At 50.8% G+C, this 142,128-nt stretch overlaps 3 protein-coding genes and 2 pseudogenes across 4 annotated transcripts; 2 read left to right on the top strand and 3 right to left on the bottom strand.

Moving 5' to 3' along the window:
- Positions 1-25,571: 25,571 nt before the first annotated feature.
- LOC144274053 (zinc finger protein RFP-like) lies at positions 25,572-45,954 on the top strand. Its single transcript, XM_077832749.1, is given in 9 exon segments — positions 25,572-25,833; positions 25,836-25,978; positions 31,961-32,056; positions 34,788-35,018; positions 37,695-37,717; positions 38,276-38,391; positions 40,637-40,687; positions 43,101-43,256; positions 45,389-45,954. Coding segments are annotated over 9 exon segments (1,644 nt in total).
- A 12,861-nt stretch (positions 45,955-58,815) lies between these two features.
- On the top strand, positions 58,816-73,758 carry LOC144274365 (uncharacterized). 2 transcript variants are annotated; one of them, XM_077833137.1, is made up of 4 exons: positions 58,816-59,048; positions 68,334-68,460; positions 69,069-69,182; positions 69,508-73,758. In XM_077833137.1, exons 2-4 carry the CDS (start codon positions 68,334-68,336, stop codon positions 71,448-71,450), a joined length of 2,184 nt encoding a protein of 727 aa, XP_077689263.1. In that variant the 5' UTR covers positions 58,816-59,048; the 3' UTR covers positions 71,451-73,758. The 2 variants fall into 2 exon arrangements, with proteins under 2 accessions (XP_077689263.1, XP_077689264.1); XM_077833138.1 differs by lacking the exon at positions 58,816-59,048 and having other exon boundaries at positions 68,450-68,460; positions 69,473-73,758.
- Positions 73,759-74,085: 327 nt separating this feature from the next.
- Positions 74,086-108,141, bottom strand: LOC144274052 (class I histocompatibility antigen, F10 alpha chain-like; annotated as a pseudogene).
- Positions 108,142-110,963: 2,822 nt separating this feature from the next.
- LOC144274051 (uncharacterized) lies at positions 110,964-120,542 on the bottom strand (annotated as a pseudogene).
- Positions 119,587-135,655, bottom strand: LOC144274364 (uncharacterized). Its single transcript, XM_077833136.1, has 5 exons — positions 135,535-135,655; positions 124,848-124,935; positions 124,196-124,322; positions 123,130-123,243; positions 119,587-122,758 (listed from the first exon to the last, which is right to left on the bottom strand). Exons 2-5 carry the CDS (start codon positions 124,869-124,871, stop codon positions 120,732-120,734), a joined length of 2,292 nt encoding a protein of 763 aa, XP_077689262.1. The 5' UTR covers positions 124,872-124,935; positions 135,535-135,655; the 3' UTR covers positions 119,587-120,731.
- Positions 135,656-142,128: the final 6,473 nt, after the last annotated feature.

The following is a 142,128-nucleotide window of genomic DNA, read 5'->3' as shown; positions in this document are numbered from 1 at the left end:
TTTCTGCAGAACCCAATGTGGCTGGAACATTAGACGGGAAGAGTTTGCAACAAAACCAGTATGCAGCATTCTGGGTTTTTGAGTACATAAGCCATGGCCTCTCCACTTTGTCACCATTGGGGATTTCACACCAGTAAAGTGTTGGATGAAAACTTCTCTTTTCATTGTCTTTGGGGAACATGAAGTTTTTCACTTGTTGAGGCCAATGCAGTACAAGGAAGTCCCTCGGCTTACTGCTCAAGTGGGTCCACAGTCCTGGATCATCTAGACTTAAGGAACTAAACTCAGGAGCAGCTGTTTCTTGTGCCTCCACCACACTCTTCTCTGATCTACACTTTTCTTCAGGAATGTGCATGGTTACATCCATTTGAGATGGAGACAGGGATGCTGCAGTAGCTGCCAGGTCACCTGTACTCCGACTAACTGGAAGATCAGACATCTCCTCACCACTCACATCCTCACTGGGGCCAGAAGGCTCACCGTGAACATTTGTGTCTGTGTATCTCAGGAGAGCTCCTTCCTGCTTAGATAGAAAAGCTTCCTTCACTTTCTTTCTTTTTCCGAGTGCTGCCCCAGAGGGGCGTTTTCTTCTTTCACTCATGACTGCTGTTCTGTGCCAGCTATAGTGGCCTTCAACACTCAGTGGAAGGGGACAAATAAGCAGGCTGGTAACAGGGCCTGAGTGAGGGAAGATATCAGCGTCTTAAGGGCCTAACTGGCTCCTACTGCTTCAGTTGACTGCCTGTTCTCCCCAGGTGGGTTCAGGGAAGCAGCAGGAAACAGGAAGCTGCCTGAGAAGCTGGGGTTAATCAGGCCAGGCTCCTGGGGGTGCTAGAGAGGTACATAAGAGGCTCCTCCTCCTCTTTCTCCCTGCAGCTCCTGCTGCTTTCTGCTGTTCCCCTCACCTTTTCTCCGGCCTGCCTGTTAGGTCTCTTGTGCCCTCCTTCCTCCAGCACAGCACTCCCCCATCTCTGGGCATCTCGAGCAGAGAATACAGATGCCCCAGCAGTAGACACAGTTTTCTACGCTCTGGGTCCTAGTGGTGCCTCCCCACAGTCTGGCACCTGAGGCGGCCGCCTCAGTTCCCCTCATGGTCAGGCCAGCCCTGGACCCTGCCCACCTCCCATCCAGGGCTTAATTTGTCCCCCAGCTTGCTGGGTCTGAGGAAGGCTGCTGTGCAAAGTGATATCTGTATGTTTGTTAATCACTTTTCGCTGCCTCCCAGCTCGCTAGCAAGTCTCCTGCTGTGAAACGTGATATTAACAAACGTACAAACATCACTTTTCACAGCAGCAGACTTACGCGCGAGCAAAAAAAAAGCAACCAAAAAAGCAAAAGAAACAACAATGAAACAAAGACAAGAACATGCAAAGCACCTTACTTGTGTTTCTATTCGGTGCCACAAGTACTCCTTTTCTTTTTACTGTAAGGAGAGTGATCACTTAAGATGAGCTAATACCAGCAGGAGAGCGGGGGTCGGGGCAGGCGGGGGGAGAAAACCTTTTGAAGTGATAATCAAGGTGGGCCATTTCCAGCAGTTAACAGAAACGTCCGAGGAGCAGTGGGGGGTGGAGGGGAGGAAATAAACATGGGGAAATAGTTTTATTTTGTGTAATGACCCGTCCATTCCCAGTCTCCATTCAAGCCTCAGTTAATTGTATCCAGTTTGCAAATTAATTCCAATTCAGCAGTCTCTCGTTGGAGTCTGTTTCTGAAGTCTTTTTGTTTGAATATTGCGACCTTTAGGTCTGAGATCGAGTGACCAGAGAGATTGAAGTGTTCTTCGACTGGTTTATGAATGTTATAATTCTTAACATCTGATTTGTGTCCATTTTTTCTTTTACGTAGAGACTGTCCAGTTTGACCAATGTACATGGCAGAGGGGCATTGCTGGCACATGATGGCATACATCACATTGGTAGATGGTAATGGCTGCTTTGCCGAGCTCACCTTTCTCCCTCCGTCAGGTGGGCCGATGGGGCTAATGAGCCTGGAGATCTCATTCCCACCGCTCTGAGTGCTGCCCATGTGCACACGACCCAGCTCAGCTCTTCCTGTATCCCAGGAACGTCTTCATCTTCTGGGATCCTCATGGCAGAAGTGGGATGATTTAACGGAGTCCCTTAGTCATGGGGCCTTTCTCTCGCTTTTGTTTCAGAGCCAGCGTCCTGGAATCGTCTCCTGGTGCGTGGAGTGGTGGCAGTGGTGGGGGAGCTCGTCTTACTATACCGATGTGGGTTTCGGAAAGGTAGAGGAAAAGTGTTTGCCTACTTGCAACTCGTCTTCCAGGAAGCTGCTGACTCATCCCTCCCCGCAGCCTGGAAGTCGGCAGGATTCCCAGGAATCTGAGCTCCCCGCAGTGTGTGACAGGGACGGGGACCAGGCCCAGGGAACCAGAAACAGGAATCAAGACCCAGCCCTGGAGAATGGGGAAGGAGACCTGCTAATGGGGGACAGACGCTTCCCCCAGGAACCCAGAGGAAGGGATCCATTAGGTGGGGACACGGGTGTGGCCCAGGAAACTGGAGCAGCATTGCCAATCCTCCAGGGTGACCGGGAGTCTGCAGGAATTAAAGATTAATTTTGAATGAAAGATTATGTCATGTGATAAAATCTTCAGGAATACGTCCAATTAAAATTGGCAACCCTAAACAGGAGTGGGGGGAGGGACCCATTAAATGGAGACAGACTTGGGCTCGGGAACCAGCGAGAAGAGCTGATCCCTCCTACGATGCCCCTCAATGGTGGGGACTAGACTGGGTGAAACTTTTCATCTAAACCTATTTGAGGTGAAAAATGCAGATTCAGCAGTTTGCGAATTCGTATCCGGTCTGCTGAATTGTTCACATCCAGACCCTCCCCCCCGTTCTTCACACGTCAAAGCATTTCATTTAGACACTTTCCAAACAAACCATTTTGATTTTTCAGCTTGAAATAATTTTTTGTTTAAAAATGTCTTTCAGTTTTATTTTAAAAATTCAAAAAGTTACAACCCTTGAAATGTTCCTGGGTGTTTTTTTTTTTTAGCTTTTTGGTTCATCAAAAATTTGGAAAAATGTTAGTTTTGTTCAGCCTGAAACCAGTTTTTTTCCATCTCTTTTTTTGGAATTGCCAGCGACCAAAAAATTCTGTTTGCCCAGCTCCAGGGGCGGGTGAGGATTTTGGCAGTTCTATTGTGGGTCTCTGAGTCTCCTTGTTGCTCAAAGTTTTCTTACTGTAATAAATTAATTTGGGATGAGGGCAGGATGGGCAAAAGCTTCCTAAAAGTGTGGGGGGGCTGCTGGCACCCAAACTGTGGCCCAGCCCCTCTGCCACCCCTTCTCCTCGAGGTCCTGCCCCCTCAAACCGCCCCTTTCCCTGGGCCCCCCCCTCACGCAACCTTTCTCTCTGAGCTCCCATTTCACACCGCCCCTTGCCCCCAAACAACCCCCCCCCCCCGTTCCCTTCTCTCCCCACTCATCCAGTCGCTCACACTTATGGCCAGTAAAAAGTGGTGGGCCCTGGTCTCCCCTGTTCCGGCACCCCTGGATGAGAGTGGGAGAGGATGAAGAACTCCTTTCAAATATAACCTCCCCCACCTCAAAAAAGCACAATTTGCCAGCAACAGCAAAACATGCACCTAACCAACCCGTGACAGTCAGGCTGTGTTGTGTGTGACATTCCCGTCCTGGGGCGGTTTATGTCTTTGAGAATATGAACCCTGCAGGCCTGGGTGTTTCTCTACGTAATGTGACCTCAGTGCTCCTGATGAGAGCTGTTGTTTGTAAATGTTTCAGTAGCAGACATATTTATTATTCATGTACATACAGACATTTATTCATAATTAGAACTGGTCAAAAATAGCAAGGGTGGAGAGGTTCATGAAAATTGAAGAAGAAACCACTCCACCCCGCCCCCCCCCCATAGTCTTCAAACTTATTTGCAAATGTTTTTAATGATCAAATTTCTGTTTAGTTTTGGTGGGAAAAACTCCACGTTCTCTCTCAAGTGGGCAGAGAAATCCAAAATGTTTTTTTAAAAAAGGGAACTTTGTTCAAATGGTCAATGTAATCCAAAGTGGCATTTTTAGTTCAAAGGTTGCATTGTCAGTGTAAAACCCTTTTGAACCAGCTCTATTACTGTATAACAGGATGAGTTTATTTTTCGTGATGCATTGTTTGGGCCAAGTTCCGAGTGGCATTTCAATTTTTGCACAGCTCTTCTCTTCTTGCGTCTGCACCTCTCATAAGCTGTGGCCTTAATCTTGGCCCTGGAAACACTTACGTGCATGTTCCACTTTAATTACTGCTGTGAAGACTTCCATTTCAATGGGACAACTCTGAGGTCGGGTTTACACTACAGCCCTATATCAGTGTAACTACGTCATTTATTTAATTTTCTTTCTTTCATATGTGAAAGTTCTTGAGAGGTTAAAGTAGGTAAAATACATGAACAGGTTGGGACAGTCCAAGTTTGTCCGTGCAAAGTGACAGCAGAGATGTGGGATCTGCTTGTTTTCCATAAGTCTCTCAGGGTTCCCCAGGATAACTTTGGGAATCTCTGTCTTGCATCGGGAATGTTCCCTGAAAGTGTCCAAACAGCTCAGAGATACAGAACCATTCCCTGGATCCATTCTTATAGCTGTCTTCCCTGGAAAAGAGTCTGGCAAGTGTTCCTGTCAGCTCATTGCTAAGTTATCTGTCAAAACACTAGAGTTTTCAGGTGCCTAAGTAGCCCCTGGAATCAGGGTGAACTTATCCTCCCCGCCACCACAAAAATTGGAAATGGTGCCCCGGAGTGCACGGTACCCTACCGTTCTTCCCTCATGGGAGCTGCATTAACAGGCAACTCTGCAAGTTATCTGCATGCCTCTGCACGTGACCCCCATGCCTCTCCATTTCCTTGGCCACATGTATCCTGTCCCCATGCTGGCGGCTAATCCAGAAGAGGGAAAGAGCTCACCACTGCGACCACCTGAGGGATGTGTTGGGTTGAGAGCAGCTGGTCAAAGCAGGCAATAGGGACAGAATCTGAGACTTGAAGCTCCTCGAGTGACCTCTGACCTTTCTAGACCTGCCCTTCAATCAGACACAGCGATTGTAAAGTTGAATGTGATCGTAACTAGACCCATTTTAAACCCTTCACCACACAAGAAAAAGCCCGTAGGATTCATCATGAACTATTTATTTCTCCTCCCCTGGATTCCTGCACCCATCAGCCACCTTGGAGCTTTCTCTGGTCTGTCCCAGGCTGGGCTCACTTGATTGCAGGAGCTCAGCGGATGGTCCAGCTTTGCTCTTTCGCTTCCATTCTTCACGTCTTTGGATGGCTGCATTTGCAACTGAGCAGCCTGATGGAAACACTGAGTCCTCTGTCTCGGCAGGCAGGCCCAGCCGCCAAAGCCAAAGCCTCCCTGAGAACAGGGGGAGGTTCGCCTGAACTCTCAGGAGTGGAGCCTGGGCCCATAGGGTAGGGTTACCATATTTGAACTTTCAAAACAGAGGACACTCCGGTGGCGGGGGGGGGTGTGTGAGTGGTAGCCCTGCCCCCATCTCCTCCCTACCACTTCCTGCCCCCTGACTGCCCACCACAGGACCGCCAACCCATTCAACCCCGCCTGCTCCTTGTCCCCTGATCGCCCCCTTCCAGGACCTTGCCCTCTATCTTAGCCTTCCTTCTCCCTGTCTCCAACTGCCCCCTCCTTAGACCCCTCCACCCTAACTGCCCCCCTAGAAGTCCACCCGTTACCTATACCCTGACTGCCCCGCCCTCTATCCGCACCCCCACCCCCTGAAAGACCCCCGGCTCTCCCACACCTATCCAACCACTCCCTGTCCCCTGACTGCCCCCGCAGAACCCCCGACCCATCTAATCCCCCATGCTCCCTGCCCCTGACTTCCCCCCAAACCTCCGCCCCTTCCAACCCCCCCCTGCTCCCTGTCCCTTGACTCCCCCATTCCCTCTCCATATGCCCACCCCCTGACAGGCTCCCCCCAGAACCCCTGACCCATCCAACCCCTCCCTGCTCCCTGACTGTCCCTTGGGACCCCATGCCCCTTCTCCAGCCCCCCCAGCCCCCGTACCCTGCTACTCAGAGCACTGTGTCTGGGGTGCGGAGCCAGACACAGTTCAGTGCTCCCCCGCAGAGCGTGCAGCTCCCCACCCAGCCTCCAGAGTGCTGTATTGGGAGGGAAATCCTGGACCTTTGGAGAGTTTGACAAATTCCTCCCAGAGGGCAATTTAAAACCCCAAAAGCCTGGACATGTCCGGGAAAATCCGGATGCATGGTAACCCGACCACAGGGACTCCAGGTTCTGCAGCTGCAGCCACCTGTATGGTGAATCCTCCGACTCATCACCAAACAGCTCTTCCCCATTCTGCAACCTGGCCCCACGGTCTGACCATGCAGGAGAACAGAAACCCTTTGGGACAGCAGGAGAGTCTCTTCAATGCCACGCCGCCACCGTGAAACACGACTACCCTGCCCCCAGGAGTCTCTCAAGGAGCTGCCAGCGCCGTCACTGGGCACCCACTCGTAATGGTCTCGGGCAGTGGCATTGCAGAGGGAGCTGAGCAGACCGTCCCTTCTGTGACTTCCTGAATTGCTGCCAGGACGGATTCTCCTCTGCGCTAGAAGAGTCCCCGAGGACAAGCAGCTGTGGTGGGGGAGGAGGCAAGACAAGCACTCCCCCTGAGCCCTTGACTAGCAGGCAAGCAGGACTCTGGGAGCCAAGGGATCGGTGTGTCTTGCTGGGAAAGCAGAGCTGGAGAGCAGAAAAGGGCATTGAAGGAATTGAAGAAAAGTCAGTGTCATGGCTGGGTCATGGGCAGCCAGACCTAGTGGTCAGAGGCAGAGTCCACACTCACAAGACAGGAGTTGAGAGTCAGCTGGGTCAGGACACTGGAAGAGCAGAAGCAAAAAACCAAATTGTGTTCAGAACCTCAAATCAGATGAGTCAACCCGAGTCCGGATGCCAGGAAATCAAGCCTGGGGAGTGGGAGCAGGAACAGCCAACACACGGTCCAGAGCCAGGGAGGAGCGCGGCTGTTCAGACAGCTTCTTGTTCCTGCTGCTGGTTTAAGGAGGTCCCGGGGGCCGATTAGCTGCCCTGGGACTCTGCCAATAGGAGCCTCAAACTGGGTCTGGACTTCGTCAGTCCGAGCTAAGCAGTTTTTCGTAGGCTTCCAGGTGGCGTGCTGGAGGGTGGCTGCTCCCAGGAACCCTGCAGACCCGGGTTAATGACCCATGGGTCACGACAGTGAGTGATCTCTCTCAGCTCAAACCTCCTGCACGAAACAATCTCCAGGGTCCCGGATGCATCCTCTGAGAAGAAAAAAACACAGTCATGAGGACAAATCGGCTATGGAACAGGAGCCCCCTCTTTCTTGCAACAGCCCCAAGTGCCCAGAAGAGTGGACAGTTCTTACCTCCAGGAGATGCCTGGGATCTTCCATCTAAGCCTCAATGGGACCCATGTTGCTTGGTCTGACAGGAGGAGATCATCTGTCCCCACTGCTCCCTGCACTGGGCTGGCTGCAGCACACATCTGTGTAAGAGATGTCACAATCAGGGTCCAGGCACCCCAGAAGGAGAACAGAGGGTCTGAAACCAGAAGACAAAGCAATCAAATCAGCGGATTCGACAGAGAAGTTTTCTACCCTACAGGGACATCAAAGAAGGTCTCTTAGGAAAGCTGAGATGTTAGTCTGGAAACTGCTAAGGCAAAGGTTGTGACTTGTTAAGATTCAGTTTTAGTCACTACAAAGTGTGCTGTGTTTTGTTTCTCTATTTGAAATTTGTCTCTTTCTCTTGCTTAGTATCACTTAAATCTCTTCTTTGTCACTATGCTTCCCAAACCACCTCAGTGTTGTGTGTTCAAGTGAAGTGTGAGTCTCCAGCCTACCCAACAAGCTGAGCTGTGCCCTGTCTCTCTGAAGGTAGCGAATAATTTCTGAGCGGTGCTGGGCCCAGAGTTCAAGGGCAGTTCACCAGACATCTCGTGTGAAGCACAAAGAGACCAAAGGAGCAGGAGAGATTCCGGCCCCACTGACCCATGGGAACTTCCCACAGAAGAGGCTACCAGGGCTCCAGACACTGCTTTCTAGCTGGGCTAGCAACCCCGCTGATACTCACTCTTGCACTTTGTTGGCTGGGAACTCAGCCCTCCAACCAGGTGACTGTCCTTTACTCCACTCCTTCCTGGGTCAAGCTCCTTGCAAACAAAGTCCAAAACTGTCTTGAACAGAAACAAGGCCTTCCACCCTCGTGGGAAGTTCTTCCTCAGCCTGATTTTGGTTGGGCCTGCCCTTCTTGGGTTTCTAGGGTCTTCTATGTCCCCTTCCTTAGGGACGGTGAGAGAAGCGAGTCCTACCCTGGACTCCAGGGTTTGGACCAAGGCCGTCTACTGAACAGCTCACTCTGCTTCTGTACTTTTGCTGCTGTTTTCGCTTGTGTCCCCTCAGGTGGGGCTCACTTGGTCATCAATTTGGCCTAGCCCCAGGCTAGGTAGCCATAGGCCAAGCCACCCTGTTAGATACCCTCCTCCTTCCAATCCGGTCCAGCCCGGCTGACAGGTTTGCTGAGGGGATGGTGAAACCCCATTGCTGATCAGAAGGAGGTCAGAGTCTGTTCTCTGGGAGCTGAAGGTCCATTTGTCCCCCTGCGGGAAGTGGAGCTGGAGAGCGGAGATGTTAGGTGAAAGAGACTGCATGATGGAGTTGGAGACTGAGGGACGGGAGCCTCCTCCCAGAAACGCTCCCAGGAGAACAGGTTTGAGGAGCTCTCAGGGGAGCCTATTGCTAGGAAAAAAACAAGGGTGGCACACTGATGGAGATGTCTCTGTCCCAGGGATGGGGGAAGCTCCCAGCCAGGCTATGCAGCAGGGATCCCATTTCTCCCCCAAGAAACCCATATGCCCAAAGAAGTCAATGGCTCTTACCTCCATGAGGGAGCGGGCTCTTCCCTCTCAGCCTTTTTGAGAACTAGCACTGCTTGGTTTCCTAGGACAAGGGAACTGTCCCCACTGCTCCCTGAGGTGGCTCAGCTTCTGACTGCACCCATCTGGGAGGGTGTCACACACCCCAGGGCCTAGAAGACACGGCGGGAGGAGGCTCCTCTTCATGTCAGACTCTGAGAGCCCAGAGAAGGGCCAAAGGAAGAATAAAGGGCAGGAGATGAAGCTAGCCCGGAGCCTCTGTCCCATCCTCACCTCCTCAAATGTGGAGCTTCCTGTGCTTCAGTTGGGCAGACAGTCTGTCACCCTGACACAAAGGTCCTTCTGTGCCAGGGGCCTCCATTTCTGCTTCCACTAGCCCCCCATTTACAGTGAGACAGAGCAGTACCTGCAGCAGGGAGTGGGACTTGCTGAATAGGGAGAGGAACCTTTAAGAGCATCAGATGAGCCACAGCCCTTGCAGCGCCTCGGGCATCTGGTGCAAGTGCCGGATGATGTGAAGCTGGCCCATGACCTTGGCTGTGACATCCTCGTGCTGCAGGGGAACGAGAACATGTCAGAGACTGAGACACTCCCCAGGAATCAGGGAGGATGAAGGGCACCTGGAACCAGTGCCATCATTTCCACCCAGCAGCTGCTCATGTCTGAGTGGTGGATTCACCCTCCCGACCCCCAGGGTGGAGGCTTGCTGTCCTCTCTAGTGACCTCCAGTGCCAACCCCCCTCCTTGTCGGGTGAGCTCCTGCCACCTCCCCATCAGTGCCCCTGACAGCTGTTCAACCTCCAACCCACCTGGGGACACCGCTCAAATTCGGAGTACCCTCTCCTCCACCCCCACCTCCATCCCCACCCAGGTAGGGCAGAGAGGGGGCTCTAGAAGGGTGGTGGGGGGGCGGGAGGGATTCTGGCAGCAGTGAAGTGGGATGGGGAGAGCTTGAGACCTTTCCCCAAGTCACCCCAGTGACAAAAGCTGATGGCAGCCCTGGTGAACGGGGCAGGTCAGCAGCCCCTGCTGACTGAATCCTCCCGATCTCTTGAGAGCGGGTCCAGCCCTACCAGCAGCAAGACCAGCTTCCCACGCCCATGTGCCTCAGCCCTTCCTGCTCAGTCGCCATCACCAGTCAGTCCTTGGCCTCCCAGGCTGCCAGGGAAGGGAGCAACTCTCGATGGTGGCTCGGGTGACATGGACACTAGGCCATGGGGAAATGGGTGCAGCTCTGTGGGGCAGGAAAGGTTCCCAGAGGGCACTTAGGGGACTCTCCTGTCCTTCCCAGGAGTGATAGCAGAGCACCACAGCCTAAGAACAGAAGTTCATGAAGTCCAGAAGTCCCCACTAGGCTCCTTGCTACCAGGCCAGCGAATGCCGATAGGATTGGAATGGGGCCCTGGGCCCCACCCCAAGCTCCTCAGTCGATTACAGCTGCTTACTGTGTCCCCCATCAGTTGCTGGGCTTCCCCCAGGAGGGAGTAGACAAGCACCAGCCCAGCCTGGCTGACACGCAGCAGGGGGTCGTGGATGGCCAGCACTGCTGTCCGCAGGAAGGATCTTCTCTGCTCGACGGAGAAAAATTTACCAAAGACCTAAAACCAAGAGGACACGAGGATCAAGCAGATTGCCCAGAGCCAGCCTCCAAGTCCTGGCAGTACAATGGTGTCTAGTACCCCAAAGGGAGGGGAAGAGAGCTGCTGTGGCCAAGGCACTTCATTCCCCAGGAGGCTTTCAGGGTCCCAGGGCTCAGGGAAGCCCCTTTATTAAAAGGTGGCAGATGCTGAGGGACCAAAGCCTCCAGTGGCTCTTTCGGGAAGGCAATTTATGGCAGGGGCCAGGATGGGCTGGAAATGGATCTCTAATGTGTGTGAGCAGGCCCACTCTGCTGTGCAGGGCACAGAGATGACAGGGGACCCTGTCTTGCTTCCAGCAGAGAGATCTCCTGCACCTCAGCGGCTAGAGGAGTGTACGTGTGCTGTCGTGGGGGGAGGGGGTTGGAGCTGACAGACCAGAGGTCTCTTCCCCCAGCTAAGTAATTTCTCTAGTTGCTGGCTATGGCCTCTGCAGCTCCTTGGTTTCTTCAAGGGGAATCCAACCTGCAGCCTGACAAGGACAAGGAGACTCATGGCCCAGTCCCCATCCCAGACGCTCCTCAGAGACTTTTCTTCCGCTGCAGCAATTCAGCTTGTGGGAGGCGGGACAAGCTCACACAGTCTCTCTCACGGGGCGTCTGTGGAGGAGCATTCTGTAGATGCTCTTGTCCATCCAGGAGCCATTCCAAGGCCTCCTCTGTGATGTTGTGGAAATCACCCATTTCACCTTTGACTCCAGTCTGGGGGCACTGTGTTCCGGTGTGTTCGAAGGTTTGGATATTCTCACCACAGTTGAGAGACGGGGGTGGGGGGGTGTCTTTGAATTTCTACTTGTGCAGCAAGTAGCCGCAACTTGTCTCAGTGACAATGTACTTCTTTGGAACAGTGGCTGAGGTCCAGATACTCTGCCATTCCCTGGCCGGGTCTGGAGACATGAGGGGGGCCCATGTGGTCCATATTGGCTCTGGAGCTCACTATGTCCCCTACCCAGTTCCCAGGTTGGGGCATTCTGCTTCCTGACCGGCAATGGAATTGGGCAAACCCCACCTCCTTTCTCTGCTTCTACAGGGTGCAGGGAATTCAACAAGGCTCTGATCAAGCAATCGTGACTGACTGAGCCAATGCTCTCCTCTCAGACACTTGGGGATCAGCCAGGGGGACAAGGAGCAGAGAGACACCCAGAGCCATAATCCTATCTTAACTCACCCACGGGGGATTCTCCTCAAATCACGGCAACTAGCGAGGTTCCAATGTGGGACCTTTAGCACCAGCCTGTCCCACTGGTTGCTGGATGAGGAACTCTGAGCTGGAAATAAGGAGTGGGCTCTTTTCCTGTCTCCAGGAGGCATCCACTACAGGGAACCCAGCCAGCCACACTCCCTGAGCTGTGCCCTGGCACAGTGCCCTTACCTCTCCCACTCTGGCTGTGTTCTTGTAGCCCAAGAGCCTGCTGTCCTGGTGCCAGTCATAGCACCAGAGATCTTCCGCCTCATGTATGGTCAGGCCTGGAAGAGAGAGAGAGAGAGAGAGACTTTTCTCCTCATTCTGGTTGCAGTTTCTGTGTCCTTCCAAGCCCATTGGTGGCTGCACAGTGGAGTGGAGAAGAACAGAGGCAGAGAGAGACTTGTCCTTCGGCTGGGGTCAGTCTGAGAGAAATGGTCTGGGGTCCCATTATCAACCTGTGGTCACTGTTAGTCCCCTATTGGGTTCCGTGTCCCAGCTGGGTTCCTTACCCCTCTGTTGGAGCAGCAGCTGGTAGAGCCGGTAAGTCCCCTCCCTGGCCTGCCGGCTGATGTCCTTGTCTGGCTCGCTGACAAACAGAGCCAGCTGGGCCACATGGTGACCCATCCGAGGGAACTCGGCTGAGATCTAATGAAGGGAGAGCAGAGGGGGGACTCCATCAGCATTTTCCTCTCAGCTCCCTGTCCCCCCTGGGCCAGAGGGCTCCTTCCTCTTAGCCCCTCTGCAGGAGATGCTGGGGGAGAGGAGCCTGAGATCGACCCTTCATTTGCTCTGCTGCCAAGGGAGCCCGCAGCTGCTTTGGGATGCCAAGCAGGGGCTGGAGCATGGTCCCCTTAAAGGCCCAGGGACAACACTGAACCAGGACAAGAAGAACTTGACTCAAGCCTAGCTCAGTCCTGCTCTGACTCTGCCTCCCCATGAAGAACCCTCCTAAGCCACAGCCCCGGCAGGAGCAGCAGCAGATCCTGCAGCCCACTGGAGCCAGCCCGCCTCCCCCTGGAGCCAGCAAGCTGGGCTCGGAGCTCACTTACGTCAAACTCAGGGAGGGTGACTGTGTATCTCAGCAGGGCTGTGCTGCTCCTGATAGCCCTGGCTCGCTCCTGGGACACCCTGGACACGACCCAGAGGTTGACATGCTGTGGGGAAAGGAGGCAGGTCAGACTCAGTGACCAGCTGCACCTGCTTTGCAAATGAGCCCCATGCCCCCAGCCCCAGGGGCCTGAGACATTCTGCGCAGGGGGGAATAGCTGAGTCTTTGACGGCAGAGCTTTAGAAGGGGATTCTTTCCCCCAGGACGCAGCTTGTACCCTTCAGGTCACAACTTCGCAGCGTCTCTCTAGATTGGGACAATGTTCGGGGTCAGGGCTGGTCCCATCCTCCCAGAACTCCTGATTCCTGAACAGTTCACCAGAAAGGAGACTGAACCCTCGGCCCTTCCCTGCTACGCAAATCCTTGGGGGGATGTAGGGAGTGACTGAGAGCACAATCCCCCCAGGAATTTCAGAGCAGATCAGAGGGAAGGGCTGATTCCCTGGGCTCCTCCTGTTTCTCTAGGAAGGAGCATGTGCCTCTGCTCTGAGACCCATCTCCCAAATCTCATGGGGTGTGTGTGTTGGAGGGGTGGGGGAAGGGTGGGTTTTCAGACTCTCACTCCCCAAGACAGCCAGGAGCCCTGTGCTTAGTGCTCAGCAGAACCAGGCAGAGCTCTGGCTCGAAGTCCCAGCTCTCTCCTCTGTCCCTCAAGAAGGAAGGACCTGACACTACATTGCACTGACCTCCCCAACCGAGGACGGCCAACTGGGGACCCAGCTAGGAAGACAGAGTAGAAAATGTATCTTCCAGTCTCTCCTTACCAGTCCCACAAAGAGTTACAGTAAAATGGGGCTCACCTCCAAGATGAAGTGGAGCCTGTCTGTGTCTGGGGACTCTGCCAGCAGGTTCCCCAGCATGGCATCCAGGACCTCTGGGATGACTTTCTGCAGAGCCTGCAAAGCATGGGTCAGAGTTAGGGAACCTGGGCCTACACCTGCCACAGGATGGGAAGAGGGCTCTCTGGAAAGCACTGGGGAGACTCCCAAACACATCTCCCGGCCTCTCTCCTTCACATCGCACTGCAGGCAATTTGCAAGAATTGATGACCTCTGGACCATTGATCCATGAGCTTAGCAGGTCTCTGCAGAGGGCCTTGTAGGCAGAAGAGTATGAAACAGCCAAGTTGCTATGGATGGAAGCTGGGCTTCTAGGCAAAACACGGTTTATGAAAGAAAGAAAGAAAGAAAGAAAGAAAGAAAGAAAGAAAGAAAGAAAGAAAGAAAGAAAGAAAGAAATCCCCCAGGGAGGGGTAATCTCTTCCCTGCTGGAGGGAAGGATCCAACCCTGCAGCTTGTTCCATCTCCGCTACCCCACCCCTAAAGCTGGAGCTCCAGCGAATCAAGGGAGCAGGGACCAAGGACTACTCTGGAAGAGGAGGAGGATGGAGGACGAGGAGGTACCTGGATGCTGGTGGTGTCCTTTTCCGTGCCCAGGGTGAAGACAGAGTGAAGGGCAGCTCGCAAGAGGTGGGTCTCTAGGGCTGGCTCCAGGGCAGGTTTCATGGTGCTGGCAAGAGAGATGAGCTGGTATTAGACTGTGCAGTATAGGGGTGGGACTCTCACCAACACGGATACCAAGCCACAGGGATAGAGGCACAGGCTGGCGAGAATGGAAACTGAGGCACTTAGCTAGGGAATGACAAGGCCAAGGCGTCCCAGACAGACAGTGGCAGGACAGGAATAGCTCCTGTTCCCTGGAGCCTGCTGCCCCTCCTGTATCAGAGCCCAGGAGTGAGACCCTCCCCAAGGTCCCTGTCATGGAGAGAGTGAACCTTCCCACCCCACCATCTCTGCCAGAGGCGCCACTCTTGGGAGGTGACCTGGGAGGGACAGTGACGGTGACTCCCAGCCTTGGGCCTGAGCAGCACTGGGGTGAGGGGAGCCGGCGGGGTGGGGGGGTGGGGCTGTCTCGGTACCAGAGGTAGCCCACTGCAGCCAGGGAGTGAGCGAGGACGGCGCTGGGTGACGAGTCATCGGGAAGCTCCTCAATGAGCTCCTGTGAGACGCGAAGGAGACAAAGGAACTTGTGAGATTCAGGCCCGACTGACACCTCCCAGTGAGGAGATGACACAGCCAGTGCCCCACATGGCCAGCAGGATCCCCCACCACATCCCGCTCCTCCAATTCCTTCCTGCCCATCAGACTTGTCCCCCTTCCCGGATTCCTGCCCAGCTCACTCCCAATCCCCTTCTCTCCTCCTCCCTGTCAAAACTGCCCCCATTCAGCCCCATCCCAACGACCGAGCTGGAACCATGTGATTCCTTCTCCCCAACTCTCAGCTGCCTTCCAGCCCCACAATTCCCCCCCCTGCCCACTACTGACCAATCTCACAATTTCTCCCTTCTCTTCTCCCAAGTCTTCAGCCCCAGCAATCCTTGTCCTCTGCTGCCCCCTACAACACCACCCGGCCCCCACCCATTAGCCCAGCCACACCCCTGCCAATCCCATGTCTCCCTCCACCCTCCAGCTGCCGTATGGCGTGTCTCACTCACCACGATCCTCTTCACCACAGCCGCCTTGCAGCAGCGCGGCTCCAGCGTGTCCTCCCCTCTCTCCCGTGCAGCCAGACATGCGGGGTAGATGGCCTGAAGGAACAGGAGCTGCTGCCCCTCATCCTGGACCCACCGGGAGTGGGGTATAGTGAGAGAGAACCTGTTAGCTAGGGACCTTCCTGCACCACCCGAACCAGCTCCAGGGCTCAGGTTTCAATGGGGGATTGTGGGGACCCGCCTATTGTCCAAATCCCCCACCACTCCTACACAAGCAGGATCAGGAACTGGGACAGTGCCTGTGGGGGGAGACGACCTGGGCTGTTGTGGGACAAACACCCCCATCTTGGGGGTCCCACATCATGGATGTAAAAGGGCCCCATTAGGGGTGGTGGATCAGGAGGGACAAGACCCTCGGCAGGGGGTGGGGATGCTGGGAAGGGTCAGGGCAATCTTGGTTCCAACCCAGGTGGGGAACATTTGTACCTTATCTCTGCACTGGAGCTGCTCTCGGATGAGCTTGAAAGCAGCTTCATCTTTGGCCATGTCCACCCCTTCCTCCTGCTCCGAATCCAGGGGGGTCCCTGCACCAGGGAGGGAAGGACGGGGCGTGGTGGGCAGAGCAGGATTCCAGACCCCCCTTCCCACCTCAGGCACCCAGGGCAGATGGGGCCCCAAACCTCCCTCTCAGGGATGCCTTCAGCCCCCAAAAGCTTCAGAAGCCCAGAGCAGAGCCCCCCTCCACTGCCCAGGACTCCAGGGGAGGTGCCGATTCCCCCGGCCCCAGAGCAGCAAGGACCAAAGTGGCAGCAGCTCTTCACACCCCCACCCCCAGGTCCCCGTGCGGAAGGGGCAGCTGTGTGACGGCTGCTGCTCTCAGTGGGGTTTGCGTGGCTCAGGCCAGACTCCTGGGCTGGGGACACCCCCCCCCACATATCACTGGGAGAGTGTCTGGGCCCAGGGTGTTCACATCCCGTCCTCAGCCCTCCCTCAGCCCAGCCTGGCTCCTCACCTGGAACAAAGCAGTGGCCTCCATCGGCCTGGCTGCTGCCAGAGGCCCAGGTGCTGCCGCTGTCCCCTGCTGAGCTGCCGGTGCTGGGACAGGGACCTTCCACCTCCTGGCCTGCGGAGGCTGGAAGGTCCTCAGAGACCGGGCAGGGCGATGCCTCCTGATGGGAAGGAGGGCTGGGCTCCTGGGGCCGCTGCTGCCCACACAACAAGCCCCAGAGCCACCCTGCCCGGCGCCCCTCCTGGGCTGGGTCCTGTCTGCCAAACCGCAGCCTGGGCCAGCTCCACTGGGGCCTGGTCGGGGCCTCTCCCAGCTCGGCGCCTGCGCCGGGAGCCGGGGTCCTTTTCCAGAAGGCCGGGCACTTCCGCCGTCTGGCCTGGACGGGAGCTGCTTCCCCGCCAGCGGGGACGCAGGGCTTGCTCTGCCCCTTGGGAAGATGGCAGCTGCTTCCCTCAGGCTCTGGGGCCACCTGCAGAGCCTTCCTCCGCAACATCCGCAGGAGCCTGGCCATCCTGGAACCGAGCGGGGAGCAGGGGTGAGTCTGGGCTCAAGGGAGCCTTTCACTCATGGGCCTTTTCTGTCCCTCCTCCCCCCTGCTCCAAACAGCAGCCCCCTCTGCCCCTACAGGAGTGCAGGGAGTGCCATCTACACACACGGGCAGGAGTTCATTGCATGATCTGCTCCCAACGTTCCCCCTCATAATCCCTGCTGCTGCAATATCCAGGAACTCTCATCCTTTTCGAGCAGTGGGGTCAGTCCCAAACACCACCGGTTCCTCTGGACAAGCAGCCCCCTCCCGTCGTCCCAGGCCACTCTCCCACCCAGGCTAGAGAAGGAAGAGAACCCAGGAGTCTGGACTTCTCCTGGGACACCATTCCCCACGTCAAAGTCACAAAGAGCCTAGGCACAGGAAGACCAGGGCCCTCCTCATTCCCCATTGATTTCCAGGCTCAGCAGCTCACAGGGTCTGGCCCAGCTCCGAGACTCTCAGCCTGGGGAACAGTGTCCCACAAGGGCAGAGCCGGGAGCCCCATTGCTGGAACCTTTCCAAACACACTGGAGATGGCTCTGGAGAAGCCCCTGCCTGGCCTAAGAGTGAGTGGCTCTTGGGGGCTGTTTGCAAAGGAAATCCCCCTTTGGAGATAGTCTCTCCCCGTTTCTGCCTCTCCCCAGACAGACAGGGGAAGCCACCGAGGAACCCGAATGCCACTCACTTGCTCTCAGTGATGGGATAATGGATGGCGGATGTTCAGGGTCAGCAGACGTCCCTCGCCCTCCTCCTCACTCTCCAAGCCCAAGGCAGGCTGGAGAGGATGGTGACCTCAGGAGTTACCCTGCCCAGCCAGCAGGCAGGGTGATGACACGAGGGCGATCGACTGGCTGTGAAAACAAGAGTCTGTCTGATTGCCAAGGGACAGAGAAACTCAGCCAGCAGCAGGGGGGTGCAGAACACGGCCCTAGGGTGGAGGTGACAGCGCCTCCAGGATCCTGACATCCCAGCACTTTACACACCTTCCTGGAGCCTCCCAAACCCACTGGGCTGTAGCCATGGGACCCCAACCCTACTGATGGCAAACGGACCTCAGCTACTAGCTCAGGGTCACACTGAGTGTCAGAGCCATGGATGGACCCCTTCACTAACCACTGCCGCACACTCCCTCCCACAGCTGGCAATTGCAACCAGGCCCTAATGTCTGGTCCCCCTGCCTTTGAGAGGGAGTGTCACTCCTGCATCCATTGCTGCCTATTGATCTGTGGGACTTTGGGCAAGTTGCTCCCCGTCTCTATGGCTCTCTGGGACTCACATCCCTGAATGGGCTTTAGAAAAGACAATGGTTCAAGTTTGGCCCCAACTAATTCCTGTTTCTCGAGACTAGCCATTTTAGCAAAGTTTAGAATTCTTGACATTCATCACCTGGAAACATCCCTTTCTCCTTCACAGACGGCCTTAACATCCCTTATCTCACCCAGGCTCCCTGCTGCCTGGAGTTTGAGAATTGACCCTATTCCCATTGGAGGTGTCACACAGCAAAGCGGTGACAGAGCCAGAAAGAGAAGACAACAGTCCTGACTCCTGTTCTAACTAACAGACAACAACCCCCCGGAGGCAGGGATAAAGCCCAGGAAATCAGGTGTGAACATTTTCATGGAAACCGTTTTCTGTCAGAAAATCCATTCAGACGAAACCACTTTGTTTCTTGAAATCATAAGAAGTAGGATGAAATTTCTTTGCAAAAATATTTGTTTGCAAAACAAGAGCATCTCCTGTTTGTCACAGTGCATTAAACTGTCTCGTCGTACACAAAGGGGAGACACTATGATCTAGCAAAAAGAAAAAGGAGTACTTGTGGCACCTTAGAGACTAATGAATTTATTTGAGCATAAGCTTTCGTGAGCTCCAGCTCACTTCATCGGATGCATCTGTAGCTCACGACAGCTGTAGCTCACGAAAGCTTATGCTCAAATAAATTGGTTAGTCTCTAAGGTGCCACAAGTCCTCCTGTTCTTTTTGCGAATACAGACTAACACGGCTGCTACTCTGAAACCAACTATGATCTAGAAAATTAGATGAGATGCTTCAGTCTGAGCTAAGTAGTTGCTGCTCTTCACAATTTCAAAAGAATAAAATACAAAACCAATAGAATATTAGGTCATAATCAGATATGGCTCAGTGTGATAGGACACCTCCTAGTCTGCACTGCTCCGAGTGACACTCTTCAGTGGATCCCCAGCATCCACCCATGGCGAGGTAGGTGGGAGAGGATTGTTATTCGTTCTTGACAGAAGGAGAAACGAAGGCTGAGAAAGGAGCAGGGACTTGTCTTAGCTGATGCAGCCAGTCAGTAGCAGAGTTGCTCTCAAATGAGCTACAGACCAACAATTGTTCATAGTAATTATTCAGCAAGTATTTGAGAAGAATTGGAATGTTCGAGAGGATCACGAACTGCTCCGAGACAATGAATGGAGACCAGCATCCACATTGGTCAAACATGTAACTGGTTGTGACTTATTTGCTTGGTCATGAAAGAGAACAACAAAGACTAGAGTTTCCTCCCTGTCAATAGCCCCCTCCTCAGCCAATCAAGGTTGAGACTTTGAGGGGTGGGAGGCTAAGGGTTCTCAACAAATAGCCCAAAGAATGGCCCTGGTTACCACCGAGGGGATCACTGTCGGAGCACTATTCCAGTCTCACCTCTCTGTGTGGGCCTCCCACAACCCCCCCCCCCACCTCGCCCGGCCCCCGCTCCACACACAGAGCTCCTGGTGGTGGGAGGAGAGCAGAGGAAAAGGAAAAAGGAAGCAAGAAGAGAAAAGTAGGAGGGACAGAGAAAAAGGGAAAACAAAAAGGAGAAACCCCAATGTCCCCAGTGATTCTAAGGGACAAAGTCCTAGGTCGGAAATAAAATACTGCCCCCACAATCTAATGTTTTCCTTTCCCAAAAATCAGCCGGCACCTGATGGATCAGACTGAACAGGTTCCAAACCTCTCCGAGGCTCTTACCTTCTATATAGGGACGTCTGCTTTCGAGTAAAACCACTAAAAGAAAAGGAGAAAACTCCGAAGAGGGTCCTCCTTGCGCTCACGAATGTGAAAGTGAATGCTCTCTCAGTCCTCCAGGAGAGACCTCGAGAAGGAGACGTGCTGAAGCAAAGCCACAGGGATCTCCGAGGTTGCCCCTGTCCTGCACCCCTGTCCTGCCTGGCTGATGTCAAGATTTCTCTGTGAGATCATCGCCTCCCCACCACCTTTGTCCAATAGGCTGAGGTCCTGCCAAAGGCCCTTGTGATGTCACTGCCACACCCACCCCTCCCCTGCAGTGCTGATGTCCTGCCCCTGTCCAGCCACATTGGATGTTTGAGCTGCTTCCCCTGGATCATCCCACTCAATGACTCTTCCTTGTGAGGTGACACCGACTACACAGTCGAACACAGAGGTTCTTCCCCAGGCCGCAATTAGGTTTTCACAAGTTAGTTGACTTTATGGCCAGAAGGAACCGTTAGAGCATTTAATCTGATCCCCTGCGTATCCTAAGGCCTCCTGTATGTCAGAAGAGCTGGGCTTTTCTTTTACTCAGCGTTTTCCAGAAAGGCATCTAGTCTTTATTCAAAGAGATCAAGAGATGGAGAAGCCATCATTTCTCTTGGTTGTTTGTGCCAATGACAAACCACCCTCTTACAAATCTGGGTCTTATTGTCATTATACTTTTTCTGATTTCTGCTTCCATCCATGGGGTCTTGTCATGCCTCTGCTACATAAAAAGAGCCATTTACACTCAACATTTTCTCTCCATGAAGTCAAGCAACTCACCTCTCCTTCTTCTTTTGTATATACTAAACAGATTGAGCTTTTTCAATGTCTCATTAGAAGGCATCATCCCCATCACTCACTTACAAATCTTTTCTGTACCCTCTCCAATTGTTTTAACATAATATTCAAAATGTGGACACAAGAACTGGATTCGACATTCCAACATCAGTCTCACCAATGCTCTTTCACTTCCCTTTCCATCCTCACTACTCTATGCAGCCAAGAATGGCTTTAACCTTTTTTAACACAGTTTCACACTGACAGATCATGTTGAGCAGCTCGTCCACTATGGCCCCGAAATCCTTTTCAGGGTCAATGCTTTCCATCGGATTGTCCCCCATTCTGTAGGGTGCCACCTGACTCCTTTGTTACTGGAGCTATGGGGTTGCATTTGGCTTTATTAAAACCTAATTCTTTAGTAAGTGTTTTAGAAGAACTAGCCCATTAGAGAGAGAATCGTGAATTACTCAAAGACAATGAATGGAGAAAAGCGGCAAGAGCAATCAAATACATGTTTGGTTACAGCCTATTTCCTTGGTCTTAAAAGAGGGTAACAAAGACCTGAGCCTCCTCCCTCACAATAGCCCCAAGCTCCCCCAATCAGCATTGAGACTCTGAGAAGCAGAAAGCTGAGAGTTCTCACCAGATGTCCCGGGTCACCACCGGAGGGAGTCACTCTTAGAGCACTATTCCAGCCACATGTCTTTGGGAGGGCCTCCCGCAATGAGAGTTGGAATGCAAACCCCCCTCGCCCCCCCTCCATCCCCAACTCCACATGCACAGACAGGTCCTGGTGGTGAAAGGAAAGCAGGGGAAAGGGACAAAGATGCAAGAGAAGACGAGAAAAGAGGGAGAGACAGGAAAAGGGAAAACAAAAAGGAGAAACCCCAACGTCCCCAGTAATTCTAAGGGACAAAGTCCTAGGTCGGAAATAAAATACTGCCCCCACAATCGAGTCTTTTCCTTTCCTAAAAATCAGACGGCACGTGATAGATCAGACTGAACAGGTTCCAAACCTCTCCGAGGCTCTTACCTTTTCTATAGGGACGTCTGTTTTCGAGCAAAACCACTACAAGAAAAGGAGAAAACTCCGAAGAGGGTCCTCCTTGCGCTCACGAACGTGCAAGTGAATGCTCTCTCAGTCCTCCAGGAGAGACCTCGAGAAGGAGACGTGCTGAAGCAAAGCCACAGGGATCTCCGAGGTTGCCCCTGTCCTGCACCCCTGTCCTGCCTGGCTGATGTCAAGATTTCTCTGTGAGATCATCGCCTCCCCACCACCTTTGTCCAATAGGCTGAGGTCCTGCCAAAGACCCTTGTGATGTCACTGCCACACCCACCCCTCCCTTGCAGTGCTGATGTCCTGCCCCTGTCCAGCCACATTGGATGTTTCAGCTGCTTCCCCTGGATCACCCCACTCAATGAGCGTTCATTGTGGGCTCAAGCCCAACACAGTAAAACATCAGAGGCTTCTCCCCATGCTACGCTCAGTTTTTCATACATGAGCAGACTTTATGGACAGAAGAGACAATTAGAGCATGTCATCTCACCCCCTGCATATCACATGCTTTCTGGAGAGCATAGTAGCTAGTTTTTGACTACACACATTCCAGAAAGGCTTCTCGTCTTCATTAGAAGACATCAAGAGGTGGGGAATTCCCACCACTTCCCTTTCTAGTTTGTTCCTTTGGTGATTCATCCTCACGGTTGAATATGTGTGCCCTCTTTCGAATACGAATTGGTCTCTTTTGAGTTTCCAGCCACTGTTATGCTTTTGTCAGCTAGATTAATGAGCCCTTTCATACCCGATATTTTCTCTCCGTGAAGTCACTTCAACACTTCAATGACGTCACCTCCCGATCTTTTTTATCATCTAAACAGGCTGAGCTCTTTCAATAGCTCATTTACAGGCATTTTTCTCCAGCCCACAAAACGTTTTATTGCTTTTTGCTGCCCCATCTCCAAGATTTCCAAATCTTTTTTCAAAGGTGGACGCCAAAACTGAATGCAGGACTCCATGATCCGTCCTCCTCATGGTGTGTCACCTCCCTATGCTCCTCACTGCTCTTTTCATACATCTAATGATGGCTTTAGCCCTGTTCACCACAGCATCCCCCTGGGTGCTCATGTTGAATGGCTTGCCTAGCATGGCCCTAAATCCTCTTCACAGTCAGTGCTTTCCTGGATACACTTCCCCACTCTGTAGGTGTGGCCTGCATGCTTTGTCGCTAGCTATAGGACCCTTCATTTGGTTCTTTTCCAACTTGTTTTCTTTGAATGGCTCCAGCTTCTCAAGGGATCCGATTGCTCTGTGTCACTGCCCTCTCCTCATCATTAATTACCACTCTGCTACTATTTTATCACCCACCAATGTTAGCAGCAGTGATTTTTTATTTGGGTTGCAGTTCTATTTGTGGGGAGGGATAGCTCAGTGGTTTGAGCATTGGCCTGCTAAACCCAGGGTTGTGGGTTCAATCCTTGAGGGGGCCATTTGGGTCAAAAATTGGGGATTGGTCCTGCTTTGAGCAGGGGGTTGGACTAGATGACCTCCTGAGGTCCCTTCCAACCCTGATATTCTAGGATTCTTTGATATTTATTTTCAAGAATTAGTCCTTGAATTATTTTCAAGAATTAGTCCTTCGTATCCCTCGTGCTCAGAACCTGCTCCGCACAGCACAGCGAGAAAAGGCCGCCCAGCCCAGCTGTGCCCTAGGGGCTAAGCACAGAACAAACGTAGGGAGCTTGTGTCATCCACAGCTTCTGAACAACATGTGGGGGTCATCAGCTTACAAATATACTCTAGACCGGTAGCGTAGACAGGCCCCAATTGTATCTAAGTGTCCTGCCTTGCAAAACAGGAGAGAAAAAAACATAACCTTGAGTAGTTTTATTTTATAGTCGTGGAAACTGAGGCACACAGAAGCAAAGAGATTGGCTCATGGTCAAAAAGCCAGGAAGAGAAAATGGCAGATCTGCTGATAGTCAGTCCTGGGCCCTAGCCGTGTTTTCCTGGCCTCTCTGCTTCAGCTCCAGTAACAACCCGAGTCGAGGTTTTCTTCTTCTCTGTGTCCTTTAACTTCACGTCACTGGAGAAGAAAGATTTTTTCTGACCAGCTGGCTCTAATGCATGGAGATGTCTTTCCAGAAGTCGTGCTCTGGCTCAGTCCCACGTAGCAGGTTTTCTGGAGGAAGCACTCGGTGACGTTCTAGGGCTTGTGTTACAAAGAAGATGGACAGAATGGTCCTTTCTGACCTTCAATTATTTCTTTCGCTAGGAGGATAACGCTGGACATTTTCTCTCATTCACTTTCCTTTGGAATAATTTCAATCCAGTCCAAAGGATTTCCTCTTCCATTGTGTCTTCAGCACCTTTCCTAGCAAACAGTTACCGTTCGAGCACAGGTTTCCAGTTTCAGGCTGTCCCAGGGTGAGATGGCCATGAAAGGGGTAGTAGCTCAACTGAACCTATCCCCAGGTGAAGGGAATAAGTCCAGGGGTCACATGAGAAGGAGCAGCATGTAACTAGGATCCAAGCCTGTTGGACGACATAAGAACAGCCTGTGCTCGGCCAGGAGAGAGACCCACAATGGGAACAGGCCTGGGCGGGGCTTGGATAGTCCTTTCAAGTCAGTTTCGGTACACAGTAGGGGATGGAACAGCCAAGCTGCTAGGGTTGGGAGTTGAGCCTATCATTGTCACTATGATTGACCCCATTTTAGAGGTGTGGAAACTGAGGTCCAGAGAGGGGTCTGGCCTTAAACCTGAATCTGAGCCTTGGTTTACTATGTGGTGTAGAATCTGTCGACTGTGTGGTTCTTCCATCTTCCTCAGAGATACCTGGTGCCGACTGCCGCTGGAGACAGGATTCTGGTGTAGTTGGGCCCTGGATTTGATCCAGCCTAGATCAGCATTACTATGTTCCAGTGACAAAATTGAGGCAGCAGACTGAGTAGCCCCATTATAGACACTAAACCAAAGCAAAATTGGAGGCGGATTTAAGCGACTTTTTACACCTCAGTTTCATGCCTCTCCTCAGACAGACAAGGTTTAATTTCTGCCTACGTTCCCCACACCTCCAAATCACCCAAAACAAGCCAATCTGCTTTGGGTCGGCACCGGTCCATGTCCATCATGCCAGTGGCCGACCGCTAGTACAGCCGTAATACCACTGGACCCCCAAAAGACCCCCCTCAACAGCGCACCACCCCACCAGAAATGCCCCAAGCATCACTGGCCAACAGCGGTGGTGCTGTGCACGCCACTCCCTCCCCCCACAACCTCAAACCCAGCCTGGCCACTCCCCAGTCCTCCCCGGCCCCAACTTGGCCCAAGCTATGCTGCAGCCCCCCCCAGCTTTGCAACCCCCTGTCACCCACTGCCTGCGTCCCTCCTCCCCCATGCAGGTGCAACACCACCACCAGAAATGCACCAACAGAAAGATCACTGACCACAGCCCACTGTTATCAGCTCACCCAACCCCCCGAGCAGTCCAGGCAGGAGGCAGCCGGTGGGGAGAGAGTAGGCACTGCAGGGCACGGACACACACACACGCATGCATGCAACACTCTCACCGCGAGGACCTCACTTAGGGAAGACGAACCCAACCCACAGCTGACTGAGCTGGATTCCAGGTTCCCTCCTTCATCTGTAATGCCCTATCGGGCTGACCTGTCGCACTGGCCTCTCCCCCATTGGCCCTGGGCACTGTCAGTCTCAGAGTCCTGGTTTCTTCCCCTCTCCTTGCTTTGGGTGTTGGGAGAGGGATTGGGCAACAGGGAGCCAATCATGTTCTCCGGCAGGACATTTAAAAAAAACAAAACAAAAAAAACAGCCAAAAAAGCCCCCAAAGAAGCCATGTGAAAAACGCCCAGTTGGGGTTAAGCCACATCTTAGATCCCTGTGACACTGTCTGCAGGGAGCCATGGCTGCAGTGAATCCTCTGAAAAGCTTCCGAGATGAAGCAACTTGCTCCATCTGTCTGAGTTTTTATAAGGATCCCGTGTTTTTAGATTGCGGGCACAGTTTCTGCCAAGCCTGCATCGCCCAGTGCTGGGAGGGATCGGATACAGCTGTCTCCTGTCCTCAGTGCAGAGAGACCTTTCCCCAGAGGACCCTCAGGCCGAACAGACAACTGGGGAACTTTGTAGAAATAGCCAAGCAGCTGAGTTTCCAAACAGCAGCAGGAGAAGTTGGTGCAAGGTGCACCAGGAGCCTTTCAAACTCTTCTGTAACCAGGACCAAATGCTCATCTGTGTGATCTGCAGAGAGTCCCGGGCTCACCGTACTCACAGGGTGGTCCCCACAGAGGAGGCTGCCCAGGCCTACAAGGTAGGAATCTGCTGTGCAGGGTAATTACTTCGGTTTGGGCATGTTTGCAATTTGTATTACAATAGCTCCTAACGGCACCGAGATCAGGGCCCTTGTTGTGCGAGGCTCTGTACAAACACACAGACCGTCTAAACCGGTGGTCCCCAAATTTTTCCCCTCAGGCTCTCCCTTACCCTGGCTATGGCCCCCCACCCGCAGCTGCGGTTAGGAGCTGTGAGCTGGAGCCACAGCTGTGGGGGTGTCTTGGGGTTGGAAGTGGGGCTGCCGGGAGTCGGGGGCTGAAAATAGGTTTGGGAGCAGAGCCAGGGTCAAGACTGGGACTGGGAGTGGAGCTGGGGTAGGAGCCAGGGCCAAGGGGGCCATAGCAGATCTGAGTGGCACTCCCTTCCTGCCCCTTGTGGGGGCTGGTCTTGGCCCTGCCATGCTCCCTCAAATGTTCCTCCATGCTCCAGTTTGGGGACCACTGATGTAAACAGTCAAGATAGACAAAGGCTGGGGATTCTGAAAGGTACTTAAGGTGTCTATACCCCAGATTTAAGTGGATAAATCTGGAGTTTAGGCACCTAAATGCCAGTTTTCGGCTCCACTGCAATCCCCAGAATTCCTGTAGGAGCCCAAAAAGAAAAGGAGTACTTGTGGCACCTTAGAGACTAACCAATTTATTTGAGCATAAGCTTTCGTGAGCTACAGCTCACTTCATCGGATGCATAAAAGTGGAAAATGCAGTGAGGATGTTTTTATACACACAGAGCATGAAAAAATGGGTGTTTATCACTTCAAAAGGTTTTCTCCCCCGACCCCACTCTCCTGCTGGTAATAGCTTATCTAAAGTGATCACTCTCCTTACAATGTGTATGATAATCCACTTTTATGCATCCGATGAAGTGAGCTGTAGCTCACGAAAGCTTATGCTCAAATAAATTGGTTAGTCTCTAAGGTGCCACAAGTACTCCTTTTCTTTTTGCGAATACAGACTAACACGGCTGCTACTCTGAAACCTGTCATTATGGAGGAGCCCAGACTCACTCAGTGCCTGTGTATTTAGGGTACAACTTCTTTCAGTGCCTGTGTTTCTGTCTCTGGGCATGTGCACAGCTACCCCCCATGGCATCTGGCTGTCTGTCTCCTGGCCACACCCAGAGCAATCCATGAGCTGGGGAAAACCAGGCATTCTGCTTCTCTCCTCTACGGGGCCTGATCTGGTGGGCATGCTCGGAGACAAATCAAAGGAGTGGGAGGGAAACAGAGGCACAGAAGCGGCAGTGACTAAACCAAGCTCACAAAGCAGCTCAGTAGGAGAGCCAGGAATTAAACCCTGGCCTCCCCATGCCCATCCTAGTACCCTAGCCACTCGACCACACCGCCTCTCATCACTCCTGTCATGCAGTTCTCTACCGTCACATTACCAACATCTCAGCACAGCTGCAGACTGGAGGCGTAGCGTCCCAGCTTGAGCATTTCACAGCTGATGACCGCTGCTTTCAGGCGAGCCACAGGAAAATAACACATGGTCAGCAGTGTTCTCAAGGAGTTTGTTCTCTGCTACTTTCTGACGCATAAGGTGCCCTGAAAGATTTCTGTTTAAGAAACAAAGGTTAATCTGCGTAACTTTTTCCTCAAGGAAAAACCAGGATGATGAATTCCCATTTTCCCAGGTTTGCGGAAGGATGGTCACTTTGCTGCTCCTGAAGCAGAAATCATGGGCGACGGGTATGACAGGCCAGGGGAGGCACAGCCCTGCGTGGCCCCATCCACCCTCAGACTCCCTCTTGCTTCCTGCCGGGGATCTGGGGGGGCCTCTGGCAGAAGGGGCCGGACTGGGGGTTAGCCTCCCTGAACCAGTGGCTCACGTCCTGCCCATACAACCTTTGAAGTTTTGCAATATTCTAGGGCCCATGAAGCCCAAGTGGATTGGAAGCTTAAAAAGCCTGTTGGACAGAGCAATCCCCTTGGGGCAGCATCCGCTGTGCTGTACGCCACGCTAGCTGTAAGGACGAAGTGGGCTGTATTAGTGCCACAATAAGATTAAAGGAAGAAAATGGCTGATTCCCAGGACCATGTTGAACAAGCCCTTTCCCCCATGCCGAACAATCGAGCACAATAGTTATGCACCTTGTGAGTGTGTTGGATTTTTAACCAGGAGTCTCTTTCTCCCAAGAGTTCATTAGGCAGCGGAGTTTAATGTACTATTTTTTTTTAAAGTGTGTTAAACATTCTTACCAAAACTCCCTTCCCTTTAAGTTGCTCAGCTTTAACTCTCTGATGTCCAGCTTTCTTTGTATAGTTTTCTCTGTCATTGCCTGGGAGCAGGGCACCCTACCCTACACTGCTGAAAAATGGATACGACTTCAACCCTTTGCCCTGCAGCACTTGGAGGATTTGCTGGAGGCAAAGGGCTGTTCTAGACAGAGTCCCTAAGTCTCTATGTTAGGTCTGGTGCCCCCAAGGCCTCTCTCTTCCCTGGCAGCATGACATATACAGCAGAGAAGGAAAGTAAGCAGGGCTGACAATGGGGCCTGAGATGCCCAGTTGCCATGAAATGAATGGGAGCTGTGCTTTTAAATCCTCTCTGTGGCTCTGCAACACCTCACCCCCGGGGAATTACAGAAGAAGATCCTTCGAGCACATTTTCAAGAGCACCAACTGACTTTAGAGCCGAAGTCCCATTTGCAAAGGAGATTTAGGCCCGAATCCGCAAATGCACTTGGGTGTTGTGATGCTCAGCACTGCAATGCCTAACTTTTAGACACCTAGAAAATCACTAAGGACATAAGAACGGCTGCACTGAGTCAGACCAGTGGTCCATGTAGCCCAGTATCGTGTCTTCCAACAGTGGCCAATGCCAGGTGCCCCAGAGGGAATGAACAGAACCCGGCAGTTATCAAAGGATTAATTCCCTGTTGCCCAGTCCCAGCATCTGACAATCAGACAAGCCCTTACGGTTGCCGGCCTGTAATTGCCAGGATTTCCTCTGGAGCCTTTTTAAAAAAGCTGGCTTTCCATCAGCTATCCTCCAGTCATCTGGTACAGTTTGGAACAACAAATCCTGAATTAGGCATTTGGGGGGAGAGAGGCATCCACAAAAGCCAGCATGCTAGCTGGGGAGACTAGCCCTCCGGAGATACTGATGAGAGGGGTGTGTCCTAAGCCCCAACTCCCCCAGAGTTTGGTGTAGGAATGGGCCTGTCTCTGATCCACACCTGGGAACCCCTCTCCTGGAGTCGAGTGGCTTAGCTACCTAAGCTGTTTCATGCAAGATGGAGTTCTGCACCTGTGTTGCTCCGCACAACGTGGCCGGGGAAGAATCATAGAATCCTGGAATATCAGGGTTGGAAGGGACCTCAGGAGGTCATCTAGTCCAACCCCCTGCTCAAAGCAGGACCAATCCCCAATTAAATCATCCCAGCCAGGGCTTTGTCAAGCCTGACCTTAAAAACTTCTAAGGAAGGAGATTCTACCACCTCCCTAGGTAACGCATTCCAGTGTTTGACCACCCTCCTAGTGAAAAAGTTTTTCCTAATATCCAACCTAAACCTCTCCCACTGCAACTTGAGACCATTACTCCTTGTCCTGTCCTCTTCTACCACTGAGAATAGTCTAGAACCTTCCTCTCTGGAACCACCTCTCAGGTAGTTGAAAGCAGCTATCAAATCCCCCCTCATTCTTCTCTTCTGCAGACTAAACAATCCCAGTTCCCTCAGCCTCTCCTCATAAATCATGTGTTCCAGACCCCTAATCATTTTTGTTGCCCTTCGCTGGACTCTCTCCAATTTATCCACATCCTTCTTGTAGTGTGGGGCCCAAAACTGGACACACTACTCCAGATGAGGCCTCACCAATCTCTGTTTTCACTAACAAGGTCAGCTCCCAGACTGCTGCGCTGGGCATCACAAAATGGGGAAGAGATGGCCAGCCCTCTGTGGAGATAGAGGTGGTTAGGGACTATTTAGAAAAGCTGGACGTGCACAAGTCCATGGGGCCGGACGAGTTGCATCCGAGAGTGCTAAAGGAATTGGCGGCTGTGATTGCAGAGCCATTGGCCATTATCTTTGAAAACTCGTGGGGAACGGGGGAAGTCCCGGATGACTGGAAAAAGGCTAATGTAGTGCCAATCTTTAAAAAAGGGAAGGAGGAGGATCCAGGGAACTACAGGCCAGTCAGCCTCACCTCAGTCCCTGGAAAAATCATGGAGCAGGTCCTCAAAGAATCAATCCTGAAGCACTTGCATGAGAGGAAAGTGATCAGGAACAGCCAGCATGGATTCACCAAGGGAAGGTCATGCCTGACTAATCTAATCACCTTCTATGATGAGATTACTGGTTCTGTGGATGAAGGGAAAGCAGTGGATGTATTGTTTCTTGACTTTAGCAAAGCTTTTGACACGGTCTCCCACAGTATTCTTGTCAGCAAGTTAAGGAAGTATGGGCTGGATGAATGCACTATAAGGTGGGTAGAAAGCTGGCTAGATTGTCGGGCTCAACGGGTAGTGATCAATGGCTCCATGTCTAGTTGGCAGCCGGTATCAAGTGGAGTGCCCCAAGGGTCGGTCCTGGGGCCGGTTTTGTTCAATATCTTCATAAATGATCTGGAGGATGGTGTGGATTGCACTCTCAGCAAATTTGCGGATGATACTAAACTGGGAGGAGTGGTAGATATGCTGGAGGGGAGGGATAGGATACAGAGGGACCTAGACAAATTGGAGGATTGGGCCAAAAGAAATCTGATGAGGTTCAATAAGGATAAGCGCAGGGTCCTGCACTTAGGATGGAAGAATCCAATGCACCGCTACAGACTAGGGACCGAATGGCTAGGCAGCAGTTCTGCGGAAAAGGACCTAGGGGTGACAGTGGACGAGAAGCTGGATATGAGTCAGCAGTGTGCCCTTGTTGCCAAGAAGGCCAATGGCATTTTGGGATGTATAAGTAGGGGCATAGCGAGCAGATCGAGGGACGTGATCGTTCCCCTCTATTCGACATTGGTGAGGCCTCATCTGGAGTACTGTGTCCAGTTTTGGGCCCCACACTACAAGAAGGATGTGGATAAATTGGAGAGAGTCCAGCGAAGGGCAACAAAAATGGTTAGGGGTCTAGAACACATGACTTATGAGGAGAGGGTGAGGGAGCTGGGATTGTTTAGCCTGCAGAAGAGAAGAATGAGGGGGGATTTGATAGCTGCTTTCAACTACCTGAAAGGGGGTTCCAAAGAGGATGGCTCTAGACTGTTCTCAATGGTAGCAGATGACAGAATGAGGAGTAATGGTCTCAAGTTGCAGTGGGGGAGGTTTAGATTGGATATTAGGAAAAACTTTTTCACTAAGAGGGTGGTGAAACACTGGAATGCATTACCTAGGGAGGTGGTAGAATCTCCTTCCTTAGAGGTTTTTAAGGTCAGGCTTGACAAAGCCCTGGCTGGGATGATTTAACTGGGAATTGGTCCTGCTTCGAGCAGGGGGTTGGACTAGATGACCTTCTGGGGTCCCTTCCAACCCTGATATTCTATGAATAGAGGGGAACGATCACGTCCCTCGATCTGCTCGCTATGCCCCTACTTATACATCCCAAAATGCCATTGGCCTTCTTGGCAACAAGGGCACACTGCTGACTCATATCCAGCTTCTCATCCACTGTCACCCCTAGGTTGAAGACTTTCTTCATAACCATTAGCCTGGGGGTAGGGCACTCACCTTGTATGTGGGAGACTCCAGTTCAAGTTCTCCCTCTGCCTGGTGAGGAGAAGAGATTTGAGTCTCCCACCTCTCAAGAGTCAATTGTGACATTGCCATGAGCACCATCCTAGAGCAACTTGAGAGGGAGATGGAAAATCTATGGTAGTTGAGAACCCAACTTCATGAGACTTCTTTGAAAATCCCAGCTTCAGATAATGAAATCAGCACTGCAATGTATATAAATTGCACAGAGGACAGACTCCTTAGCAGGTTGACCTTCCCCTCCCCCACCCCCAACATTGTTTTTCTTGCCTCAGGAACAAATTCAAACCCAGTTGAACACACTGAAGCAAGAGAGAGGAGAACTTCTGGAGTGGAAACAGGATGCAGAGACGCAAAGCCAGGAATATCTGGTAGGTCCCCATTGTTATGGTCCAGAAGTTACATCAGTCAGGGGTGATATTTCTCTCTGTGGGGAGAGTGTCAGCCCTTGTCTACACGCAGCAATGCTTTGATTTAGCTATGGCTACATCTACACGGCACACCGCTGGGGGCATCCTGTAGGGTATGTGTAGTTACACAGCACAGTGAGAAACAGGTTGTGTCTACACTGTCATGTGTAGCTACATGAGTGAATAAAAGACTCCAGCAGGGGAAGGCAGCAGAGCGGCCGGAGCCTTCCTCCACTCCCTGGAGCCTTTTCCTGTGGTGGGGAAAGGCTCTGGCACTGGGGAAGCAGCGGGACACTCAGTGTAGATGGGGGAGGCCCTGCTTGGGGGTGTATAGAGCCCTGTGTGTAGGGTTTATACCCAGAGGGTTCAGGCATATTGCGACTCTACTTGCTTAAGCCATGCCTCGCCATCTACACTGCTATTTATGCCCATGTTAGCGGGTGCATATAGTGTACGTCCTCTACACACCACCACAACATTTGTGTAGTACAGATGTACCTCAAATCACTTTTTAATGTAATGTCTTTGTTCTGGTGCAAGGCCCTCACAGGCAAACATTTTGAACCTAGTTTAATTTGACCCTAGTGTGGTGTGTAGGGTTCACCTTGTCCAGTTAAACTGAGATAAAATGTGCTAACTGGGAGCCAGGTCAAGCTCAGATCAGGGTTAGCTGTGATGTATTGGGGACCGAGAGACTTTGTCCGTTGGACCATATGAACTGGAACCATAAACTCACTGAATGTTAAATCTCACAAAATGAGGGTCAATCCATCCTCATGATTGTATCCACCCATTATATACCGCACCTGAACATAGCTATTATATGAACAACGTACCCTCATGTCTCAATGTCTGTACTTTGACCCCTTAACCTCTTACCCCCAATCGGGGATATTGCAGAGTATGTATTCCTTACGCCACTCGATCTGAAACCGAACTTCGCTCCTCTTGATAATCCGTACATTATTCCCTGGTATCCAGAAACGTCTACTCCAGGGGTTCTCAAACTGGGGGTCGGGACCCCTCAGGGGGTCGCATGGTTGTTACACGGGGGGTCGTGAGCTGTCAGCCTCCACCCCAAACCCCGCTTTTCCTCCAGCATTTATAATGGTGTTAAAAATATTCAAAAGTGTTTTTAATTTATTAGGGGGGGGTCACACTCAGAGGCTTGCTATGTGAAAGGGGTCGCCAGTAAAAAAAGTTTGAGAACCACTGTTCTGCTCTGTACCGTTCACATTTTTTTTTAAACATCATCTTGATAACCTCAAGCACTTTGTCTCTTGTTGAGACACCCTTGCAGGGTGTGATCATGTTTATCTTTGTTTATCATCCCTCTGGGCTGATTCCTCCACTGGCTTCCAGTTTCAATTCAAAGCACTGATCTTATTCCCCACACATCCAGCTACAAACACTGATTTCAGGGGAGATTTTCAAAGGCACGTATGGTGATTAGGTGCCTAATTCACATGGACTGTCAGTAGGACTTAGGCACCCAGTGGCTGTTTTGTATCTCAGAAATCTTCCTCCTGAATCTCCACCAGGCACAACTGGTTTCCTCTGGGACAGTGTAATTAACAGAATGCCAGATGAAACATGCAAAAGCTGGAGAAGAAGCATTTTGCATGGTGTGTTTTGTAACTGGTGTTTTATGTGGATAACCAGCAGAACCCTTTCCTTCTTCAGTCTTCTCCACAACTCTCTGCCAATGTATTTCTGATTCTGAGTCAGACCTCCTCCCTTCCAACCTTTCTGCTATTGGAAGATTCTAGATGATCAACAGAATATACTAAGCCACTCAGACCTGAAAACTCATCATTTTAGAGAGATTGGGTGCCATTTTCAGAAGTGCCTAAGTGATTTTGGAGCCTAGGGTTAACAATTTTGCAAGTGGTTAAGGGCCAGATTCTCAAAGGTATTTAGGGGCTTAAAATGCAGGGAGAGCTGTCCTATTTTCAAAAGTCACTTTCAAAGAAACTTAGGCTCCTTAGCATCCAAAGTGACCTTTTGAAAATGGGAACTGGAGGCGTAAGTCCCGAAGGCGCTTCGGAACATGTTGTTCATTCAGGCCAGCTGAGAGACTGTCAGGCATATTCTCCTGAAATCTCAACCATGTGTTTGTAGTAGGTTGATATGAAAAGAGGGCTCTAAGAACTGTTCCTATCAGGGACATGGGGAGAGTCTGGGATGTCCAACTTTCTCATTTGTGAAAAGTGGATGCTGAGCACTGGAACCTGCCCTGTGCCCTGCCGCCACTTTCCCTCGAGGCCCCGCCCCCCACTCCTCTGTCCCTCTCCCACTGTCGCTTGCTGCTCTCTCCACCTCCCTCCCCCTGCCAGCTGAGCAGAGCTCTAGGGGTGTGGTGGAGGTGACTGGGGCAGGGTGGGAGAGGGAGAGCCACGCTCCAGGGGTGGAGGGGTGATTGGAGCAGGATGGGGGAGATGCCGGTACTTTTCTCCTCCCCATGGAGCCATCCCTGAGTGCTCCTCCAGGCTCCAGCAGCAGCTGCTGCTCTTCTCGCCCTCTGGTGGTGGAAGCCAGTTACTGTGGGTAACCGGACTTCTCATGTCCAGTCAGCAGTGCTGACCGGACACTGCCAGGTTTCCCTTTTGACTGGACTTCCCAGTTGAAAACTGGACATCTGGCAACCCTTGTCCTTGATCTGTCCTTTCCTGTTTGTGTTCCTTCATTATAGGGAAAAATAGAAGCTGAGAGGCAGAAGATCATGTCTGAATTTGAGCAACTGCGGCAGTTCCTGGACGAGCAAGAGCGACTCCTGCTGGCCCAACTGGAAGAGCTGGACAAGGAAATTGTGAAGATACAGGATGAAAATGTCACCAAACTGTCTGAAAAGATTTCCCGTCTTGGTGACTTGATCAGTGAGATAGAAGAGAAGTGTCAGCAGCCAACAAGTGAATTCTTGCAGGTGAGACAGTTAGAGACACCCAGATCCCTGCCCAGGGAAGGGAGAGATTCTGATTGATTAGCTTTGGAGTTTATTAAGTTCTTGGAGAGGTCCTACTCCACAATGGAGACTGTCAGTGTGTCCTTTAGCGAAGTGAGGGAAAACAAAATGTGACATTTCTAATATTTCCAATGTGGAAACAGTTTTGCTGTTTTAAAGGCAGATGGTTCAGGCCTTTTTGAGACATCCTGTGTAAGCCCCTTCATTTTCAGTTTAAACCAATTTTTACCAAAAAATGTCTGGGTTTTACAAAAAAGTATTATTCAGGTTTTTCTGATTTTCATCGTACTTTTGTATGATTCAAATATATACAAAAAACTTGTTTTATTAAGAAAATACAATACATTGCATGAGATCTCTGTATTCCGATAATACATTAGTCTGTGTGTATATGCAAAGCTGCCTGCTGAAGAAAGAACGTATTGTTCTAGCAGATGCACACAATAAACCAACAGGCACGCACGCAAGCTCTGAAGTGCGTGTGCGTCTGAACCTACTGATAAAACACACGCCCACCAAGTAGACATTTCAAACTGTTAGTAGACAATGGGTTAAAGATTTGACGCACTAAAATGGGAAGAAAATGAATATCTATATCAGAATACATTTCAGAACACAAGGAAGTATTCAAGAGGGTTAAAGAAACAACAACAGGAGAAAAGGATGAAGTTGAGCGTATGCGCTGCAAATGGTGTGGCCCAATTATCGAAGGTGAATATTTATAGACTAATCGTTCTAATCAAAGCTTTTGATACGGTCTCCCACAGCATTCTTGCCAGCAAGTTAAAGAAGTATGGGCTGGATGAATGGACTATAAGGTGGATAGAAAGCTGACTAGATTGTCGGGCTCAACAGGTAGTGATCGATGGCTCCATATCTAGTTGGCAGCCAGTATCAAGCAGAGTGCCCCAAGGGTCGGTCCTGGGGCCGGTTTTGTTCCATATCTTCATTAATGATCTGGAGGATGGTGTGGATTGCACCCTCAGCAATTGCACCTGCAGATGACACTAAACTGGGAGGAGGAGTAGATATGCTGGAGGGTAGGGATAGGATACAGAGGGACCTAGACAAATTAGAGGATTGGGCCAAAAGAAATCTGATGAGGTTCAACAAGGACAAGTGCACTTAGGACAGAAGAATCCCATGCACTGCTACAAACTAGGGACTGAATGGCTAGGCAGCAGTTCTGCAGAAAAGGATCTAGGGGTTACAGTGGACGAGAAGCTGGATATGAGTCAACAGTCTGCCCTTGTTGTGAAGAAGTCCAACGGCATTTTGGGCTGTATAAGTAGGGGCATTGCCAGCAGATTGAGGGACGTGATCATTCCCATCTATTCGGCATTGGTGAGACCTCACCTGGAGTACCGTGTCCAGTTTTGGGCCCCCCGCTACAAGAAGGATGTGGAAAAATTGGAAAGAGTCCAGCGGAGGGCTACAAAAATGATTAGGGGGCTGGAGCACATGACTTATGAGAAGAGGCTGAGGGAACTGGGATTGTTTAGTTTGCAGAAGAGCAGAATGGGGGAGGATTTTTTGATAGCTGCTTTCAATTACCTGAAAGGGGGTTCCAAAGAGGAAGGATCTAGACTGTTCTCAGTGGTAACCAGATGCCAGAACAAGGAGTAATGGTCTGAAGTTGCAGTGGGGGAAGTTTAGGTTGGATACTAGGAAAAACTTTTTCAGTAGGAGGGTGGTGAAGCACTGGAATGGGTTACCTAGGGAGGTGGTGGAATCTTCTTCCTTAGAGGCTTTTAGGGTCAGGCTTGACAAAGCCCTGGCTGCGATGATTTAGCTGGGGAGTGGTCCTGCTTTGAGCAGGGGCCTGGACTAGATGACCTCCTGAGGTCCCTTCCAACCCTTATATTCTATGATTCTACACCAGTAACCTGTTTGTTCAAATGAAACGTTTTATTTGGGGATTTCAGATATATTGTTTTCTTAAACTCAGGGGGCCCCTTGTGCTTTGAGTTCTGTTTTAGTTCTGCAGCAAACCACAGGGATGAACAGAATTCAAAGCATTCATCTACTGAATACTTTTTCTCCCTGTCTTTCCATCCACCAAAACAAACCCCGATACTTAATCAGAAAACTTAATAGTTTTCTGCACTGATTTGCACCTGTTTTTATTGTGGTAATAAACACTGATAAAATCCCAGGAAAAATTAACTAAAATAAAAACAGAAAATGAAGGGCCCTAACGATATGAAAGCAATAAAAGGCACAACTCCACTTTCTAGGAAGTGGGAGATTAGGAAAGCAAAGTTCTTTGCAGGGCCTATTAAGAAATGAGAATGAATCCAGCTTCCAGAACTGCTGAGCAGAATTGCATACATGGAGAAAGGCAAACGCTCTGGACACAGCAGTTGCATGTGGCAGTCAAGGATTCATGCGTCTAATCAGTCTGTTTGAGCAAATGCCATTGGCACAGGCAAAATAGAATTTAGAAGGAGAAAACCCACAATCATGGTGTGTGCTTAGGGGTCCCATTCCATTGAAATCTGTGAATGGACTTTTGAAGTTGCTAACTGCAGAGAACTGCATCTCGAGCTCAACTAGGGATGGCAAAGCAAGTCCCCTGCAGAGCAGGAGCGATCCCCATCTTGTGGCACTTGGGACTGAACTCTTTCTCTTTTCTAGGACATCAAAAGCACCTGGAGCAGGTATGTGACTCCTTCCCTCTCCCCCTCACGCGTTGTGGTGCTAGAAGGGGACTTTCCCCCCAGGGTCAGATTTTGCAGGGCATTTAGTCACCTGAGACGTAGCTAGGTACTTGGTGGGGTTTTCCAAAGCAGCTAAGCGAGTTAGGCACCTCCCATTGTGATCAGTGGCAGTTGGGAGCCTGCCTTGGTTAGGTGCTTTTGAAAATCCCAGGAGGCACCTTTAAAAATCAAGCCTTAAGTGACTTGCCCAAGGTCATGCAGGGAGGCTGTGGCAGAGCAGGGAGTGGAACATTAGTTTCCAGAGTCCTACAGCAACCCCTTAACCACTGGAGCATCCTTTCCCATGAGATTAGGCCCTTCTCTCTGAGGGGCAGCCTGTGGACCCCTTACCCTCTTTAACTCCCATTGGAGGAGCTAGGCATTCAAAAACTCCAGTGAGGAGATGAATTGTCTCACCAGTGGGAGTTAGAGGCTCTCATTGAGCCCACAAGAGAGCAGCCTCTGGTAGCTCATTCTCAAGAAAGAAAAGATTTAGGGTGTTTCCCCCTTCCCCCCCAGGTGTGAGAAGGTGAAGTTCGAGAAACCAATGGCTGTGTCACAGGATGTGAGCGAGAGAGTTGGCGTCTCTTCCCAAAGAAATGTTTGTCTACAGGAGGCTCTGAAGAAATTCAAAGGTAACTTAACAGTTATTTGGGCTCATGATATGGTGATGGCACATCGAGATGTGCCTCTGACTGTGGAAGGAGTTGGACTCTGGCCTATTAGTTCTCAGCTCGTCACAGCTAGACGTCTGTGGGTGGGATGGGGAGGGCTCAGGGCTGATGCCTGTTCGCCAGGCCTCCACTTGGATTGTCTCAGACCCAACCATGGGTGTCAAAATTGGCCACTCAGCATTTCAGAGACACACTATCGCCAGATGTTTTAGAAAATGTTGAATTTCACCTCCATGGCTGGGATTTTCCAAGGGATCTAAGGGATTTAGGCCCCATCTCTCTCTGACTGTCAATGGGAGTTGGCCACCACGTGGCCTCAGCCCTTTTGAAAATCCCAGACTCTGTATCTCAAGTTCCTCCATCTTGAAAAAGGAGAAAATAATGGCCAACCTACCTTGTTGTGCTAATTAGTGAATGCCACCGAGTGCTTTGAGATCGTTGGAGTAAGGCAGGAGATGGACGATATATTTTGGACGATGATTTCACTTTAGTTTGGTCTCACTGGAAAGGTCTCCCCATTCCAATCTGCCTCTCGTTCTGTGGTCTTTTCCTTTGGGCTGTCTCTCAGAATTACAGCACGGTTCCATGCCGTGCTACAACAGCCGTGTCAGCCCCAGGATATTAGACAGGGTGGGGGAGGTCATAGCTTTTATTGGACCAACTCCTGTTGGTGACAGAGACAAGCTTTCGAGCTACACGGACCTGAAGAAGAGCTCTGAGTAAGCTCCAAAGCTTGTCTCTCTCAATCACGGTTACATTAATTAACGGTAGAAATGTCACCAGAGTCAAGACAACATGAAATCACCTCTCTTCCAATCCTTCCTTTCTCTTGAGACCCGGCCCTATGAACTGAGCTCAAATGCAGAGAGAAGGGGTATGGGCTAGATTCACAAAAGGACTTGGGGTGGGGGGGTCTACTTGCCATTTTAGGCACCTCAGTCCCAGAATCAGACCACACTGGGATTCACAAAGACCCCCACTCAGCTGCAACCAAACCTTGTAGGTGCCTAAAATTACTCATCACCTCTATTTTTGCAGTAAAAGTCCCCTAGCCACCTATGTTTCTGCCTCTGTGCATTCGCACTGCAGTTCCAGTCCAGCTACCAAGACACCTAAGCCCCAGAGAGATACACGAACTGGGGAAAGAAAGGGGTTCCTCCTCCTAACTCACCTACAGGGCCACAATCTGAAATGCCTGCTCTGAGCACGCTTACTGACTCGGGCCCTATATGTGAACTTACCCAAAAGAACCAGGCTCTAGGGAAAGAGGAGCTCCCTTATAATGTATAGCTCTGTGATTAGGGTACTGACCTGGGATGTGGGAGATCCCCAGTTCCAATCCTCTGTCCCCCCGAGGGGAAGAAGGGATTCCAACAGGGGTCTGATATAGGCCTCTCTGTTGCCCCTTTTGAATCTGATCCGCTGTGTATAAATAATTGAGCAGCGGGACAGGCTTCTGGGCGTCCCTCCCAAGAGCGTGCTCTAACCACCTGGGACGTTCTCATGATTTCTCTCTGCCTCTGGCCCAATGAATTATTGATTATCCCCAGTGGAACCTCTCCCACAGGAGAGCATGTGGGCACCCCGCATCAGACAATCGTGCAGCCCAGAGATTAGGGCGCTCCTTGAGAGGCGGTAGATCCCATTTCAAATCCCTGCTCCCTCTGCGGCACAGGCTTGACTTGAACCAGGGGTCTCCCAAAGGCCAGCTGAGTGCTCTAACCACAGGGCTAAAAGTTATGAGCGAGGTGGGTTTCCTTCCCCCACCAGGCTTCTTGCAAAAAAAAATGGCACAGGTGCTGGTCATCAAGAGAGGGCTCGCAGCTGAGAATCCCACCCCGAGGGAGGCACCTATGGTGCTGCCCAGATTCGGTCGCCGAACTCCCTGAGGGGGCCGGGGCTTAGCACACCCCCGCACCTTGGCATTTCCCACTGGCTGGCGTAAGCAGGGAGTCGCCTAGCATGCTGGCTTTTATGAAGCTCATTCCAAGGTACATCTCTCTCCCCATTCATGGTGCAGATTGCCTGGGAGCCTGACTCTGGCTTTGTGAATCACAGTGACTTTCTAGGTGCCTAAGCGTTGGGTGTTGTGATGCTAAGCGTCAGCTTGCCTAAGTTTCTTTGTGAATCCAGCCCCGTTTTCATGAGGCTATTTTCCTACAAGAAAGGGGCAAATCACCTCTCCTCTGATCTTTTCTTCCTCTAGAGACCCTGCCCTATCAACTGAACTTTCTGATCTCCAAGGCAGAGAAAGAGGGTAAGTTTCCATAAGGATATTTTCCTACAACAATTATTAATTAAAATCTCCGGATTAATTTTTTAGAAGACACTTCTGAATTCAAACAAGAGAGGTTTCCACCAATACAGAGTCATGGATTCCAAGGTTAGAAGGAACCATTATATCCTAACGGCCAGACTGGGTCAGACCAAAGGTCCATCTAGCCCAGTATCCTGTCTTCCGACAGTGGCCAATGCCAGGTGCCCCAGAGGGAATGAGCAGAACAGGGAATCATCTAGCCCATCGCCCATTCCCACTCAGTGATGTATGAATGTGCACATACTATTTACAATTGGAAAGTAGGGTACATTTTTTAGGTCCAATAATCAGCCTTTAGGGCACACTCGGGTCACGTTTTTCTGCCTCGGCAATTATAAGGACTAGAAATTTGCTCTATTTTTATTTTTTATATGAAAGACAAGCTTCACTACTGGAAAACATCATTAACACAGAGTGCAGGTTGACCATCAGTGCCTTGTACTCTCCCAGAACGTGAAAGGAACCCATATATCAACCTCTGAAAACTGGGAAATAAAGAGTTAAGGAAGTGTCTCCCACCAGTTCCTATGCTATACTTCCCTCTCACCCTAGCGTCAGGAACATGGACTCATGTGCTGGGCTCTATCCATCCCCAGCTGGTGGAAGGTCCCTTGCGGGGAGACCATGCTAAGGCCAGTACTGAACCAGGCAGAGAATCAGGACTGCAGCGGCAGTCAAAAAAGCAAACAGAATGTTGGGAATCGTTGGGAAAGGGATGGATAATAAGACAGAAAATACCATATTGCCTGTATATAAATCCCTGGTACGCCCACATCTTGAATACTGCGTGCAGATGTGGTTGCCCCATCTCAAAACAGATATATTGGAAAAGGTTCAGAAAAGGGCAACAAAAACTATTAGGGGTATGGAACAGCTGCCATATGAGGAGAGATTAATGAGATTGGGACTTTTCAGCTTGGAAAAGGGGCGACTAAGGGGGGATATGATAGAGGTCTATAAAATCATGACGAATGTGGAGAAAGTAAATAAAGAAGTGTTGTTTACTTCTTCTCATAACATAAAAACTAGGGGTCACCAAATGAAATTTCAGAGTAGCAGCCATGTTAGTCTGTATCCGCAAAAAGAAAAGGAGTACTTTTGGCACCTTAGAGACTAACAAATTTCTTTGAGCATAAGCTACAGCTCACTTTGAGCTGTAGATCACGAAAGCTTATGCTCAAATCAATTGGTTAGTCTCTAAGGTGCCAAAAGTACTCCTTTTCTTTTTTCAAATGAAATTAATAGGCGATAGGTTTCAAACAAACAAAAGGAAGTATTTCTTCACGCAACGCACAGTCAACCTGTGGAACTCCTTGCCAGAGGATGTTGTGAAGGCCAAGACTAACAGGGTTCAAAAAAGAACAAGATAAATTCATGGAGGATAGGTCCAGGAATGGCTGTTGGCCAGGATAGGCCGGGATGGTGTCCCTAGCCTCTGTTTGCCAGAAGCTGGGAATGGGCAACGGGCTGGATCACTGGGTGATCGCCTGTTCTGTTCGTTCCCTCTGAAGCACCTGGCATTGGCCACTGTCAGAAGACAGGTCCATCAGTGGCTATTAGTATCCTATCTTCCATGAATTTATCCATCAGTTCAAGGAGTATTGTCTCTCCCTGGAGGTTGGTGCTCCATGTGGTACTGGGAACTGTCCCTTTAAGTGGTTTGGCTTCCCAGACAGGAAGGAGGAGCATAGCAGAAGCTCTGTGATACAGAACCCTGGATAAAGAGGGTTTCATTCAAACATCAAGGGCCCAGCACAATTACTGAACACCACACTTGCAACCGTGTTGTGTCCCCATCCTTGTCCCATGAGCACCACTGGAAGCTGGGAAGGGGCTCTCTTCGGATCTCATAGTTACCTATCTGGCCCCCACAACAGCGTCTGAATACCTGGCATCTTTTATGCCCATTTGACAAAAAGGGAAGCTGGGCTGCAGAGAGAAGAAGGGACATGCCTGAGGTCACACGGCATGTCAGTAGCAGAGTGAGGAATAGAGCCCAGAAGTCCTGGCTTCTAACCTCTACACCATGCTCCCTCCCCGAAATGCGTGTAGTGCATTGGATGACTGTTACACATCCCTCTGGTGTGGACATTTAGTGCCACCGAGAAGTCGAATTCCCAGTGCACCAGAGAGCCCAGTGTCTCTCTAGCAGGGCTGCTCGCTACTTTCTCCTGGTCCAAGTGGGTGGAGGGGTTCTCACCCCATGTGCTGTACTCTTGGGCTGGGGCCTTTCCACCAGGAGATGAGGGATGAATAGGGCAGCATGGAAATGCATGAAAAGCTGAAGCTGGTGTCCCTGTTAACGTCCTCTGTCTGCTGCCTCCGCTGCTCTGTTCTGTTGCTGGATGTGGAGCACCCCCAGCAAGGGCGAGGGATCGGGGGAGGAGACCGAGATCTCCTCTGCCACGCATCCACAGGATTCGTGCTGCAGCCCCCGCTTTGGAACTGTCTCTGGGAGGAGCCCCTTCGATGGGCCAGACCCCCAACATCAGCCACCTCTTCCTCCAGGGTAAGCCAAGTGGCTTCACCGACTCCTTAGGCTGGACCTCTGGGCCTTCAGCTCTCCTGCCTCACAACATGAGCTGTGTTCAGTGCGTCCACCTGAGACAGGCCCCTGCGGGAGCCCTCTGTGATCTCAGGGAGCAGCACAGCTCTGCAAGCACCTGCAGTGACACTCAGCCACCGCCGTCACTGTCAAGCCCCTGGGGTTATTAGTCCCCTGCTCTGCACCACAGCACAGGAAGACCTTGGTTAGCTCAGAGAAATGCAGGTTACAGTATAGTCCATTCTGGGGAGCCGGTGCCCAGCCCTGCAGTGCAAACCCTGTGGTTCAAGCTCTGTCTCCCTGTCCATCTGATCTGCTTTCTCAGACTCCCAGGTGTGCCCCCCACCATAGGTGCCGATTCTGTAGGTGCTCCGGGGCTGGAGCACCCATGGAAAAAAAATAGTGGGTGCTCAGCACCCACCGGCAGCCCCGTGGATCAGATCCTCCCCCTCCTCCCCTCCCACCCCCTGGTGGCCCTGCCAATCAGCTCCTTCCCCTCCCTCCCAGTGCCTCCTACCCACCATGATCAACTGTTTGGGCAGGGGGAGGAGCAGGGGCAGGAAGAGGTGGGGTAGGGTGGAGACTCGGGGGAAGGGATGGAGTGAGGGTGGGGCCTGGGGCAGAGCAAGGGTCAAGCCCCCCCAGGAAGTCCGCTTCTCTGCCCCCCTACTGCTTCCTGCAGCCAGCACGTAACTTCCGCTTCACCCCTCCCCCACCTCTAGTCCTTTGTTCCCGAGCCGGGGCAATGCAGTTCAGCCACAGAGGCGGGGAAGGCCGTAGCTCTCCGGGTTGCTGATCATTATGTTTCCATGTCTGGGCAATTGGATTTGCCATTGTCTGCTGAGGACCTTAGGCCCCAGACAGTGAAATGGGCAGCTTAGCCTGCCCTGAGAGCAAACACTCCCATCTCACCCACTGGGTAACAATGCTGCATATTGGGAAACTGAGGCACATATAGGTTTCATTAAAAAATTGCAAAAAATCCCAGTTTCTCACACCCTCCTAACAATACCTCCTTGAAGCCTGGCGGGAACCATGGGGAATTTCCTGCTCAATTTCAGCCAACAGGCAGCTCCCCAGGACTGACATTCAGGGCCCACCCCAGCCAGCCCATGGCTACTGGGGAGCCTGAGAAATGGTCCTAGCCTCCCCCAGGGCTGAGCTCTGCCTGTAAGGGTCTGTCTGCACTGCAGAGTGAACCCTGGGGCTCAGCACCCAGGTTAGCCTGGGCTGGGTGCAAGGAGCCATGCTGCTCAGCCTGACCTCACTTACTGGGTCCTCACGGGTGCTGCTGTGGCTCTAGGACTCTGGGAGCACATCCCCTGGCTGACCAGCTATTCTGAGTTTCTTTCCCAGTGATTCGTGGGGTACCCGGTCTGTCTTTCACGGGGGAATTGGGGAAGGCACTGGAGGGCTATTTTCCCTCAGGTCAAGCTGGCAGTGGCATTCGGGGGGAGGCTTTTCACCTTCCTCCGCAGCATGTGGCTGCGGGTGATGTGCCAGGATTATCTGGGGGTATCTCACCGAATCATTTCCCTGCATTGCGGGGGCCTCGGGCACTGGTGACCCTCGGGACCTCCTCTTCTCTGCCTGTGGCACATCATAGCACGGTCGGCTGTAGGCTGTCAGGCTTTGGGCTAATATTGGTTGTTGGGTTAGGTGGGTGCTGGGTGGGGTTGGTGGCCTGTGATATACGGGGGTCAGATTAGATGACCTGATGGTCCCTTCTGGCCTCAGACTCTCTCACTCTCAGCACTGGAGTGGTTTAGCCTGCACAGAGGTGCCAACTTCCCCAGTTCCCAAGGGGGTGCTTGACCCTTGCTCTGCCCCGGGCCCCACCCCCACTCCACCCCTTCCGCCAAGCACCCACCCCGGCCCCATCTCTTCCTGCCCGGCTCCATTCTGCCCCCTTCCCCTGCCTCTTTCTGCCCCCACTCCTCCCTCTCCCCCCCCCCCCAGAACCTCCTGCCCACCGCTGAACAATAGATCCGTGGCAGGAGGAAGGCGCTGGGAGGGAGGGGGAGGAGCTGATCGGCGGGTGGGAGGTGCTTTGGGTACTTAACACTCTCCTCCTGCCTCTCTCTCCCCTCGTGCAGTGCAGGCCACTCCGGATCCAGACCTGGGGATTCCCTGTTCCGTCGTGTCCACAGATGAGAGTGTGATACAGAAATACCAAGACACGGGATATTTAGTGACACAGAACAGGTTTTACCCTGCTGCCTGTGTGCTGGGCTATAAGGGCTTCACCTCAGGGAGGTGTTACTGGCAAGTGGAGGTGGGGAACAAACGTAATTGGGTTTTGGGCATTGCCAAAGAGTCTGTGATACATGAGGGAGCGAAAAGCCGTACACCAGAGGAGGGGATCTGGGCTTTGCAGAGTACAGAGAATGAGTACTCGGCCCTCACCTCCCCTGAGACTGCTCTGGCCCTACCTCATAGCCCCAGTAACATTGGGGTTTATCTGGATTATGAAGGGGAAGAAGTTACATTTTATGACGTTACATCTTCTGGCAGAGAGACGATCTTTACTTTCACATCCTCTTTCCCTGGGAAGATTATCCCCTTCTTTGGGAGCCGGCGTGTAGAATTTGAGTTCATTGGTAAGCATACCGTTATGTGTTCACTGGCCGACATATTGTTAATCCCTGTGACAGAGGAGTAGGGATCACTCAATATGAGATATCTAAAGTAGAGCAAAGACATAGGTAATATATAAATTACAGCTATCACACTTTGCCATTCTAATCACAGTCTTGCCAGCCTGAAGCATTCAAAAAGTGTGTCAGGCCCCCCAGAATCATGAGATTGGCTGCAACATCTTTTTAAATATTGTGTCATTTTCTTTGCCTTCTGGTTTCCCAGCTTTTGGGGTGTTCTTGTTTCCGATTTTCAATCTTTGCTACACAAATGTGAAGGCTGGAAATGTATCTGTAATATAATCTGAGGTTGCCTTGCAATCTACCTACTCCAGCTGCTGGGACTTTAAGAAAAACACCAAGTGCTGCGAGACTCACAATAAAATGATGAGAGAGGACAAGACTGACTTGCTTAGCATTATACTGGTGACAGGAGTTTCCCGACCCTCTTACATGCCTGTCTCTGTAACTCTGTGATCCTCCAGGCACACAAAAACTGGCCAACCAGGAGCCACTCTCAGGGTCACAGCAGAGCCCGCCTGTCTTAGGGCAGGTCTACACTTAAAATACTGCAGCAGAACAAATGCACTGGTGCTGCTCCGCCGCTGTAATGCTTAAGTGAAGACGCTCCTATGCCAACAGGAGAGCTTCTCCCATCAGTGTAGTTAATCCACCTCTGAGAGGCGGTAGCTATGTCCAGGGGAGAAGCTCTCCCGTCAACGTACCGCTGTCTACACCAGGAGTTCAGTCGGTACGACTGCGTTCACTGAGGGGTGTGGATTTTTCACAGCCCTGAGCGATATAGTTCTACCGATGGAAGTTTATAGTGTAGACCTGGCCTAAGTTCTGACTCATTTCAGGTCATCCATCAAAGTCCTCTGCTCTTTACTTCTGAATATAAAAACCATAGTGGGGTTTCCCTCTCCCTCCAATTCCCCAGCTCAATGCTCCTATTTTGCTCTGTTTAGTTATTTGGATGCTGTAGATTCAGATGAGTAAATTCACAGAATAAAGTTTATTTCAATCTTCTGGTCTTGGACTTTGTCACAAGGGTATTAGATCTGTATGGCTCTGCCCTAAAAAGCTAGACAGACCCACCAGCAAATGCCTTGAAGGGGCTTGAAGAAAAGCAGCTGGGTAACTCTAAGCGAAAGCTCTAAAAGCAAAGCTTGAGGAAAGAGTACATAAAATCAAAGCATCAAGCGATGCTTTCCTCGGGCAAGAAAAGAAGCAACAACATCCTCGCTGTGAAAGAAATCTGTTGGCAACTTCCAGCTGCGAGGAACAGAAGGAAACTGGCAATAAAGTAGCCAGCTCACATCATCAACTGCAGTAATATTATGGGCTGGCACCTGGCCGCACCATGGTGCTGCAGCAGCGTTTCTTTCCCAAACCAAATTATCCCTTTTTCTTTAAGTTCACATTCGCAGTCTGAGTGGCTAGAAACCTGATCCACCACCTGAGGGCAGAGGGAAGGGTCAGGGGTACAAATCTGGAGTCATTTGGTCAAGGGGTGCGTGAGATGCAGCCCCTCCCAACACGAGCTGTTTCCAAAACTGAGCTAGGCTGGAATACCAGCAGAATCCTGGCCAGGGCTGGGTGAGGGAGACTCCCAGCACACCCTGGAGCCGGCCCGGGGCTGGAAGGCAGAAGAACTCAATCTCTTCTGCTGTGGTTTCTCAGCAGTTTGTCTTGGCTGAGGCATCGCACCCTGGGGGAGGTACCTGTGCTTTGCAGATGTGGTAAGAGGGTGCAGAAGGTGAACTCAGACAAAGCTGGGACAATGTTTCATGGATTCCAAGGCCGGAAGGGGCCACTGTGATCTTCTAGACCGATTTTCTCGTCTCCTGTGTCACACAGGCCACGGCACTTACCCCAAATAATTCCTAGAGCATCGTTTTGATTTTTTTTTTCTGAATCTTGATTTAAAACTTGTTAGTGACAGAGACTCTGCCACGCCCCTTGGCAAATTGCTCTAGTGCTTAATTACTCTCACCATTACAAACGTACACCTTCGTGCCAGGTCTCCGTCAAATACAGCAGACCCACACCTCAATCACTGAACCCCGCGGCCTTTGGAAATTAACCTACCAGCTCAACTAGCCACACAGGCCAGTGGTGCATGGCCCAGCTGCACAACACTGAAACAAGGGTGCAGTTGATTCAGGCTTGGAGCATGGCCTAGACACCCAGCCTGGGACTGGGGGCAGGGGAGGTAGAGGAGAATAGGTCGGCTCTGTGCATGTCCCAGGCACACAGCAGTGCGAGCAGGCTGGGAGAGCTGACAGCCGGCCAACTTGGGGCATGGCAGACACACAGCGCTGAGAACGTGCAGAGTTGTGGCATGACACGGACATAGCACGGACTGGGGCGGGGGGAGCTGCAAACAGTCATGCCTAGTGCATGGCAGAGACAAGCGGTGCTGGAAGTGGGGTGGGAGCAGCCACGCTCGGTGCATGGTGCAGACATGCAGCGCTGACAACACAGAATCAGCTGAGACTGGGGTGGCTGATGAGAATGGGCAGGCTCGGTGAATGACACAGACTCTGTACCTCAGTTTCCCCATCTGTAAGCTAGCTGGGCTCTTCCAGGGCAGGGCAAGGCAACCTCCTTTGGCTTGCTTGGAGGACAAGAAATAAGTTTGTGTTGTACAGGGCTCTGGCGGGGGTTCCACGTTCACAATCGCCCCGTGTTGGGAAGTGAGGGGAGGGCGCGGTGGGGTGCATCAGAAAGGAGGACACTGCAGGGTTGTGCTTGGCGAGACGAATTTTGGATGATCTTCATGTGGCCTTCACTCAGAGTAGCGAGGAAGGGAAATTGCATCTTGTTGCAACATTGTATCCCTCTGCAGAGCCATCCTTGGAACCAGACGGGTCCCCAGCGGTGCTCCAGTCACTGCCCTTTTCCCACCATGGTTACATTACATGTTCTGGGCCCAGGTGGCTGCTTCTCCGAGGCCCCCTCAGTCTGTCCCAGGATGCCCCCTCCTGCAGCTGGAATCGACAAGGGTGCTGGGAGACTCTGTGTAACCCCTTACCTGTACAATGCAGGGGTCCCAGTACCAGTTCCCTTCACATACACTTTCCTGGGCCATTGGTCCTGTGCCCTGACCTGGGGTGAATCTCTCTCTAAAGGGGAAAGAGGAGCTCTGTCTGCACGGTCCATTGAGTCCCTGACCTCTCCGCTGAGCCTCGCACAGAGGGGCACAATCAGTGGAGAGTTTGCTGGTTACGTCGGCATGTGATGAAGACGTCTACACCCCGAGAACCAGGCTGAGATCCCAGCGCATTTCATGCAGCCCCCTGAGCAGCTCCCCAATGGACTTTCAGCCACTGGCCACATGGGCAGGATTTGGGTTATTAAACTGAAACAGACCAGCCAGAAAGAAGCATCTTTACTTGGTCCCAACCCCAAGGCTTTGACACTCACTTTGTTTCTCCCCAGAACAAGGCGTTGGGGGATGGCTGAATCTTTCTCAGGTGCCTCTCTGAAGGGAATCCAGAGAGAACTAGGTCAGATGTAAGTCGAGCAGGGGAAAAGAGGAGAGGTGGGCAGTGGGGCCAGGAAGATGAGCCCAGGAAACTCCTGTTTACAGATTGGCCTTAAGATGTTTGTTTGGGCCTGCAGAGCTATGTCTTGCTGCCCCATGGCTGTTCACTATTGCCTAGTCTTTCTAAGGCTGCTCTGCAGATGGATGGACTAATGATTTTGCATCTGCCCACACAGTGCTCACTAGGGCCTCAATGGTGTAACTGTTCTCTCTTTTCCCCTAGCTTTCTAATGAGTTTCTCTTTTAAAAATGCTAGCATCCTAATGGGGATTTTCTGAGCTGTAGCTGACACTAGAGATTGACAACATTAGCTCCAGCATTTAGTCAAGCTTGTCCCTGTGAATTTCACACCACTCCTAGGGCATGCTGGGTTACAATTCTTTCCATAGCCTGCAGGGGCTGTAACTTTAACTATGGCCTGATTCCAGCTCAGCAAATGTGAGTCTCTTCCAGGGTGTAGGGAAAGCCCAGTGTTTACTGCATACGGAGTTTGCGTCCCCAGCAGATGTTGCATGGGATCCAGGAACAGCTCACCCTCACCTTAACCTGTCTGCGGATCAGAAAAGTGTCGGACATGAACACACACGACAGGGCCTGCCCAACAATTCTGAGAGATTTAATTCTGCTGTGTGCACTGGGCTCTGAAGGATTCCTGGCAGGGAAACATCACTGGGAGGTGGAGGTGGGGAATAGGGAAAGCTGGACCATTGATGTGGCCAGAACATCAGTGAAGAGAAAGAGATGGTTCTGTGTAAAACCTGAAGAGGGCATCTGGGCTCTGAGATTCTGCTGGAACCAATTCCAGGCTCTCACCTACCCACGGACCTCTGTGACTCTGAGCATAAGACTCACAAAGATCAGGGTTTATCAGGGCAAGTGGCACTTTACGATGCTGATAACAAGACCCCAATCTTCATGTTCAATTATTCTTTCACTGAGAAAATCTTCCCTTTCTTTTCTCTTCAGCCTCCGAGATCATACCTTAAAACTGTGCCCCGGAAAGCCAATAAATGGATTTCATTGGGTGTCATTTTTTCCCTACTGTTTACACAAGTCTCCAAGTTACGAAACTGGAAAGAGAAAGGATTTGAGCAACGTTAAAAGAAAGGCTCAGATTCACAAAGGGACTTAAGCAACTAAGGCCTGGTCTACACTACAGAGTTAGGTCTAAGTCTGGCAGCTTAAACGCCGACCTAATAATGTCAGCATCCAGACTACAGTGTACCTCCCACCGACCTAACTCACCTGCTGCGTCGACTGAATAACTCCACCTCCAAGAGAGGTCCGGTGCTTACGTCGACATAGTTAGGTCAACGCAGTGGCAGTGTATACGCTGCGTTGCCTACATCAGCTTAAGTGGCCTCCAGGAGGTGTCCCACAATGCCCCCTTGTGACCCACTCTGGTCACTGTTTTGAACTCCGCTGCCCATCAGCCAGGGTCACAGGATCAAGCCCCTCCTGTTTAAGGACTGGGAGTTTTTGAAATTCCATTTCCTCTTTGCTCTGCATGGAGAGCTCACCTAGCAACTGCCCAGCTGAGCAGGCTCCAGGCTCCCAATGCTCTGCTGCCGGCACCGCTCAGGGGGTGGTGGAGCTCCTGGGTCTGTGGGGAGAAGAGGCTGTGCAGGCCCGGCTCCGATCCAGCGTAGAAATGTGGACGTCTATGAGCAGATTGCTCGGAGAGTGGGGGAGAAGGGCTAGAAGAGGGTCCCGCAGCACTGCCATGTGACAGCCACGGAGCTGCGCCAGGCATACCAGGAGACGAGGGAGGGAAGCAGTCGCAATGATGCGGCTCCACAGACATGCTGCTTTGACAAGGAGCTGCACGCTGTCCTCTGCGGTGATGCCGTGCCACCCCCGAGCCCCATGGCTACCGGAGGAGTTGGAGTCATGGGCCACCGCAGCCAACCCTGAGGATGAGAATGGGAGACAGGCGAACAGGGGGTTGATTTTCAGATTCAGGGCTTAAATTCAGCTGGAGCTGTCCGGAGTGGAGCTCTGGTAAATATTTTCAACCCCGACGGAGTTTTTATCGCATATTGGAGGAGGGCATGGGGGGTTCCACGAAATACACTACAAGAATGTAAACCCTGATCAGATTAAACTCTGTGTTCTAATCTGTAATGGACCGAGACTAATAAAGGAATAACACCGCCTTCATTCTGGGGTTTACAAACACTCGCTCCAAGGTTTAATGCTGGAGAACACATTTCCCAATCACAGAGGTACTTTATTTGTGTCCAGATTTAAAATAGAAATGTCACGGTCGTAGCAAATGGTGACAGGAATGCCCCCGTCTGTCATAACGCGCTGCCCCTGGACCAGAGCATGAGGAAAGGGAGAGGTAGCACTACTGTGATGGGGAACCCCCATCATCGCGCTCTGTTACCCCTGGGCCAGGAGATGGGGAAAGGTGACAGGTAGCAAATTGCGATGGGAATGCTCCCTCTGGACGGCAGGATGGGGAAAGGCAAAGGCAGCAAATTGTTTCATGGCAGTAAAAGGGAGAATAGAGATGTCAGTAGCAACTACAGGTCACAAATTGTTCAGGCAGCAGTTCATAGCGTTGAACTAACAGCTTCAAATGCCTTGTTCCAAAATTTGAAGTAACAGTTAACTTTTAAACACCTGAACAGCAAATGTAACTTTTCTTGTCTGCAGAGTAAACACTGGCATTTTTGTCTGTTTGAATAATCAAAATGGTGCTTTCTGTGCCTTCTTGGCTGCAAAGATTTGAACTGCTTCCTGCTGGAGGTCCACCGTCTGGGCCAGCTCATGCTCTGTTGAGATGGTTGCAAGGCCGACCAGCCTCTCCTGTGTCATTGTGGAGCACAGATGTGTTTTTATTAACTGCAGCTTGGAGAAGCTGCGTTCTCCACTGGCAACTGCTACAGGAAGTGTTAGAAGCATGCGCAGAGCAACAAAAGCATTTGGAAAGAGGTGGGTCATCTTCTTTGTGCACATATATTCCAGGACAGCCTTTGGAGTTGATCCTGCTGAAATGTATCTTGAAAGGGCTTTCAGTTCATCACCTAAATCACTCGCATCAATATCGCGCATGTCATCATGTGTCAACACTGTCTCTAGTGCCCTGCATTGCTGGTGTAGGTCTTCTTCAGGTACAGTGAGGAGTTTTGGAATATCATACAACATCCCAAACATACTGCTGTGTTCCTTGAGCTGCATGAAATGTTCTTCAGTTGACTGTATTGCACAATCTAGCACCTGGTTAAAGAATTCAACTTTGAATTGTTGTTTGGGGTCTCTGATGGGATTATCCCGTGCCTCGTCATCAAAATGTCTTCTTCTGCGGTGACTCTTGTATCCTTGAATGGGTGGGAAAAAAGCTTCAGTGTCAAGTTCCTCTAACAACTTCTCTGCACTTTTCAAACATTTTGAAATCCCTCATCTGAGCGGTAAAACTGTAGGTATGACTTTGCTTTGTCCAGTTGTTCCATTGCTCTAGATATGTCAAGGTCAACACCTTGGAGTTGAAGGGTTCATGTAGCGTTCATGCACCTGGAAACAGTCAGGGCACACCCCGACTGTTGTGTAGGAGCAATGCACACATTGCTCTGTTCTGTCCAAGTTCATGGACCATGAAAACATGGACCATCTGGGAAGTCAAAATAAGGACATCAGTCGTGGGAAGCTTCCTCGGCCGAAGCTCAAGGCCTGAGAATAAAGATTGTAGTAGATAGAGGCTAGTAAATAGGAATATTAATCAAAGTCATATTATTTCCTTTGTTGATGCCTTTTGCAGTCGGTTGGGGTATGTGATGCACAGGGTGGGAGAGAAATAAAAGAGGTGGGAAAGCTGACAGGGGCGATCCCATCAGCAGACCAGCCTGCTTGCTTGCCTAAAGCCATGTCCTGTCTTATATTGAACCGCCACAGGAGTCTCTTGCTTACAACATTTATTTCAAACATTATGTCATGCCACAACACTAAGCTACACAAAAATTTGAAGTTATGTATGTTTCTGGTGATTCCATTTCCCTCTGCCACTGTTCTCCCACAAACAGTTCCTGTCATAGCATTATCCTCCATAATAGCAACTATGGCATCATCTATCTTCCCAATTTGGTGTTTGATAGGCTTTATCGCCTCCACTCAACTTTCCTATTGTGTGGCTGTCACGGAGTCCCTGGGTGATGCTCTGGAACTGCTCCCTACGAAGCCAGTCAGGACTCTGGGGAAGTCTCCTTTCTGGGAGCAGACTGTCTGCAGGACACACAGCTCACACAGCTTCCACCTTCCTGGATCTGACCTCGGAGCATTCAGCATCCTCTGCCCCTCCCTGTGCTTCCCACAGCGAGTCCGCCCAGGCAGGCTCCTGGGGAAGCCAGAGGGTCCTGCACTCCAACTCTGCAGTCAGATGTGACTCTCAGCCAGCCAGTAAAACAGAGGTTTATTAGACGACAGGAACATGGTCTAACACAGAGCTTGTAGGTGCAGAGACCAGGACCCCTCAGCTGGGTCCATTTTGGGGGGCAGTGAGCCAGACAACCACGTCTGTACTTCACTCCATGTCCCCAGCCAGCCTCAAAACTGAAACTCCCTCCAGCCCCTCCTCTTCTGGACTTTGTCCATTTCCCGGGCCAGGAGGTCACCTGATTCCTTTGTTCTCCAACCCTTTAGTTCTCACCTTGCAGGGGGGAAGGGCCCAGACCATCAGTTGCCAGGAAACAGGGTGTTGGCCATTCTCTGTGTCCAGACCCCTGCACATACCTGCCCTCTAGGGCTCTGCAACGATCATATGCCCTTATCCCACCACCTAGATACTTAAGAACTGCCTAGGGGAAACTGAGGCTCCCCCACAATATTCAGAGGAAACACTACGAATAGTCCCGCTTCGTCACAGTGGCACACAGTGGTTTCAGTATCAGAGAGGATGTTCCCAGATGCTGCTTCAAAATTTGCCATCGAGGAGTTGATGCTGAGAAAAATACATAGACGCTTTGAATTACATTAAAAAATTCAGCAGCCTCACTAGAAGCTGATGCTGCATCACTGACCACCAGGTTCAATGAATAAGAACTGCATGGGACAAAAAAAGCTCGAGGGTTTAACTCTCGGATCCGTGTCTGAACTGCTCTGTTCTTTCCTCTCATGTTGGCACCATTATCGTAGCCCTGACCTCTCATGTCAGCTATCACAATTCCCGTATCTTCCAGCTTTTTAAGAAGCACATCTGTCATACCAGCTCTTGTGGTATCATCAATGTCAATAAATTCTAGAAAATGCTCTCTGACAGTCACCATTGCAGGGACATTTTCACTAGGTTCTGTTGTTGTTACAAAACGCACCATTAAAGTCATTTGTTCTGTATGGCTGATGTCAGGTGTGCAGTCCAGAATAACAGAGTAATATCTTGCTGACTTCAGATCTGCCACCATCTTCTGTTTGACTTTTCTTGCCAGTAATTGTATGATCTCATGTTGAATTGTTTTTCCAAGGTAGTGGTGTGTACACGTTTCTTGGGTGGTGACTCTTCTTAGCTGCTCCTGGAATACAGCATCAAACTCAGCCATCAGCTCCACAATTTTAAGGTCAGTTAAGGTTAATTTCCATTGTTTGGCACATACAGCTGATCTGAAGTGCCACGCAGTGCTAGGTTTTGGGTAGCAAGCATTCTCACAATGGCAATGAGCCTTTTCACAACATTTTGCCAGTAAAGAGACTCTGATGCAATCTTCTCTTGATGCTGATCATCTATGGTGGCCTTTAACCTTAGTCTCATCTCATGCTCTTTCCACCTATGGAATGCTCTCTGGTGATTTGCTGCCTTCTCATGGCATGCCAGATTTCTAGCCAGATTTTTCCAGTCCTTTGTTTCTGCAGAACCCAATGTGGCTGGAACATTAGACGGGAAGAGTTTGCAACAAAACCAGTATGCAGCATTCTGGGTTTTTGAGTACATAAGCCATGGCCTCTCCACTTTGTCACCATTGGGGATTTCACACCAGTAATTTATTGCTCTGTAATTAATTAAATTAAAGTGTTGGATGGAAACTTCTCTTTTCATTGTCTTTGGGGAACATGAAGTTTTTCACTTGTTGAGGCCAATGCAGTACAAGGAAGTCCCTCGGGTTACTGCTCAGGTGGGTCCACAATCCTGGATGATCTAGACTTAAGGAACTAAACTCAGGAGCAGCTGTTTCTTGTGCCTCCACCACACTCTTCTCTGATCTACACTTTTCTTCAGGAATGTGCATGGTTACATCCATTTGAGATGGAGATAGGGATGCTGCAGTAGCTGCCAGGTCACCTGCACTCCGACTAACTGGAAGATCAGGCATCTCCTCACCACTCACATCCTCACTGGGGCCGGAAGGCTCACCGTGAACATTTGTGTCTGTGTATCTCAGGAGAGCTCCTTCCTGCTTAGATAGAAAAGCTTCCTTCACTTTCTTTCTTTTTCTGAGTGCTGCCCCAGAGGGGGCGTTTTCTTCTTTCACTCATGACTGCTGTTCTGTGCCAGCTATAGTGGCCTTCAACACTCAGTTGAAGGGGACAAATAAGCAGGCTGGTAGCAGGGCCTGAGTGAGGGAAGATATCAGCGTCTTAAGGGCCTAACTGGCTCCTACTGCTTCAGTTGACTGCCTGTTCTCCCCAGGTGGGTTCAGGGAAGCAGCAGGAAACAGGAAGCTGCCTGAGAAGCTGGGGTTAATCAGGCCAGGCTCCTGGGGGTGCTAGAGAGGTACATAAGAGGCTCCTTCTCCTCTTTCTCCCTGCAGCTCCTGCTGCTTTCTGCTATTCCCTCTCACCTTTTCTCCTGCCTGCCTGTTATGTCTCTTGTGCCCTCCTTCCTCCAGCACAGCACTCCCCCATCTCTGGGCATCTCGAGCAGAGAATACAGATGCACCAGCAGCAGACACAGTTTTCTACACTCTGGGTCTAGTGGTGCCTCCCCACAGTCTGGCACCTGAGGCGGCCGCCTCAGTTCCCCTCATGGTCAGACCAGCCCTGCACCCTGACCACCTCCCATCCAGGGCTTAATTTGTCCCCCAGCTTGCTGGGTCTGAGGAAGGCTGCTGTGCAAAGTGATATTTGTATGTTTGTGAATCACTTTTCGCTGCCTCCCAGCTCGCTAGCAAGTCTCCTGCTGTGAGACGTGATATTAACAAACGTACAAACATCACTTTTCACAGCAGCAGACTTACTCGCGAGCAAAAAAAAAAAAAAGCAACCAAAAAAGCAAAAGAAACAACAATTAAACAAAGACAAGAACATGCAAAGCACCTTACTTGTGTTTCTATTCGGTGTAGGTCTAGTAAAGAATAGAGGCAACTGTACATTATTTTTATTATTGAGTATGAAAAAAACCCTACATCAATAAATTGCAATGATTGGGCATGGATAAGGGCAGATTCATTTATTCCTAAAGTTAATTAAGTATTTTAGACCAAATTGTCAGAGTGGCCACCAGTGGTAGTTGGTGGCCATGCTGTGAGGCCACCAAAACATTTGTTGTGAGAACCCCTGCACTAGAGAGCTAACTGGGGCGCGGCTGCATCTGTAGCCATGACCTAAGAGTGCTATCGAATATCTTGATTTCTTTTTTGGCCTAGCACTTAACTCGGTGGCACTGGTCTGTTTCGATGGCTGCATCGGATCAATTCCAACATTTCAGGGGAATTTCTAGGTGGCCATTAGGAGAAGGCGGAAGATTTTGCAAAAAGAAGAGGAGTGCTAGTGGCACCTTAGAGACTAACCAATTTATTTGAGCATAAGCTTTCGTGAGCTACAGCTCACTTCATCGGATGCATACTGTGGAAAATACAGTGAGGAGATTTATATACACACAGAACATGAAAAAATGGGTGTTATCTTACACGCTGTAAGGAGAGTGATCACTTAAGATGAGCTATTACCAGCAAGAGAGCGGGGGTCGGGGCGGGGGGGAGAAAACCTTTTGTAGTGATAATCAAGGTGGGCCATTTCCAGCAGTTAACAGGAACGTCCGAGGAGCAGTGGGGGGTGGAGGGGAGGAAATAAACATGGGGAAATAGTTTTACTTCGTGTAATGACCCATCCATTCCCAGTCTCTATTCAAGCCTACGTTAATTGTATCCAGTTTGCAAATTAATTTCAATTCAGCAGTCTCTCGTTGGAGTCTGTTTTTGAAGTCTTTTTGTTTTAATATTGCGACCTTTAGGTCTGAGATCGAGTGACCAGAGAGATTGAAGTGTTCTCCGACTGGTTTATGAATGTTATAATTCTTGACATCTGATTTGTGTCCATTTATTCTTTTACGTAGAGACTGTCCAGTTTGACCAATGTACATGGCAGAGGGGCATTGCTGGCACATGATGGCATATATCACATTGGTGGATGTGCAGGTGAACGAGCCTCTGATAGTGTGGCTGATGTGATTAGGCCCTGTGATGGTGTCCCCTGAATAGATATGTGGGCACAGTTGGCAATGGGCTTTGTTGCAAGGATAAGTTCCTGGGTTAGTGGTTCTTTTGTGTGGTGTGTGGTTGCTGGTGAGTATCTGCTTCAGGTTGGGGGGCTGTCTGTAGGCAAGGACTGGCCTGTCTCCCAAGATTTGTGAGAATGATGGGTCGTCTTTCAGGATAGGTTGTAGATCCTTGATGATGCGTTGGAGAGGTTTTGGTGACAATCGGAAAACAATGAGGGGGAAACAGGTGACAAGCCTGAGCGGGCAGAGCAGCAGTCCCTGACCCAGAGCAACAGGAGCTTCGCTGCCGACATCCAGGTGCCCGATGGGGAGCTGCAGTCAGTGCCCACATGGGGAGCCAGCCAGGACATGGGCAGAGGGGATCCCTGAGAGGGGGCAGACACGAGAGGGGTTTAAATAGAGCCCAGGGGTGCGTTCATCTGGACCTACAGGTAACCAGAGGAACCCAGGGGCAAAGCTCTGACAGCTCCATGACCCAAGCGAGGGGAGCAGAGCTGGGAGCCCAGGGTTGGTCGCCAGTGAGCCTGGTGTGGAGAGAAGAGACCAGCTCTGACCATCTGCTCCCTGTGCCAGTCGGTTACCAGAGCGGATCACACACAGAGTGTCCCCAGCTCCCGTCACCGCTGGATCCTCTGGAACAACCTGGAGTCTCCCTAGAAACCCCCCTTCTCCCCCCGCCCCGGGATCTGCTCGTCTCCTTTCTGTCCCCCCAGTGATCCTGTGGCTTCGAGGGAGGAGGCCTACCTAGCGCTGGGAGAAGCTGCCCGTGCCCAGGGCAGGTGGGCCCCCAGGGGGCAGGGTCTGGGACAGAGCGCTGCAGATCGGTGGGTTGATCGCTAGGACCCAGGAGCGGCTGGGGGGCGGCTCTGGGGGGAGGATCGCGGGGCTCAGGCCCGGCCGCAGGAAGTGACTCGCAGCCGCTGCGGGGACTCCGGCTCCCAGGCTCCCGGCGAGATCCCCGCGCCCCGGCGGCTGGTGCTGGGAGCCCGGAGCCCGGGCTGCAGCCGGGAGAGGGGAACCTCCAGCCGGGCCCTGCCCGCTGCTCCCCGGGAGCCTCCTCCAGGGCAGAGCCCCCAGCCCGGCCAGGGCCCCTTCCCGGCCCGGCCCCGGCCCCTGCCCCGGGGGCCCCGCTCGGAGGGAAGGTAAGAGAGACCCGCCCCCCCCGGCACCCCCGGGCTGCAGGGGGCGGGTTTGGCCCCGGGCTGCTCCCCGCGGAGCCGGCTGCGATTCCCTGCCCCGGGCCGGGAAAGCTGCCGCCAGCTCTCGGTGCGCGGGGCGGGGGGAGCCCGGCCGGGCCGCGCTGGGGCAACACGTGGGGGCAGCCGGGAGGGGTCTGGAGAGGGGCTGTGTGGGGTGCAGGAAAGGGGCACTGAAGGGGGGACAGGGGTGTGTGCGGGGCAGGAGGCGGGTTAAAGGCGATCCAGGGGCAGGAGGAGATGGGGGCAGTGGTTGCACTGAAGGGGGGATGGGCTGTTGCAGGGAATCAGGGTGTGGGGGGGAATTATGGGGCTGAGGGGAACGAGGCTGGACTAGGGAGAAGATGGGGGGGTCACTGCGAGGGAAAGGCGGGATGTGGGGCGGGGAGGCTGGAGGGAGAATGTGAGAGCAAGGGGAGACTGGCTGGGGGGAGAAGGAAGAGCCAGAGAGCAAGGAGGGGGTGGGGAGGGACACAAGGCAGCTCCCCGCCCCATGGAGTAGGAGAGGGGGCGGGGCTGCCCCTTCCAGCAGCCGGTGGGTGGGAGTTTATTTCCTGAGCTGGTCACAGAAGCATTGGGGGGTGGCTGGGCAGGGATCTAACCCCTCACCGCTCAGAAACTACACAGCAAATATCCACAGGCAACCCCCCCTCCTCCCCTCACACACGGTGCTCCCAAGGTATTATTCAGTTGTTTTTTTTTCAAGAGCGAATCATGATTCTGGGGCCTGTCTCCTGGGCGTTCGGGGCTGCCCAGGGCCCTGGTCTGATTTCCATGCAGGATTCAGATCTCGGCCACACCAGAGTCAGACCGGAGTCACTGCTGGCTCTGGCAGGGGGTGAGTGCAGAGGGCCAGTGAGATCAGTCTCTGCCTGCCTGTCCCAGGGCGGTGCAGGCAGGGCCGGCTCTAGGCACCAGCCAACCAAGCATGTGCTTGGGGCCGCACTTCTCAAGGGGCCATGGTCCGGGGCGGGGCGGCACTTCTGAAGGGATGGCACTCCTTTTTTTTTTTCCCCTCCCCTTTGGGGTGACAAAAAAAACTAGAGCCGGCCCTGGTGCAGGGGGAGTCCAGGGAAACTCATTCATCAGGTGTTGCCACCAGAAGACTCCGGCTATTGCTAAGCCGGAGGAGGAGGCTGGTGTGTGTCTCTCTGCTCAGGATACAGCTCTGGAGTTGAGCTGCCTGGATCAGAAGCTGCCTCCTGCATTTTGACCTGGGAACCCAAATTGAGAAGCTGCTGCTTATCCAGCAGAGGAGCGACCTTTGTTAAAGCCCCCTCAGTGCCCATCTCGGGTGGGGACTTTCTCTGGTGCCTGGAACCAGCCCCGGGGCAGCTCCAGGCTCTGCTGACACCAGCCCCTGAGCCGGAGCCTGCAGGTGAGGGGAGAGACCTGCAGGTGAGGGGAGAGACCTGGGGCAAAGTGCTGGGGTAGGTGTAGTATGAGAAACTGCTCCCTGTAGGAATTTGCTACATGTAGCAGACAAGTCCTACTTTGCTAAAAACTGCTAGCTGACTTAGCTAATTTCTACAGATAACAGTTTCTCACACCCTATAGTGTGAGAAACTGCTATCTGTAGAAATCTGCTACTACTCACCTTTCCTGTCTTCTGGGACAGAGGTAGCAAATTGTTAACAGTAGCAGTTACTCATACCTAAGAACATTCTTCTTATGGGCTGACTTGTCGTAATTTGGTAAAACTTGACAGTGGCAAGGGATGGAAGCATAAAGTCGTCAGCTTCCAAACGACCCTGCCTGGTGTACAGATGTATCAAAAATAGTGAGGTCATTTAAACATCACTTGTTGTGCAGCATCACTTACTGTGCTAACAATGTAGCATCCTGATATTGATATTTCCGTGCAAGTAACCTTTGGTGGGACGTGGGACACATGGAGGATAATTTAAACTCTGGGCTGGTGTGATCTCTGACCGTTACCGTTCATCAGCTCAGCAGGCAGGCCCAGGCAGCAATGCCCTTGTCCTGGTGCCTTGACTGAGAAAGGTTCTGATCCAAGGGAGGGTAGATTCCAGCCAGCTCCTGGGGTAATGTCTCACTGGCGATGAAAGGGCTTGTTCAGACAGAGATTTTGAAATCCGTAGGGTAAAGATGAGCCAGATGGGTTTGTCTTTGTGCAGGTGTATTTTAGTCTCTGGGGGTTGGGTAGAAAGGAGAGAGAAGTGTGTTGGATTTCCTGTTTCCCTTACTGAGGACAATCTATGCTCCCCTGACATTTTTCCTGGCAGAAACAATTCCTATCTATTTGTTACGGGGTCAAAATATGGCTGCCGTCACACAGAGCCATTAGTGGTGGTGGAGGTGAGAAGGGGGCCAAGAAGTCCTTTCCCTCCCCAAATGTGCCCATGCATGTGGAAGCCGCAATGTTGCTGCTGCCGAAATACCCTGATGGCAAATGGGTGGGGCAGAAGGCACTGCCAGCTGTCCTGAGCAGCCCAGAGGAGCCATGCACTGTGTGGAGTGTATGCTGCTACACCTCTTCTGTACTGGTGAGGGCAACCCTCACTCCCCAGTGCTCCTGGTGGCCCCAGGGCTTCCCCTGACGTCCACCAGCACAATCACCTCGCCTACCACCATTGCTCGAAGATGTATCACCTTCTCCTCCTCTGGAGGGAGGGGGGAAGACCGATGACCGGTGAGATTGTTAGGGTGAAGGTGGGCTGTATGGCACCATAGTAAAAACTGAAAAATGTTTCACAACCATTTTATTAGGTTTAGCTCATTTTTAAATCCTCACACAAATTAAAGTTTGCTATACAAGCCTACTGTGCAAACTCTGTTAATGAACTTCTCGAATGCAGGGCATTCATTTTTGGAGGCTTCTCATGTGTCAGATACTTCCTTCCTTCAAGATATGCTCATGATCAGGCAGAAGATGACTTCTTTCAGAACACACAATTCTATTCGGTCCCCCATTCTCTAAGTGTGGCCTGCACTCCTTGGTCCTAGATGTATGACTTTGCATTTGGCTGTATTAAAACACATTTGGTTTGAATCGGTCTAGTTTACAAAGTGATCCAGAGCACTTTGTATGACTGCCCTGTCCACACCATTATTTGCAGTTCCACAAATCTTTGTGTCATTGCAAATTTTGTCAGTAGTAATTTCAGATCTACACCCAGATCATTAATGAGAATGTTGAATAGCATTGGGTCTAGTACTGATGGCTGCAGAACCCCACACGAAACACCCCAGTTCTATGATGATTCTGCCTATTTAATGATGATTCACCATCATTGACTACTTTTTGGGATCTGTCAGCCAGTCAGTAATCCATTTAATGTGGTGCTTTATTGATATTGTATATTACAATTTTTTAATCAGAATGTCAAGCTGTCCTAAATCAAACACCTTACAAAAGTCTAAGTATATTACAGCTTTGCAATTACCTTTATCAACCAACTTGTAATCTTCTCAAAGAATGAAATCAGGTTTGTTTGCCAAGACCTATTTTCCATAAAACCATGCTGACTCATATTAATTATATTCCTATCCTTTAATTCTTTATTAATTGGATCCTATATCAGCTTTTTCATTATTTTGCCTGGGATTGATGTCAGGCTAACTGGACTATAGTTACCACTGTCATCCTGCTTGCCTTTTTTGAGTAATGATATTGTGGTGCAGATTACAGGGTAATTGCACACAATGGAACTCTTACGTGTAATTACAATGTTGTAACCTCCCTTTAGTTTAGAATGCAGAAATAATGACATATTTATTTGCTCTGTAATTACATAACAATGTACTCCCTATTAAATTAAGAGGTCAATAATTGCCACTTAAGTAATGATTCACAGGAGGTTTGAAAATGTGAGGGAATATCCACTGCTCATGAGCTCAGAAAAGATTAATGACATATCAGCACTGTCTTGGGCAGAGACAGAGGGTTTATTGTTCCAAAGAAGGAAAAGACCATCAGAATTCAGTCTGACTTAACCTTTATAAAAGGTGAACACATTAAAGAGAAGGTCCTGTAAGTGGCAAAATACTCCTCAAAATTCTTACTAATATGTAAAATGAAAGTGTTTATGGGTTGAAATTGAGGTGCATTGGCAATGATGTGTGTCACAGAGAAGCCTGGAAATTTGAGGCATAAATACAGAACAGCACAAGGGTGCATGCAGTTGGGGGAATAGGAGTGTTTTTTCATTGACTGGAATAGCAGGGAATCCAGTAGGTCAAAACTGAGGTGCATTGATTAGATTTTGGGATGGGATATATGTCAGGACTGGACTAGTGAGAGGTTCTGAACGGAGGATTGAGGTGCATCTGCGGAGCTATAGAGAGAGCCAGGTTTAGGTTGGATATTAGGAAAAAATTTTTCACTAGGAGGGTGGTGAAACACTGGAATGCGTTACCTAGGGAGGTGGTGGAATCTTCTTCCTTAGATATTTTGAAAGTCAGGCTTGACAAAGCCCTGGCTGGGATGATTTAGTTGGGGATTGGTCCTGCTTTGAGCAGGGGGTTGGACTAGAAGATCTCCTGAGGTCCCTTCCAACCCTGATATTCTATGATTCTATTCAATGAGGAACAAGAACACTCAGCTGTAGCTCTTGTGACTGAGAGTAGGAAGAGGTGAATTCCTACTTCTTTCATCCCAGGAAACACAGCACAAAAATTGAGTTGAACCATTAGAGATGATGATGATGAAGAAGTTGAAATCAAATCTTCATTTGTTCATCATGTGATATTCCACTCTGTGTTCATATTCTCTATTCTGTCCTGATCATATGGCAGCCCCGTTGCTGGGAGTGCCTCACTCCACTCAACTGTCGGTGTTTTGTAAGACAGGCATCTGTAAAAGCAACGTAGAGGTTGATAGAATCCAAAAGTTGTTGTAGAGATGTAAGAATCAAGTCAATGTACTGTACTTGTCAGCTGGACAGTGCACTTAACATTGGCCCCCAGTTTGTAGCATGTGGTAACTCTTGCTTAAAGAGAAAGCGTGATGTGACAGCCATGTTTGTTCACATAAACCGTGGTGTGTCTCCAGCATTCTTAACACCTCACTAAATTCTTCTCAAATTAGCTTTGGCAATGACTGGCTTATGAGGCTTTCTGCATGTCGATGCAGTCCAGAGGATTGGTGTTTTGCAGCCTTTTCACATAGTTTATCAGCATTGGCTTTGCTGGTCAGGCAAACCAAGTTACTCCACTTTTACTTTATAAATCCGTGGAACGCTCACATCTTGAATACTGTGTGCAAAGGTACAGAGAAGGTAACTAAAATGATGAGAGGTATGGAACAGCTTCCATAGGAGGAGAGATTAAAAAGACTGGGACTTTTCAGCCTGAAAAAGAGAGGACTAAGAGGGAATATGATAGAGGTCTATAAAATCTTGACTGGTGTGGAGAAAGTGAATAAGCTCCCTCATGTAACCAAGAACAAGGGGTCACCAATGACATTAATAGGCAGCAGGTTTAAAACAAACAAAAGGAAGGACTTCTTCACACAACGCACAGTCAACCTCTGGAACTGTTTTCCGGGGGGGGGAAGAGGTTGTGAAGGCCAAAACTAGAACAGGATTCAAAAGAGACCGAGATCAGTTCATGGAGGATGTGTCCATCAATGGCTATTAGCCAGGATGGGCAGGGATGCAACCCCATGCTCTGAGAGCCTCTTGTTTTCCAGAAACTGGGAGTGGATGGCAGGGGATGGTCACTCAATAATTGCCTGTTCTGTTCATTCCCTTTGAACCCTCTGGCCTTGGCCACTGTCAGAAGACCGAGTACTGGGCTAGATGGACCCTTGGTCTGACCCAGTCTGGCCGTTCTTATGTTCTTATGCAAAAATTAATTATAATATAATAAAAATGTTTAGTACAGAAACTCCCGACACCAGCCAAAATTGATCACTTGGGCACCGCAGCTCTGTCTGCTGGATACCTTGGCAGAGTAGGTGAGTTCATGTAAATACAGTCTGGTCCTGAAGCCTTCCCCCTACCCCTCGCTCATCTTGAGCTGTCAGGGAAGAGCTCATTCACACCTTGCTTACAAATCATCATTTTAAATTATAAGGTTGGCCAACATTGCCAAAACCAATGTGCCGACGTTGTCAGAAAAAACAACGGCTGTGTGAGGAAGCCAGTCTTTGTTCAGACTTTTCAAACCTATTATACTTTCAGGTACAAGTATTTGATCATACACTGTATGTGTATTTTAAAGTGTGCATTAATGTTTCAATTTCTATTCCAATTTCCAACCAATGACTAAATTGGCAACACTGCGGGTAACTGGTTGATCACTGCGGGGCGGGGAAAGGATGGGGCGGGCGGGGGAGGGAAGTCCCTGTTTCACTGAATTAAGTCTCCTGCAGCACCTTAGTAGGTTACATCAGACAGAGAGGAGCTCCAGTGGCTAGTCACTGGGATGCCTTTAAGAACCCAGCCCTGGGAAGCCCATGCTGACAGGAGCTGTCTGTGAGAGGAGAAATAAAAAAGACCCTCTCCCACCCACACACACCCTATTTTTGGAAACACTGGTGTCTCAGTCCACCGGGGTAACTCTTACCCTGTCTGCCCCTGCCAGGGTTTTACCCTCTGTTACCTTCTGGCAGCGCCTCACCCCTGGGCTTAACCCCAGCTGCTTCCCCCCCATCTCTGATTTTGCCCTTCAGCCCCTATCCTAACCCTGCTTCCAGCTGCTTGACCCCCCGACCAATGAATTTTTGCCCCCTGCTCAGAATCTGACCAACCCCTCCCTCCTCTGATTTGCCCCCTTTCCTCCTTTTTAACCCCTGTAAAAGTCTGCAGAATCTTATGGGTAATAAGGGCAGGGTGAAGGGCAGTGACTTCAGCAGATGTTATTGAGCGTGCTCAGTTCACGTCAGCATGCTCAGTGCACCTTAAGTAGCAAATTCCTACAGGGAGCAGTTTCTGCTCCTCCACATGGCAGGAAAGTGACTCTGCACAAAGGGCCCCTTTCAGGGACCTGCTGGCGAGTTTGAAGTACAGGAGGGAGGGGCTCCCCGTGTGTCTGTGAGTCCCAGAGCTGCTGTCCTCATGGATACTGCTAGGGTTCAAACCCCTGTTAGCAGTGTCAGTGGCTGATCTCCCTAAGGAGAGCAAAGGCCCACGTCAATGGAGCAGTCACCAGTTCTCCAGGGAGAGGGAAGATGATAAAAAGGGAGAGTGGAGAGACTGGAAGGAGCAGCAGGAAGAGAAGTTCCCAGACCTACCCAGATCCATTCCCTGCATTATCCCGGGCAGACTGACTCTCCTAGGCACAAGGAGAGAAGCTGAGAGAGGAAAAGCCAGTTGCTGACTACCTGGAATCACTGCGTTGCTTGTAGAGTGGAGGGACATGCGCTGCCTTTGGGGACAGTGTCAGAGGGAATCCCCAAAAGTGGCTTCTCTGATTCTGCTCTTTTTCCAGCATTTGGCTCAGAGACACTGTTACAGGGAGAGTTTCAAAGTGTCCCGGTGGGTTCAGTTCTGCTGGGAGGGGGCTGGCCTGGGTGGTAATAACCTAACTGGGTTTCTTCCCAGCATGGCAAAGTCCCGAGCATCTGACTCAAGGGAAAGAGCCTGGGGGAAAATCAGGGTGTGAAATGGACTCAAGCCCCTTCTGAAACCTCCCCCATCGCCCCTCTCACCCCAACAGGCTGAGAAATCACATCCAGATTTCGCTCCAGATCAACCCATCTTCCAGGAGAAAGGGAAGGGAAATGGCTGTGATGGAGCCAGCTCAGGTAGGGGATTTTAAGGGAGCTGCTGGGAGGAGGGGGTGGAAGGGAGAGGCAGGGAGGAAACAGGGTGTGATAAGCCTGCTGTTAGAGGGCTTATTCCTTCACCCACTTACTTCCCTGGTCCTTCTCGCATGAACAGAGAGCAACAATACCCGAAGTCCAACGGTGCAAACAATTCAATGTTTATTGGGGTGAACTTCCAGCAAGCATGATTCCAGTTTCCTTCCTTAGTATCCCCCTTCCCAGCTCTGACACCACAGAGCCTTACCTGTGTCCCTGTTCCCATTCCTGCCCTTAGCCAAACATGATTCCAATTTCCCCACCCCCATTCCCTGTTCCCATTTCCCCCCTTAGCAAAACATGATTCCAATTTCCCCACCCCCATTCCCTGTTCCCATTTCCCCACCCTCCCACACTCACTTCCTGATGGACTGCAGACTAGATAGTAAAACTTGAGTTCTGCTTAGCTATACCTTAACCAATCATTTTCCTGAAATTTAACTAACCAATCCTAACATATTGTGACATGATTATGTAACCAATTATATCGCACCACCTTAGTTTACACCCAGCAAAATTAATTATACAGCAGACAGAAACAATCACAGAACCAGATAGAGACCATGCAAATAAACAATAGCAAAGTGCGAACTATAATGACAAAACAATAGAGAAGTGAGGATTTCCCATCCCAGCTATTGATAAGTGGGTTCTTGCCAGACAGGATGCTATCAAACTAAGTTTCCTTTTACATTTTCTAGGCACTTCCCTTTCTCTGGAGGCGATGGGCATTATCAGGAGAGGACTGTATTCCTAACAGCCCAATAGCACCTTATTTCAATGTGAGGAGGTTGGAATGTGAGGAGGTGACCGGTCGCTTCCCGGCTTATGGCTGCCTCTGCTGCTTAGCCAAAGGCCTTAGCCTAAGCACAGGGCCTCAGACTGTCACAGTAAGAGAAGGCCCTTCCACCCGCAGACAGTGGTTTTGATTCTTTCTTTTATACTGCTTGAACTAGCCAAGTGATAAGAATACACCTAAATTCTTAGCGTATCGGCCTTTACAGCCAGGCCTGCATCTCTCCATCCTCACACCTGCTGCTTTTCTGAATAGGCCCATTGGCAGCAGGGGAACTTTCCTCATTTATGAAACAGGAAACAGGGCTTGGAACATTTTCCAGACTCCCAGTGCTGGAGCCTGACCCCACTGGCCAGAGGCTGCTGTGAAATACGAAGGGAAGCTGTTGGGATTCCTGTCCCTGTCCCCGGCTCAGAGCTCTGCTTCCCGTATCTGCCTGTGGCTGGCAGGCGAGTGGGAAATGAGAAGACCCTGCCCTGCTCTGTGTGCTGGGGGGACAAGGAGCTCTCACTTTCTGCTCATCCAGTGAAGCCACATGGCTGCTGCAGGGTGGGAGAGGGATTCTGCTCCTCTGGCCCTCGCAGAGCTTTTTTTTCTTCCTTTCCCGTGACTAGTGGGATTGTGGCTGGAGCAGCAGGTGCTGAGTGGGGGACTCTTGTTGTTCCAGATGCCGGTGACCTTCGAGGAGGTGGCTGTGTATTTCACCCAGGGGCAGGGGGCTCTGCTGGACCCCGCTCAGAGAGCCCTCTACAGGGACGTCATGCAGGAGAACTACGAGACGGTGACCTCGCTGGGTAAGCGATTCCCGTTCCCTCGGTTATTAGAAAATGTAGGGCCTGCATTTCTGACTCTGGTTACGTTCTTCCCTGGTCAGTTAGATTGGAGGAGAATTTGTCCCATAGTCCACAGCTGCGGCGAGAGAGACTTGCATCTCTGTACCCTCTCCAATGGGACCGCAGTGTCAAAACCTAATGGACATGCGAAACCATTCCCACCCACCCCCAGCTTTCAGTGGGGCAGAACTCATGAATTGTCCTGTCTATTATTTCTCATTCACACACAGCATCTCTGTTTTCCTCCCTCCGTGGGTCTAGCTCTCGCCATGGGGAGGGCTCTGGGTTCTGCAGGTTTAGAAGGAGGCAGGGGTTTAACTCTAGAGCTGTGTGTTTGTCAGCAAGGCCCGCAGAATGCACAGATTCTGCAAACTCCTAGTGAGGGCGTGACAATTCCCCTCACCTCCCCAGATGTCTGCCTCTCCCAAGGGGGCTCAGTGACCATGTTCCTGTCCCCTTGGATTCCACGTTCCCCCAACACAGCACTGGGACATGGAATGCCCTTTGTGACAGACTCTCTCTCAATCCTCCATTCACCCTGATCTGGTCTGATTTCATCCCCTGCGCAGGGTTTCCCATTCCCAAACCTGAGCTGATCGCCCAGATGGAACGAGGGGAAGAGTTGTGGGTCCCGGATCTCCAGGCCTGTGAGGAAAAAGAGATCCCGAGAGGCACCCACACAGGTGAGGACTGACACAGAAACCATGTGGTGAATGAAGGAAAAAGTTGAGAATCCCAAATGTGTGGTGTGAGTAAGCGCCCTCTGTTCTTCCTCATCTCAGCCAGGGCAGGGTTGTAGTCAGCAGATATCGCTCACGCCATTCCACCCACCCTGTTAGCTGCTGAAGCTTCCTTCCCAACTTTCCTTCCCTGTGAGTGTTTGGGTGGAATGTGGAGTCAAAATCCAATTGCTGATTCTTCACAACTTTAATGTGTTGGGTTTTCCCTCTGTGCTATTCCTCTTTCTCCCCAGCACGATGACTCCTGTCTGGATTGTCTCTCTCCCAGCAGGTGCTAAGAGAGTGAGTGAGAGTGAGGATGGGAATCATGAGGACGTTCCTGGGGAAGTTGATGAATCTATTATAGATGGTGGAGGACACAAGGATCCCACAGCCCAGCAGAGAAATCCCAATGAAGAGAAACCCTATCAGTGCCTCGAATATGGGAAAGGATTCATTCTGAGCTCACACCTTGTGACACATCAGACAATCCACACTGGAGAGGAACCCCTTCAATGCTTGGACCGTGGCGAAAGCTTCAATAATTGCTCAGACCTGAATAACCATGGGAGAAGCCACACAGGCGAGAAACCCTCTCAGTGCCTCAAGTGCTGGAAAACTTTCTATTCAAAGTCAGCACTAATGAGACATCAGAGAACCCACACAGGAGAGAGACCCCATATGTGCTTAGACTGTGGGAAAAGTTTCACACAGAAATCAGGCCTTGTTACACATGGGAGAATCCACACAGGAGAGAGACCCCATAAGTGCTTAGACTGTGGGAAAAGTTTCACACAGAAATCAGGCCTTGTTACACATCGGAGAATCCACACAGGAGAGAGACCCCATAAGTGCTTAGACTGTGGGAAAAGTTTCACACAGAAATCAGGCCTTGTTACACATCAGAGAATCCACACAGGAGAGAGACCCCATAAGTGCTTAGACTGTGGGAAAAGTTTCGCACAGAAAACAGGCCTTGTTACACATCAGAGAACCCACACAGGAGAGAGCCCCCATAAGTGCTTAGACTGTGGGAAAAGTTTTGCACACAAAACAGGCCTTGTTACACATCAGAGAATCCACACAGGAGAGAGACCCCATAAGTGCTTGGACTGTGGGAAAAGTTTCACAGAGAAATCAGGCCTTGTTAAACATGGGAGAATCCACACAGGAGAGAGACCCCATAAGTGCTTGGACTGTGGGAAAAGTTTCATACAGAGATCTTCCCTTGTTTCACATCAGGCAATCCACACAGGAGAAAGACCCCATAAGTGCTTGGACTGTGGGAAAAGTTTCATACAGAGATCTGCCCTTGTTTCACATCAGGCAATCCACACAGGAGAGGTTCCCTATAAGTGTTTATACTGTGGGAAAAGTTTCACATGGAGATCTGCCCTTGTTTCACATCAGAGAACCCACACAGGAGAGAAACCCCATAAGTGCTTGGACTGTGGGAAAAGTTTCATACAGAGATCTGCCCTTTTTTCACATCAGGCAACCCACACAGGAGAGAGACCTTATAAATGCCTCTACTGCGGAAATGGTTTCCTTTGGAAGTCAGACCTTATAAGACATCAGAGAATCCACACAGGCGAGAGACCCCATAAGTGCTTAAACTGTGGGAAAAGTTTCACACAGAAATCAGTCCTTGTTACACATCAGAGAACCCACACAGGAGAGAGACCCCATAAGTGCTTGGACTGTGGGAAAAGTTTCAAGGATAAATCAGGCCTTGTTAAACATGGGAGAATCCACACAGGAGGGAGACCCCATAAGTGCTTAGACTGTGGGAAGAGTTTCATATGGAGGTCAGGCCTCTTTAAACATCAGAGAATCCACACAGGAGAGAGACCCCATAAGTGTTTGGACTGTGGGAAAAGTTTCACACTGAGATCAGACCTTATAAGACATCAGAGAATCCACACGGGAGAGAGACCCCATAAGTGCTTAGACTGTGGGAAAAGTTTCATATGGAGGTCAGGCCTCTTTAAACATCGGAGAATCCACACGGGAGAGAGACCCCATAAGTGCTTGGACTGTGGCAAAAGTTTCACGTTGAGGTCAGACCTTATAAGACATCAGAGAATCCACACGGGAGAGAGACCCTATAAGTGCTTGGACTGTGGGAAAAATTTCACACTGAGATCACACCTCATTAAACATGGGAGAATCCATGGGAGATCACACCTCATTAAACATGAAAGAATCCACACAGCATTTAAACTTCTGTGACCCATGGCCAGAAAGGGTGAAGCAACTTGCAGGTTAATTGATCTAGATTCAGCCTTTCGAGACATGCTTCTAAGCCCTGGTCTACACTAGGACTTTAGGTCGAATTTAGCAGCATTAAGTCGATGTAAACCTGCACCTGTCCACACGATGAAGCCCTTTATTTCAACTTAAAGGGCTCTTAAAATCGATTTCCTTACTCCACCCCTGACAAGTGGATTAGCGCTTAAATCGGCCTTGCCGGGTCAAATTTGGGGTACTGTGGACACAATTCGACGGTATTGGCCTCCGGGAGCTATCCCAGAGTGCTCCATTGTGACTGCTCTGGACCGCACTCGCAACTCAGATGCACGATTGTTTGCCGTTGCTCTGACGCAGGGAGGGGCGACTGACGACACGGCTTACAGGGTTGGCTTACAGGGAGCTAAAATCGACAAAGGGGGTGGCTTTACATCAAGGTGTATTTCAGGCAGGACTTCACGGAGGGTTCCAATAAGAAATGGTGCACCTAAGTTATTGTTCTTATTGGAACAAGGAGGTTAGTCTGGCCTCTGATTGATACATGGCTAGATTTACCTCGCTGCACCTTCTCTGTGAGTGACTGCAGTGTGACCTAGAGGAATGAGTCCCCTAGACGGGTGGCGGGGTTTGCAAATGAGTACAAAACAAATCTGGTCTATTTCTTGTTTTGATCCTCTCCATCTATCTTTTACATCTTTGGCTGGCAGCAGACGGTGCAGAAGGACTGCATGCCATCCACATCTCATGGCTGCTCGGCAGAAGATGGTACAATAGGACTGCTAGCCATCCTCATCTCTTGCCTACCCAGCAGAAGATGCTGCAATAGGACTGCTAGCAATCCGTATCACCTGCCTGCTCACCATAAGATGGTTCAATAGGACTGACTGCAGGACTAAAGAGAATGACCTGGTCAAGTCACTCCAAATTTAGTCCCTGCGCCCATGTCTGTCCAGGCGCTACTGATCGACCTCACAGAGGTGACCAGGAGCAACTCGGACATGATGAGGACGGCTACCAGTCTTATTGCACCGTCTGCTGCCACAAGGCAATGGGTTGCTGCTGCTGTGTAGCAATGCCGTACCGCGTCTGCCAGCACCCAGGAGACATACGGTGACAGTGAGCTGAGCAGGCTCCATGCTTGCCGTGGTATGGCGTCTGCACAGGTAACTCAGGAAAAAAGGCGCGAAATGATTGTCTGTCCTCGCTTTCATGGAGGGAGGGAGGGAACGGGGGCCTGACGATATGTACCCAGAACCACCCGCGACAATGTTTTAGCCCCATCAGGCATTGGGATCTCAACCCAGAATTCCAATGGACAGCGGAGACTGCGGGGACTGTGGGATAGCTACCCACAGTGCAACGCTCCGGAAGTCGACTCTAGCCTCGGTACTGTGGAAGCACTCCGCCGCGTTACTGCACTTAATGCACTTAGAGCATTTTCTGTGGGGACACACACACTCGAATATATAAAACCGATTTCTAAAAAAACAACTTCTATAAATTCGACCTAATTTCGTAGTGTAGACATACCCTAAGTGTGTAAATGGTATTTAGGGCCATTGCATGTTCTATAGGCTTGAGCTTTGAAATCTAAACTTGTATTCCTAAAGAACTGGAAGATGGTAACCATAGTAGTCTGTGTTTACCTATGTCTTGTTAGAGGTTAACAATGTAATCAGACAGTTCCTCTCTAGGGCTGTATTCTGTTAACTTGGAGATCAAAAGGAAATATTAACATTTAGATAAAAGATAGGTGTAATAATGTCCTTGTCTGCATGTCTCTCTAAAGTCTGTGGTAAACAGTCCATGAACTGCTTAATGGATAATCACCTTCTGTTAATCCCTGTAGTTAATTGCCGGTGATGCTGAGGAAATTCAAGGTTATTTCAAAAGCCTGTTTTTCACCCCAGGACTGCGTGCCATCGAGAGGCTGTAAAAATCTGTATAAAAACTCTTGGGACCTGATCCTTTTCTCTCAGATCTTCTTAAGCTTTATTTGGGGGTAGCTTGAGTCAGAAGACTGAGATCTCCAGTCCCATCTGGACTGCCCTGATTTGGACATTAGACTAGAACAAGGGTGGGCAAACTTTTTCGTCTGCGGTGTCAAACTGTATCGAGGGCTGGGTAGGGAAGGCTGTGCCCCCCAAACAGCCTGGCATCCGCCCCTTCCCACTTCCTGCCCCCTGACTGCCGGCCTCAGAACTCCCGACCTATCCACCCCACCCTGCTCCTTGTCCCCTGACCACCCTGTCCCAGGACCCCTTCCCCAAACCACCCTCCCCCGGACCCCACCCCCTATGCAACCCCCCTGTCCCCTGACTCACCCCCTGAGCCCTATCCACAACCGCACCCCTTGACAGGCCCCCCCGGGACCTCACCCCCTATCCAACCTCCATCCCCCCCCCCCCGCTCCCGGTCTCGGGACTGCCCCGACTCCTATCCACACCCCCACCCCCTGACAGGCCCCCCGGGACTCCCACGCCTATCCACCCCCCCATTCCTCGACCCCTGACCGTCCCACCCCAGAACCTCTGCCCCATCCAACTGTTCCCTGTCCCCTGACCGCCCCCCCCCCCAAACGTCTGTTGCCCCCACCGTTGCTCCCTTACCATGGCGCTCAAAGCGGCAGGAGCTCGCTGCCCGCGGGGCGCGCTGTTGCTGTGAGGGAGGGGGGCAGCAGGAGAGGGACAGGGGGCTACTTCCCCGGCCGGGAGCTTGGGGCCTGGCAGGATGGTCCCGCGGGCCAAGGTTTGCCCACATCTGGACAAGAACCTGATGAAATGATTCGAAAAAGGACCCTTCAATTCTAAAGCACCATCCCTGCAGTGAAACTGCCCTAAGGACTCTATTCATGTCTGTGTGTATAATGATCAAGACTTTCTCTTTACTTCTTTTAATAAATGTTACTTTAGTTAATAAGAATTGGCTGTAAGCATGTATTTGGGTAAGAACTAAAGTATTCCTTAACTTCTTGGGTAATGTATCCAATCGTTTGGGGTTGGCTGAACTTTTTAGATGATGAACAAGATTTTCAGTAATCCGCATTATATTTAACTGGGCTGTCTGGGCGGGAGCCCAAGGCTGGGTGTCTTTAATGCAGGGGTAGTCAATAGGCAGACATGGGCCAAATCTAGACAACCAGATGCTTTCGAATGGAACCCTGAAATGTTTTCATTTCTCTATTATCATTACTGTTGTGGTTTCTTTATTATTATTTTCTCTGGAGTGTGGACTTTGTCTATAGCTTGACAAGGAAATTTTGACCTTGAAAAAAAGTATTGGCTACCTGTGCTTTCAGGGAACTGTGTTTTGGCTTCTGGGTAACCAGTAAGATAGGCATAGAAGGTGTTTTGTTGCTGGTTTGGTGAATCTAAGTATTGGAATATCCACCAGTTTGGGGGATTGTCTGCCCCATTCTTTGCAGTTTGTCCTAATTGATCAAGTTCAGCGTGCTGCTCCCAGAGTATCAGGCATCTGCAAATCTGCACAGGGAAGTAACCTCTGAGATGTTCTCAGTGTGGAAAATGCTCCAAATGAAAGTAACCCCACAGTGGACATCAGAGACGCCTCCATTTCCTCATTCCCACACACATCAGGGGCATTTGGCTCCCAAGGACCCAGCTGCCCATCACTCAGATAAGGATCCAGCAGCAGCCGAGAATCAGCTGGTCAGTGACCCTCTGGCTCTGCCTGGCCTAAGCAAACCACAGACAAAGGAGCAGAAGCCCCGATCAGCCCCTCCTCCCTGCTGCAGCCCTGGCTGCTGAGCTGATGGGCCACAGGTGGGGGAAGGGAGAGAGAGAAACTCCTCCAACTGCTCCCTCTGCCTGGCTGAAGTTCCCCCCTCTTCCTTCCCCTCCCAGCCGGGATCCCCCTGCCATGGAGATGAGGAGAAGGACTGTCATAACCATACAGCTAAGGGTAGCCTAGAATTCCTCCTTACCTGTAAGGGGGTAAAAAGCTTAAGTAACCTGGCTGGCACCTGACCAAAAAAAAACAATAAGGGGAAAAGATACTTTCAAATCTGAGGGAGAGAAGGCTTTTTTGTCTGTGTGATGCCTCTGCTGGAGATAGCTCAAGGAAGCAAGCAATCCAACTCCTATAGAGTTTGTAAGTAATCGAGCTAGAAAATGCGTTTGATTTTCTTTTGTTTTTGGCTTGTGAAATTCTCTGTGCTGGAGGGAATGTGCATTCCTGTTTTGGGTTTTGGTTTTTTTTGTAACTTTAAGGTTTTGCCTAGAGGAGGATTCTTTATGTTTTGAAGCTAATTGCCTGTGAGATTATCTTCCATCCTAATCTTACAAGGCTAGTTCTTTTATCTTTTTTGTTCTTCTAATAAAGTTCTGTGTTTTTTTTTTTAAATCGGATTGGGGATTTTAGGGTCCTAAAAACCCAAGGCTGGTCAGTGCTCATCTTGTTTATTCTCAAGCCTCCCCAGGAAAGGGGGTGTAAGGCTTGGGGGGATATTTTGGGGGAACAGGAATTCCAAGAGGTCCTTTCCCTGATCCTTTGTTAAATCACTCGGTGGTGGCAGCGTGCCGAATCTCAAACACACACACACACAAAATTTGTGCTTGGGAAAGTTTAACCTGAGCTGGTAGAAATAAGCTCAGGGGGTCTTTCATGCAGGTCCCCACATCTGTACCCCAGAGTTCAGAGTGGGGAAGGAACCCTGACATGGTGGGAGAGGTGGGATCATTTTGAACCAAAAGCACAGACTGAAGAGGTTTTCTGTTAGCTGAAAACAGCTACAGGTTCTGTCTCTTTGCCTGGAGGCAGAGGTATTCGATTACAGCCAGGGAATTCACAAGCTGGCTTTTTTTTTCTTTCTAACTCTTGGGTATAGCTCGGTTAAACACAAAAAGACCAGGGTGACAAAAAGCAATGTCCAACAAAACCTGGATTTAGCCAAACTGAAAGCAGACGAGAAAGAAAAGGAACATAAAAGACTGATCGAATTAAAACAACTCGAGAAAGATGCTGCTGAAAGAAAAAAGAAAGCCAAAAAGGCTGCCCACAGGAAAGCGATGGAGGCGGTGGTGAAACACTTGGAGGCGGAGATGGAGGTGAAATGCTTAGATCTGGAAAGCACTAAGATGGGTCCACTGGATAACCCTAACAATCCTTCCCCAAAAATCCACAAATGGGAGCGACTATGTCCACAGTATAATGAATCCAGTAATATTGCTGAATATTTCCTCACCTTTGAGAGACTATTGCAATTCATGCAATTCCTGAAACTCACAAGATGACCACATTGGTAGCAAAATTGACTGGAAGAGCTCTGGACGTATTCAACAAGATGCCTATTGATGAGGCTTCTGACTATAATAAATTCAAGGATTTGGTTTTGAAACAATTTCAAGTTACACCTGAAACTTACAGAGTAAATTTAAAGCCCTTAAGAGAGGGCCTGGACTAAGTAATGTGGCTTATGTAAACCAGATAAAGGATCTGTTAGATAAATGGGTCAAAGGAAGAGGTATAACTAACTTTGAAGGAGTGTGTGATTTGATGACTCAGAAACAATTCCTAAATATGACCAATGATAATATAAAACAGTGGGATAAGAAAATGGACTCAGCAGAAAGTCTTGCTTCGTATGCTGACCAATACGAGCAGTCCCAGACCGCCAAAGAGGCGGGGCAAACTGAAAAATCCAGGTGGAGGGAGCAGAAAGGAACAACCCTGGTCGCAGTTTAAGCGAACACCAGAAGGGACACGCTCAGACCACACCCTACTACCAGGGGCCACCCAAGGCCCCAGCTACACCCCAAGGAAAACCCCAGATACCTTATCATCCAACCACACCATTCTTCAGCAACCCACCTCACCCCAGTGACCAGTTAGCTGGGCGATGTTTTAAATTTAACGAGCCGGGGCATGTAAAGGCCAACTGCCCCAAGAACCCCAACAGACTACTGTTCATTGCACCAGTCACAGGAAACGTCCTCAGGCCCAGATGCCTCCCAGATACCCTCAGAGCAAAGGAAAACTTGAGTGTGAGCGGGAAGAAGGTTACAGTGTGAAGGGACACTGGAGCACAAGTGTCGGCTATCCACCAATCCTTAGTGGACCCCAACTTAATCGACCCAGAGACCCAAGTAACAGTTCAACCCTTCAAGTCAAACTTTTTTGACTTGCCTACAGCCAAGTTGCCTGTCCAGTACAAGGGCTGGTCAGGAATGTGGACTTTTGCAGTCTATGATGATTATCCCATTCTCATGCTGCTGGGGGAAGACTTGGCCAGTCATGTGAAGCTAGCCAAGAGGGTGGGAATGGTCATCCACAGCCAGGCTAAGCAAGCTGTCACACCTAGCTCTGTTCCTCAGACTTCTACAAGGGCCCAGTCCGTGTTACCAAAGACCCAAACGGAGCCAGTCCCAGAACTGGAACCCGCAAAGCCAACCGCACCAGAACCATTGCCAGCACTGAATCCAGCACTTGCAACCCCAACACCAGAGGGCACCACCAAGCCTGCACTGGCAGCGGAAGCAGGTAACCCTACACAAGAGGCTCAGCCAGAGCCTGAACACCAACATAGTGCACCAGCAGAGAGCGGTCCACAGTCAGTGGAAACAGCCCCATCACCTGCATCACTTCCAGAGAGACCAAGCCCAAATCCACGATCTAGTGAGGAACTGATGTCTCCAGCATCAAGGGAACAGTTCCAGGCCGAACAGGAAGCAGATGAAAGCCTCCAGGGAGCCAGGATGGCGGCATGGAGCAACCCACTGCCTCTCAGCTCTTCTAATCAATCCCGGTTTGTTGTAGAAAAAGGACTTTTATACCATAAAACTCTTTCTGGTGGACACCAGGAAAACTGGCATCCTCAAAGACAGTTGGTAGTTCCAACTAAGTAACAGGTAAAGCTCTTGAGCTTAGCCCACGATCATCCTAGTGGCCATGTTGGGGTGAACAGAACCAAAGACCGTTTGGGAAAGTCCTTCCACTAGGAGGGAATGGGCAAGGATGTTTCTGCCTATGTCCGGTCTTGTGAGGTATGCCAAAGAGTGGAAAAACCTCAAGACCAGGTCAAAGCCCCTCTCCAGCCACTCCCCATAATTAAGGTTCCATTTCAGCAAGTAGCTGTGGATATTCTGGGTCCTTTCCCAAAAAAGACACCCAGAGGAAAGCCGTACATACTGACTTTCATGAATTTTGCCACTCGATGGCCGGAAGCAGTAGCTCTAAGCAACACCACAGCTAAAAGTGTGTGCCAGGCACTAGCAGACATCTTTGCCGGGGTAGGTTGGCCTTCCAACATCCTTACAGATTCGGGAACTAATTTCCTGGCAGGAACCATGAAAAACCTTTGGGAAGCTCATGCGGTGAGCCACTTGGTTGCCATCCCTTACCACCATCAAACGAATGGCCTGATGGAGAAGTTTAGTGAAACTTTGGGGGCCATAATACATACATTTGTAAATGAGCACTCCAATGATTGGGACCTAGTGTTGCAACAGTTGCTCTTTGCCTACAGAGCTGTAACACATCCCAGTTTAGGGTTTTCACCAGTTAAACTTGTATATGGCCGCAAGGTTAAGGGGCCATTACAGTTGGTAAAGCAGCAAAATGGGAGGGGTTTACGCCTTCTCCAGGACCTAACATTCTGAACTTTGTAACCAACCTACAAAACACCCTCTGAACCTCTTTAGCCCTTGCTAAAGAAAACCTAAAAGTTGCTCAAAAAGAGCAAAAAGCCTGGTATAATACACGTGCCAAAAAGCATTCCTTCAAAGTAGGGGACCAGGTCATGGTCTTAAAGGCGCTCCAGGCTCATAAAATGGAAGCGTCGTGGGAAGGGCCATACATGGTCCAAGAGTGCCTGGGAGCTGTTAATTATCTCATAGCCTTCCCCACCTCCAACCGAAAGCCTAAGGTGTACCATATTAATTCTCTAAAGCCTTTTATTCCCAGAGCATTAAAGGTTTGTCAGTTTACAGCCCAGGGAGGAGATGACGCTGAGTGGCCTGAAGGTGTCTACTGCAAAGGGAAAAGCGATGGTGGCGTGGAAGAGATGAACCTCTCCATGACCCTTGGGCATATGCAGCGACAGCAGGTCCAGGAGCTGTGCGCTAGCTACGCGCTGACGTTCTCAGCCACCCCAGGACTGACTGAACGGGCATACCACTCCATTGACACAGGCAATGCTCACCCAATTAAAGTCCAACCTTTCCGGGTGTCTCCTCAAGCTAAAACTGCTATAGAACGGGAGATCCAGGATACGCTACAGATGGGTGTAATCCGCCCCTCTGGAAGTGCATGGGCATCTCCAGTGGTTCTAGATCCCAAACCAGATGGGGAGATACGTTTTTGCTTGGACTACCGTAAGCTAAATGCTGTAACTCGCCCCGACAACTATCCAATGCCACGGACAGATGAACTATTTGGAGAAATTGGGATGGGCCCAGTTCATCTCTATGTTAAATTTAACCATGGGGTACTAGCAGGTACCGCTAGATGAATCCGCCAAGGAAAGGTCAGCCTTCACCACCCGTGTCGGGCTGTATACATGCAATGTGCTCCGTTTCGGGCTGCAAAATGCACCCTCCGCCTCCCAAAGACTTGTAGAGGGTCTCCTAGTGGAATTGGGAGAATATGCAGTCGCCTATCTGGACAATGTGGCCATATTTTCTGATTTGTGGGCAGAACACCTGGAGCGTCTACAACAAGTTTTCAAGCGCATAAGGGAGGCAGAACTAACTGTTAAGGCTAAGAAGTGTCAAATAGGCTTAAACAGAGTGACTTACCTTGAACACCAGGTGGGTCAAGAAACTACCAACCCCCTACAGGCCAAGGTGGATGCTATCCAAAAGTGGCCTGTCCCAAAGTCAAAGAAACAGGTTCAATCCTTCTTAGGCTTGGCTGGATATTACAGGCGATTTGTATTGCAATACAGCCGAATCGCCGCTCCACTGACAAACCTAACCAAAAAGGAACAGCCAAATGCGGTTCAGTGGATTGATGCGTGTCAAAAGGCCTTTAACCAGCTTAAAGCAACACTTATGTCTGACCCTGTGCTAAGGGCCCCAGACTTTGACAAACTGTTCCTAGTAACCACAGATGCATCCGAGCGTGTTGTGGGAATAGTCTTAATGCAGAAAGAACCAGATCAGAAATTCCATCCTGTCATGTTTCTCAGCAAGAAGCTGTCTGAGAGGGAAAGCTACTGGTCAATCAGCAAAAAGGAATGTTACGCCATTGTCTACACTCTGGAAAACCTACACCATACGTTTCCGAATGGCGTTTCCACCTGCAAACTGACCATGCTCTGCTAACGTGGCTTCATACCGCCAAGGGAAATAACAAAAAACGTCTTCGGTAAAGTTTAGCTCTCCAAGATTTTAATTTTAAAATACAACACATTTCAGAAGCTTCTAACAAAGTGGCTAATGCACTCTCCCATAAAAGTTTCCCAGAAACAAGTGGTTAAAATCGTCCTTAAAATGTAAAATATATTGTTAGTCTTTATATTGTCAAGTAGTATATCTACAAATGCATGTGTCTTATTAATTCTGTTTTCTCCTAGAGCTCCAGGAAGAAATCACAGCCAGTGTTTCACACTATCTGTGATTTGGGGGGGCGTGTCATAACCATACAGCTAAGGGTAGCCTAGAATTCCTCCTTACCTGTAAGGGGTTAAAAAGCTTAAGTAACCTGGCTGACACCTGACCAAAAAAAAACAATAAGGGGAGAAGATACTTTCAAATCTGAGGGAGAGAAGGCTTTTTTGTCTGTCTGTCTATCTGTGTGATGCCTCTGCCGGAGACAGCTCAAGGAAGCAAGCAATCCAACTCCTATAGAGTTTGTAAGTAATCGAGCTAGAAAATGCGTTCGATTTTCTTTTGTTTTTGGCTTGTGAAATTCTCTGTGCTGGAGGGAATGTATATTCCTGTTTTTGTTTCTTTTTGTAACTTTAAGGTTTTGCCCAGACTGGGATTCTCTATGTTTTGAAGCTAATTGCCTGTGAGATTATCTTCCATCCTAATCTTACAAGGCTAGTTCTTTTATCTTTTTTGTTCTTCTAATAAAGTTCTATGGTTTTTTTTAAAATCGGATTGGGGTTTTTAGGGTCCTAAAAACCCAAGGCTGGTCTGTGCTAATCTTGTTTATTCTCAAGTCTCCCCAGAAAGGGGGTGTAAGGCTTGGGGGGATATTTTGGGGGAACAGGAACTCCAAGTGGTCCTTTCCCTGATCCTTTGTTAAATCACTCGGTGGTGGCAGCGTACCGAATCCCAAACACACACACAAAATTTGTGCTTGGGAAAGTTTAACCTACGCTGGTAGAAATAAGCTTATGGGGTCTTTCATGCAGGTCCACACATCTGTACCCCAGAGTTCAGAGTGGGGAAGAAACCCTAACAAGGACACTTGGGCCAGGCCCCACCTTCACTCTACACACCTGTCCCCACCCCACATCTTCCACCAGCCTCTGGGCTGGGCTCCCCCACTTACCTGGAGCTGTCCCTGCAGGGGGAGTGTCCCTGGGGGCTGGTAACTCCTCACTTCCCCGAATCCCCCAGGGCGCTGGGCTATGGGGGATCAAATGTTAAGAGACCAGGCCGATGAGTTCTGGGAAGGACACTGGGCATTGAATGGTTGGGGCTGGTGGAGCTGGGAAGCAGGGGGAGCTGGGTCCTGGGGTATCGAGTGTTTGGGGATGATGGGATAAGAGGCGAGGGGGAGCACAGGGGTAGAGAGGTGCTGCCTCTCCTCACTCACCCTCTCTGCCCCTTCTCCGTGCCCCCTCTGCATTCAGACAGCACCACTGAGAAGGGCTGATTCCCACAGGACCCTTTGTGGGAGACTGAGAGATCCCACCTCTGCCTTTGAGCGTCTGTCTATGGTAGGAAATATGGTCGGGATTAGCCAGCGCATCTCTGTGACCCTCCACCAGGTTTCCTAGTGTAACCTCACCCTGAGCATCTTATGTGTAAGGCTAAGATTTTGTCATGGATATGTTTAGTAAAAGTCATGGACAAGTCACAGGCTCAATGATCAAGGGGGCAGCTCTCAGCCACCGTTGGCTGTGTGGGTACTCCACAGCTCCGAACCAAAACGGGGTGAAGTCACGGAGGTCTCTGGAACTCACAGATTCTGTGACTTCCATAACACAATTGTAGCCTTACTTATGTGTTCTGATGCCCTACCAATTAACAGAGTGATTGTTAGTCCCTAAATTCCCCCTTTGGGGCTGGATTGTCTCGTTCCCAGATAGTCTCAGATTACTCCAGGCCCTGCTAAAAAGCATTTAGTGTTTGTACATTTTCTGCCTTAGGGAGCAGAATTAACTAGATGCTAAATAAATGGGGAGCAGGGACAGTAAAATGTGGTGTTTTAGCTTCTGTGCTATTTGAGGATGATGGGGTGAGTCCGAGGGATTCCCTCCTTCCCCCATCACCATCATGCTCCACTCTCAACATGGTAACATCTGTCCCAGCAATGGACAGTTTTACCTTCTCCTCATTCTACCCCTCCACCTCTCAAGGTGTCACTTACCACCGTGACCCTGGCTCTCCATGCTTAGGAATCACAGTTTTGATGTCTATGGTCTTAGTCAGACTCGGGAGGGCTGGAGAAGGAAGTGTCACAGACCTGGGAGTGGGTGAGGAAATCCCAATGAACCTCAAAGCAGAATCTGACATTTCACATCTTATAGCCTTGTTTCCATCTATTGGTAAAATTGCTTCCACCGGCTTTTTCTAGGCTTAGTCCAGATCATATGTAGATGGGAAGAGGTTTTTTTGTCTTTCTTTCTCTTGTAGTATACTGCTGCTAAAACTTTTGCAACTAATACAACCGAAAAATGAGGCGAGAAGTGAAGCCGGTTTTGCCACTAAAGGTATATTTATTTTCTAGGTTTTTAATTTTAAAGAATTATCTGAGAACATGAATGTGTTTTATAGCCCACCCTGGGCTATAGGTTTTTCCCTCTTTGTGAAGGCCGTTTGGTCACATGCATTGATATCAGTTGAGTTTGACAGCATGTAACTCAGATTTATTGAGGATTTCACGAGACAAATGATCATTTGCCAGAATCGTCTTTTTATAGATTTTATTTTATTTTAATCTTTATCTAACCTTTCGTCATGAGATTTTTGTGTGTGTGGTTTTAACAATGAGAGTGATCAGTATCTCTCAGCACAAACACTGATGGTGCAGACTAGATCCAGACGCCGAGGGGCAGAGACTGAAATGGGGAATGAAGTTATTTCCTGCTCCCTGCAGAGATGTGAGATACGTTGGGAGGGGGACAAGGTGGGGGGAACAGAGCTGGGAAACTGCTGGGCTTGCTCCTCGGAGCCAAGTGGCTGAGACTGCGAACTGTGAACTCGCTGCATCAGAGCCAGAGAGCGACTAAACGGGGCCAGTGAGTGTCATGTGAAGCTGCCCCTGAAATCTAAAGGACCAAAGAAGGATAGGGGACGTGGGCAGCATTTCCATATTGCTGAGATGCTAAGGTTGGGCACAGGGAAGAAGGGATCCGGGGATGTCAACACACTTGGGCAGCCTTGAAGCCAGGCTGACCTCCATCACTGTGGTCAGAGGAGGATGAGGAACCTGACAGCCCACCTGGTCTCCGCCTCCCACTCACCACAGTGTCCTGTGTCGGGATGACAGAGATTTTCTTTGCCCCACTCACCCCACACTGCATGCCTCTTGTTACTAACCCCCTGTGCCCTATGTTCCCCACTTGCATATGGTTCTGATATATTGTGTACAATGTGTGCCTGGTGAGGGATCTTTGGAAAACTCATGATCTGCTGAATGTTGTGCCATTGAAATGCATGTGACACCAGTGCATATCGAAAGGTGAGATTTGCCTGTATGTTTGTTGCTAGGGTGACCATATTCCAGGTGCCCAAAAAGAGCACACTGATGAGGGGAGGCAGCTGTGGTGGGGAATCTGGGGGTAAAATTAGGGGGTACTGCAGGGGGTGCAGTGGGGGTACTCATGAGGTGAGTGTGATGGGTTGGATCACAGAAAACCCCTTCGGAACTGCCAACTGATATGCCGAGACTACCTTGAAGCCCATTTTCCCTGGCAGCTTGAGACTTCAGAACCCTGCCTGGTTGTGCCAGACACGCTTGCCTGCTACAAACACAGCCCCAGGTCTGAACCACATACCTCAAAAGCTGCAGGCTTAACTGAAAAGAGCTTAAGAAGTGTTCCTGTCTCCAACGCTCAGGTACCCAGCTCCCAATGGGGTCCAAACCCCAAATAAATCCACGTTACCTTGTATAAAGCTTATAAAGGATAAACTCATAAATTGTTTGCCCTCTATAACACTGTTAGAGATCTGCACAGATGTTCCCCCCCCGAGGTATTAATACATGCTCTAGGTTAATTAATAAGTAAAAAGTGATTTTATTAAATACAAAAAGTAGGATTTAAGTGGATATAAGTAATAACAGACAGAACAAAGTAAATTACCAAACAAAATAAAATAAAACAGGCAAGTCTAAGCCTAATACAGTAAGAAAGTGGTTACAGATGAAATCTCACCGTCAGAGATGTTCCAACAAGTTTCTTTTACAGACTAGGCTCCTTCTAGTCTGGGTCCAGCAATCACTCACACCCCCTGTAGTTACTGTCCTTTGTTCCAGTTTCTTTCATGTGTCTTTTGGGGGTGGCGAGGTGATCTCTTGAGCCAGCTGAAGACAAAATGGAGGGGGTCTCCCAGGGGCTTAAATAGACTTTCTCTTGTGGGTGGAGCCCCCGCTCCTCTCTCCTATGCAGAAGCCAGCTGCAAGCTGGAGTTTTGGAGTCACATGGGCAAGTCACATTTCCATGCATGACTCAGAACTTTACAGGTGGCAGCCATTGCTCACATGCTACCTTGAAAGTCCCCAGGTAGACTTCTTATGTGGATTGGAGTCTTCCAAGGTTCCATTGTCTGTTAAGTTTCAGAGTAGCAGCCGTGTTAGTCTGTATCCGTAAAAAGAAAAGGAGGACTTGTGGCGTCTTAGAGACTAACAAATTTATTAGAGCGTAAGCTTTCATGAGCTACAGCTCACTTCATCAGATGCAACATCTGATGAAGTGAGCTGTAGCTCACGAAAGCTTATGCTCTAATAAATTTGTTAGTCTCTAAGGTGCCACAAGTCCTCCTTTTCTTTTTATTGTCTGTTAAGTGTTTCTTGAGTTGGCACTTACCTTACAAATTCCTTTCTTAAGAAGCTGACCAAATGCCTTACTAAGGCTACTTAAAATCAAACAAATACGCAGCCAATATTCATCGCTTCAAATACAAAAATGATACATGCATACAAATAGGATGAATATATTCAGTAGATCATAACCTTTAGAGAGGCATGTTACATGGCATACATAGCATAAAACATATTCCAGTTATGTCATGTATACATTCATAAGCATATGTCCGTAAAGCGTTATGGGGTGCAACGTCACAGTGAGGGCGGTGTTAGTTGCTGTCATAGTGGCAGGGCACTGGCAGAAGCCCAGAATGCAGCAACAGCCGTCAGTCAGCACCTAGGTGCGTGGGTGCCAGGGCCTGGGTGGGCAGGGAGCTGGCAGCAATCGGCTGCAGATGCAAGGGAATAGACCAATCAGCTGTGGGTGCAGGGGAATGGACCAATTGGAAAGCTGACCAATCAGAGCTGTTTCTGAGCTGCAGCCCCTCTGCTCGGCAAAACCCCTGGATATTTGCTGTGATAGGAAAACCCCACTCGGCAGGCTCAAAAGTGAGGCTCTGTCCAGGAAAATCCAGATATATGGTAACCCTATTTGTTACTGAAATATGTCATAGTTCTGGGGAACACCCACGGACTAGCTCCTCAGAGACAACAAAGGACTGACTGTTGGTGTTAAAACTATTATCTGGCCGTCCACCAAGAGGAAGAAGGGGGGAAAATGAAATGTTCAGTTCATCTGTAGGACAGTTTGGAGCTCACGTATGCCAGACCTGACAGAGTCTGGTCAGATCTACTGACTGGACACCCAAAGTCTAGTTACTGCGGGTGGGGAGGCATTGGGTCATCACCCTCACCAGCCCCTACTCAGCTGGGGCTGCCTCCTACCTGCATTGGGTGGCAGCAGCTCCCAGCCCCAGCTCCATAGGCAAGTCCCCCTTCACAGGTCGTGGATGGGAGCAGAGCCTCGGGGGAAGAGGCAAGGCAGGGGTGGGGCCTCAGGGGAAGAGGTGGGGCAGGCGTGGGACCTTGGGGGAAAAGGCAGGGCAGGGGAGATTCTGGCACTCCTGCTGGACTACCTAGTTCTTAAAAATTACCAAGTTGGCAACCCAAGTCACTGGCTGAAAGGCTGTGAAAAATATTAGCACTTTTCACAGCTGCAGACCTACTAGATAAAAATCAATAAATCACCACGATTTTGATGTGTCTATGGGTAAGGGGACTGTTGGCCCCTTACTGAACCTTAGTGGGGTGTTGGGAGGGGCTTTGGTTGGCCCTCTCCCAATACCAAAAGACAGGAGGAGAGCCAATGAGAAATAAAGACCCTGAGACTCGTCCCCAGGGCCAATGGGGAGAGGCTAACACTGTAAGTCAGCCTCATTGACAACACAGGCTGGCCAATGAGGGAGTCAGGAGTCCGTCCTCTGTGTGAGCTGGAGCTGCCTACCAGAGAAGGGCAGAGCTAAGGGGAGAGTAGCAGCCTGAGCTGGGTTTTCACTGGGTGAAAGCAGCAGGTTTTCACTGGGTCCTCCAAACACACGTGTGCAATTTAGGGGGCTAAGGGCCAGTTGGATTTCCAGCCCCCCTTGGTGCCTAACCCCGGTGATTTCACAGGGAGTCAGGCGCCTCCCTTTGGAAATCCCAGCAGGGCCCTCTCTGCATCCTCAGGCACTTCAATCCCGCTGCCACACTGCCCCGAGTCCCTGGCCCTTTCCACGCCTCTGCCCTCGACTGAGGAGGTGCTAGCACTGGGCAAAAGAAGCTCAAGGCAAGTGTTTTTTCTTTGTCGAATGACAAAATGCATCCCCCGCCCCATTCCCAGTCTGCTGCCTTCACACACACAGATGGCTGGGCCTTTTCCGGCTCAAACTTGCCAAAATTAATCAACTCACAACCCAGGGCTGAAACGGTTCAGCCCAAAAAGGAGACGTTGGAGGGAGCTGGAAGCCAACAGGAAAGGGCTTGCAGAATGGAGGCGCCCAGGCAGCCAGAACTGCTAGCACCAGCTAATAATCTGTCAGCACCCGCAGCTCTCGTCTAGCGCTTGTCATTGCTCAGGAGACAAGAGGGTCACCCAGTGGGGACCAGGAGACTTCCCATGCCCAGCCACGTCCCCCTGCCCTCAATCCCATCCTGGGCGAGGGAGAAGCTGGGATCCATCAGTAACTCACACAGCACTGTGCCGAGGGGGAATCAGGAAGGATGATCTCTCAGCCTGCGCCTCTGAAAGTCATTGGCTTGATTAGGGGGATCAATTGGCGGGGGGGCTAACTGCTCCCTATAGAGCTCCCCACATGGGCAAATGCCCTGAGGATGGGAGGGGCGGATGGGCAAACTGCTTACAGCGGAACCTGGGGCGTCTGTGGCCCGTGTGCATATCTGTGGTGTGTATGTAGGGCGTTATTTGGTTTTTACCGATTTTCACCCAATTTTGGCTCACTGAGGTGCACAGAAGTACTGATTAGGGCAAGAAAATCCTGCCGTGACAGTAGGTCGATGTGTTTCTGTTAATAATAAATTAGTGTAAGTGTAAAGGCGAGGCTGTCTGTTAACGTCGGCCAATGGACAGGAAGATACAAACACACGCGCACAGAAACCAGGGCCGGCCTTAGGGGTGGGCCACCTGGGTGACTGTCCAGGGGCGCTGGTGTCCAGAGGATGCTGTGCAGCAGGCTGCTGGTGTAGTCAGAAACTTCTCCCAGCTGGCAGGGGAGCGCTGAGGGGGGCGCCCAGATTTCTCCCTGCTCCCTCCCCTCGGAGAACATGGGGCGGGGGGGGCATGAGTGGTGATGCACAGATACTGCTCCCCCCCAAAAAAATGTTCCTCCATGCCCCTAGAGGGCTGTGAGCGGGGGAGGAAGGAGCAATACCAAGTGCTCCATGCATCCAGGTCACTTTCCCCCAAGCCTGTGCTGTGATGCATCAACTGATGGTTTCTCTTCACCTAGAGCAGTGGTTCTCAAACCATGGGTCGCGACCCAGAACTCAGTCGTGGAATGGAAAGGACTGGGTCACGATGGCTCTGGTCAGCATCACCAACCAGGCTGTTAAAAGTCCCATCGGCGGTGCTGCCCGGCTAAGACAGGCTAGTTCCTACCTGTTCCGACACCATCCTGGTAGCGGCCAGCAGCAGGTCCGGCTCCTATGCGGGGGGCAGGGGCTCTGCGCGCTGCCCTGCCCTGAGGACCAGCTCCGCACTCCCGGCCAATGGGAGCTGGGGGGCAGGCGGTGCCTGTGGGCAAGAGCAACACGAAGCCGCGTGCATGCTTCCTCCTAGGAGCTGGACCTGCTGCTGGCTGCTTCTGGGGGGCAGCATGGTTCACGGTCCCAGGACAGGCGGGAAGCCTGCCTCTGCACCCCAGCTGCGCTGCTGACCGCAAGCCGCCGGAGGTAAACCTGAGGCGCGCCCCAACCCCCTGCCCCAGCCCTAAGCCTCCCCTAACCCGGAGCCCCCTCCTGCACCCCAAACCCCTCAGCCCCGGCCCCACCCCAGAGCCTGAACCCTCAGCCCAGAGCCCTGACTCCCCCCACACACTCCAATGCACTGCCCCAGCCCAGACCCCCTCCCAGACCCTGAACCCCTCACCCCTGTACCCCAACCCTCTGCCCCAGCCCTGAGCCCCTCCCACACCTCAAACCCCTCATCCCCAGCTCCGTTGGGTCATGGGCATCAACAATTTTCTTCAACTGGGTCGCCAGAAAAAAAGTTTGAAAACCACCGACCTAGAGTAGCGTGTACAGTACTGGTCACACCATTTGAAAAAGGCTATTGCAATATTAGAGAGGGTTCAGAGAAGGGCAATGAGAATGATGAAGGGCCTGGAAAGACTCTTTTGGTAAGAAAGATTCAAAAGAATGGGATAGTTTACCTTAGAAAGTAGATGAATAGGCGGGAATAGGATAAAATAATGAATGGGACAGAGAAGACTGGAAACGTCTTTTCTGCCTGTCTCAGAACACAAGAACAATAGGACAGTCAATGAAATGGAAAGGGATCAAATTCAAAATCAATAAGAAATACTTTCACACAACATGTAATTAAACTGTGGAACTCATTGCTACATGGAGTTTTTGAGGCCAGTAATTTAGCAAGATTCAAAAAAGGGATTGGATATTGATGATATGAATAACTAGAAACCCCAGAGTTATAATAGTTAAGTTAATGCAAATAAAATTTTTTGGAAGGAATAAATTGGTCAAGGCTTAAAATGATCTCTAACTATTAGGGATTAGTAACACTCTTATATAGTATTTTCCCTCAAAGCGCTTTACAAAGGAGGTACAGGAAGGGTCTTGACCTTAAACCTGAATCTGAGCCTGGTTTTATGATGTTGTGTAGAAGGAAAGCTGCCAAGCCTGCTCCCAGCAAGTCTCTGTTGGCTTCTTTGTGTATGTAATTGCTTCATTTCTTTAAGTAGCATGTTGCTTGTTTGGGGGCTTTTCTGGGGGGGGTGGGAGTATGTGGCTTCTGGTGTGTTGTGTGTTTGTTGATGGGTTTGTTTGTTTGTTTTAATTTCCCGCCAGAGAGCGTGACTGGCTCCCGGTTGGGCAATCTGCTTTACAAGGCTGCTTGCTGGGTCTGGCAGGAAATGAAACTTACACTGTCTGCAAAGAGCCATGGCTGCAGCCGTGAATCCTTTGAAGAGCCTCCGAGATGAAGCTACTTGCTCCATCTGTCTGAGTTTTTTTAAGGATCCAGTGTCTTTAGATTGCGGGCACAATTTCTGCCAAGCCTGCATCGCCCAGTGCTGGAAGGGACCAAATACAGACATCTCCTGCCCTCAGTGAAGAGAGACCTTTCCCCAGAAGACCCTAAGGCCGAACAGACAACTGGGGAACTTTGTAGATATAGCCAAGCAGCTGAATGTCCCAGCAGCGGCAGGAGGAGAAGGAGGAGATTTGTGCAACGTGCACCAGGAGCCTTTCAAATTCTTCTGTAACCAGGACCAAATGCTCACCTGTGTGAACTGCAAGGAGTCCCAGGCTCACCGCGCTCACAGGGTGGTCCCTCTAGAGGAGGCTGCCCGGGAGTATAAGGTAGGCCACAGCTAGGCACATGCCGGGAGCGGGGCCCAGGCCACAGCAGATGTGGATGCAGTGGTGCTGGAAAACTTTTTGGAGTGGTTTCAGTGGTAGCCGTGTTAGTCTGTATCAGCAAAAAAAAACGAGGAGTCCTTGTGGCACCTTAGAGACTAAGGGTATGTCTACACTATGAAATTAGGTCGAATTTATAGAAGTCGGTTTTGCAGAAATCGTTTTTAAATAGTCGATAGTGTGTGTCCCCACACAAAATGCTCTAAGTGCATTAAGTGCATTAACGCGGCGGAGTGCTTCCACAGTACCGAGGCAAGAGTCGACTTCTGGAGCGTTGCACTGTGGGTAGCTATCCCACAGTTCCCGCAGTCTCCACTGCCCATTGGAATTCTGGGTTGAGATCCCAATGCCTGATGGAGCAGAAAACATTGTTGCGGGTGGTTCTGGGTACATGTCATCAGGCCCTCCTTTCCTCCCTCCCTCTGTGAAAGCAACGGCAGACAATCATTTCGCACCTTTTTTCCTGAGTTACCTGTGCAGACGCCATACGACGGCAAGCATGGAGCCCATTCAGCTCACTTTGGCAATTAGGAGCACATTAAACACCACACGCATTATCCAGCAGTATATGCTGCACCAGAACCTGGCAAAGCAATACTGAGCGAGTAGGCGACGTCAGCGCGGTGACGAGAGTGATGAGGACATGGACACAGACTTCTCTCAAAGCACCGGCCCTGGCAATGCGGGCATCATGGTGCTAATGGGGCAGGTTCATGCGGTGGAACGCCGATTCTGGGCTCGGGAAACAAGCACAGACTGGTGGGACCGCATAGTGTTGCAGGTCTGGGACGATTCCCAGTGGCTGCGAAACTTTTGCATGCGTAAGGGCACTTTCATGGAACTTTATGACTTGCTTTCCCCTGCCCTGAAGCGCATGAATACCAAGATGAGAGCAGCCCTCACAGTTGAGAAGCGAGTGGCAATAGCCCTGTGGAAGCTTGCAACGCCAGACAGCTACCGGTCAGTTGGGAATCAATTTGGAGTGGGCAAATCTACTGTGGGGGCTGCTGTGATGCAAGTAGCCAACACAATCAAAGATCTGCTGATATCAAGGGTAGTGACCCTGGGAAATGTGCAGGTCATAGTGGATGGCTTTGCTGCAATGGGATTCCCTAACTGTGGTGGGGCCATAGACGGAACCCATATCCCTATCTTGGCACTGAAGCACCAAGCCGGCGAGTACATAAACCACAAGGGGTACTTTTCAGTAGTGCTGCATGCACTGGTGGATCACAAGGGACATTTCACCAACATCAACGTGGGATGGCCGGGAAAGGTACATGACGCTCGCATCTTCAGGAACTCTGACTATTTCAAAAGCTGCAGGAAGGGACTTTATTCCCAGACCAGAAAATAACCATTGGGGATGTTGAAATGCCTATAGTTATCCTTGGGGACCCAGCCTATCCCTTAATGCCGTGGCTCATGAAGCCGTACACAGGCAGCCTGGACAGTAGTCAGGAGCTCTTCAACTACAGGCTGAGCAAGTGCAGAATGGTGGTAGAATGTGCACTTGGACGTTTAAAAGCGCGCTGGCGCAGTTTACTGACTCGCTTAGACCTCAGCGAAACCAATATTCCCACTGTTATTACTGCTTGCTGTGCACTCCACAATATCTGTAAGAGTAAGGGGGAGACGTTTATGGCGGGGTGGGAGGTTGAGGCAAATCGCCTGGCCGCTGGTTACATGCAGCCCAACACCAGGGCAGTTAGAAGAGCACAGGAGGGCGTGGTGCGCATCAGAGAAGCTTTGAAGACCAGTTTCGTGACTGGCCAGGCTACAGTGTGAAAATTCTGTTTGTTTCTACTTGACGAAACCCCCACCCCTTGGTTCACTCTACTTCCCTGTCAGCTAAGCACCCTCTCCTCCTCCCTTCGATCACCGCTTGCAGAGGCAATAAAGTCATTGTTGCTTCACATTCATGCATTCTTTATTAATTCATCACACAAATAGGGGGATAACTGCCAAGGTAGCCTGGGAGGGGTGGTGGAGGAGGGAAGGACAAGGACAGACAGAACTTTAAAAGTTTAAAAGTTTAAAACTTATTGAATGCCAGCCTTTTGTTGCTTGGGCAATCCTCTGAGGTGGAGTTGCTGGGTGTCCGGAGGCCCCCCCACCGCGTTCTTGGGCGTCTGGGTGAGGAGGCTATGGAACTTGGGGAGGAGGGCGATTGGTTACACAGGGGCTGTAGCGGCAATCTGTGCTCCTGCTGCCTTTCCTGCAGCTCAACCATACACTGGAGCGCATTAGTTTGATCCTCCAGCAGCCTCAGCATTGAATCCTGCCTCTTCTCATCACGCTGCCACCACCTTTCAGCTTCAGCCCTCTCTTCGGCCTGCCACTTACTCTCTTCAGCCCGCCACCTCTCCTCCCGGTCATTTTGTGCCTTCCTGCACTCTGACATTGTCTGCCTCCATGCATTCGTCTGTGCTCTGTCAGTGTGGGAGGACAGCATGAGCTCAGAGAACATTTCATCATGAGTGTGTTTTTTTCGCCTTCTAATCTTCACTAGTCTCTGGGAAGGAGGAGATCCTGTGATCCTTGAAACGCATGCAGCTGGTGGAGAAAATAAAAGGGACAGTGGTATTTAAAAAGACACATTTTATAGAATGTGTGGGTCCAAATCGAGCTACAAACAGTGATTTGAGGGAAGATTTTTTCAAAGGCACATATGGTGATTAGGTGTCTAATTCACATTGACAGTCAATAGCTCACGAAAGCTCATGCTCAAATAAATTGGTTAGTCTCTAAGGTGCCACAAGTACTCCTTTTCTTTTTGCAAAGACAGACTAACACGGCTGTTACTCTGAAAACAGCCACTGGGTACCTATCTCTGAAATCCTCCCCCTGAATCTCCATCTATAACCATCAGACACAACTGGTTTCCTCTGGGACAATGTAATTAACAAAATGCCAGATGAACCATGTTAGAGCTAGAGAAAAAGCATTTTTGACAGTATATATTGTAACTGGCATTTTGTGTGGATAACCAGCAGAACTTTCATAAATTCATAGATATTAAGATCAGAAGGGACCATTATGATCATCTAGTCCAACCTCCTGCACAACGCAGGCCACAGAATCTCACCCACCCACTCCTGCGAAAAACCTCTCACCTATGTCTGAGCTATTGAAGTCCTCAAATCGTGGTTTAAAGACTTCAAGGAGCAGAGAATCCTCCAGCAAGTGACCCGTGCCCCATGCTACAGAGGAAGGCAAAAAACCTCCCGGGCCTCTTCCAATCTGCCCTGGAGGAAAATTCCTTCCCGACCCCAAATATGGCGATCAGCTGAACCCTGAGCATATGGGCAAGATTCACCAGCCAGATACTACAGAAAATTCTTCCCTGGGTAACTCAGATCCCACCCCATCTAACATCCCATCACAGGCTATTAGGCCTATTTACCATGAATATTTAATTACCAAAATCATGTTATCCCATCATACCATCTCCTCCATAAACTTATCGAGTTTAATCTTAAAGCCAGATAGATCTTTTGCCCCCACTGCTTCCCTTGGAAGGCTATTCCAAAACTTCACTCCTCTGATGGTTAGAAACCTTCGTCTAATTTCAAATCTAAACTTCCTGGTGGCCAGTTTATATCCATTTGTTCTTGTGTCCACATTGGTACTGAGCTTAAATAATTCCTCTCCCTCTCCGGTATTTATCCCTCTGATATATTTATAGAGAGCAATCATATCTCCCCTCACCCTTCTTTTAGTTAGGCTAAACAAGCCAAGCTCCTTGAGTCTCCTTTTATAAGACAAGTTTTCCATTCCTCAGATCATCCTAGTAGCCCTTCTCTGTATCTGTTCCAGTTTGAATTCATCCTTCTTGAACATGGGAGACCAGAACTGCACACAATATTCCAGGTGAGGTCTCACCAGTGCCTTGTATAATGGTTCTAAAACCTCCTTATCCCTACTGGAAATACCTTTCCTGATGCATCCCAAGACCGCATTAGCTTTTTTCATGGCCATATCACATTGGCGGCTCATAGTCATCCTATGATCAACCAATGCTCCAAGGTCCTTCTCCTCCTCCGTTACTTCTAATTGATGCGTCCCCAGCTTATAACTAAAATTTTTGTTATTAATTCCTAAATGCATGACCTTGCACTTCTCACTATTAAATTTCATCCTATTACTATTACTCCAGTTTACAAGGTCATCCAGATCCTCCTGTATGATATCCATGTCCTTCTCTAAATTGGCAAAACCTCCCAGCTTTGTATCATCCGCAAACTTAATTAGCACACTCCCACTTTTTGTGCCGAGGTCAGTAATAAAAAGATTAAATAAGATTGGTCCCAAAACCGATCCTTGAGGAACTCCACTGGTAACCTCCCTCCAGCCTGACAGTTCACCTTTCAGTAGGACCCATTGTAGTCTCCCCTTTAACCAATTCCTTATCCACCTTTCAATTTTCATCTTGATCCCCATCTTTTCCAATTTAACTAATAATTCCCCATGTGGCACCGTATAAAACGCCTTACTGAAATCTAGGTAAATTAGATCCACTGCGTTTTCTTTGTCTAAAAAATCTGTTACTTTCTCAAAGAAGGAGATCAGGTTGGTTTGGCACGATCTACCTTTTGTAAAACCATGTTGTATTTTGTCCCATTTACCATTGACTTCAATGTCCTTAACTACCTTCTCCTTCAAAATTTTTTCCAAGACTTTGCAGATGTCAAACTAACAGGCCTGTAGTTACCCGGATCACCTTTTTTCCCTTTCTTAAAAATAGGAACTATGTTAGCAATTCTCCAATCATACGGTACAACCCCTGAGTTTACAGATTCATTAAAAATTCTTGCTAATGGGCTTGCAATTTCACGTGCCAGTTCCTTTAATATTCTTGGATGATGATTATCTGGGCCCCCTGATTTAGTAGCATTAAGCTGTTTGAGTTTCGCTTCTACCTCAGATATGGTAATATTTACCTCCATATCCTCATTCCCATTTTCATGCTACCATTATCCCTAAGATCCTCTTTAGCCTTATTAAAGACTGAGGCAAAATATTTGCTTAGATATTGGGCCATGCCTAGATTATCCTTGACCTCCACTCCATCCTCAGTGTTTAGCGGTCCCACTTCTTCTTTCTTTGTTTTCTTCTTATTTATATGGCTATAGAACCTTTTACTATTGGTTTTAATTTCCTTTGCAAGGTCCAATTCTACTTGACTTTTAGCCTGTCTCACTTTATCCCTACATGTTCTGACCTCAATAAGGTAGCTTTCCTTGCTGATCCCTCCCATCTTCCACTCCCTGTATGCTTTCTGCTTTTTCTTAGTCACCTCTCTGAGATGCTTGCTCATCCAGCTTGGTCTACAATTCCTGCCTATGAATTTTTCCCCTTTCTTGGGATGCAGGCTTCTGATAGCTTCTGCAGCTTTGATTTAAAATAATCCCTGGCCTCCTCTACCTTTAGATTCATAAATTCTTCAGTGCAATCCACTTCCCTAACTAATTTCCTTAATTTTTGAAAGTCAGCCCTTTTGAAATCAAAAACCCCTAGACACAGATTTATTTTTGTTAATCCTTCCGTTCAGTTTGAACTGAATTAGCTCATGATCACTTGAACCAAGATTGTCCCCTACAACCATTTCTTCTATGAGGTCCTCACTACTCACCAAAACCAAATCTAAAATGGCATCCCCTCTTGTCGGTTCAGCAACTACTTGATGAAGGAATTCATCAGTTATCGCATCTAGGAAAATTGTTTGTTTAAAACTTATAGAGTGTGTGTGTGTACAGTCTTTTGTCTGGTGAAAAAAATTTCCCTGGAACCTCACCTCCCCCCCCCCATTTACATTCATTCTTATGGGGAAACTGGAGTCGCTTAACATCATTTCGCTTAAAGTCGCATTTTTCAGGAACATAACTACAACGTTAAGCAAGGAGTTACTACACTCGCCCCGAGGTTCAATGCTGTAGAACACATTTCCCAATCACAAAGGTACTTTATTTGTGTCCAAATTTAAAATAGAAATGTCACACTCGTAGCAAATGGTGACAGGAATGCCCCCGTCTGTCATAACGCGCTGCCCCTGGACCAGAGCATGAGGAAAGGGAGAGGTAGCACTACTGTGATAGGGGAACCCCCATCATCACACTCTGTTACCCAAAAATCCACGCAGTCCACAGGTCTGTAGGTATCTGAGACATTGGAGGTCGTGTGTCAGCCCCCAGAAATCATTTCTTAAAAATGAAAAGCCAGCAAAAAGTTGGAACTGGAAAAGAAATAGGGAAAAACCTGTTCCACATCCCCTCAGCCACAGCCAGAGAAGGATAGATCCTCATCTTTCAGCAAGTCCTGCTCCACACAGAGGCTCCAAACACAAGGATCCCCGTGACCCTGACTGCACCTCGCCGAGGCCAGCCCTACCCCAGTGACCCCCCCCCCACAATAAGATGCCCAGTCAATGACAGAGCCCACTCTGCCCCCAGCAGGACCAGGCTACTGTGATCGGTGCTGCCCCACTTCTCCTTGGGGTGGGGGCAGGAGGACCCATTCACCCTTGGGCTGGCTGGGCTGCCCCATTCCCGAGCCCTCCCCCCAGCATACATCCCAGCTCCACAGGGACCAGCTGTTACCTGCTGATTTTCTCCTCCACAGGGTAACGCTGGCTCCTACAGCTCCAGCCAGAACCAGCGCAGCCAGGGCAATGGAGGCCAGGACCCAGAGGGGCAGGGAGCCCTTCTTCCCCGGGGCTGTGGGACGGAGAAGGACTCAGGTCAGCGAGGGGAGTACCCACTGAGCCATCCTCCTGGGTCAGCCACAGGCCTTTGCCTTGAACCTCTCCCCAAGGGCCTATGCCTGGCCAGAGGAGAGGAAAGTCCGAGGCAGGAGGTGGACAGGGATGGGGCACAAGACCGGGCACTCCGCTGGGCACTGCCAGCCATACACGCCACACAGTTGCTGGGCCTTTCACTTGTAATAACATCAGCCTGTGGAACTCACCGTCACTGGATGCCACCATGGCCAAAAAATCAGATTCTCTGAGGGATCGGCCATTTCTGTGGGTCACACAAATCCCCAGACTAGAAGAATTCACACTGATGATGGGCAGGGATATTGACCCTTCTGCTACAGGGGCTCACCCCATCTCTGAAACTCCAAGAGGGCTGTGCCCCCACCCCCCGCCATTCGCCCCACCCTTACTCCAGACAAGCGCAGGCTCTGCCAGGCTGCTGTGCTCTACCCGGCAGGCATAGCGGTGCCTGTCCTCCTCCTGCAGGGAGATCTCAAGAGACGACTGCATGTAGTAGGTGCCGTCAGCGTTGGGCAGGATCCCGCTGGACTCTTTCTCCACCAGGATGTCTTTTCCATCCTGCATCCAGGAGATGTGGATGGGATGTGGGTAAGAACCCCTGGTGTGGCAGGAGAGGGTGATGGAGCCATCAGGGGCACCTCTGCGGGAAACTGAGACCTTGGGGTGCACTGGGAGGAGACACAGGGCGTTAGCCAGATGCCGGGGGCTGGGACCATGTAACAGAACAGGTAAAGGCCCTGCAGAGTGTCTGATAGACTTTAAGGTTAGAAGAGACCATTTTGGTCATCTAGTCTGACCTCCTGCACATTGCAGGCCACAGAACCTCACCCACCTGCTCCTGGAACCGACCCCTAACCTCTGCCTGAGCGACTGGAGTCCTCAAATCATGATTTAAAGATTTCAAGTTACAGAGAATTCACCACTGACACTAGTTTAAAGCAGCAGTGACTCGTGCCCCATGCTGCAGAGGAAGGCAACAACCCCACCCCCCAAGGTCTCTGCCAGTCTCTCCTGGCGGAAAATTCCTTCCTGACCCCAAATCTGGTGATCAATTAGACCCTGAGTATGTGGGTGAGACCCACCAGCCAGATACCTGGGAAAGAATTCTCTGTAGCAACTCATAGCCCTACCCATCTAATGTCCTGTCTCTGGCCATTGGGGATTTTTGCTACTGGCAGTCACCAATGGGCCTCACACCATTGTAGGTGGGCCCATCATACGCTCCTTGTTTAGGCTAATTAAGCCAACCTCTTTGAGTCTCCTCTCCATTCCTCAGATCATCCTAGTAGCCCTTCTCTGCACCTGTTCCAGTTTGAATTTGAGTAGTACTCACATGTGAGAGAGACCTGGTCTGCACCCATTTACACTGATTTGTAAATGGAGTTAGTTAATCTGGTGTCAATCCCCTCTGTTCTAATCCTTTCTCATATTGGTGTAGCTGAACTGGGTAGTTACCAGCAGAAGCCTGGGCCCAGGTCTCCTTCACTGCGTATGCTCCTGCACTGTAACCCAGCTACATCCAGGCAGGTTTTCACTGGGCCCTCCAAACACGCATGTGCGATTTAGGGGGCTAAGGGCCAGTTGGATTTCCAACCCCCCTCAGTGCCTAACCCCGGTGATTTCACAGGGAGTCAGGCGCCTCCCTTTGGAAATCCCAGCAGGCCCCTCTCTGCATCCTCGGGCACTTCAATCCCGCTGCCACACTGCCCCGAGTCCCTGGCCCTTTCCACGCCTCTGCCCTCGACTGAGGAGGTGCTAGCACTGGGCAAAAGAAGCTCAAGGCAAGTGTTTTTTCTTTGTCGAATGACAAAATGCATCCCCCGCCCCATTCCCAGTCTGCTGCCTTCACACGCACAGACGGCTGGGCCTTTTCCGGCTCAAACTTGCCAAAATTAATCAACTCACAACCCAGGGCTGAAACGGTTCAGCCCAAAAAGGAGACGTTGGAGGCAGCTGGAAGCCAACAGGAAAGGGCTTGCAGAATGGAGGCGCCCAGGCAGCCAGAACTGCTAGCACCAGCTAATAATCTGTCTGCACTGGTAACAATTGAGAACAACCCACAGTGCTCGACAAGCTCGCCATTGCTCCATCTCCATGCACTTTACAAAAAACGGTCAGCTTCATTATGCCCATTGTACAGATGAGGAAACTGAGGCACAGAGAGGGGTTGTGACTGGCCCAGGGTGACCCAGCAGGCCAGGGACAGAGCTGGAATAGAACACAGGCGTGCTTCATCACAGTCCCTCTGCCCAGCCACACCACCCTTTCCGGAGATACCCAAGCATAGGTGTCGGCTCCGTGGGTGCTCCGGGGTTGGAGCACCGACAGGAAAAAACATGGTGGGTGCTCAGCACGCACCAGCAGCCCTCCTGATCAGCGCCTCCCCTCCCCCGCAACGCCGTCGGCCTGCCACAGTCAGCTGTTCTGTGTCATGCAGGAGGCTCACAGGGGGAGGGGGAGGGGGCGGCACACGAGGGGGAAGGGGGCAGATCAGGGTGGGGAGAGGCAGAGGGGTTGGAGTGGGGGGCGGAGCGGGTGTGGGAAGAGGTGGGGCAGGAAGCGGTGGAGTGGGGGGAGGGCCTGGGGCAGAGTGGGGGTCGAGCATCCCCTGGAGCATTGGGAAGTCGGCACCTCTGTACCTAAGTCCCATTGGTGTGACTGTGCCCCTCCCGCACCCCATGCTAGCTCCTTGCAGGCTCACTCACCCTGCTGCCGCAGGACCCCACTCCCCTGCTGCACCGGGCTCTGCAGGGTGTCCAGACACTCGATTCAGGTACCACCAGACGTACTGAGTCCACGTCTTGCCCGTCTCCCAGCTCTGCTTCTGAGGGAAGGCCGGCTGCTCAGCCGCGACCCACGTCCCCGTCTGGTCGTCAAAGCTGATGAAGTCCCTCCCATCGTAGGCGTACTGGAACCTCAGGGATCCACGAGGGCCTGGCCGCTCAGAGCGCAGCCCATGGGAACCTGTTCGGTGTGAAACCCTGGAGGCGGGGGAGGGAGAGAGCTCAGACCGGGCATTGAGATCTGGGAAACGTGTCCATAGGGTGGGGTGGGGTCAGAGGGGCGCTCGGCTGGAGCAGTGACACCAGTGCTTTGCCATCTCTGACCGGTGCTGACCGAGCGACCAGTTCCAGAGGACGCTGAGAAGCAGGAGGGTTCAGAGCAGAACCATGACCAGGGCCCTCCTCGTTCCCCATTGATTTCCAGGCTCAGCAGCTCACAGGGTCTGGCCCAGCTCAGAGACTCTCAGCCTGGGGAACAGTGTCCCACAAGGGAAGGGCTGGGACCCCATTGCTGGAACCTTTCCAAACACACTGGAGACGGCTCTGGAGAAGCCCCTGCCCGGTCAGAGAGTGAGGGGCTCTTGGGGACTGTTTGCAAATGAAATCCCCCTTTGGAGATAGTCTCTCCCCGTTTCTGCCTCTCCCCAGACAGACAGGGGAAGCCACCGAGGAATCTGAATGCCACTCACTTGCTCTCAGTGATGGGATGATGGATGGTGGATGTTCAGGGTCAGCAGACGTCCCTCGCCCTCCTCCTCACTCTCCAAGCCCAAGGCAGGCTGGAGAGGGTGGTGACCTCAGGAGTTACCCTGCCCAGCCAGCAGGCAGGGTGATGACACTCAGGCGATTGACTGGCTGTGAAAACAAGAGTCTGTCTTATTGCCAAGGGACGGAGAAACTCAACCAGCAGCAGGGGGGTGCAGAACACGGCCCTAGGGCGGAGGTGACAGCGCCTCCAGGATCCTGACATCCCAGCACTTTACACACCTTCCTGGAGCCTCCCAAGCCCCCTGGCCTGTTGCGATGGGACCCCAACCCTACTGATGACAAATGGGCCTCAGCTACTAGCTCATGGTCACACCAAGTGTCAGAGCCATGGATGGACCCCTTCACTAACCACTGCCGCACACTCCCTCCCACAGCTGGCAATTGCAACCAGGCCCTAATGTCTGGTCCCCCTGACTTTGAGAGGGAGGGTCACTCCTGCTTCCATTGCTGCCTATTGATCTGTGGGACTTTGGGCAAGTTGCTCCCCCTCTCTATGGCTCTCTGGGACTCACATCCCTGAATCAGCTTTAAAAAAGACAATGGTTAAAGTTTGGCCCCAACTAGTTCTTGTTTCTCCAGACTAGCCATTTTAGCAAAGTTTAGAATTATTGACATTCAACACCTGGAAACATCACTTTCTCCTTCGCAGACGACCTTAACATCCCTTATCTCACCCAGGCCTCACTGCTGCCTGGAGTTAGAGAATTGACCCTGTTCCCATTGGACCTACCCAAGGTGTCACACAGCAAAGCGGTGAAAGAGCCAGAAAGAGAAGACAACAGTCCTGACTCCTGTTCTAACTAACAGACAACAACCCCCCCACCCGGAGGCAGGGATAGAACCCAGGAAATCAGGTGTGAACATTTTCATGGAAACCATTTTCTGTCTGAAAATCCATTCAGATGAAACCACTTTATTTCTTGAAATCATAGCAAGTAGGATGAAAATTCTTTGCAAAAATATTTGTTCAAAAACAAGAGCATCTCCTGTTCATCACAGTGCACTAAACTGTCTCATCGTACACAAAGGGGAGACACTATGATCTAGTAAATTAGATGAGATGCTTCAGTCTGAGCTAAGTCATTGCTGCTCTTAACAATTTCAAAAGAATAAAATACAAATCCATTACTCCTTGTTCTGTCATCAGCTACCACTGAGAACAGTCTAGATCCATCCTCTTTGGAACCCCCTTTCAGGTATCAAATCCCCCCTCATTCTTCTCTTCCGTAGACTAAACAATCCCAGTTCCCTCAGCCTCTCCTCATAAGTCATGTGTTCCAGACCCCTAATCATTTTTGTTGCCCTCCGCTGGACGTTTTCCAATTTTTCCACATCCTTCTTGTAGTGTGGGGCCCAAAACTGGACACAGTACTCCAGATGAGGCCTCACCAATGTCGAATAGAGGGGAACGATCACGTCCCTCGATCTGCTGGCAATGCCCCTACTTATACATCCCAAAATGCAATTGGCCTTCATGGCAACAAGGGCAGACTGTTGACTCATATCCAGATTCTCATCCACTGTCACCCCTAGGTCCTTTTCTGCAGAACTGCTGCCGAGCCATTCGGTCCCTAGTCTGTAGCGGTGCATGGGGTTCTTCCGTCCTAAGTGCAGCACTCTGCACTTGTCCTTGTTGAACCTCATCAGATTTCTTTTGTCCCAATCCTCTAATTTGTCTAGGCCCCTCTGTATCCTATCCCTATCCTCCAGCGTATCTACCTCTCCTCCCAGTTTAGTGTCATCTGCAAACTTGCTGAGGGTGCAATCCACACCATCCTCCAGATCATTTATGAAGATATTGAACAAAACTGGACCCAGGACCGACCCTTGGGGCACTCCACTTGATACCGGCTGACAACTAGACATGGAGCCATTGATCACTACCCACTGAGCCCGACAATCTAGCCAACTTTCTATCCACCTTATAGTGCATTCATCCAGCCCATACTTCTTTAACTTGCTGGCAAGAATACTGTGGGAGACCGTGTCAAAAGCTTTGCTAAAGTCAAGGAACAACACGTCCACCGCTTTCCCCTCATCCACAGAGCCAGTTATCTCATCATAGAAGGCAATTAGATTAGTCAGGCATGACTTGCCCTTGCTGAATCCATGCTGACTGTTCCTGATCACTTTCCTCTCCTCTAAGTGCTTCAAAATTGATTCCTTGAGGACCTGCTCCATGATTTTTCCAGGGACTGAGGTGAGGCTGACTGGCCTGTAGTTCCCAGGATCCTCCTTCTTCCCTTTATTAAAGATGGGCACTACATTAGCCTTTTTCCAGTCATCTGGGACTTCCCCCGATCGCCACGAGTTTTCAAAGATAATGGCCAATCGCTCTGCAATCACATCCGCCAACTCCTTTAGCACTCTCGGATGCAGCGCATCCGGACCCATGGATTTGTACTAGTCCAGCTTTTCTAAATAGTCCCGAACCACTTCTTTCTCCACAGAGGGCTGGTCACCTCCTCCCCATGCTGTGCTGCCCAGTGCAGTAGTCTGGGAGCTGACCTTGTTCGTGAAGACAGAGGCAAAAAAAGCATTGAGTACATTAGCTTTTTCCACATCCTCTGTCACTAGGTTGCCTCCCTCGTTCAGTAAGGGGCCCACACTTTCCTTGACTTTCTTCTTGTTGCTAACATACCTGAAGAAACCCTTCTTGTTACTCTTAACGTCTCTTGCTAGCTGCAACTCCAGGTGTGATTTGGCCTTCCTGATTTCACTCCTGCATCCCCGAGCAATATTTTTATACTCTTCCCTGGTCATTTGTCCAATCTTCCACTTCTTGTAAGCTTCTTTTTTGTGTTCAAGATCAGCAAGGATTTCACTGTTAAGCCAAGCTGGTCACCTGTCATATTTACTATTCTTTCTACACATCGGGATGGTTTGACCCTGTGACCTCAATAAAGATTCTTTAAAATACAGCCAGCTCTCCTGGACTCCTTTCCCCCTCATGTTATTCTCCCAGGGGATCCTGCCCATCAGTTCCCTGAGGGAGTCAAAGTCTGCTTTTCTGAAGTCCAGGGTCTGTATTCTGCTGCTCTCCTTTCTTCCCTGTGTCACGATCCTGAACTCAACCATCTCATGGTCACTGCCTCCCAGGTTCCCATCCACTTTTGCTTCCCCTACTAATTCTTCCTGGTTTGTGAGCAGCAGGTCAAGAAGAGCTCTGCCCCTAGTTGGTTCCTCCAGCACTTGCATCAGGAAATTGTCCCCCACATTTTCCAAAAACTTCCTGGATTGTCTGTGCACTGCTGTATTGCTCTCCCAGCAGATATCAGGGTGATTGAAGTCTCCCATGAGAACCAGGGCCTGCGATCTAGTAACTTCCGTGAGTTGCCAGAAGAAAGCCTCGTCCACTTCATCCCCCTGGTCCGGTGGTCTATAGCAGACTCCCACCACGACATCACCCTTGTTGCTCACACTTCTAAACTTAATCCAGAGACACTTAGGTTTTTCTGCAGTTTCATACTTGAGCTCTGAGCAGTCATACTGCTCCCTTACATACAGTGCTACTCCCCCACCTTTTCTGCCCTGCCTGTCCTTCCTGAACAGTTTATATCCATCCATGACAGTACTCCAGTCATGTGAGTTATCCCACCAAGTCTCTGTTATTCCAATCACATCATAATTCCTTGACCGTGCCAGGACTTCCAGTTCTCCCTGCTTGTTTCCCAGGCTTCTTGCATTTGTGTATAGGCCCTTGAGATAATTCAATGATCGTCCCTCTTTCTCAGTATGAGGCAGGAGCCCTGCCTCTCGCGCACTCCTGCTTCCTCCCGGTATCCCACTTCCCCACTTACCTCAGGGCTTTGGTCTCCTTCCCCTGGTGAACCTAGTTTAAAGCCTTCCTCACTAGGTTAGCCAGCCTGCTTGCGAAGATGCTCTTCCCTCTCTTCATTAGGTGGACCCCGTCTCTGCCTAGCACTCCTCCTTCTTGGAACACCATCCCATGGTCAAAGAATCCAAAGCCTTCTCTCCGACACCACCTGCGTAGCCATTCGTTGACTTCCACGATTCGACAGTCTCTACCGCGGCCTTTTCCTTCCACGGGGAGGATGGACAAGAAGACCACTTGCGCCTCAAACTCCTTTATCCTTCTTCCCAGAGCCACGTAGTCCGCAGTGATCCGCTCAAGGTCATTCTTGGCAGTATCATTGGTGCCCACGTGGACAAAGTGATTCAAAAATAAAGGAAATTGCTCTTGATGTTCTATTTTTTGGGGGGAGGTATAGCTCAGTGGTTTGAGCATTGACCTGCTATACCCAGGGTTATGAGTTCAATCCTTGAGGGGGCCATTTGGGATCTGGGGCAAAAATTGGGGATTGGTCCTGCTTTGAGCAGGGGGTTGGACTAGATGACCTCCTGAGGTCTTTTCCAACCCTGATATTCTATGACACCATCCGAGCCCATCCTGGCTAATAGCCATTGATAGACTTTTCTCCCTATACTTATCTAGTTCTTTTCTGAACCCAATTATAGCCTTGACCTTTACAGCATCCTCTGGCAAAGAGTTGCACAGGTTGACTGTGCGTTGTGTGAAGAAATACTTCCTTTTGATTGTTTTAAACCTGCTGCCTAGTAATTTCATTGGGTGACCCCTAGTTCTTGTGTTACCAGAAGGAATAAATAACACTTCCTTATTTACTTTCTCCATGCCAGTCATGATTTTATAGACCTTTATCATATCCCCCCTTAGCTGTCTCTTTTCCAAGCTGAAAGGTCCCAGTCTTATTAATCGCTCCGCATATGGAAGACATTCCATACCCCTAATCACTTTTTTTGCCCAATTTTTGTTGCTTTTTTCTGTACGTTTTCCAATTCAAATAAATATTTTTTGCTAAGGGGTGACCAGATCTGCACGCAGTGTAGTTACTGGAAAGGATTCCATGGCTGTCTCACTGAAGGAGGTACACAGGAGTAGCTAGAGATGTGGGCTCGGAACTTCAGTCACAGGTCTTTAGATGTTGCTGTCTATGTGGCTCGTGTGCTGGATATGTCTAGTAACATGGAGAAGGAATTGGTACTTTGCACTGGAGCGGGTCAGGAACCAGAATGTCCTTTTTGTGAGAAATTCCATTTTTATTTTTTCTACTGAATCAGAATGAAAAAAAACCCATCCTGCAATGGTAAACAAAAATTAATAATTTGGGGTGAACTGAAACATTTCATTTCAATAAAATTGTAGAGTTCTATTCTGATTTTGACTTTTTCATTGTATATTAGAATCAATAATGTAATGTAAAATACACTTTGAGACAAAGTTGTTTCAAACTGAAAAACCAAAGGGAACTATCACGAAGTCACCAGGCGATGCTCTGGAACTGCTCCCTACGAAGCCAGTCCGGACTCTGAGGGAGCCTCTTCTCTGTGAGCAGACTGTCTCCAGGGGAAGCGGCTCACACAGCTTCCACCTTCCTGGGTCTGACCGTGGAGCATTCAGCATCCCATACCACACCGTGCGCTTCCCACAGCAAGTCCACACAGGCAGGGCTCCTGCACCCCAATTCCACAGTCACACGTGACTCTCAGCCAGCCAGTAAAACAGAAGGTTTATTAGACAACAGGAACATGGTCTAAAACAGAGCTTGTAGTTACAGAGACGAGGACCCCTCAGTCAGGTCCCTCTTCGGGGAACAGGGAGGCCAGAGCCCCATCTGGCCCTCCCTCCATTTCCCCATGGGGGCAGGGAGGCCAGAGCCCCAACTGGCCCTCCCTCCATTTCCCCAGCCAGCTCTAAACTGAAACTCTCTCCAGCAGTCTCCCCCAGCCTCTCCCGCCCCCTCCCCCCATGGCTCCTCCTCCAGCCTTTGTCTCTTTCCCAGGCCAGGAGGTCACCTGATCTCTTTGTTCTCTAACACCTTCAGTTGGCACCTTTGCAGAGGAGGGTCCCAGGCCATCAGTTGCCAGGAGACAGGGTGTCGGCCATTTTCTGTGCAGACCCCTGCACACACCTGCCCTCTAGGGCTCTGCAACAATCATACACCTTTTCCCCACCACCTAGATACTTAAGAACTTCATAGGGGAAACTGAGGCACCCACACAGTATTCAGAGAAAACATTAAGAACATTCCCACTTTGTCACACTAACATTTTAACTTTGTGACCCAAGGTGCCTGGGGCAGCCCACGGTGAAAATGCCACGGTCAGGGCAGGTTGCAAAAGGAGAGCAGATTCTTCCATAACTGATAGTTAACACTGAAATTAGACTCACCAACCAGTCACAAACTGTGCTCCTGATCCCCCATACTGGTTAGCAAGAAGCTGAAAAAAAAGAAATCACACAGCCCCCTTTGTTGCATTCCAGTTCTCTATCTCCCAATCAGCACCTAGGTCCACTACAGTGTGAAGTTATTTGAAACTCTGCTCACATATACAAAACGTTCTTCTGATCCCCACCAGCCACATTAACAAGTCAGTATTAATTTGGATCTTCCCCATAAGACCACACTGCCAGCCAATCCTTTAGTGTCTAAAACTAAAGGTTTATTATAAAAGAAAAGGCAAGCACAAGGAGAGACTTGTTAAATGGTAAAGCAATCACCAATCAGATACACACATAAGACTTCAAAGTCCATATAGCAGTTTCTTAGCAGTATTGAGTTTGCTGGCTTGAGAATCCCTGTGGAACATGTCCAAAGCTTGGATGGGTCATTCAGTCCTTTGTTCAATGCTTCAGTTTGTAGAGAAGTTGCTCCAGAGGTAGGAAGCAGGATTATTAAAGACAAAATTGAGATGATGCAGCTGTTTTTTATATTCTTTTTGTCATGTGTCTTGTACTTCCTTTGTCCCAAACACAAGCTTCACAGCACATGGCATGAAAAAGCCTTAGGCCTTGTCTACACTTGCACGTTAGAGTGCATTAAATCAGCCCTAGGCACCCTAACTCCTCAGGGGTCCACACTGGCAAGCCACGTAGAGCGCCCGGACTCTGTGGCTGGAGCGCTCCTGGTAATCCACCGCCACGAGAAGCATAGAGCTTGCTGCACCCGGGCTGGAGCGCCGTGGTACCAGTGGGGATGTCCTGCTCTATTAATGCGCTCTGATCGGCCTCCAGGATGCGTCCCACAATGCCTCTTCTAGACACTCTGGTCATCAGCTTGAATTCTACTGCCCTGCCCTCAGGTGACCAACTGTCAGACCCACCCTTTAAATTCTCTGGGAATTTTGAAAGTCCCCTTCCTGTTTGCTCAGCGACACGTGGAGTGCTCTCAGCACATCTTTCCAGGTGACCATGTCTCCACGCGCCAGGCGATCACCAGCATGGAGTAATGCCGAGGTGCTGAATCTCATCAGCGTTTGGGGAGAGGAGGCTGTCCAGTCTCAGCTGTGCTCCAGCCATAGGAATTACGATACCTTCAGGCAGATATCAAGGGTCATGGCCCCTTTCCATCATGGTAGTCGATGCTAGCCATGGTACTGAGGACTACTCCACCAACTTAATGTGCTTAGTGGGGACACACACAATCGACTGTATAAAATCTCTTCTGAAAAATCGACTTCTATAAAATCAACCTAATTTTGTAGTGTAGACATACCCTCACTCTCTGACTCTCGGAATGCCTATCCAGCTCTTGCCCTCATAGTTTTTGCTGACAGATACTGGTCATTTTCCTTGTTCAAAGAAGAAGCAAATTGGATGTGAAAGGAAAATCAGTAAGGACTATTTTGGCAAATTATCATTTGTCTTTTGAAGTCCCCAAGAAATCTGAACTACATCCTGTCAAACTAATTTAATATCAAAATACATGACAGAGCAGCCTTCACCAAAAAGAGAAAAACCCCATAGTCCAGGGTGGGATAAAAAACCACCCTCCCGTTCATGAAATGAAATCCTAAAAAATCCTAAAACTGAAAATCTTGGGAACAAATTTTCCCATTTCCTGCTCAGCAGGCTAAAGCTGCTTTACTCCGCACCGCAGTGTTATTTGGCCGGGTTATTGACAAAAGTTTTAGCATCATCCTCATAAAAGAAAGAGGGGAAAAAAGACAACCAAAAACTTCCTATATACAAATGATCTGGATTTGGCTGGAAAAACTCCAGATGCCACTTTACCAATAGATGGAGGCTGAGATTGAAGCTCAAACTGTGCTTTGGGGTTCACTTGAATTCCCCCTTCAGGAATTTGACATTTTCTTCTCCAGCCCTCAGAGGCATGCTTGAGGATCAAAGAAATCAAAGCCTGATTCCGAAGCATGGTGGGAAAAGAACACTGTGGTAAATGACACACACGAAGGTAGAGGGGTAGAAAGGGAAAAGGATAAACTCTCCACGGCTTGGGCAGAGGCTGCTCTGTGAGAGAAGACATGTGAGGTCAATGGGGGCAGGAGGGAATCCCCCAGACTCACCTCGTCCCCATCATAGAACACAGAGATTAAAACAACACATTATTTTACTAGCCGTGCTCCAGCTTTTTTAGAATCTATTGAATTCTGATGTATAAGGGAGAAACAGCAAAAAAAGAAAACTTAAATACTTTTCAGCATAACCTGGAGCAGTGTGAGGATGTCTGGGAATGAGACAATCTCACTCCAAAGGGGGTACTTTTAGTGACTCAAACAATCACTTTGCTAATGGGGGATTGGAATAAACTGCTCAGGGTCAGTCTACACTAGAAAAAGGGGTGGAGGAACAAAGGAGACACACTAGCTAATCCCAACCACTTTTCCTGCCCTAGAAAGACACTCGGAGGCTGATATCATCACTCCCCATTTATTCCCTCTCTGGAAGGCACAGATTTGTTTCAGGTCACCCCACAAGCTGCTGGCAGAGCTGGGAACAGAGCTTAGGTCTCCTGAGCCCCAGGCCAGTGCTCCATCCACTAGGCAATACTGCTTCCCTCTCAGAGGCTGATGCTGCTGTAGCGGAGGTGGGAAACCCAGGTTTCCAACAAAAGGCCCTGTGGGAATCAGTCTCTGCTAATGGTGCTGTCTGAATGCAGTGGGGGCAGGGAGAAGGGGCAGAGGGGGAGAGTGAGGAGATGCAGCACCTCTCTACCCCTGTGCTCTCCCTCGCCTCTTATCCCATCATCCCCAAACACTCAACAGCCCAGCACCTAGCTCCCCCTGCTTCCCAGTTCCACCAGCCCCAACCATTCAATCCCCAGTTTCCTCCCCACAACCCATCAGCCTGGTCCCTTAATAGATGATCCCCCAGAACCCAGCACCCTGCGAAATTTGGGGAGAGGAGGAGTTACCAGCCCCTAGAGACATTCACCCTTCAGGGAACAACTCCAGGTAAGTGGGGGAGCCCAGCTCAGGGGCTGGTGGAAGATGGGGGATGGGGATAGGTTTCTAGAGTGAATTTGGGGCCTCGCCCAAGTGTCCTTTCCCGCATCTCCATAGCAGGGGGATCCCGGCTGGGAGGGGAAGGGAGAGGGGGGAACTTCAGCCGCAGAGGAGCGGCTGGAGGAGTTTCTCTCTCTCTCTTCCCCCACCTGTGGCCCATTAGCTCAGCAGTCAGGGCTGCAGCAGGGAAGAGGGGCTGACTGGGGCTTCTCCTCCTCTGCCTGGGGTTTGCTTAGACCAGGCAGAGCCAGAAGGTCACTGACCAGTTGATGCTTGGCTACTGCTGGATCCTCACCCCAGTGATGGGCAGCTGCATCCTTGGGAGCCAAATGCCCCAGATGCGTGTGGGAACGAGGAAATGGGTTTCTCACCATGGCCAGCCCCAGTCAGGGCCCTGAGAGAATTTCCCGGCTGTGTGGAGGAGTCTCTGACGTCCAGCATGGTGTTAGCTCCACTTGGAGCATTTTCCACGCTGACAACATCTCAGAGGTTTCTTCCCTGTGCAGATTTGCGGATGCTTGATACTCCGGGAGCACCAAATGAACCTTCCCCCACATTCCATGTCTCTCTGTTGTGTGGGTCACTGAAGTGTGAAGTCAAATTGAATCTTTTCCTGCAGTCAAGTAATTCCTAGGGTCTCTCGGCCTTGTGGATTCTCTCATGTTTGGTAAATGCTGAGCTCTTATTGAAGCTTTTCCCACAGTCAAGGCATTTATAACGCATCTCTCTGATGTGGATTCTCCCATGTTTAGAAAGGTTTGAGCAGTGCCTGAAAGTTTTCCCACACTCGAGGCATTTATAGGGTCTTTCTCCCGTGTGGATTCTCCTATGTTTAGTAAGGGATGAACTTTCCTTAAAACTTTTCCCACACTCAAGACATCCATAAGGTCTCTCTCCTGTGTGGGTTCGCTGATGTGTAATAAGTGCTGAGTTCTTACTAAAACTTTTCCCACACTCACGGCATTTAAAAGGTCTCTCTCCTGTGTGCATTCACTGGTGTACCATAAGTCTTGACTTGTGCATGAAGCTTTTCCCACAGTCAAAGCATTTATGGGGTCTCTCTCCTGTGTGGATTGCCTGATGTCTAGTGACTTTTATTCTGTCAATGAAACTTTTCCCACAGTCAAGGCATTTATATGTTCTATGTTCTCTCTGGTGTATACTAAGTTTTGACTTCTGAATGAAGCTTCTCCCACAGTCCAAGCATTTATGGGGTTTCTCTCTTGTGTGAGTTTTCTGATGTGTGTTAAAGGTTGATTGCACACTGAAACATTTCCCACACTGAGGGCATTTATAGGGTCTTTCTCCTGTGTGGATTCTCCTATGTTTAGCAAGGGATGAACTTTCCTTAAAACTTTTCCCACACTCAAGGCATATAAAGGGTCTCTCTCCTGTGTGGGTTTGCTGATGTGTAATAAGGGCTGAGTTCTGATTAAAACTTTTCTCACACTCACTGCACATAAAGGGTCTCTCTCCTGTGTGCAGTCTCTGGTGTACAATAAACCTTGACTTATGTATGAAGCTTTTCCCGCAGTCAAACATTTATGGAGGCTCTCTCTTGTGTGGATTCTCTGATGACTAGTAAGTTTTATTCTGTCAATGAAACTTTTCCCTTAGTCGAAGCATTTATAGGGCTTGTCTATAGTGTGGATTCTCTGATGCTTAGTAAGATTTGAGCGGTGACTGAAAGTTTTCCCACACTCACGGCATTTAAAGGGTCTCTCGCCTGTGTGTACTCTCTGGTGTATAATAAGGTGTGACTTATGAATGAAACTTTTCCAACAGTCTAAGCATTTAGGGGGCTTCTCTCCTGTGTGGGTTCTGTGATGTGACATAAAATATGACCTCTGATTAAAACTTTTCTTACACTCAAGGCATTTAAAGGGTTTCTCTCCTGTGTGCAGTCTCTGGTGTACAGTAAGACATCGCTTCCTACTGAAGCTTTTCCCACAGTCAACACATTTGTAGGGTTTCTCTTCATTGTGACTTGTCTGCTGGACTGTGGTTTCCTTTGGCTCCTGACATCCTCCTCCATGTTCAGTGGATTTATTCATTTTCTTCCCAGGATGGTTTCCCAGCTGCATCTCTGATCCGTCTAGATCGCCCCAGGCATTTCCCTGCTCCAAGCACTGGGAAAAATTCCCTTCAGCTCTTCTCAAAAACATATCCTGCGGTTCCACTTGCTCAGGACCTTCCTGCTGCTGATTCTCCTCCTTGTTCTCACTCACTGTCCTATCACCTGCTGGGAGAGAGAGAATCCAGACAGGAGTCACTGCCTGTGCTGGGGAGAAAGGACCGAAAGGGGAATAGCAAAGAGGGAAAACACCACACAGTGACTGCTGGGGAGATGGAGACATTGGATTCTGCCTCCACATCCCACCCAAACACTCCCAGGGAAGTAAAGTCAGGGAGGAAATTCCCGACAGCTAACAGGATGGATGGGAAACCGTGACTGATATTTGCCTTGATGCTACAACACCTGCTGACTGCAGCCCTGACCTGGGTGAGATGGGGCAGAACTGGGGGCTCTCGCTCACGGCACGTTTTGGGAGTCCCAGCTTTTTCCTTCACTCGCCAGAGGGTTCTGTCTCAGTTTCCCTGACTCCTCACCTGTGTGGGTGCCTCTCGGGCTCCCACTTTCCCCAGAGGCCTGGAGATCTGGGACCCACGGCTCTTCCCCTCGTTCCAGCCAAGCGATCAGGTCAGGTTTGGGAATGGGTAATCCTGCATAGGGAGTAAAATCAGGCAAGCTCAGGGCACATGGAGTCTTGGTAAAATATCTGTCACAAGGAACATTCCCTGAGTTTAACCTGACCCTACATGGGACTGTGGTAACTCAGACCCCTTGGCAGGTGGGAAGGTGGGCAGGCTCTGGGCACCGTCAAAATTTCTACAAACCTGCCACCCCTGGCTTCTGCCTTTCTGGGTCCAGCTGCTTGTGTCTGAACAAGCCTTCAGGTGCCTGACCGACCCTGGGTGCTTTCTTAAAGAGAGTGCGATGAGACCGGCATCAGGAGCTCCTGCTCTCCTGCCCTCTCCTTACACAGCCCAGGCAGGGAACGTGACCTGCGTGCAGGGAGCCCCAACCTCGCTCCACCTGCTCACAGCCCCCTAGGGGGGCGCGGGGCAAAGGAGCATCAGTGCAGTGGGGGAGTGAGCAGCAATGCCAGCTGCTCCATCCCTGCATCCAGGTCAGTTTCCCCATGTGGGTGCAGGAAGGGGATGCAGAGCTTAGGGGCACAGGAGGGGGGTAGGAGTTGGGGTGAAGGGGGCACAATGTAGAGGTTAGCGTGCAGGAGGGGGCAGGGGTTAGGGACAAAGGGGGTTCAGTGCAGGGGGTGGGGTGAAGGGAGGCCTCGGGAAGAGGTGGGACAGGGCGGGGCCTCAACGAAAATTGCGGGGGCAGGGGCGGGACAAAGGTGTTCAGTTCTCTGGACTTAGCAAGCTGGCAACCCCAGTGCCCCTAGCATCCCCCGGCCCATCTGCCGGCCCCCCAGGGCAGGCGGAGAGTCTGGGACTCCCCACTGCAGACGGGGCAGCTCTTGTTATGGCCTGGATCTAGCTTCTGGCTGGCCAGGGGGCAGGGAAGAGGAGGAGCAGGGGGCGGGGGCTCGAGGCCAAGGGGGGGTCCCACCTCAATCCCACCCACGGGGAACAGGCTGGCGCTGCCCCGGAGCCTCGGGTAGGCGCAGAGCCCTGGCGCAGGGAATCCGGGACAAATGGTGTCCGGGAGTCCTTCAGCCCAGGACCGGGGCTTGAACTCTGCACTTCAGGACTGTCCTGCCCAGTTCGGGAGGGACGGTCACCCTGCCCATCCCCCACTGCTGGTCTGACCTTTTGTAGGGGAACAAATCCCCACTGGCCGCTGGGCAGGGCAGCCCCCTCACCCTCCCTTACCCCACGGGGCAGGGGAGCTGCCTTGTATCTCCCCACCCCTCTGCCTGCAGCCCTCTCCCTGCCCCCCGGCTCTCCCTTCACCGGGCAGCTCTTTACACAGCCTCCCCTCCCCACATCCCCCCCTTTCCCTCCCAGAGGCCCCCCCCCCACACACGTCTTCCCTCCATTCCAGCCTCGCTCCCGTCAGCCCCATAATCCCCGCTCTGTCCCCCGATCGCCCTGCATCGCCCCAACCCCCCTTCAGTGCAGCCACCGCCCCTGCCCCCGTCGCATCCTGCCCCCGCATCGCCCTCCTGCCCCCCCGTTATCCGCACCCCCCGCCATTTTCAGCCCCTTCTCGGCTCCCCCCCCCCCCGAACCCAGGTGTCACTGACCCAGCCCCAGCCCGGCCCGGCTGTCCCGCCCCGCACACACCGGGGGCTGCGGCAGCTTTCCCGGGCCCGGGGCAGGGAATCGCAGCCAGCTCCGCGGGGAGCAGCCCGGGGCCAAACCCGCCCCCTGCAGCCCGGGGGTGACGGGGGGGGGCGGGTCTCTCTTACCTTCCCTCCGAGCGGGGCCCCCCGGGGCAGGGGCCGGGCCGGGAAGGGGCCCTGGCCGGGCTGGGGGCTCTGCCCTGGGAGAGGCTCCCGGGGAGCAGCGGGCAGGGCCCGGCTGGAGGTTCCCCTCTCCCGGCTGCAGCCCGGGCTCCGGGCTCCCAGCACCAGCTCAGGGCTTTTGGACGCACAATCACCGCAGCGGCTGCGATTCACTTCTTGCTACCTGGACTGACCCCAGCGATCCTCCCACCTAGGTGCTCCTGGGTCCTAGCGATAAACCCACCGTGCCGCAGCCCCCCTGCCCCAGACCCTGCCCCCTGGGGCCCCACCTCCCTTGGGCACGGGCAGCTTCTCTCAGCCCTATGTAGGTGTCCTGCCGAGAAGCCGCAGGGTCACTGGGGGCACAGAAAAGAGACCTGCAGATCCCGGGGAGGGGGAAGAAGGGGGGTTTCTAGAGAGATGGGGTTGTTCCAGAGAATCCAGGGGTGATGGGGAGTCAGGGATGCACAGGTAACAGACTGGCACAGGGAGCAGTTGGTCAGAGCTGGTCTCTTGTCTCCACACCACACTCACTGGCTACCAGCCCTGGGCTGGAGCTACCAGCTCTGCTCCCCTCGCTCAGGTCATGGAGCTGTCTGTGTTTTGTCTCTGGGTTCTTCCTGGGGATCCCCTCTACCCCTCTCCCAGCTGGCTCCCCCATGCGGGCATAGACTCCAGCTCCCCGTCAGACACCTGGATGTCAACAGTAAAGCTCCTGTTGCTCTGGGTCAGGGACTAGTGCTTTGCCCATTCAGGATTGTCCCCTATTTCCCCCTCATCGTTTTGAATTGTCACCAAAATCATCCGCCTTCTCCTGATGGCGGCCCAGACAATCCCCTGAAATGCTGGAATTGTCCAGATGCAGCTATCGAAACAGACCAGTGCCACGGAGTTAAGTGCAGGGCCTCACTTTGCAAGGCCAAAAACCGATCAAGATATTAGATAGCACTCTTAGGTTATAGAGTAGCAGCATGTTAGTCTGTATTCTCAAAAAGAAAAGGAGTACTTGTGACACCTTAGAGACTAACCAATTTATTTGAGCATAAGCTTTTGTGAGCTACAGCTCACTTCATCACTCTTAGGTTATGGCTACTGACGCAGCTGCACCACTGTAAGCTCTCTGGTGTAGAGGTTCGCACTACAATTTTTTGGTAGCCTCAGAGCACTTTGAGTAACAGTTAATGTGATAGATGCCAAAATGTGCCAGCAATGCCCCTCTGCCATGTACATTGGCCAGATCGGACAGTCTCTACGCAAAAGAATAAATGGACACAAATCTGACATCAGGAATCATAACATTCAAAAACCAGTAGGAGAACACTTCAGTCTCTCTGGTCACTCAATAACAGACCTAAAAGTGGCAATTCTTCAACAAAAAAACCTCCAAAATCAGACTCCAACGTGAAGCTGCAGAACTGGAATGAATTTGCAAACTGGATACCATCAGGTTAGGCCTGAATAGAGACGGGGAGTGGTTGGGTCATTACAAAACCTCAACTTAACTTCGCCAATACTAACTTCTCCTGACTGTTACTCGCACCTTCTTGTCAACTGTCTGTAACGGCCCACTTTCTTACCACTTCAAAAGTTATTTTTCCTCTCTTGGTATCCTGCTGTTAACTGATTTATGTCATTAGCCTGACCTCACACTTGTAAAGCAACCCCCCATCCTTTCATCTATTTATACCTGCTCCTCCATGCATCCGATTAAGTGGGTTCTAGCCCACGAAAGCTTATGCCGAAATAAATTTGTTAGTCTCTAAGGTGCCACAAGGACCCCTCGTTGTTTTTGCTGATACAGACTAACACGGCTACCACTCTGAAACCTGTCACAAATAAGGTGCTTTGCATGTTCTTGTCTTTTGTTAATTGCTGTTTCTTTTGCTTTTTTAGTTGCTTTTTATTTAAAAGATTTGCTAGCTAGTAAGTCTGCTGCTGTGAAAAGTGAGGTTCGTACTTTTGTTAATATCACGTTTCATAGCCGCAGACTTGCTTGCGAGTTGGGAGGCAGTGAAAAGTGATTAACAAACATACAAATACCACTTTGCACAGCAGACTTACACAGACCCAGCAAACCGGGGACAAATTAAGCCCTGAATGGGAAGTGGGTAGGGCAGCAGCGGGGGCCAGCGGCGATGGGGGTGTGGTGAAACCAGGGCCCAAAGCCCTGCAGCAGAGGGCGAGAGCCTGCTGCCGTACGGCTGGAGCCTGGGGCTGGAGGTGGCAGCGGGGACCAGGAGCAATGGGTGGGCAGGGTAGGATTGAGCCGGGGGCTGGAGCCCAAAGTCCCATGGCTGGAGCCTGTCACCTGCCATCCCAGGGCTGAAGCCGGAAACCCGAACCCCACCGCCCCCAACAAGATGGGAACTCACACTGGCTGCCTGCTCCTCCAGCATTTGAGGCTCTAGAAAGAGGCAGGGGCTGAACCCCTGCTGGCGGCCCTGCAGGAGAAGGCAGCTGCTTTGTGCCCCCCCAGTCATGGCCCAGGAGGCTGTGGCAGCAAGAAAAGCCCCTGGTGGCCAAATCTGAGAAATGCTGCTCTAGTGTATCCGCTTGGCAGCATCTATGTCAGTGGGAGAAGCTCAAAAAAAAAAAAAAAAAAAAGCCTCCCCCAGCCCCCTGCAAGCTCTGGTCTGAGCCTAGGCAGAAGGTATAATAGGCCAGGGGAGGCCTGGGCTGTGGTGGTCCTACCTGTGCTCTGCCTCTTCTCCTCCCCTGAGACCCCCACCAGGCATGCAGCCTGGTGAGTCCCTCCTCCACTCCACCTCCCCTTGCCGGAGGTTCCCACCACTCACTGTGTTCCTCCTCGGGACGGCCTGGGCAGGCAGCTCGGGATGGCTTGGGCTGGTCTTAAAAATTGGAAATTCCAGGAGATGACACACTCTATATGATTTTATAAAAATATGCTAATGAGTGTGAATATAACTATTCCCCACAGGTCTGGTTTTCTTTGATCATGTTCTGTTCCTCTCCTCAGGACTCAATCCAATTTGTCCTCAACTTTCCTAAAGTGTAGTGCCCAGTACTGGACACAGGACTCCAGCTGAGGCCTCTCCGGGGCCGAGCAGAGCGGGACAACAACCTCCCGCAACTTACCTACAATAGAATGATACCAGCCTTTTCCCCAGCTGCATCAATGGGTGACAGGCACACAGTGTCCGAGTGAGTCCATTAAAGACCATTCTCCCTCCCACCCCCACCCCGTTATTCAAGACAAGGGACACTGGGAGTTTGAGAAACTAAATTCGACTTTATTCTTTGCAAACCAAGAAATAAAAGCTCAATTTCCCTCCACCCCCCACATGCAAGGCCCAGCCGGGCACGGTGCATTTCAGCCCTAGCTCAGCACATTGCTGCTCCAGCCACGCACGCACCCCAGGGAAAGAGGAACAAGTTAAGGCTGGTAGAAAAGCACTAACAATCCACGAGAGAGGCATTTGCCTAGCCTCCTCCTCTCAGGAATGGGGAAGACGCCGACCCCTCTCCACATCAATCCTCTTGGGGCTTCATTTGTAGTCCTCATTGTTTTGCTGACAGGTACTGGTCATTTTCATTGTTCAAAGAAGAAGCAAATCTGATGTCAAAGGAAAATCAGTAAGGGCTATTTTGGCAAATTATCATTAGTCTTTTGAAGTCCCCAAGAAAACTGAGCTATATCCTGTCAAACTAATTTAATATCAAAATACATGACAGAACAGCCTTCACCAAAAAGAGAAAAACCCATGCTCCAGGGTGAGCTACAAACCACTTTCCCATTCATGAAGTGAAATCCCAGGGAATTTTAAGACTCAAAATCTTGGGAACAAATTTGCCCATTTCCTTCTGAACAGGCGAAAGCTGATTTACTCAGCACGGCCACATTATTTGCCTGGGTTATTGACAAAGATTGAGCATCATCATCATAAAAGAAAGAGGAAAAAAGACAAACCTAACCAAAAACTTCCTGTGTACAAATGATCTGGATTAGGCTGGAAAAACTCCAGATGCCACTTTACCAATAGCTGGAGGCTGGGCTTGAAGCTCAAACTGTGCTTTGGGGTTCATTTGAATTCCCCCTTCAGGAATCTGACATTTTCTTCTCCAGCCCTCAGAGGCATGCTTGAGGATCAAAGAAATCAAAGCCTGATTCCTAAGCATGGTGGGAAAAGGACACTGTGGTAAATGACACACATGAAGGTGGAGGGGTAGAATGGGAAAAGGGTAAGCTCTCCATGACTTGGGCAGAGGTTGCTCTGTGAGAGAAGACGTGTGAGGTTGATGGGGGAGGGAGGGAATCCCCGGACCCACCCCATCCCCCTCAAATAACACAGAAGTTAAAACACCACATTATTTTACTATCCCTGCTCCCGCTTTTTTAGAATCTATTGAATGCTGGTGTATAAGGGAGAAACAGCACAAAAAAGTAAATGCTTTTCAGCAGAACCTGGAGCAGCGTGAGGATGTCTGGGAATGAGACAATCTCACTGCAAAGGGGGTACTTTTAGTGACTCAAACAATCACTTTGCTAATGGGGGATTGGAATAAACTGCTCAGGGTCAATCTAGACTAGAAAAAGGGGAGGAGGAACAAAGGAGACGTACTACCTAATCCCAACCACTTTTCCTGCCCTAGACAGACACTCGGAGGCTGATATCATCCCTCCCCATTTATTCCCCCTCTGGAAGGCACAGATTTCTCTGAGGTCATCGCGCAAGCTGCTGGCAGAGTTGGGAAAAGAGCTTAGGTCTGCTGAGTCCCAGGCCAGTGCTCTATCCACTAACCAACGCTGCTTCCCTCTCAGAGGCTGATGCTGCTGTAGCAGAGGTGGCAAATCCAGACTTCCAACAAAAGAGCCTGTGGGAATGAGTTTCTCCTAATGGTGCTGTCTGAATGCAGAGGGGGCAGGGAGACGGGGCAGAGGGGGAGAGTGAGGAGAGGCAGCACCTCTCTACCCCTGTGCTCTCCCATCCCCTGGTCCCTTAACGGTTGATCCCCCAGAGTCCAGCGGCCTGGGGGATTCGGAGAGGGGAGGTGTTACCAGCCCCCATGGACACCCCCCTGCAGAGAAGAGCTCCAGGTAAGTGGGGGAGCCCAGCCCAGGGGCTGGTGGAAGTTGCGGGGTGGACACAGGTATCTAGAGTGAAGGTGGGGCCTGGCTCAAGTGTCCTTCTCCTCATCTCCATGGCAGGGGGATCCCGGCTGGGAAGGGAACAGAGAGGGGCATGGGCGGCGGGTATAGTAGGCTGGGGGAAACCACGCCTCCTGAAACACTTTAGCTTGGCCCTGCCCACACTCCACCAGGCCCCTCTGGCCTGCTGGAGCAGAAGGGATAGGGCCTCAGGCAGAGGGTGAGGGGCCAGGGGCTAGCCTCCCCCCAAGGGCACGTTCACCCACCATCCATGGAGACGGGGAACTTCAGCCAGGCAGAGGGAGCATCTGGAGGAGTTTCTCTCTCTCCCTTCCCCCACCTGTGGCTGATCAGCTCACCAGCCAGGGCTGCAGCAGGGAGGAGGGACTGATGGGGGCTTCTCCACCTCTACCTGGGGTTTGCTTAGACCAGGCAGACCCAGAGGGTCACTGACCAGCTGATGTTTGGCTGCTGTTGGATCCTCACCCCAGCAATGGGCAGCTGGATCCTTGGGAGCCAAATGCCCCTGATGTGTGGGAATGAGGAAATGGGTTTGTCACCATGGTCGGCCCCAGTCAGGGCCATGAGATAATTTCCTGACTGTGTGGAGGCATCTCTGATGTCCAACATGGTGTTAGCTCCACTTGGAGCATTTTCCACACTGAGAACATCTCAGAGGTTTCTTCCCTGTGTGGATTTGTGGATGCCTGATACTCTGGGAGCACCAAATGAACCTTCCCCCACATTCCAGGTCTCTCTGTTGTGTGGGTCACTGAAGCGTGAAGTCAAATTGAATCTTTTCCTGCAGTCAAGGTATTCCTAGGGTCTCTCAGCCTTGTGGCTTCTCTGATGTTTGGTCAGCTCTGACCTCTTACTGAAGCTTTTTCCACAGTCAAGGCATTTAGAAGGTGTCTCTCCTGTGTGGATTCTCCTGTGTTTAGTAAGGTATGAGCGCTGACTGAAAGTTTTCCCACAGTCCAAGCATTTATGGGATTTCTCTCCTGTGTGGGTTTTCTGATGCATATTAAGGCCTGATTTGAAACTAAAACTTTTCCCACACTCAGGGCATTTGTAGGGTCTCTCTCCTGTGTGCGTTCTCCCATGTTGAGTAAGATGTGAGCGCTGACTGAAAGTTTTCCCACACTCAAGGCATTTATAGGGTTTTTCTCCCGTGTGGATTCTCCTATGTTTAGTAAGGGCTGAACTTGCGATAAAACCTTTCCCACAGTCAAGGCATTTATAGGGTCTTTCTCCCGTGTGGATTCGTCCATGTTTAATAAGTGATGAACTTTGCATAAATCTTTTCCCACACTCAAGGCATCCATAGGTTCTCTCTCTTGTGTGGGTTCTCTGATGTCTAGTAAGCTTTGAGCTCTCACTAAAACTTTTCCCACATTCAAGGCATTTAAAGGGTCTCTCTCCTGTGTGCACTCTCTGGTGTAGAATAAGTTGTGACTTCTGAATGAAGCTTTTCCCACAGTCCAAGCATTTATGGGGTCTCTCTCCTGTGTGGATTGCCTGATGTCTAGTAAGGTTTGTTTTGTCAACTAAACTTTTCCCACAATCGAGACATTTATAAGGTTTGTCACCTCTGTGTGTTCTCTGATGCTTAATAAGGTGTGAGCGACGAATGAAATCTTTCCCACACTCAAGGCATTTACATGGTCTTTCTCCTGTGTGGATTCTCTTATGTTTATTAAGGGATGAACTTTCCATAAAACTTTTCCCACACTCAAGGCATTTATAGGGTCTTTCTCCTGTGTGGATTCTCCTATGTTTAATAAGGGATGAACGTTCCATGAATCTTTTCCCACACTCAAGGCATTTATAAGGTCTCTCTCCTTTGTGGATTCTCCTGTGTTGAATAAGAGATGAACTTTGAATAAAACTTTTCCCACACTCAAGGCATTTATAAGGTCTCTCTCCTGTGTGGGTTCGTTGATGTGTAATAAGCTGTGATTTCTGAATAAAACTTTTCCCACATTCAAGGCATAGAAAGGGTCTCTCTCCTGTGTGCACTCTCTGGTGTATAATAAATTGTGACTTCTGAATGAAGCTCTTCCCACAGTCCAAGCATTTATGGGGTCTCTCTCCTGTGTGAATTGCCTGATGTCGAGTAAGTTTTGTTCTGTCAACAAAATTTTTCCCACAGTTGAGGCATTTATATGGTTTGTCGCCTGTGTGGACTCTCTGATGCTTAATAAGGTGTGAACGGCGAATGAAATTTTTCCCACACTCAAGGCATTTATAAGGTCTCTCTCCGGTGTGGATTCTCCTATGTTTAATAAGGTCTGAGCTCTGACCGAAAGTTTTCCCACAATCCATGCATTTATAGGGTTTCTCCCCCGTGTGGGTCCTCTCATGTCTAATAAGGGCCGATAACACACTGAAAACTTTTGCACACTCAAGGCATTTATAGGGTTTCTCTCCCGTATACAGTCTCTGCTGTATAATGAGAAATGACTTCTCACTGAAGCTTTTCCCACAGTCCAAGCATTCATATGACTTCTCTCCTGTGAGGGTTCTCCAATGTGTAATAAGGTTTCCACTGAAACGGAATCTTTTCCCACAGTCAAAGCATTTGTAGGGTCTCTCTTCATTGTGACTTGTCTGCTGGACAGTGGTTTCCTTGGGATCTTTGCATCCTCCACCATGTTGAATGGATTCATCCAGTTTGTTTCCTAGCTGCATCTCTGATCTATGTCGATCTCCCCAGGCTTCTCCCTGTTCCAAGCACTTGGAGAAATTCCCTTCAGCTTTTCTCAAAAATGTCTCCTGCGGTTCCACTTTCCCAGGACCTTCCTGCTGCTGAATCTCCTCCTTGTTCTCACTCACTGTCCTATCACCTGCTGGGAGAGAGAGAACCCAGACAGGAGTCACTGCCTCTGCCGGGGAGAAGGGACCGAAAGGGGAATAGCAAAGAGTGAAAACACAACACAGTGACTGCTGGGGAGATGGAGACATTGGATTCTGCCTCCACATCCCACCCAAACATTTCCAGGGAAGTAAAGTCAGGGAGGAAATTCCTGACAGCTAACAGGATGGGTGGGAAGCCGTGACTGATATCTGCCTTGATGCTACAACACCTGCTGACTGCAGCCCTGACTTGGGTGAGATGGGGCAGAACTGAGGGCTCTCGCTCACGGCACGTTTTGGGAGGTCCAGCTTTTTTCTTTACTCACCAAATGTTTCTGTCTCAGTTTCCCTGACTCCTCACCTGTGTGGGTGCCTCTCGGGCTCTCCCTTTCCTCGTCGGCCTGGAGATCTGGGACCCACGGCTCTTCCCCTCGTTCCAGCTGGGTGATCAGGTCAGGTTTGGGAACGGGAAATCCTGCTCAGGGGGTGAAAATAAGAATGGCCATACTTGGTCAGACCAAAGATCCATCTAGCCCAGTATCCTGTCTGCCGACAGTGGCCAATGCCAGGGGCCCCCAGAGGGAATGAACAGAACAGGCAATCACCAAGTGATCCATCCCCTGTCACTCATTCCCAGCTTCTGGCAAACAGAGGCTAGGGACACCATCCCTGCCCATCCTGGCTAATAGCCGTTGATGGACCTGTCCTCCATAAACTTATCTAGTTCTTTTTTGAACCCTGTTATAGTCTTGGGCTTCACAACATCCTCTGGCAAAGAGTTCCACAGGTTGACTGTGCGTTGTGTGAAGAAATGCTTCATTTTGTTTGTTTTAAACCTGCTGCCTATTATTTGCATTTGGTAAATCAGGCAAGGTCAGGGAGCATGGAGTCTTGGTAGAGTATTTGTCACAAGGAACATTCCCTGAGCTTAACCTGACCCTACATGGGATTGTGGTAACTCAGACCCTTGGGAGCAGACGACATCGGGGGAGGGGGCGGGGGTGTTGTCACGCCCTCACGAGGAGTTCTCAGGGTAGATGTGCTCTGGGGGACGTGCTGGCACACACAGCTCGGGTATTGAACTCTTACCTATTTCCTAAGCTGCAGAACCTAGAGCCCTCCCCATGGATGGAGCTGGTCCCAGGAAGGAAGGTGAACGGTGTGGGAAAGAGAAATAATATAGGCAGAACAATACCCTGCTTCTGGCTTCTTGAAAGTGGGAGAGATGGGGATGAATTAGTATGTCCATTAGGTTTCTGACTCCCTTGTTCCCTTGAGCAGGGTGTGGTGATGAAAGTATCTCTCACACTGGAGCTGTGGACCTCGCGACCCTCCCCACCAATCCAAGGGACCAGAGAAGAATCTGACCAGAGTTAGACACGCAGACCCCACAGCTTCTAATAGCTAGGAACACAGGAATCCCTTACCCAGCGAGGTCACCGTCTCATAGATCTCCTGCATGACGTCCCTGTAGAGGGCTCTCTGAGCGGGGTCCAGCAGAGCCCCCTGCCCCTCGGTGAAATACACAGCCACCTCCTCGAAGGTCACTGGCATCTGAAACATCAGTTCCTGCATTCAGCACCTGCTGCCCCAGTCGCAATCCCACTAGTCAGGGGAAGGAGGCCCAGGGAAGCAGAATCCCACCCCCACCCTGCTCAGAGCAGCCAGGAGGCGTTAAGGCATGGGAAGAAGGTGAGAGCTCCTTGTCCCCCCAGCAGACGGAGCAAGGCAGGGTCTTCTCATTTCCCACTCGCCTGCCAGCCACAGGCTGATACGGGAAGCAGAGCTCTGAGCTGGGGACAGGGACAGGAATCCCGACAGCTTCCCTTCGTATTTCACAGCAGCCTCTGGCCAGTGGGGTCAGGCTCCAGCACTGGGAGTCTGGTCACTTTTCCCAGCCCTGCCCAGGGGGCTGTTTCCTGTTTCAGAAATGGAGGGAATGTTCTCCCCTCCCCCCACCCACCAATGGGCCTGTTCAGAAAATCAGATCCCAGGCTGATCATGTCCCAGCAGGTTTATCACAGCCTGCCCCTCCCCCTGTACAGCAAATCCCCCTGCAGCTCCCTGAAAATCCCCTACCTGAGCTGGCTCCATCACAGCCATTTCCCTTCCCTGTCCCCTGGAAGACGGGAGGATCTGGAGCGAAACGTGGACGTGATTCCTCAGCCTGTCAGGGCGAGAGGGGCGACGGTGGAGGTTTCAGAAGGGGCTTGAGTCCATTTCACACCCCGATTCCCCCCAGGCTCCATCCCTGCAGACAGACACTCTGGGCTCTGCCACGCTGGGAAAACCCTCAGTCACTTTATTACAACACAGACCCAGCCCCTCCCTCCAGCACTGAACCCCCGGGACACTTTTAAACCCCACCAGGGACAGAGTCTCTGAGACAAATGCTAGAAAAGAGCAGAATCAAAGGAACCACTTTGGGGGATTTCCCCTGATATCGGCCCCGAGAGCAGCGTGTCCCCCAGCAGCGCGGGGACTGGGCAGAGGCGGAACCTGGTTTTTCCTCTGTCAGCTCCTCCCCTTGTTCCCAGGAAAGTCAGGCTGCCCAGGGGGATGCAGGGAAGGGATCCGGGCGGGTCTGGGAGCTGGGAACCTCCCTCCCCACTTCTTGCTCCTGCTGCCCCTTTCGGTCTCACCGTTCCCCTTCCTGTCTCCTTCCCTCCCGCCTCTGCCTGGGAGAACTGGGGACTCTCCCGTTCCCAGGGGCGCTCGCTCTCAGTGTGAGCCTGGCTGTGTCACTGAGGGCAGCAGCTCTGGGACCCGCAGGCACAGGGGGAGCCCCTCCCGCTCCGGTACAAACTCAGCAGCAGGTCCCTGTCCTGCCTGGCCCCAGCCCTTTCCCCCAGGTCTCTCCCCTCACTTGGAGGCTCTGGCTCAGGAGCTGATATGGGCAGAGCCCAGGGCTGCTGCGGGGGCTGGTTCCAGCCATGGTGAAAGTCCCCACCCCGGCTGAGCCCAGAGTGGGGGTTAAGAAAGGCCTCTCCCTGGCACAGACCCTGCTGGGGAGCAGCAGTTTCACACTCTGGGCTCTCAGGTAGAGGAGGCAGCATCTGACCCAGGTAGCTCAATTCAAGGGCTCTGACATCAGGAGCAGAGAGAGACACACATCAGCTGCCTCCTCTCCCTGAGCAATAATCGGAGCCTTCTGGTGGCAGCAGCTAATGACTGAGCCTCCCTGTCCTGCCCCTGCAGCCCCCAGGGACAGGCAGGCAGAGGCTGATCCCATCGGCCCATCCACACTCCCCACCTGCCAGAGCCAGCAGTGACTCTGGTCTCACACCAGTGTGGCTGAGATCTGAATCCTGCCCGGAAATCAGGCCAGGGCCCTGGGCAGCCCCAAACACTCAGGAGACAGACCCCAAAATCATGAGTGTGTCTGAAAATAATAAACTGGGAGCAGGGTGTGTGTGTGTGGGGCGGGGGGGTCTGGATATTTGCCTTGTAGCTTCTGAGCCCTGAGGAGGAAGGCTCCATCTACTCCCAAAGGATCATGGACTATTTGCAGTAAAAGATTTCCCCCCTGACTTCTGCGTGGGGCAGCCCCGCACCCTCTCCTGCCCCATGGGGTGCGGGAGCTGCCCTTGTATCTCTCCCAAACCCCTGCCCTGTTTGTCTCCCTTCCCCAGCCAGTTTGCTCTTGCTCTCAGTCTCTCCCCAGCCTCCCCTCCCCACATCCCCCCCTTTCCTTCGCAGTGCCCCCCCCCACTCAGAGTTTCCTTCTGTTGCAGCCCTGTTCCTATCTGCCCCATAAGTTTCCCCTGATTGCCCTGCAACGCCACATCCTCCCCAGCGCATTCCCAGCCCCCATCCCATCCTGCCCCCTGCATCCCACTCCTGCCCTTCATACATCCCCGTTCCCCTCTCACTCCCTTCTTATCTACACACACAAACCCACCTCCACCCCTCTTTAGAGCCCTTCTGGTTTAGTGCGAGAAAATGCTGTTTCTAGGAATTTGCTACTTGGGGTGCACTCAGTATGCGCAAACAAACTGAGCATGGTCAGTAACATCTGCTGAAGCCACTGCCCTTACTGGGCATAAGATGCTGTGGATTGCTTTTTACAGGGTTTAAAAAGGGGCAAATGGGGCAAATCGGAGAAGAGTGGCCAGGGTCTGAGCAGGGGGCAAAAACTGACTGGTCAGGGGGGTCAAGAAGCTGGGGGCAGGGTTAGGATAGGGGCTGAGGGGCAAAATCGGGGGTTAAGCCCAGGGGTGAGGCACTGTCAGAGGGTGACAGAGGGCAAAACCCCGGGCTGAAGGGGTAACAGTTACCCCGGTTGGACTGAGACACCTCCTTCCCCTCAGCCCCATAATTCTCCCACTGCAGCCTGATTCCCCTGTGTCGACCCGTCCTTCACTCCCCCCCGCTTGCACTTCTTTAGCCTCCTCCCCCTACAGCGCGGGGGGGGGGGGGCGGGTCTCTCTTACCTTCCCTCCAAGCGGGGCCCCCCGGGGCAGGGGTCGGGCTGGGAAGGGGGCCCTGGCCAGGCTGGGGGCTCTGCCCTGGGAGAGGATCCCGGGGAGCAGCAGGAAGGGCCCGGCTGGAGGTTCCCCTCTCCCGGCTGCAGCCCGGGCTCCGGGCTCCCAGCACCAGCCGCCGGGGCTCAGGGATCTCGCCGGGAGCCTGGGAGCCAGAGTCCCCCCAGCAGCTGCGAGTCACTTCCCGCGGCCGGGACTGGCCCCAGCGCTCGCTCCCCCCAGAGCCGCCCCCCAGCCGCTCTTGGGTCCTAGTGATCAACCCACAGATCTGCAGCCCCCTGCCCCAGATCCTGCCCCCTGGGGGCCACACCTGCCCTGGGCACAGGCAGCTTCTCCCCGCATTAAGGGAGCGTCATGCATAGAAGCAAATGTACCATTGGGCAAACAGACAAGAGACAATCCCAGAGAGCAGGGAGAAGGGGGGGTTTCTACAGAGACTGGGGATTGTTCCAGAGAGTCCCCAATGTCTACATGGACACAGGGATGATGGGGGTCCTGGAGACGCAGCCCAGAGATAGACCTGTAGACCGTGTTTCTCGGTGACACTGACACTGATTTTCTCTGGTAACAGACGGGCACAGGGAGCAGTTGGCCAGAGTGGTTTCTTGTCTGCACCCCACGCTCACTGGCTACCAGTCCTGGGCCGGAGCTACCGGCTCTGCTCCCTTCACTCCATGAAGCTGTCAGAGCTTTGCCACCAGGCTTCCTGGAGTTATTTGTGGGGCCGGATTAATCCATCCCTGGGCTTTAGGCAAAAGCCCCCCCTACACCAGGGATCCCCTCTGCCCCTCTCCCGGCTGGCTCCCCCCTGAGGACACTGACAGCAGCTACCTGTCGCACACCTGCATATCAGCGGTGAAGCTCTAGCTAATCTGGCTCAGAGGCTGGTGCTCTGCCCACTCAGCTTTGGCCCCATTAACACCCCCCCCCCCCAATAGGACAGGGAGCATGGCATGGGGGACAAAATGGAGTGAGCTGTGTTGTGACCTGGTGCATGGGAGGTCACATTGCCACTCGTTCAACTTTGGCCTCATGCAAACCCCCTCCAAAACAGGGTGCAGGCCTTCGGCCCTGAGCATATACTTAGGTTGCCTATGCCTTAATTCAGCCCTAACTGCACTTGATCTGTCCCAGGCTGCGGGCCTGCAGGGGAGTTATTCAGTTGCTGTTATGTCTGGTCCCTGTTCAAAGAGAGGAGGCTGCACTCGTATAGTGGATGTTTTATCCCAGAAAGGAGTACCTGTTCTTCCCCAGCTCACTGGCTAAAGTGATCCCCACTCAGTTTGGCCTAGAAGGGGGAAGAGGTGTGACACAGTGGGAATTTTTTGTAATATTTTTGTATTAATAGTGTGCATGCCTCAGTTTCCCCTATATGTAGCATTGTTAACTAGAAAAGGAGTACTTGTGGCACCTTAGAGACTAACCAATTTATTTGAGCATAAGCTTTCAAGTGAGCTGTAGCTCACAAAAGCTTATGCTCAAATAAATTGGTTAGTCTCTAAGGTGCCACAAGTACTCCTTTTCTTTTTGCGAATACAGACTAACAGGGCTGTTACTCTGAAACCTGTCATTGTTAACTAGGTGTCCGGAAAAGGTTGTTTACTCTCTGCAGAGATCCAGCTGTGACTGATGCCTAGATGTCTGCGCTCCATGTCCATGGAGAGTCTGAGAACACAATGGCCACTTGAATTGCCCAGACATCTGGTACTCAGCACCTAACAACCATGGATGGCCCTCCTCCCCTCCACAGTAAGCCAGCCCTGTTTCACCAGCTGGAGCACAAAGGGATGAGGAGGAGGACCAGGGAACAAGGTCTGCCCAGGGACAAGAACAAAGGACTGAGGAGGGCCCAGGTCAGGGGTTGTTAAGTGTGGGCTCTTGGAGGCTTAAGACTTTCTGGAACTGGGACGAAAGAGAGGCCGCAGGACTGTGTGCTCTAGGCTGGCCAAGATGGACCATGCTGTAACTTTCTGATCTCTGTGCTAACCACGGATGCTCTATGTCTTCCAGAAATCTACATCTATCCCTCCTGCTTTCCCGACACTGGCTGAGAGTCCAGTCCGATGCTGAAGGTGGGGGTGTGTCGCTCCCTTTGGGTGTACAAGTCTCCCTCGGGTGTCCAACTCAGGTGGACTTGCTGGGTGGGAAGGGAGCTGAGGGTTTGGTGAAACTAAGTGGCTTGCGGTCAGGAAAGAGTGAGACCCGCAGAGGGGGGCTGGCACACTGCAGAGGTCCTCGCGGGGCCTGTTCCAGAGCACTGGATTGGTAGATCCATGGCAGGATCTGTGTCTCAGTTTTTCATCCGGGGTCACATGCTGCTGCCTCCTCCCTTGAGACCTGGGAGCCTGAACTGAGCAGCTGCTGCTCCCCCAGCAGGGTCCGTGCTGGGGAGAGAACAACTCTGGCAGGCCAGTGGTGGGGCACCCACCTGGGGGGTCCAGTCCTCTTTTTCAAGGACTCTGTAAAGACTCCTCCAAAGTGTCACAGGTTCAGCAGGAGAGATTAAGGGACCCCCACATCAGAAGATCCCATGGCCCAGAGGTGAGAGCACTGGGAACCCCCTGTTCAAATCCTTTCTCCCCATCAGGCAGAGGAGGGAATTGAACCTGGGCCTCCCACATCTGGGTGATTACTCTGACCCCTGGGCTACATGCTTAAGGGAGGGATCACACACACACAGCCCCCACTCCTCTGGCTGTTTTCTGCAGCTTGACATCTGCCTAACTCATTCTCACAGGCAGGCACCTAGGCCACCTGACTCCAGCAGAGGGGTTCCCAGAGGTACATTCGCAGGCAGAGAGAGGTGCTGGGAGGCTGCTGAGTGCGCCCAGGGCTGGGATTCACCTCACTTCCAGCTGCCTCCGATGCCAGGAATCTTGCCTGTGCCAGCTGGGTGTTACCCCCAACCACAACCAGCCTCTCACCACTGGAGCGCTCTCCCCCGGGCTACACCAGCCCTGCAAGCTAAGAATAGACCCCCTCCAGCCCCCGAGCCCTTCAAAGGGTGCCCTTTTGGTGCCCAGCCCCCTATCATGGGATACTCACAGAAATCCCTGATCTGCAGTTCCCCGAGGACCCCTCTGACCCTGACAGCATCCCAATGCGAGAGGCCAAGGGTCTCCCTGGTATTTAGCAGTTTCAGCTGGCTTAACCAGCCCAACTCACTGTTGCCATAATGAAAAGGAGGACTTGTGGCACCTTAGAGACTAACCAATTTATTTGAGCATAAGCTTTCGTGAGCTACAGCTGACTTCATCAGATGCATACTGTGGAAAATACAGAAGATGTTTTTATACACAGAGACCATGAAAAAATGGGTGTTTATCACTACAAAAGGTTTTCTCTCCCCCCACCCCACTCTCCTGCTGGTAATAGCTTATCTAAAGTGATCACTCTCCTTACAATGTGTATGATAATCAAGGTGGGCCATTTCCAGCACAAATCCAGGGTTTAACAAGAACGTCTGAGGAATAATGGGTGGGGAAGGAATAAACAAGGGGAAATAGGTTACTTTTTATAATGAATCAGCCATTCCCAGGCTCTATTCAAGCCTAAGTTAATTGTATCCAATTCCAACAGGAGAGTGGTTTGGGGGTAGTGGGGGGGGAGAAAACTGGATTTGTGCTGGAAATGGACCACTTGATTATCATACACATTGTGAGGAGAGTGATCACTTTAGATAAGCTATTACCAGCAGGAGAGTGGGGGGGGGGGAGAGAAAACCTTTTGTAGTGATAAACACCCATTTTTTCATGGTCTGTGTGTATAAAAACATCTTCTGTATTTTCCACAGTATGCATCCGATGAAGTGAGCTGTAGCTTACGAAATCTTATGCTCAAATAAATTGGTTAGTCTCTAAGGTGCCACAAGTCCTCCTTTTCTTTTTGCGAATACAGACGAACACGGCTGTTACTCTGAAACATGTTGCCATAATATGGATCTAAAAGGTGCCATGTCGTATAGCATTGGAAAACTACAAACTCACTGCCCAGTGATATTCTTGCATGAGGTAAGTGTGGGCGATACATGAAGAATTGTAAATATATATGAGCAGGAATATGTTCTTAAAAACCTGGCTGTCAGGCTTAAGTCACCCCGCCCCAGACAAAGGAATGTGGTTCTTCCACCTGCCTGAACCTGTCTGCAATGTAAATGGAGCGAGGGCAATGAAATTACATTTACACCGAGGGGAGACAATGTCAACCAAAGTGGAAGATGGCACTTCCCACTCTCAGTGGCAGATGGAAGCCACAGCTCCAAGAAGCCTTCCTGCCTCCTGAGGCGAGGTCATTGAACTCTGGAAGCTATAACCAGGCCACAAAGCCAGCTTGGCACACATTGCTGGGCAGATCAAAGCGGGCCGAGCTCCTGTACACCTGTGAAAAGTGGAATCTTCCAGCCAAGAAGTCTGAAGGTCCCCAGATACTGAATCTAGGTGAGAAACCTGCTGAGACACAAGGCTCAGATTCACTGAAGATAAATGTACACACTAGAAAGCACGTTTTCTGTGTAACCTCTCCTGGCTTTTTCACACTTACTGGACATCCCTTAATCCTAGGTTCCCTGGGAATAAATTCAGTTTTAGTTTTACAACAAACCATCTCAGTGCCGTGTGAATCCTCAGCTAACTAACAGGGTGGGGCTGTGCACTGTCTCTTTAAGAGAGCAGCAGACTTAGTAAAGTTCTGTGAGTGCTACACTCAGGAGGATCTGACCCAACACAGGTGGTGACAACCCCTCACTGGTCTGGGTTGAACCCCACAGCATCACAATGGCACTAGATCAGTTTCACCTGAGACCACCGCTCCGGTATCAAGCTTGAATCTGCTGATAGTAAAACAAAACAAAGTTTATTTTGAGAGAGAGGAGAGCTTTAAATAGAATCAACAGGGAGGGATGGAAACAAAAAATTCAGAAAACTGGGACAAGGGCCTACACTGATTAGAAGTTACATTTTCTACCTGATAAAAAGATCCTCACCCGAAAGATCAGTCTTTCACAGCATCTGCTAGGCCCAAGGAGCCAGCCCCCAGTCTTCCAGGAAGTATCCTGCTTCAGTGACTGGATGCAGAGTGTCCTGTGACACATTAAAAAGAAAAGGAGGACTTGTGGCACCTTAGAGACTAACCAATTTATTTGAGCATAAGCTTTCGTGAGCTACAGCTCACTTCATTGGACGAAAGCTCATGCTCAAATAAATTGGTTAGTCTCTAAGGTGCCACAAGTCCTCCTTTTCTTTTTGCGAATACAGACTAACACGGCTGCTACACTGAAACCTGTGACACACTGAATCAGTCTTTTGTCTTTCTTCCCAGGCAGGGCGATCCCCTCGCTGTCAGATCCTCCTTCTCACTGTCACAACCTTTCAGTGTTTATAGTTCAGCTTTCATGGTTTTCCATTCATTTTCTGAATAGGCGCAATGGTGGACAGTCGGTCAACCCATTGCATAATGGGCTAGCCAGGGAAAACTCCCTCCAATTTAAATGGGCTGTCACCAAAACCAGTGATTCCCTGGTGACTCACTTTCACTCCAACACCATAAGGGGATAACTTTCAAGACATTTACGTTATTACTTCTATATCACCCATACACGCCTCTCGCAATATTTATGAGTATCAACACGTTATAAGCTTTCAGGAGAGATCTCACATGCGACTTCTTAAGGATAAGTACCAGGAAAACAGTGCATTAAGCGTAGTGAGTTTGTCAGGTGTGAGACAGGAGTTGCTTGTATTGAAGAGTGAGCCTTTTGCCTTTGTGGAACATGGGCCTTTGTGGAACATGGGCAGGGCCACAGCCTGGATTAGGGGAGGTTTAGCCTGCCCTGGCCTTTGATACCCACCGCCCATGACACCACGTCCAAGAGACAAACTCCATTGTGTTGGGCGTACCGCCTCCCTTTGTTCGGCTACAACTAAATGAAAATATAACACCGTGCGACAGCTCCCCCTCCTTCTCCTCGGCCCGGGGAGCCGTGCGGCAGCTCCCCACCCCAGCTCACCTTTGCTCCACCTCCTCCCCGAGCACGCTGCCGCCGTTCCACTTCTCCCGCCTCCCAGGCTTGCAGCACCAATCAGCTGATTGGCGCCGCAAGCCCGGGAGGGAGAGAAGCAGAGCGGGGCGGCGCGCTCAGGGGAGGAGGCGGAGCAGAGGTGAGCTGGGGCAGAGAGCGGTTCCCCTGCGTGCCCCCCCACACCCCCATTACTTGCTGCAGGCGGCCCTCCCCGCGCCCCCCTGCCCCAGCTCACCTCCGCTCCACCGCCTCCCCGGAGCACACTTTTGGCTGCCCCCAACCACTTGGAGCCCTAGGCGGCCGCCTAGTTTGCCTAGTGGTTTCACCGGCCCTGGCTGTTATTGAAGCTTTTCTCACATTCCAAGCATTCATGGGGCTTCTCTCCAGGGTGAATTATCTGATGTGTAATAAGGGCTGATCTGCAACTAAAAGTTTTCCCGCAGTCCAAGCACTTAGGGGGGTTTTCACCTGTGTGGATTCTCTGATGAGTGATAAGGTTTGATTTCTGATTGAAGCTGTCAATCAAGCTGTCAATGAAGCCATCTGTCAAGCTGCGTCCACAATGGGGCTCAGGTCGACTTAACTATGGCGCTCAGAGCTCAAAACTTTGCCTTGCCCTGAGTGAAGCAGTAGATGGATCTGATTGTTCACTGTAGCCCAGGCCTTACAACACAGACCCGGCCCCTCCCAGCAGGCTCCACCCACTAACACTTCTAAACACCCCCAGCATCAGAGCTGGGCACAGTTCATGGCAACTGCTCCTGTATTTCTGCTCAGTGGTCCAGCCAGGGCACCCACTGGGCCCCGCCCCAGCAATCGCCTCTCATGCATAGAGACCAAGTCTTCCCTAGGCCATGTCTACACGAGCACTTATGCAGGCAAAACTTCTATCGCTCAGGGGGGTGAAGAAAGCTCTCCCCCCGACACAGCGACTGCCGCTCACTGAGCTGGTTTTATTGTGTAGACGGGAGAGCTCTCTCCTGTCGGTGTAACGTGGCCACACGAGCGGTCTCAGAGCGGCAAACCTGTGCAGCTCCCAGTTTGGAAGTGCAGACGTGGCCCAAGGAAATCCATCGCACTCATACTGTTCCCAAAAGGCCTTTGAAATCCCTAATATCTCCCAGAGATGGCATCAGTCCCGTCTTCCCCCCAAAGGACACCCATACAACCGCACAGCAGCCCACAAGCAGTAGCATTGTCAATACAAGGGACTCCCAAAATGCTTACACTTAATTCAATAGGGATTAGAATCACAGACCCATAGGGTCAGAGGAACCACAAGGATCATCTACTCTAACCCCTGCCAAGATGCAGGATTCGTTGTGCCTAAGCCACCCAAGGCAGAGGGCTATCCAGCCTCCTTTGGAAATCCTCCAGTGAAGGAGCTTCCACGACCCCCCGAGGCGTCTGTTCCATTGTCCTCCTGAGATTTTTCCCGAGATTTATTGAAAATCGGTTATGCTGTAGTTTGATCCCATTGCCTCTTGTCCTGCCCTCTGGGGCAAGAGAGAGCAACTTCTCCAGATACCGGCCTCCTCTTCTCCCTCAGCAATAACCAGAGCCCTCTAGTCTGATGGCAACACCTAATGAACGAGCTGCCCCAGACTCCCCCTGCAGCCCCCAAGGACAGGCAGGTAGAGGCTGATCTCACTGGCCCATCCGCACTCACCCCCTGCCAGAGCCAGCCGTGACTCTGGTCTGACACCGGTGTGGGTGAGATCCGAATCCATGGCACAGGGAAGCTGCCATTGTCTCTCTCACCACCCCTCTTCCTTTTCACTGCCTCTGTCTCTCCCTTCCCCAGCCAGCTTCCAATTGCTCTCCCATTCCCCCTCCGGCCTCCCCAGTCCCCTCTCCCCGCATCCCTTTTCCTTCACTAGTTCCCACCACCCAGATTTCCCTCTATTCCAGCCCTGTGTCCTGTGGGCTCCACAATTCTCCCCCATACAGTGATCCCCCTGTGTTGTTTCATCCTCCATGCAGCGCCCCCCCCGCCCCCGCATCGCCCTTCAGCCTCTGCACTCATCACACATCCCTGTTCACCTGTAAATCCCCTCTTGCCCACACCCTCTTCACACATCTTGGGGCTCCCACCCCCCTTTGTCCCCCCACGTGTGGCTGTCCCAGACCCCAGCGCACGCCGGGGGCCTGCGGCAGCTTTCCCGGGCCCGGGGCAGGGAATCGCAGCCGGCTCCGCGGGGAGCAGCCCGGGGCCAAACCCGCCCCCTGTAGCCCGGGGGTGACGGGGGGGGCGGGTCTCTCTTACCTTCCCTCCGAGCGGGGCCCCCCGGGGCAGGGGCCGGGCCGGGAAGGGGCCCTGGCCAGGCTGGGGGCTCTGCCCTGGGAGAGGCTCCCGGGGAGCAGCGGGCAGGGCCCGGCTGGAGGTTCCCCTCTCCCGGCTGCAGCCCGGGCTCCGGGCTCCCAGCACCAGCCGCCGGGGCGTGGGGATCTCGCCGGGAGCCTGGGAGCCGGAGTCCCCGCAGCGGCTGCGAGTCACTTCCTGCGGCCGGGACACAGGGAGCCCGCTCATTGTTCCCACCCAGCTGCTCCTGGGTCCTAGCGATCAACCCACCGATCTGCAGCCGCCTGCCCCAGACCCTGCCCCCTGGGGCCCCCCCTCCCCTGGGCACGGGCAGCTTCTCCCAGCCCTATGCAGGTGTCCTGCCTAGAAGCCACACCACAGGGTCAATGGGGGGGACAGAAAGGAGACGTGCAGATCTCGGGGCGGGGGGAGAAGGGGGGTTTCTATGGAGGCTCGGTGTTGTTCCAGATGATCCAGGGGTGACGGGAGCCGGGGACACTCTGTGTGTGATTCATTCTGGTAACAGACTGGCACAGGAAGCAGTTGGTCAGAGCTGGTCTCTTCTCTCCTGTCAAGGTTCCTCCCCCACTCTGAACTCTAGGGTACAGATGTGGGGACCTGCATGAAAAACCTCCTAAGCTTATCTTTACCAGCTTAGGTCAAAACTTCCCCAAGGTACAAAATATTCCCCCCCGTTGTCCTTGGACTGGCCGCTACCACCACCAAACTAATACTGGTTACTGGGGAAGAGCTGTTTGGACGCGTCTTTCCCCCCAAAATACTTCCCAAAACCCTGCACCCCACTTCCTGGACAAGGTTTGGTAAAAAGCCTCACCAATTTGCCTAGGTGACTACAGACCCAGACCCTTGGATCTTAAGAACAATGAACAATCCTCCCAACACTTGCACCCCCCCTTTCCTGGGAAATGTTGGATAAAAAGCCTCACCAATTTGCATAGGTGACCACAGACCCAAACCCTTGGATCTGAGAACAATGAAAAAGCATTCAGTTTTTTTTACAAGAAGACTTTTAATAGAAAATAGAAGTAAATAGAAATAAAGAAATCCCCCCTGTAAAATCAGGATGGTAGATATCTTACAGGGTAATTAGATTCAAAACATAGAGAACCCCTCTAGGCAAAACCTTAAGTTACAAAAAAGATACACAGACAGAAATAGTTATTCTATTCAGCGCAATTCTTTTCTCAGCCATTTAAAGAAATCATAATCTAATGCATACCTAGCTAGATTACTTACTAAAAGTTCTAAGACTCCATTCCTGGTCTATCCCTGGCAAAGACCAGCATACAGACAGACCCAGACCCTTTGTTTTTCTCCCTCCTCCCAGCTTTTGAAAGTATCTTGTCTCCTCATTGGTCATTTTGGTCAGGTGCCAGCGAGGTTACCTTTAGCTTCTTAACCCTTTACAGGTGAGAGGAGCTTTCCCCTGGCCAGGAGGGATTTCAAAGGGGTTTACCCTTCCCTTTATTTTTATGACACGCCCCCCAAATCTCAGCTAGGGTGAAACACTGGCTGGGATTTCTTCCTGGAGCTCTAGGAAAAACAGAGTTAATAAGACACATGCATCTCTAAATATACTACCAAGTACATAAAGACTAACAATATTTTCCACATCTCAAGGACGATTTTAACCAGTTGATTCTGGGAAACTTTCAAGGGAGAGTGCATCAGCCACTTTGTTAGAAGCTCCTGAGATGTGTTGGATGTCGAAATCAAAATCTTGGAGAGCTAAACTCCACCGAAGAAGTTTTTTGTTAGTTTCTTTGACGGTGTGAAGCCACTTTAGTGCAGCATGGTCGGTTTGCAGGTGGAAACGCCGTCCCCAAACATATGGGCGTAGCTTTTCCAGAGCGTAGACAATGGCGTAACATTCTTTTTCAGTGACTGACCAGTTGCTTTCCCTCTCAGACAGTTTTTTGCTGAGAAACACTACAGGGTGGAATTCTTGATCAGGTCCTTTCTGCATTAAAACTGCTCCCACACCACGCTCGGATGCATCTGTGGTTACTAGGAACAGTTTGTCAAAGTCTGGGGCCCTTAGTACAGGGTCAGACATGAGTGTCGCTTTAAGCTTGTTAAAGGCCTTCTGACACTTTCCGGTCCACTGAACAGCATTTGGCTGTTTCTTTTTGGTTAGGTCTGTCAGTGGGGCAGCGATTTGGCTGTAGTGCGGTACAAATCGTCCGTAATAACCGGCCAAGCCTAAGAAGGATTGAACCTGTTTCTTTGACTTTGGGACAGGCCACTTTTGGATAGCATCCACTTTGGCCTGTAGGGGGCTGATAATTCCTTGACCCACCTGGTGTCCAAGGTAAGTCACTCTGTTTAGGCCTATTTGACACTTCTTAGCCTTAACAGTTAGTCCTGCGTCCCTTATACGCTCAAGGACTTTTTGTAGATGTTCCAGGTGGTCTGCCCAGGAATCCGAAAATATGGCCACGTCGTCAAGGTAGGCGACTGCATATTCTCCTAATCCCGCTAGGAGACCATCTACAAGTCTTTGGAAAGTGGCGGGTGCATTTCGCAGCCCGAAAGGGAGTACATTAAATTCATACAGCCCGAGATGTGTGATGAAGGCTGACCTTTCCTTGGCAGATTCATCTAGCGGTACCTGCCAGTACCCCTTGGTTAAGTCCAAGGTAGAGATGAACTGGGCCCGTCCCAGTTTCTCTAACAGTTCATCTGTGCGTGGCATTGGATAGTTGTCTGGGCGAGTTACAGCATTTAGCTTACGGTAGTCCACGCAAAAACGTATTTCCCCATCTGGTTTGGGAACTAGAACCACTGGAGATGCCCATGCACTTTCAGAGGGGCGGATTACACCCATCTGTAACATATCCTGGATCTCCCGTTCTATAGCAGTTTTTGCTTGAGGAGACACCCGGTAAGGTTGGACTTTAATTGGGTGAGCATTACCTGTGTCAATGGAGTGGTATGCCCGTTCAGTCAGTCCTGGGGTGGCTGAGAACGTTGGCGCGTAGCTAGTGCACAGCTCCTGGATCTGCTGTCGCTGCATACGCCCAAGGGTCATGGAGAGGTTCACCTCTTCCACACCACCAGCACTTTTCCCTTCGTAGTAGACACCTTCAGGCCACTCAGCGTCGTCTCCTCCCTGGGCTGTAAACTGACAAACCTTTAATTCTCTGGATCGATTAGAAGAGCTGAGAGGCGGTGGGTTGCTCCGTGCCGCCATCCAAGCTCTCTGGAGGCTTTCATCTGCTTCCTGTTCGGTCTGGAACTGTTCCCTTGATGCTGGGGATATCAGTTCCTCATTGGATTGTGGACCTAGGCTTGGTCCCTCTGGAAGCGATATAGGGGATGCATCTGTTTCTGTTGACTGTGAACCGCTCTCCGCTGGTGCACTATGTTGGGATTCAGGCTCCGGCTGAGCCTCTGGTGTAGGGTTATCGGCTGCTGCCAGTTCAGGTTCAGTGGGGCCTTCTGGTGTTGAGGTTGCAAGTACTGGATTCAGTGCTAGCACGGGGTCTGGTGTTGGTTGTTTGGCTGGTTCCGGTTCTGGGACTGGTTCCGTCTGGGTCTCTGGGACTGGATCCACTACTGCTGTTGCAGACATTGGCCTGGGGTCCAGGTCCATCACCTCTGACCGGGTCCTGATAGAAGTTTCCGGAACAGAGCTAGGCCTCACGGCTTGTTTAGCCTGGCTGCGGGTGACCGTTCCCACCCTCTTGGCCTGCTTCACATGACTGGCCAAGTCTTCCCCCAACAGCATGGGGATGGGATAATCATCATAGACTGCAAAAGTCCATGTTCCTGACCAGCCCTTGTACTGGACAGGCAACTTGGCTGTAGGCAAATTGAAAGAGTTGGACTTGAAGGGTTGAATCGTCACTTGGATCTCTGGGTTGATTAAATTGGGGTCCACTAAGGAAGCATGGATAGCTGACACTTGTGCTCCGGTGTCCCTCCACGCGGTGACCTTCTTCCCGCCCACACTCACAGTTTCCCTCCGCTCCAAGGGTATCTGGGAGGTATCTGGGCCTGTGGACCTCTGGTGTGATTCCGGTGCAATGAACTGTAATCTGTTGGGGTTCTTGGGGCAGTTGGCCTTTACATGCCCCAGCTCGTTACATTTAAAACATCGTCCAGCTGACGGGTCACTGGGGCGAGGAGGGTTGCTGGAGAACGGGGTGGCAGGACGATAAGGGGTCTGGAGGGTTCTTTGGGAGGTAGGTGGGGCCTTGGGCGGCCCCCGGTAATAGGGTGTGGTCTGGGGTGGTCCCTTCTGGTCTCCGCTCCAACTGCGACCAGTTTTCTTCTTCTCTGCCACCTCCACCCATCTGGCTCCAATCTCTCCTGCCTCAATTACAGTTTTGGGTTTCCCATCTAGGATGTATCTTTCTATTTCCTCAGGAACACCCTCTAAGAATTGTTCCATTTGCATTAGGAAGGGCAAATTTACTGGAGATTCAACACTTGCTCCTGATATCCAGGCATCCCAATGTTTCACAATGTGGTAGGCATGTCAGGTAAATGACATGTCTGGTTTCCACCTTAGGGCTCTGAACCTCCGACGAGACTGCTCGGGTGTTATCCCCATTCTGACTCTCGCCTTGGATTTAAACAGTTCATACTTGTTCATGTGTTCTTTAGGCATTTCAGCTGCCACCTCAGCTAAGGGTCCACTGAGCTGCGGCCTCAGCTCTACCATGTATTGGTCAGTAGAGATGTTGTACCCAAGGCAGGCCCTTTCGAAGTTTTCTAGGAAGGCCTCAGTATCATCGCCTGCCTTGTAGGTGGGGAACTTTCTGGGATGGGAAGTGGTACTTGGAGAAGGATTACTAGGGTTTGTTGGGATATTCTGCTGAGCCTTTATCTTCTCCATCTCCTCCACATACTTCCTCTCTTTTTCCTTCTCCTCCAGTTCTTTGTCCCTCGCTTCCATAGCTCTCCTGTGAGCAGCCGCTTGGTGTTGTTCTGCCTCCCTTTCTTGTTCCTTCTTCAGCTGCATGAGTTCTATCTGTCTTTCATGTTCCCTTTGTCTTTCCTCAGCCTGAAATTTGGCTAATTCCAGCTGTAGTCGAGCTGAGGATTTGGTCATTCTAACCTCTCTGTTTTTAACTAACTTTACACCCGAGGTTTAGAAATAAACAAACAAAACTTGTCTGTAAAATTTTGCTGTGCTGCAATAGAATACCTATTCTCTGATAGCGATTGTCAGCCTACAGAAAAAGACAATTCCCTTGTCTCTGCTCTGGGCCCAAATTAAAGCAAAAAACCTCCAACTACTTGGAAACCTGCTTACCCAGCCCAAAGAAAAAGCAAATGGGTAGAACACACACCCCCTATTTACTTTTAGGAAGAAAAGAAAAAAAAACCTCTGGGTTGGAAGACTGTGAATTTCCCTGCAGGAGTTAAGTACCCTGCCTCCAGGCAAAGAAAACCTGCAATTCACAAGATAATCCCCTTTTGTCTCTGCTTGGCCACAAAGCAGAGAAAAAACAATCTGCTTTCAGTTTCAACTGCTTTCTGGACTTCCTTTCCACAGAAAAAAAAATTCCTTTTTAAAATCTGTATTTCTAGTTCAAAAAATCTCAACTGGATCTCAAAATGATTTCAGGTTAATCCCACCACTATGCCACCATGTCAAGGTTCCTCCCCCACTCTGAACTCTAGGGTACAGATGTGGGGACCTGCATGAAAAACCTCCTAAGCTTATCTTTACCAGCTTAGGTCAAAACTTCCCCAAGGTACAAAATATTCCCCCCCGTTGTCCTTGGACTGGCCGCTACCACCACCAAACTAATACTGGTTACTGGGGAAGAGCTGTTTGGACGCATCTTTCCCCCCAAAATACTTCCCAAAACCCTGCACCCCACTTCCTGGACAAGGTTTGGTAAAAAGCCTCACCAATTTGCCTAGGTGACTACAGACCCAGACCCTTGGATCTTAAGAACAATGAACAATCCTCCCAACACTTGCACCCCCCCTTTCCTGGGAAATGTTGGATAAAAAGCCTCACCAATTTGCATAGGTGACCACAGACCCAAACCCTTGGATCTGAGAACAATGAAAAAGCATTCAGTTTTTTTTACAAGAAGACTTTTAATAGAAAATAGAAGTAAATAGAAATAAAGAAATCCCCCCTGTAAAATCAGGATGGTAGATATCTTACAGGGTAATTAGATTCAAAACATAGAGAACCCCTCTAGGCAAAACCTTAAGTTACAAAAAAGATACACAGACAGAAATAGTTATTCTATTCAGCACAATTCTTTTCTCAGCCATTTAAAGAAATCATAATCTAACGCATACCTAGCTAGATTACTTACTAAAAGTTCTAAGACTCCATTCCTGGTCTATCCCTGGCAAAGACCAGCATACAGACAGACCCAGACCCTTTGTTTTTCTCCCTCCTCCCAGCTTTTGAAAGTATCTTGTCTCCTCATTGGTCATTTTGGTCAGGTGCCAGCGAGGTTACCTTTAGCTTCTTAACCCTTTACAGGTGAGAGGAGCTTTCCCCTGGCCAGGAGGGATTTCAAAGGGGTTTACCCTTCCCTTTATTTTTATGACATCTCC

Source organism: Eretmochelys imbricata, chromosome 14 (genome assembly GCF_965152235.1).
Source record: "Eretmochelys imbricata isolate rEreImb1 chromosome 14, rEreImb1.hap1, whole genome shotgun sequence".
NCBI lineage: Eukaryota > Metazoa > Chordata > Testudines > Cheloniidae > Eretmochelys > Eretmochelys imbricata.
This window is presented reverse-complemented; position numbering and strand designations above follow the sequence as displayed.

Coding starts and splice junctions, on each gene's coding strand:
- LOC144274364 (XM_077833136.1), bottom strand. CDS start 124,871: ATGGCTGTGATGGAGCCAGCTCAG. Junction 124,323..124,847: donor CTGTGATGGAGCCAGCTCAG/GTAGGGGATTTT, acceptor CTGATGTTTCAG/ATGCCAGTGACCTTCGAGGA. Junction 122,759..123,129: donor CCCGAGAGGCACCCACACAG/GTGAGGAGTCAG, acceptor CTCTCCCAGCAG/GTGATAGGACAGTGAGTGAG.
- LOC144274365 (XM_077833137.1), top strand. CDS start 68,334: ATGCCGGTGACCTTCGAGGAGGTGGCTGTGTATTTCACCCAGGGGCAG. Junction 68,461..69,068: donor CGAGACGGTGACCTCGCTGG/GTAAGCGATTCC, acceptor TCCCCTGCGCAG/GGTTTCCCATTCCCAAACCT. Junction 69,183..69,507: donor CCCGAGAGGCACCCACACAG/GTGAGGACTGAC, acceptor TCTCTCTCCCAG/CAGGTGCTAAGAGAGTGAGT.